The 144,179-nt window shown below is 40.4% G+C and overlaps 2 protein-coding genes across 4 annotated transcripts; one reads left to right on the forward strand and one right to left on the reverse strand.

Annotated features, from left to right (window-relative positions):
- Positions 1–4,974: 4,974 nt before the first annotated feature.
- Positions 4,975–82,618, reverse strand: znf827 (zinc finger protein 827). Its single transcript, XM_059342239.1, has 14 exons — positions 82,184–82,618; positions 59,442–60,722; positions 56,041–56,213; positions 55,255–55,750; positions 45,787–46,065; positions 34,836–35,075; positions 29,858–29,912; positions 29,642–29,742; positions 20,653–20,790; positions 19,224–19,395; positions 17,434–17,600; positions 14,204–14,413; positions 12,750–12,927; positions 4,975–9,145 (listed from the first exon to the last, which is right to left on the reverse strand). The coding sequence occupies exons 1-14, from the start codon at positions 82,224–82,226 to the stop codon at positions 8,122–8,124; spliced, it is 4,557 nt and encodes a 1,518-aa protein (XP_059198222.1). The 5' UTR covers positions 82,227–82,618; the 3' UTR covers positions 4,975–8,121.
- A 14,580-nt stretch (positions 82,619–97,198) lies between these two features.
- lsm6 (LSM6 homolog, U6 small nuclear RNA and mRNA degradation associated) lies at positions 97,199–100,391 on the forward strand. 3 transcript variants are annotated; one of them, XM_059342208.1, is made up of 4 exons: positions 97,199–97,303; positions 97,736–97,841; positions 97,924–98,037; positions 100,207–100,391. In XM_059342208.1, exons 2-4 carry the CDS (start codon positions 97,748–97,750, stop codon positions 100,239–100,241), a joined length of 243 nt encoding a protein of 80 aa, XP_059198191.1. In that variant the 5' UTR covers positions 97,199–97,303; positions 97,736–97,747; the 3' UTR covers positions 100,242–100,391. The 3 variants fall into 3 exon arrangements, with proteins under 3 accessions (XP_059198191.1, XP_059198209.1, XP_059198201.1); XM_059342226.1 differs by lacking the exon at positions 97,199–97,303 and adding an exon at positions 97,328–97,438; XM_059342218.1 differs by lacking the exon at positions 97,199–97,303 and adding an exon at positions 97,392–97,518.
- Positions 100,392–144,179: the final 43,788 nt, after the last annotated feature.

Genomic DNA, 144,179 nt, shown 5'->3' on the forward strand with positions numbered 1-144,179 from the left:
CTTCAGTAATTTGTGCATGCTTACAGGCAGAATGGTTAAAATAAAAAACAGCACATGTATAAGCTTAAAAATGAACATCTTGTATTATGTTTCAGTCAGAGACATTTTGCTTGTAAGCTGTTGAGAATTGGTGGGCGATATCTTTAGGTTCAGTGTCACAGAAGATGTGAATGAAGTGCAGCGCCAACTGTTACCCATAGAAACAAAGTAACCTATGGCTGGTGGCTGTCATAGAATGCCATGGTAACAGCAGAGCTTAACAACAGGGGAGTTGGCTGGCTTGTGTCCTATCTATTTCAAAGACATGATCTTACTTAAGTAGAGCTGCTCTCCCTCTGCCCATTACCATCCTCCCCCTCTTCCTCTCCTCTATAATGTGTTTGTCATCCAGTTGAAGTGGCCAAGCAGTAGCTTTATATTTGAGGCAGCACCCAGCAGGGGGGGTCGATCTGTCCTCCCTGCTGATACAGGCTGCCCTAAGTCTGGATATGCTAAGCCCAGGGACTTGTGGGTAATTCCCCCCTCCTTCCCCCTAAACACCCCCCGCAGTGCTTCCTGAATCAGATTGCTGCTGACCCCCGCAGAGTGATGTCTCACCCTAGAGAACGGGAAGAGGCGCAGCGGGGGTTCGGGCAGGCAGTGATGCTATGCCCGTGGGCTGGGCACCAAACATGCATGTAAATACATGTCCCACCATGCGTGGCCCACCCAACTTAGAGTGTGGAGTGAGCAACGCACCACACAAGCCTGCAGATCATCTCCCCCTGCTGCTCTCCCTCAGGTGTACCGCAGGTGTGGATTGTCTTTTCTCTGCACAGACTTGAACCAGACGTCTTTGTTTCTGGTTTGCACTTTGCATAAAACTGCATGTATTTCCAGCAGCCTGTGCACACTTGCGCAACTTCTACACACTATTAAGAACTGAATAAACATGGAATTTCATATTCACCAATTCATTTCGCAGCCTAATTTTTTCAAAGATGAATAGATTTACGAATCAACAAGCAGCCTCAGTGGAGCCTTGCTCCGCGCAGTTTCTGCCCTGGCTTCAACCCATGCCAAATCGATTCCAGAGGTCATTTTCTTCCTTCATTTTCTCTTCCCTGTGTGCCAGTGGTCCTGCTCTGCAGCCCGTACTGAAGGTTGTCTATGGCAGGACTTTGTTTATTTTCTCTGTTGGAGCAAAAAAAAGGAGATCTGTCTCCACTTAGCAAAGCCTCAGCTCCTTCACAGGGTAAAAACCTCGATTGTGGATGAGGGGCGGTGAGGGAAGGAAGGGGAGGGAGTCTTGGAAGTATCGATGCTGAGTGAAGCATGCATGGAGTTAACTGTATAAACAGGAAAGAGCATAAAAAGATGAGGTAAACAGGAGTGGAGAAAAGTAGAGTATTGAGTGAGGGGTAAAAGAAGAGTTTCTCTGTGATTAAAAAAAGATGTACATGGTGTTATAAAAATGGGTGGGGGGGGGGAGTGTGAGGTACATGTAGTGAGCAAAACAGAGAGAAAAAAAGAGACAGAGAGAGAGGCCAGGCAGCTGGGAGCTCCCACAGACACGCACTTCTGTCTAAGCAGCTTTCCTCTCAGGGCAGGGTCACGGCGGGTCACGGCGGGATTACACTTTTGGCAAACAAGAGGGAGCTCCTCTCTCACAAAGCCGTGCACGACTCCCCCATGACTCTCAGCAGCTGTAATAAAGCCAAGGCAGCCTGAACCTTCAAACAAAAAGCTAACACGCTATCGATCGACCGCTGCCAACTTTCGCGAGGTGGTGTCGAAAGGTCGACATTGTGCAGACAACTCAGGCCGGGGTGAAGGGCTATTATTGGGATGAGGGAAAACTCCGGCGTTTAGTCTTATCACAGAAATTCCTCACTTAGTTGACAATTTCGCCAAACTGTCAGCGCAGGAATGGAGTTATTGTTATTCGGCAAATGAAGAAAAACAGCCCCCGTGTACAGTGTGATATTCCAATCACAAAATCCAAATGAGGTTTTCTATCCTTTCAATCAATAGCCATCCCCTGCAGTGCCTGCATGTCTCCTCACTTCCTAATCAACACTTCCACTCATAGGGAGGTCAGCTGAGCAGGCGCGCAGTGCCCCGAGCGCTGCTTTGAACTTAATTAAGCAGCTTTAAACACAGCCGAAAAGATTCATTATTACACAGGCAAGATGAGCAGCTAGATGAGAACATGGCCCTTCAACAGAAGAGATTCGGCTTCGGATGGCTGTTGAACTCACATGGGTCAACATCGAGGGCGCGGTGATGGAGGTCCCGCAAGGACTGCCAAATCCTTTAGATTTGATAAAGGTTCCGCTAAAACTCCTTCCCTTTTTTTTTTTTTTTAACATTTAAAACCTCACTGCAGCTTATATAAACCCGTGGATGAGACTGTGTACACATAGAGATGTAAACAGCGATATTATCTGTTAAAGCAATGCAAAATCAGCAACAAATAGGAGAGAAAGAGAGGTAAAGATGGAGGTGTTCATGTGCCTGGAAGGCTGCAGCATGCCACCAGGGTGCTGTGAGGCAGGGCCTGTTAAAGGAGAGCTCCAGACCAAGGTGTTCTATAGCTCGGGGGCTAACGGTGATAAATGAGTCCCTTAATGTCGGCAAACACTTTATCTCTGCTTCATCTGTTTTCATTAGGCAGGGCCAACCTTTGGCTGGGCGAGAACGTGCTGTAACTTTCATTACTACAACACAGAAAGGAGAGGGAGAGAGACCTCCCATCGGTCTAATAAAAACACCAGCTAGACACCATGACAGATCCTATTCCTTATTATTATGATGGCACGCCACCGTTATAAATTAGAGAATGCTATGTCCCTCAAAGATGATCAGTGCTGTTCCTTAACTCATGTCCCTGTCTCCCCACTGAATGATACCTGCTCTTTCCTGCTGCCCTTATTGCTCTGGAACATGCTTTTGATCTCAGTCTTTATTTTTATGTCTTTTATTCTCTCTGAGAGAAATATTGAAAGGGCACCAATGCTTTTGCATTCCCTATTACTTGGGGATCGCAGAATCATTTTTTATTTTATTTATTTATTTGCACAGACATAAAACATCAGAAAAACCCACAAAATCCAGTTAATAAGTGTGTGAATTGATTTGAATACGGGCTAAATGGCCCCAATTGTAATAATGGAGTTCTTTGTATGTGCTGGGCAATATAGAATTTTATTGTTTATTGAGTGTCAGTGGAATCGTATCATGATTTAATTGTTTTTAATCTTTTAAAACCGTTGCCATATTCATTTTATGGAAACAAAATGTATTACTGAAGTTTTTGTTCACGAAGTTAAGATGGAGAGAGAGTAATTTGCTGTAAATAATACAGTTAATTTCAATCAATCAGTGTCAACCCTATCTAAACTTAAGGTTTGGCTTGAGTAAGCCAATGCCAGCCACTTAATCAAAAAAAATAATCACCATGCACCAAGCAATAAAACATAATTTATGATGTAAAAAAGGAAGAAGATATTAACTTAAAATTGAGAGCAAGTTTAAAAATGCGAGGCCCTTTGCTGTTACTGTTGTGTTCCAAATTGTACACTTTTTCTTCCTGCAGCTGCCCTTCCTGTTATGTACTTTTGCATACAGTTTGCATACAGTAGGGACATACTACTATGTCATAACATTGCACCATGAACTTTCACCTTCTTGCTCATATATATGCTGCACAGAGGATTATGAGGCAGAATAACTACAAAAACTTGCTGGCTGGCATATGTAAGATGTGGCTGGGTACAGTAGAACATCCAGGGAGTTTTGGCATACTGTAGTTGACATATTATTGGGACATACTTCTTTTTTGCAAATAAACTTTATAGTATATGACAAAGTGATGACTTACTGACTTTTTTTTATGAAATTTTGACGACATACTATACTATGACTTTTTTTCCAATTAAATTTTTACGCCAAATTATACCATGACTTTTTGATGAAATTTTGATGATATACTATACGATTACTTTTTTGATGAATTTTTGACATTACATTATACGATGACGTTTTTTCAATAAAAATTTTACGCCAAATTATACTATGACTTTTTTGATGAAATTTTGACATCATACTATACTATGACATTTTTTCTATGAAATTTTGATGATATTTTGGCCATATTATGCTCTATTATGTATCAACAGACAATAATTGGACCATTTTAGGTATTATCACATTTGACCATTTTTGACAAAAGTAGACATGCTATATAGTAAGACTTTTTTGTTTCTCACAGATATTTGATGTACCATGATATGATGTTTTTTTGGTTGTCATTTCTGGCGATATTATGGCTAATATCTATCAACAGACTATAATTGGGCACCATACTTTACTATGATATTTTTTATGAAATTTTGACATAACATACCGACTTTAAAGAAATTTTGACAATATATTAATGACATAATGAAATTTTGACATACTATAATGACTTTTTAATGAAATTTTGAGGACATAAACTATAGGGTTTTTTTAATGTAATTTTGACATCATACTATACTATAACTTTACTTTTTTTTTAAGACATTTTGATGTAATGGTATACTATGACTAGGAATTAGTATAGTATGTAGCAAAAATACCAGAAACTAACATAAAAATCAAACAGTTACTTTGCCTTAATTTGCTTGCAGTTTGGTTTTCGGTGAGGAAATGTGCCAGATATGAAGGTGAATGAAGCGGTTTGTGAAGAGCAATGACTAATTTGTGTGTTGTTGGATTAAAAGTTAAGTTTTGCTATCGTTTATGGACTCCAGTAGTACCTGTTAATTAATATTATTATTTGAACATATGTCTCTTTATCTTAAGTTTGTTTGGACCATTTGTCTGAGGTTTTAAATGCTTTGTGTCATCAGAAATGTTTAGTTTGTTATAAGTTTTGTGAGGATGTCTCCTGGCTGTCAGCCCTAAAACAGTGGATAAAAGAAGGAGCAGAGAAAAGACAAACGACTGATGTAATATCTGATGTAAGCTTTACTTTCAAATCCTGTTACATTTAGACCTGGCAAGTTGAACATAAAATAATGCCAAACAAAGAAAACAAATACAAAACCAAAAAAGTACAAATGATCTATTTACCAGTTATCGTCACAACCCTGTACAGCCTTAACAATGGAGTAATAAAAAAAAGCTTTGTACAGCACATACCAATCTATACTGAGTGCCAAAAGATAAGATAGCTGAGCCTTTTCTAATCATAAAATGCAGCCAAACTTAAAGCTAACTGATTGTAGACAGTGCAGTGTGATGTTAACTAAATGCAACCCGAGGGAGTTAGTTATAAACACAATTAAGTGCTGAAGAACTAGAGAGAGGGCGGTGTCATGCATACGCTGAAGTGCTGAAAAGGTAGTCAAGCTTTAAAAAAAAAAAAAAAAAAAAAAAAGGTCTCTGTGCTGCTTACAATTGGGCAAAAAAATAAACAGAATAAGTGCTTAAGAATATTGTTTCTTAAAAAGGATAGAGCCCTGTTACCTTTTTAAACATTACACTCAAACTATGGGGGGACATAAAGAAGTGCAGCCATTCATGATTACGCTGTAATAAAAGGCAGACATTTTTAAAAAGGTGTCAAGAGTGGACACATTCTTTTATCTTTTTTCTTTTGGACCCTGACAATTAGTTTGACTCATTCTCAGAAGTCTCAGGTGGTTTCCTTCCACCAAGTGGCACTAGAGTATAAAAGATAACGTAGATAGTACAAGGAGAGAGAGAGAGAGTGTGTGTGTGTGTGTGTGTGTGTGTGTGTGTGTGTGTGTGTTGGAGGGATGCTCCTTTCACTCCAGAGACAGCATGCCAGACATTGATAGAGCAAAAAAGGAACAAACAAACAGCAGTGTAAAGGGGGACAATCGAGGAATCGCTCCAGAGCAGGACGTGACGGATTCAATCCTAACATCACGTCCTGCCGCGAGTTACATTTTGGTCTCGACAATTCATGTTCTCTGTCCAATCAACATTTTTCTGACATGATTTGAGTAGAAAAATAAAAAAGCAACAATGATTCATTTTAAGAAAAATGCATGAGTAAAATAGACAAAATGAGAACATAAGGAAAATAAAATAAAACAATCCCTTTACAATAAGGGATTTTGGCTTGAAAACCACATACAAAGCGCTATCAATAACGGGTAAAGCTTTTTTCTTTTCAAAATAAAATGCTTGTACTATGCTGCCCTATCTCGCAAACATACTTCTTCCTTTTGAGCATTGTACGGATAAATACATATTCTCTTAATCAAAAAGTGCAGCTCTGTGCAAAACTGGCTATCACAATTTAGCCTGGGACCTTTAGTTCCCAGTGAGAGCTTGACCTCTACTGTCTAATTCATGCAATTTGTATTCATTTACGTTCTCTGATTTCACAGAGGCAGACCCTTTTGCACTGCTAGAAATGCCTACATGTGAAACTAAGGGGTGTCGATTGAGTCATTTCCGACTACTGTCCACTTCATATTATGGTAACTTGATGAATCTGAGTTTGCACTTTTAAAAAAAGGAAAACAAAAGATTTAAGTGCTTTTGGCTTGAAGTGTAACTACATTAAGTGCAATTAAAACTCAAAAGGTTGACAGGAGGGTGGGGGTGGGGGGGCAAAAAGCAGTACCATGTCTGCCGGCCTAACGAGCCAGTGCCATTGAACACAATGCTGTACAAGCGAATGGCTTTGCTTCATCATTGCACCTACAAGAGCTTTTTTTTTCCTCACGATGGTTTCTTTATGAATGTTAGTAGAAAATGTTTTATTATGATGTAAAAGGCTCAGTAAAAAAAAAAAGTAAAAATGAAAGACAAAAAAAACCCCAAAAGAAAAAGACACAGAAGGCCACCAAACACACCAACTTTCCCGTCTTTTCCAGCACAGAAGACGTCCCTGTTCACACTTCTGTATCGCTTCTTTTCCATGTACATAAACAAAAATACATTCATTCAAGTCATTTTTTTGTACACAAAAATTACAAAAAGCTCCAAAAAGCACCATGGAATCGGCCTGTGGTGACCCTGGCTGTGGGTAGCTCGCTAACCCAGAGCTGGTCACCTCCACAAAACAGTTATCTCATATATCTCTTCTAAGTACAGGTGCATGATACATAGTTCTGCATGTGAAGCTGCACTGATATACACCTGGTCTCAGAAATAATGATGGTTTCCACTTTATTTCATTATTTCACCGCTTATTCACCTGCGAGTGCAAATTCATTGTCAACATTTTTACACTTATATTAAAATCAAATCATGTTTCTCGTCATGATAGGTCCGATTTTCCTTATTTACATTATCACAGCTTATCTTCTGATTTGTGAGCTTACAAAAAAAACTATTAAAATTAGCTAATAATCCATTTCAATTCTATATATTCCGAGACAGAGGTGATATCAGGCAGCAGCTATGCATAATATGGTTTCACCATTATACAAAAAAAACAACAGAAATCAAAAAGATGGGAAGGGGAAGGGCTACAAAACTATGTACAAGACTGATAAATAAGTAAGTGCGTGGTTTGAGGCGTTGCTTTGGAAACGTGCCTTTTACAATGAAAAGCATTCCGTTTCATTGGTTCTGTCCACGTTGCACAGCTAACACTTCAGAATATCTCGAATTTAGCTTCCTAATGACGTCAAAGCTAGTTGAAACACAGGCATGCTATTTCGATGCATAATAGCAACAGACAAAAATGCACTAAAATATAGCACTTGCAAGTTTTGTTTCATCTTTTTATCTCATCAAACGACTAAAGAAAAATATCTATAAAACTGAGATACGTTAGTTTCCTCAGATAATGCAACTGGGTCCAAGTCATTCAGACATTTAAAAACGGAAAAAAAGGTAATAGAGAGTAGTAGTTGAAGTAGTAATAATTGATAGAACTGATAAGAAAAGCAGCTTTTTGATATAAATGCATTTTTAGCATGTACAGCCTTTTTCTCTTATAAATGTTTTTTTTCTTTTCTTTCAATATGTTTGTCTGGTCCAGCTTATTCTGCTGGTCTGATTGGAAAAGACATTGCTCCCACTGCAGTGGTCAAGTGTCATTCACACCACTGTCCGAGGAGTGAGGGAAAGAGCGAGGAGAGGGGGAGGAGGAGGAGGAGGTGGGTAAGGTCAAACAGTCTTGGCCCTCTCCATCAGTCCCAGGTAGGCCAGGAAGGAGTGTTTGTGGGAGGAGGGTGAGGAGGGGGGAGAGCGGGAGGGGGACGCAGAGTTGGAGGAGAAGAGGAGAGGAGATGTGGCGGGCCGCCATCTGGAGTGGAGGTGCGAGTGGAATGTGAAGCGGCTGTTGTGGGTGAACAAGGTGGTGAGGGGGATCAGGTGCGCCCGGTCGCAGTTCCTGTACTGCTCGAACACGTGGCGAGAGGACGGGAGGAAGAGGGAGGGGCTGCCGCTGCTCGGGCCGCCGCCGTGTTTGGTGGCGTTGTTGCCGTTGGTGCTGACCATGCAGTGCAGGGGGCTGGTGGCGTCCAGCTGGTGGGACTTCCCCAGTGTGAGTGACAGGGCGACGGACTGGAGCGCCTGCGACGCTGTTAGACTCATGAGAGGGCTGTTGCTCCCACTCCCTCCGCTGCTCCCTCCTCCTCTGCTGAACAGGAAGCTCTCGTGGCTCTTCCGCAGCGAAGAGCCCCCTAGTGATGTTCCCTGCAGTGGCAGCTCCTCCTCTCCTGCCTCCTCATCTTCCTCCACTTCTTCTCCTCCTAAGCCTCCGTCCAGTCCCCCCGCTCCTCCACTCTGGTGTTTCTTGAGGTGGCGGCTGAAGACAAAGGGGTGTGTGGTGGTGAAAGGGCACTCTTGGCAGCCGAAAGTCTGGCGCGGCGCGTGCTTCAGCTTCTTGTGCAGGTTGAGGTTGTCCTTGCGCTTGCAGCTATAAGAGCAGCTGTCGCAGTGGAAGGGCCGCTCGCCCGTGTGCACACGCACATGCTCGATCAGCTTATTGGCCGTCTTGGACAAGTAGCCACACTGCTCACACTTGTAGTGGTTGCCCAGGCGGTGCCCGCGCATGTGGGCCTCCAATGAGGCCTGGTCGGGCCACAGTCCCTGGCAGATGCGGCAGCGGTACTCCATCTTACAGTGCGTCTTAAGGTGGCACTCCATGGCCGCTGGACGATTGGTGGAGTAGATGCAGAAAGGGCACCTGGGTAATGCAACAAAAAGGGAGGTAGGGAGGGAGGGAGGACACAACATACAAAAGAAAAAGGACAGTTGAAGGAGAAGTGTACATTCAAAAACCACACAGCACACCTTGTAATTTAATAACATAAAATGATGAAGAGGAAAAGGACAGGTAAAGGAAAAGTGTATCATGTGGAGTTCTGTGTGCTCATGGTGGTATGTGTGGCAGTTTAATGGTGGGAGCATTGAGGTGATCAGGTATATGTGTGTGTATGTGGAGGAGTAGGGGGGGTGACAGGCTGGAGAAAAGATTGGAGCAGTAGGACATGAAGGGAAATGAAGGAATGGAGTGGCACTTACATTTAAATAGCACCTTTCATCTGCTCTGGGCCCCAAAGCGCTTCACAAACCCTGCAGAACAGAATCACCTCAGAAAAACCTCGAAATGGTCAAGGCCCTCTCTCCCTTTCTACACACTCCTACATATATAGAAACACTTCACATTGCAAGTGTATACGCATGTACACACGAGTCTAGATAAAATAAAAACCCTGATAAATCCTGATCTGCATGTTGGATGTCGACAAATAGCATTTTATCTAAAAACCTGTTTGCCCTAAATGTCCGTTAACTCATTCTGCACCTGTTTGGCTAAATCCTGCTTTCAAAGTAAATATAAATGTGGTTTACATAAATTAAGAGACTGTGTAAACCTTGGAGAGATGAAAATATAACCCACATGTGCAGATATAAACATCAAAGAGTTAAAGTAGATTTACTGATAAATTTAAACATAAAAACATATCAAAAGGAGCTCAGCTCTTCCATCTCTTTTTTTCCCCTCCCTTGAATAAAAAGAATCTAAAATATCCACAACCCTTTCCCTTTATGTAAAATAGCTTAAAGAAGTCAATCTGGCTTCAAAAACATTAACACCAGACAGAGGAAACATTTAAAACTCCTTTACATGAATTCACTCATACACTACAGCTAGCAGCAAATCCTCAAGTTAGGGACTACAGATGCTTTGTGGAGATCTTTGAGCTATAAAGGGGCTTCTTGTGTGTTTGTGTTCTGTTAGCCACAGTATAAAATGTAAGTCAATGTAACTGTGTTGGCAGCTTCCTCGTTTACATTTAGTGAAATGCTACCATTTCCAGACATTAAGCAATGTTTACAACATCCTAACTTCACTGATGGCTGCACAGAAAAAAAGATACAGAACACAGATCTTTGTTTATGACGAGATGAGGCGATAATCATAATGATACTCAATGATCCTGCACATGCACACACCGGAGTATGAGAACAACTTAAAAATGGCTTGTGTTACTTGAAATGAATCTTTACAAAATGTTTCATTGACTACATTTTTTTCCTAAATATTAAGGCAAATATGGTCATGTATTGAAGCTTTATTTTTTTATTTTTTTATTTATCCCAAAATGCTGTCAACTGCCACCCTAGTGCCGAATTTGTGTGAAAGTTCATTATTATGATTGGCCTGCAGTCAAACACTAACATCAACAGTGTGTGGTGTGGATGTTGAGATCAACAGATGGGCTTTATGTTTGCTTGACAGGCCTGAAATGGGACATAAATGTATCACAGTACAACAAAGGCTCCTGTGGGACTGGAGGATGGAGATGCAGAGGGAAGCATGTGAGGAAACTAGAGCTACACAAAAAGGTAATAACAAAGCTGCCTTATCAAGATATGTTAAATCAGATAACTACAGCCAATATGCATTTGCATGAGGAGTTTGTTCATGTATGTGTGTATGTAGGGATGCAAACTACAGTGTAAAATAGGTTTGGACTAGGGATGCACCTGTTGTGAAATTCTGGGCCGAAACGGGTGTTTACTTTCACTATTTGACTCGTAGCCAATGCTTCTTTTTGTGGTCTATTTTGTTTTTGTTATTATAAAATATATTTGTTTCCCTGGCAAAAAGAGGGAGTATATAATATATTTATAAAAAACTGTTTTAAGGTAATTGTGGCCTTTATTACACTGTCTTTAAATAAGCACAAATTAAGTCGCACAGGTTTACAAACCCATATTTAATATAGCCTTCTTTCAAATGTAAAACTTTTTTCCTTCAAAAGTAATTTTAGCTGCTCTACAACTACCTACTCAATGACAGAAATGTGTCAGTACTTACATAGCAGTGATTAAAAACAAATAGAACTATTTTTCACCTATTTTCATACAGACTTCAGCATTTTTTGTTGACAGTGTAATACTTAGACACAGCCAATGTTTTATTTCATTTTTTATTTTTTTAACAAACTCAACATGCACATAAGGCAGGGTGCCGAACTTAATAACTTAAATCATTTTAGGCATCGACTGAATTGCTTCAATATTATCAAGTATCTAAAATAGCCTCCTCATTCAGTAGCAACATTAAAATTCTCTTTCTATTCAAATAAATAACCAGTGTTAAAATATTTTGAATACCCAGTCCTACATGCATAGAGCACCTGTTGCCCCCTTACATCATGCCAAAGTTGAGTCAGGCCAGTGGTTTCTTATCTGAATCTGCAGCTGCAGGAGCAGCGTCTAAGCTGCTGATGTCCGACTCCGACCGCAAATAATCAACACAACGTTTAGTCGGAGCAAAATCGATGGGACGCTGCTGATTATTTGCCAATTGGCTGATAGAGGTCAACAAGGCAAATATTGTCCGATAAATCAGTGGTTTGGACATTTTATTTTTAAAAAAGCAGTTTATTTTTTCAAATAAATGCATGCTGTGTATCAGGAAGCATGCATTAGTTTCAGTATCTATACATTTGGAGTGACTTGTGTCAGTGTCTAGTCTATGATGTTACGAATGTTAATTGATTTGACATTTGTGCTTTTTCTAAATGATTATCCTCTAGGGGTGTGCCAACACATTTTATATTAGTGCCTGTATTGGTTGGGGGGGGGGGAGAAAAAAAAGTAGCTTTCTGGAATTCAGGTTTCATCAGATATTTTTCTTTGGCATGGCTGTTCGCTGTGGGCAGTGGAACAACAGACCCTGAGGGGAAGCCCATTTCTATCTCCTTTCCACTCTCCCTTCTGTTCATAGCAGCCACTGCAGACCCAGAGACCACCGTCTAATAAGTTCTACTTGCCAAGAGAGGCTGTCGAGCAAAACTACAGCTTGTATCATTTGATTTGCTGGCTGCAGATAATGAACATTAAAGTGAGGTTAACTGATTGAGGACACATGGCTCGAATAATCTTCAAACAGAACACAAATCTGTGTTTCTGTCTTCAGCTGTATGGCTCTTATTATCAGCTCTTTTTTGAAAGAACCTTAATAATGTCAGCCAGCTTTATGTTTATAACTATATACATATTTTTGTATACATCATGTTATTTTGCATGCATCATTTTATATACATAAAATTAGTTAAATGGTGCATGTAAAATGGTTAAAACCATTGTAAGATGCTGGATTTTAATGCAATTAGGGAAATTGAATAATAGTGTAACTTGCACACCCCTAACACTGGTCTATGACTGAGTAAACACTGTATATGTGTTCTTGTGTGTAGTGAATAGACAGGGTGAGGGGTGAGGGAGGGGGACGGGCGGAGTTAGGAACCTCTGTCTGTACTTGCTTTCCTTACTTGAGCCCTCCGGAGGGGACGGTGTGGCACTTCTTGTGCTCCAGCAGCTGCTCGGGCGTCTTGAGGAACTTGTGGCAGACGTCGCACTCAAACATTCGCGTGATGAGGTGGATCTGGAGGTGCCGTTCGTACATGCTACGCGTCTTGCACACAAAATTGCAAAAGACACACTCGAAGCCTGTAGAGAGAAAATGGTGAGTTAAGACTGAGTCCGTTTTAAATGTGTAATTTTTGTTGCAGAGTCTGTTTGTGCTCTTCAGACCCAGCGTGACTGAAGTCTCAGAGTGACCTCAAAAACAGAAACAAAGAAAGTTCAGATGAAGGGAAATGCCCACACACATAAATCGAGTATATAAGCAATATTCCCAGCTGCAAGTAGACTAAACTTCCAAAGTATAGGAACTCACAAGAGACAGATTTAAAATGCCGTGTGGGCTGAGAAATCCTAACTTTCAGATCTAGAAACTACGGGTCCTGCACTTCCCGTAATGCAACCTGAGAGCATGTTTTGTCAAACCCTTCCTGGTAAATGCCCACATCTCTCACCTCAAGTCTGTAACGAAAACTTTCTCTTATAAATTTGTACATCCAAATAACCTCGATGTAGGGCTGGGCGAGTAATAACATTTTTGTTTTCAATTACAGTTTTGGCTTCCAACAATTATGAAAACAAGATAGTGAGGGTAAAACGATTATTGTGCTTCATTCCATTTTACAGTGAAGCTTTCATTTTGTCTTATTATAAATCCAGCAGCACAGCCCTTTACAACGGTGAGCTTTCACTTTTTTCTTTTGTTTGTAGTAGTTAGTGGCCGTGCACTCCAACATGTTTGATCAAATTTATTTTGATATTTTTAATTATTATTTTTTATATATTGAATATATGTAAGTGGTTTTTGGTTGATGTCAGTAATGCTAACTTTAAATCATAGTTGATCCACAGAAGACATAATAAATCCTGTACATTTTGTACTCCTCATCACACACAAACAGATATTTATGTGTAAAGTGCTCTGTTAAATTACTTACTATTAAGGGAATAAGAAAAAATATTAAACAGGCTGGATTACAGCAGTTCACAATCGAGTGAATGAAGTTAACATGAAATTTCATCACTTCAGAACTCATTTACAACTGTTCTGCTGCTTAAAGGGCGTCTTTTCGAATGACAAAAGCACTAATAAATGATCCCTTGTCTTCTTGACACCCATATTTGGTCTGTCACCCAGTGCGAGCAGCTTTCTGATCAAAGCGTCGAGTTACAGTACAGCTCCAAAAGAGACAGAAGACATATCTGTACTTCTTTCTTTTTCTGCGAGCCCCTTACTGGTTTGAGGTGGATATTTTATTGATGCCTACTCAGTCATAAATATAGTATACTGTTGCAGAGACATTTTTAGATGCTATGCAATAATTAAGTTCATCTGGTTGCTATAATCCCCACAATTCCTTGCCTTTTTCAGACTTGTCCTCAGTTCCTGATCCCGAGTGGCTTCCAGAGCTGGACTGGCTGCCTGCAGAGGAGGGCGGGGCGAGGAGGCCCCTGAGTTCTTCGTTACCGTGGGTGAGGTCTCCGCCCTCCGAGCTGTTGAGTGAGTCGCTGAGGGCCGAGAGGGACGACGAGGTGCTCTTGGTCTCGCTGAGGGGACTCCTTGAGTTCAGACCTGGACACAAGAGGACAGATGGCAGAAAGTAAGAAATCTTTATCATTATCATCAAAAGCAATGTTGGCGAAGGATTGTACCGCCGCCGACTGAAGAGAACTCCTGGGAAAAGATATTAACTGAAACCCTGCAGAAATTATGCTGGAAAATCACAAGCGCCATCATTATATACACACACACGCACGCACACGCACGCACACACACACACACACACACACACACACACACACACACACACACACACACACACACACACACACACACACACACACACACACAAACAGAACAGAAGCAGGCAGCCTCAATAGCCCTGTGCTCTGACTGAGGCCCTGCTGCCAGTCAAATCAAGATGCAGTGTGCTTTTATTGATCCCCTTCTCTAAGTCTGCAATTCACTGGAAGGAGAGAGGGAATTAGAAGGGGAGGGGGGCGAGAGGGAGGGAGAGGTGAGGAGCGTGGGTCATGGCCGAAGGAGCTAAGATGGCGGGAGCATCTCAGGGCACAGCTCAACAAAGGGCATTCACTCAGGAGGGAGTGAAAGGAGGGAGAAAAGGCTGCACAGATCCTGAAATGGTTGACCTATCTTTTTAATAGAGGCACACTCACATCTAAAACATTCAAGAATGTATGCATGCAGAGCTCACACAAGGAATTATACTCGAACAGAAGATATGATTAATTGCCTTCAATCAAATCTAAATAAACCAGGGTCACAGCACAGTCTTAGCAGCATTTTGAATACTGTATTTAACTAGCTTGAGGGAGCCTTTATCTCCTGTGCTGCAGTATTTAACATACACTTGCCTTCTCTGAGAATATCCAAAAGGCTAATGCCACAGAATATAAGCAAAAAGGAAAAAATAAAAAAAAGGCGCTGCTCTGAGCCAGTGGGCCTCGACCTTGAAACACACCTTAGCTGAAAAATATTCTATTTTCTCCTTTACAGAATAGCTTCGTCCACAATTGCCCGGCAACATTCACGATATTGGAGCGGAAATGAAGAGACAACGTCTGCCTATCTGCCAAAACATCCAGGGTAGATATTAAATAATACTGTCACATAATTCACCACCTTCCCCCCCTACAGAGAAGGGCATCCAAACAACCCTTTCCCCATGTCGAGTCCAGTCTTCACAGGAGGTCAGTTTGAACTATGACACCTGCTGAGCTCAGCCATCTCCCGCCTGGGCGTGTCTACACAGTTGACCAGATAACAAGCCTTTTACAGTCCATCAGGATTCACTCTAAGTGCTGCTCTATCTGCCTTACACTGTGAAGTATAGACACTTTAACAAAACAGGGCTGGAGCATGACAAATTACTGAAATCACCACATGCAGAAGGCAGAAAGTATGAGGTGACTACGAGCCACACTCCTGTTCATTTGTGTGTTTGGCGGTGGTGTCCATCTTGTGTGAGACTGAGATAAATGCCAAGCCAGGCTGAGAGACTTAAAAGATGGCCACAGTGGCATCGTAAACCCAGCTCGTCTCCAAAGGACCCAAGGCCTATTGATTTTTTCCCCTCAGGCACGATAAGGGCCAACCTTCTCAGATAAACAAGGCCACTGTGGCCTCTGAAAGACCCCTCAGCTGTCTAGGCCGGACAATCCCACCCACCCACACAAGCACACAAGAACACACACACACACATTGAGGAACAGTGGAAGAGCAAAACGTCAGCAATAAACTGGACAAAGCTGTTTTAGACAAAAACACTCATATCGACCACCAGGGGTTCACACCAGCAGCTTTAAAAGTCCAAAGAAGGTCGAATGGAGGAGGCTTGTTTGTGAAACCCAGTTCTACTGCTTGTCTTTCCCCGTGTCCTCTCAACTCACACACGAGTCTGTGTGTTGGAAGCGTAAATTACCGTTACATCGGGATGTTTGACCTCGGACCTGGTCTTGTCTTAAATACATTAAAAAGCTGGGAAGATACAGTATTGTGAACACGTCTTTAGACAGTGATGCAGGTTTATTGAGTTGAATCCATAATCAATCTCAGTGAATTTCACCTCATTTTCAAGGAGCTGCATCTGAACTGCAACTACTACAGCAGTATGAACCCAAAATAAACAGATTTTGCTGTGATTTAATCGCAAAATGTGGTGGAATGCTGTGCTAATTCAGTTGTTTTTCATACTTTTCATATTATAATATAATTGGCTGATTAACTGATAATTGACACTGCCTATGAGCTTTAATTTGAGAATGTTTGTATACACACACGGATTAACAGTGTAGGAACTGACCTGTCACCACAAGCACATTAAGTTGGACGACACTTTGCCACAGAAGTAAATGTGATAAATTTGCGATTGCTATTATTTTTGTATTGTGTGTGTGGAGGAGGTTCCTGAGCCTTGCCCATGGTGAAATTTAAAGAGAGAAGGTGATCCGAAGCGACAGCATAGTTTTTTTCTTCATTCGACGATGTGAAAAAGTGCTGCACCAAAGTCTTAAAATGGTCAGGAAAACCCTGCTGTTTATTCTGGCACCATGTTGGCTAAAACTAATGACATTCTTAATTATCTGTAAATAAACGCAACAGGCGATATTGTGCAATATATGGACATGACCTTGATCAGTCAATATTGTGACAGGCCTAGTAAGAACTGAAACGTCCTCATTGAAGAGACGGTGTATTAAAAGGTGCATAAAATTCCTCTCCTAACCTTTATAACTGAAAGTCAGCCCTTTAACGTCAGTCAATGTTTAAATTTAAACCCCATGTGTTGGAGTACAGAGCCCAAACAATAGAAAATGTGTCACTTTGTACAAGTACTGCACTGTATTTCTATTCTGAGCCGTGAACAAGAGCCAGAATGTGTAAGCTACCACCCACTCTAACATGTGAGAGTAATTTTGAAAATAACTTCATAAATCATCTTTCTAGGGGTTGAATCATGCACTTTGCTACCATCCAGTACACGTTTTAGAACCCTGCACGAACGGAAGGAACAAAAAAAAACCGTCTAATCGATTCGTCAATCGAGAGAAAACTATTCGGGGATCCTGTACCTGCATGTCCAGTACTAATGTGGTTCTTCATGTCGTTCTCCTCCATGCAGACGTAGTCACAGACGCTGCAGCAGAGTGAGAACATCCACTGCTCCTTGTCCACATGGAGCGACATGTGGCTGACAAACTGGGCATTCAGCTCCGTCTGGAAATCACACACATGGCAGCTGGACAGAGAACAGAAAGGAAGACGAAGGAAGATGGCGAGAATAAGAGGGGGGAGACCGTCAGCTTCAGTGTTATATTATGTCTGAATAAATTGGTACGTGGTACAGTCTGGATGCATTTCTTTTATTTTATAAAGATGATTGAATTAAATATTTCCACACTGCAGACATGGTGCTATTTAGCTCTCTTCAGATCAGCAGCCACGTTGAAGTATTAAAGCAACAGTACGACATTTTGGGAAATACAGTCAGCTGCTTTCAAGCTGAGAGTTAGATGAGAAGATCAAGAACACTCTGCCGTCTGTACAGTAAATGTGAAGCTTCAGTCAGGAGGCAGAGAGCTGCTAGGGCTGAACTGAATGTTTTTTTTCTAACTTTCAAAGCTTCGAATGTCTGCGTCATATTTATCATGTTAAAAAAAAATCTTGAAAAAACAAATCCTCAGTTTAAATGACGTAATTAATCGGATTTATTTTCTAAAAACTTCCACGATATCAACACTGACTGCCACCCTATTATTTTGCTTTTCAAAATGGGTAAAATCTTATTTCATTGTAGAGCTACTAGTCACTCAGCTCCTCATTGCCCCGCACTCACTCTCTGACCACAAATGAGACAAGGACGAGCTAGCTTCCACATCACTCTCTGCTGCTGGGGACTAATTTGGTGGGAGCAGAGTGGGCAGCAGCTCCAGAGACGGACCTCAAGTTAGCAGCTGCAGCAACTTGAATTCAGCCATAGGCAATCCCAGCACAGCAATCAGTTTGCTCATTCGGGGCGTTCCACGATCAGTCCCCCAGCTTTGGGGTTTTTGTGCAGGCTAAATTCATGAATCTGCAACAGCTAACCGAAGGACTGTCTATGGAGCTGCTGCCTGTTCTCCTCCCAGCAGCGAGGAATGAGGTGGATCACACGAGTCCAAACCACTGGAATTTAATGCTACAGATGGTATCATGCTATCAATATAAGTGTAGCCTAATCTAAATCTGAAACTGTGCAGAAATACCGGGTTAAAACAGAAACACTCAATTTAGAAAAAGAAGCTGCACTCAAATGTTGATTTATAATTTAAATTAGCGTCTTATAATGACTGTCAGTAGGAGAAACAGCTAGCCCTGCTCTGCCCCAAGTCCAAATATTCATATTTCAACAATTAACTCACTAAAGAGTCACAAAACCTGCACAGACTCTGGGAAAATAACTAAACCCGATTAAGAAATAGCTCCACACATAACATCAACAACCATTTTCACACCTCAGTTTTTGCACAGATTGAACAGACAAGATTTAACGTGCTAGTTTGATTTGGAGTTGTCATAGAGTGGATATTGGACAGAGCCAGGCTAGTTGTTTCCACCAGCTAAGATCAGCTAAGCGTCTCCTGGATGTGGCTTCATTGTGTATTTGATGTACAGATATGAGTCTGGGTTTGATTTTCCAGCTAATATGCATCATTTCCAGATAAATTACTCACAAAAACAGAAAAAAATTAAAGCAGTTGGGGAGGAATTAAATCAAGAAATATTTGTGCAGCAAAAAAAAACAGATCGATTTGATCCTCTGCTGCTGGCTGATGACACCCTAAAAAGAGTTGTGTGCTGTGTTTGGGTCTGTTAACACTACCTGTAGTAGTAGGGGCAGTTCTTTCGCTCGGCAGAGTCGGCTGTAACAGCGCTGACGATCTGCTCCGTGTCTGTGTTGACCAGCTTGACAGAGTGGATGGTCAGGTGCTGATTGAGGTTAGCCCTGCACTTGGCTGCGTAAGGACACAGGTGACACTTGTACTTCCTCTCTTCTGCAAAAAAACCCCACACACACACAGAGGACCTCAGGTTACTGTAAACATTACCTCAGATGATATTTCATTAAGTTGCGCTCAGCCTCTGAGCCGTTAAAGTAAGCTTAAACCTAATTACTTAATGCCTAACCCTGCCTCACCTCCGCCTGACCCTAACTGTAACTCTGATCCTGGGAAAGGGAAGAAAAGCATCTTGTGATGTCTGACAAAAATCAATTTTTCAGGGAAGCATCTGGATATTCCTACAGATGCCACGAAATGGTAAAAAATATAAGGCACGTACAGACATAATTTCACCCTATTTGCAATTGCTATAAAATCAAATTTAAAGAAATCCTTTTATCCCAAAACAAATCAACATAACATGTCTTCTCCCTCTAGCCCCCCTCAAACACAAACACACAGATACACACACACACTCACACACACACCATTTGCCCCAAGGACATGAAGCCAGGCAACCTTTATGTCGCCGGGGAAACCAAAAAGACCATCACACTGACATATGCCCCTGCTTCTGCTCTCTGTGGTGTGGCCAAGCTGTTCACAGCCAACACTCTCAGATGGCGTGTGTGTGTGTCGTGTAGTGTAGTGTGTGTGCACGCAAAATGTGAGAGCATGTCCAATTGTGTGGGGGCATTTTGTACACGAGTCTCCATTTGTGCGCCCGGCGATTTCGTCTGCAATCCCAAGTAGGTTGCATTAATTTCCTAATCCGGCGTTAATTTGCCTTTAAATAAAATTACATAAGCGCGATATTCATTCATTTATTTGCCTAATAGGGAGCGGGAGAGGGATTGCAGGAGACAGTGATGGGATAGAACGGATCAATTGGGAGCAAAGAAGGGGCAAGTTTGAAAACACAGTGTAATCAGGACACAGGGGAGAGTACAGCTTCATCCTGAGGAAGTCTCCTGTGTCCGAGTGTGAGAGAGAAAGTGAAAGGGGGAAACAATCGTGACTGCATCAGACTTACTGGTGTGTGTGTGTGTGTGTGTGTGTGTGTGTGTGAGAAACTCTGTGAGGCATCCCTCTAGCCGGGTAATTAGACAGGCAGTTTTCCCAGTGAGACTAATCATGGTAGTAATCTCTTTAAAGGAAGGGTAATCTAGTCTAGTCAACCTTATTTACTTACTGTGGGCAACACACACACACACACACACACACAACAGCTAACGTCGATACATTAAAAGGAAGAGATGTAAATGTGCAGCGGCGGCGGCGTGCACTAACAATGTCAGCGTGTTTATTTACCTGTGTGTAGAGACAGATGTCTAGAAAGAGTCTGCTGTCTACCGAACACCTTGCCACAGATAGGACAGGGGAAGAGCTGCTCATTTAGTCTCCACTGGGCAATCCCGTTTCCCGGCTCCCCATCATCCTTTTCTGAGTCTAGAACACACAGACACACACAAAAACGCAGAAAACCATGCTCATCATTCACTGCTGACACAATCAGCCACAAGAGCATCTGCAGGTAGACCAAAGGCTGTAAAGTCACACGGCTATAAATCAAACAAAGTAACTGAAGTTTAATATGCATTGATGTTGAAACCGTAACTGCCAAACCATAACACACTGCGGTGATGTTCGCTAATGTACTGACTGCGACTGTGTTCTTTGAGCTGTAGGATCTGGATTTTATCCATCTTCTTTACATATTTTTGGTGCATTTTGCTTTTGTTCAATAGTAGACAGTTTAGAGGTGACAGGAATGAATGCAACAATGGTTAAAAACAACCCGGGGAATGCTGCAATCACAGCAAAGTACATGTTATGTGTCTGAACCGTGAGGATGCCCCATTTGCATCCATCTTTAATGAGATTTAACTCCAGTAAAACAGCTGGAAAGATACAATACAGGACAATTAGCCTCATGCAAGAAGCGATATGTAAACATCTTATTTTTGTTGTATTCATGATTCCTTTTTATTTTGTTAGTACCCAGTGACTTCAGGGATTCACCAGTGTTTTCTCACATTTTACAAGAGGTTGAGGGCATTTTTACGAAAATGAGAAAAACATATTTTCACGGTCTACAAATTGTTTGAACACAAGGAAACAAGTTTTAAATTTAAGGGAATATAAAGTAAACATAAGTAGAATATAATCAAAATAATTATATTACTATATTTATTATTCTATTATTGTTGCAACCACAATTCCAAAACATTTGTGATGTTGTGAAAACATTGCAAATCCTTTGAGACCTAAATACAACTCAATAAAAAATGCAGTAAAAAAACAAGATATCTAATGCTAAAACATCTTTTTAAATGCATACGCTGTTTTTATTTACATTCTACACTTTTTATTATAGATCATTATATTTATTTATTGTATGCTACTTCATGCATTGTTTGTGTATGTTTTATTAATAAGTGTAGATGGATGAACCCTGGCTTAATGTCTCACACAGGAAATTATTTCACTGAAGTTAACTTTTTTTTCAGCAGGTGTTTTGGTGTCTGTCTTGTGCAACGCAGTGTTACACACTTCTCCCACTTCTCTGTCTGTGAGTCTGTTTGCTGCTTTCATTTGCCACAGACTTCAGATAAAGTTTACAGTGCAGACGGTGGTTGGCTTGAGGTTGGATACAGAAAAAAACGAAGCACTTCAAGACGACTGAGGGGAGCTCGGGGGATCGGTGGCAGTTCTGTACCATAATTTACCACGTTTAAGTGGATAATTTAAATGAATTGATGATTTAGATTTATTGATTTTAAGGTAGAACATGCACTCTGAGTTTTACTTCAGATTTCTTTATTCAAACATTTGTTTTGAACTATGTAGGATCTTTGTCCATAAAGATCCACCATGAATCAATACGTTGTCTCATCTTTGAGTGAATTTTAATTAATTATAATTTAATTTGATGAATAAATGGTTTATTTTGACCAACTACTGTTTGTGATTGTTGCGAGATTAACCAAGATAGTTTTGTTGAGGTTTTTTTCTTGTTTCTGTCGAGGTTAAATGAAGTTTGTTTTACAATGGGTTGACAAGGCAGTTGAGCTAGTAGAGAAACTTGAATTCAGAAGGTACAAGGTAGGGTTGTATTTTTTCTGTTCAATAAAGAAAATAGTTGCACAAATATCTCCTTCCTTGACATTTTGCAAGTTTAGATGTTTATTTATTAGACTAAAATAAGCTTAAAAATGAAAAAAAATATTTTTTAACCGAAAACATCAACAGAAGCTTCAAATGGAGAAGGGGGAGTGCTGGCAGGCCAAACGACACAGAAAACAGTTAAAGATGTGACTAAAAATATAGAATCAAAGAGTGACAGACACAATACATCAAATACAATTTTTGGTGAATGAGCTGTTTCTGCTTAAAGATTATGAGTCTAGACAAACAGCTTTTAGGCTTTTAGGCCAATCACGTGGAATTTTTAATCAATCTGTGTATTTTTCAATTCTAATTTTATCTATGACTGCGTATCAGTACTCACTGAGCTGAAACACAGCCGACTGTTCAGTTCTGCGGCCGTACATGAATAAACCAATGAGCTGAGAATTAAGTTGGATAAAGCTACAGTTTGCAAACTGAAAGATGCGATAACAATTATAAAACACAGAAAAATACAAGAGTATTAATTTGAGCAAAACTAGCTTACTGTATCAAGCCTTGCTAGCATGAATTACTAGGTTTAATTTTATCCAAAATTTATCTAAACACAAAACCTTTAAATATGCAAGATTACTGTGAAAACTAACCTCATGCCTCTTCGGGGGCTAAAACATAAAACACTGAACTCCTTGACATTAACTTTACAGTCTCACCTCACTTGAGTTAGCTTTACGATCGACAGGAAGTCTCTTTTGGTCCTTTCAAAATAAAAAGCGTCCATTATCAACACAGGCTTTTGCACAGTACTGTATATATAACTTTTATTTTGTCCAATGTATAACAATTAATCGATTAAATGTTTTAGATAATCGAGTTGGCGGGTTTCTTCCAAACGCCCATCCCTAACAGCGTTAGTCACTTACTGGCTGCTTTAAATCACGTCGTACTTTTTGTTAAAGTACCGCATTGCCAAGAACTAGACGGTAAAATGTAATCTATCAGTAATAGTGCCATTCCCTCCAGTTTCAGTGAAACAACAGAACAACTGACACACTGTGGGCTAATTTGCGAACCCACAAGACAGAAACCTGTCTGCTACCATTTGACAGATGCTCCTTGTCTCGCCTGCGGATGAGAAGCAGAGCAAATGCATTCTTAATGTCAACAGCAAGAAGCAGTCCTTTGCTCTAAAGCCTGCAGCATACACATATCACTGTAACTCTGCTCGCTGCGTGTCACCCCCTCCCTCCCAGCCCCCTTTACTCTGTAATCAAAGAAATGAAAAGAATGAGAGTGACTGTCTTCAGGTGCCGTGATAGAATCTGAGGAATTTAGGTGTCTGCTTTGAATAAAACCTCCACCATAAGGAAGTAAGAGTAATTCACAAAGATAAAAAAAAACATGCCGTACTTCTCTCATTGTGCCGTACAACTTAGGAAAGATTGAGGCAGGAGTTTTACTTAGGCTACACAGGCTGACCTTGGCTATAACTTTTGGATTTGCAAGGCGTTTCGAAAAAAAAAAAAAGATTCTTTAGGTTATTCTGAGTTGTATTTTCTGCGTTTCATAAAAGATGGAAAAACTCTGCTGCTCAGTTTCCCCCTCTCACCAAAAGTTTTGATTCTTTGCAGATGGAAATCGGTGCACACAAGCTTGACATTTCTGACTTTACAAAAGAGGAAAAAATGAGAAAAGGAGGCGGTACACATAATGTACAGTTTATATTAAACAGCAAGCTGTGGTTGCTTCCTGAAGTCACATTTTAGCATTTAAATGTCTCCATGAGATGTTTGTGGGGTAAATAAAGCTCAATAAGAATGTTTTCTGTCAGGTTTTATGTTAATCAAATGTTAAAGAACAGATGCATTTGTGTTAAAATTATATTTTACTATTGTTGCACTGACTCATAAACCCTGCAGCATGTTTTTTTTTTCCTGTATCTGTGTCACATATTTAATCCCCTCTTTGCACCTCTACATGCAAACTGCTGAATTTATGTCGTCTGTCGGCTTTGTTTGCTCACATATTGTTTCTGGAACTGCAGTACATTCGGTTTGATTCACAAAATATGCTAATGTATTTAAACTTTTCCAAAGGAGAGTGGTTAGTATAATTATATTTGCCAACTGTTTGTGTTATACACAAACAGTTGGAAAATAAAGAGGGACACAAAATAAGGGCATGGTGCACTACCTATAGGCATTTTTGTTGTCGTCTCAGTGTGCCCTTGTATAGTTTATTCTATTATTATTTTATCTTTATATTCCTCTTAATATTATTTCTGTTTTTTACTTTCTTCATCTATACTGCTGCTGTCATTGGGCTGCTGCTACAACTGAATTTCCCTGCTTTAAATCAATACGGTTTTATCTTATCTTATCTTATTTGGTAATAAATGTGCCACAGAGTGTTCTATAATTAATCAAACATAATCAAATTTCATTGCATTTTTCACATTATCTTGATTTTAATAAGAAGGCTTTTATCACTTTAATAAATACTAAATATGTTCTGAAGGGAATAACGCAGCTACCATAACTTGTAGGACTGAAATAATATTTTCATGAACTCAACCATGAGGAGATTCATCAAGTTCAAAGTGCATATAAATTAAGTTATGATTACTTTTCTTTCTAGGAAACAGATTTTTTAATATAAACAATTGGCTGCAGATTATGAAATCAGTTTTAAATGGAGCTGAAATCGTTCGTCAATTAGTCAGCTAACAGGAAATTAATGGCCAACTGTTTTGATAATCAATTAATCCTACACTATGGAAGATATTTATATAGAGAGACTGGGCTTATATAAACAATTAAGAAGAAATGCATTTTTTTTTAAATGTACAAAGAAAATAAATAGGTTTGGGAAAATAAGTAGGAGTAAAACTTCAAAAGGAATATTATACATAAATAAAATAAATAAATAATAATTCAAAAATGCAATTAAGATAAATAAAATGAATTAAAAAAAAATAATGAAAATGAATACATAATTAAAAGAAAAAACAAATAGAAACATAATTAAATAATTAATAACAAACGTTAAAAAAGGCATATTAAAAATATATATTTTATCAATCAATCAATCAAACTTTATGTATATAGCACTTTTCATACATATAAATGCAACTCAAAGTGCATTTTATGTCATTTATTTATGCCACCTTAAATCAATTAGTTAATACTCACATTTATTCTTTCATATATCTATTTATTATTTTCGGTAAATTAAATGACATTAATTCATTTTTTACTTTGGCAGCTTCCGTCCTCTCTAAAACACTTAAACGTCTGTAGTTGTTCCAGACTTTGCTTCTCTGAGTTGTATATAAGTGCAAACTGAATATCTCTGTCTTATTTGTGACTCACTGCTGTAGGAAAGGTGATGGAGGGCACATGTGTGATGGTAAATACATGCATATACACCAGTGAAAAGGCGTATTTGGCTGAAAACCATGTAAATAATCAGCAGCAGCAGTGGTACTGTTTATGTTTGTACTTCCTCACACAGAGCGAAGCCACACAGGCGGCGAAGGTGTCACAACACCAAACATGTCAAGAAACGTACGGCGCCCTGGACCAACCTGCAGGTCGTGGACTCCCCGACCTCCTGCATTAGCTGGACTCTGCAGCGGCCCTGACGTACGACTACAACGGGCTGATCGCACTTCTTTTCTCCAAACTCAATGTCTGTGTGTGGCTTATTCTGGGAATCTGAGACCTTCTTATGGGGCTTGTAGCTGAAGCTTAGCACATAAAAGCATTAACTTGTCCTGACTCACAAGTGAGACTAGGCCACAGGCTGATCACACAAGGGTGAGTGTGAGGGAGGAAGGAGCCAGATCACAAGGGCTCGAGGCCACGACCCTGGTGAACACTGGTGATTAAGCCAGTTAGGGTGTGGCATGAGCTCAAAGTGGTTAATGGTGTAATTAGTGCCATTAGAGCTGCAGAGAGAGAGAAACGGAGAGAGAGAAGAAGAAATGAAGGATTGTACTAAACCCTAGACTGAAGGGAGAAGACAGTAAACTCCTACTCACTTATTCTCCCTTTCTTTCTTTCTTAAGGGGCCAGGCTCGCAATTTTTATTTCTGCATAAGCAGCCATGACATTAAGCAGATTTCTTTGTCTCAAATACAAGGAACTGGTTAAAACCTACTCCTCCTACATTCAACAGCTGGGAGACAAATGTAAACAGCATTTTTAATAAATGGAAAGAAGAACCTATAGAATCGTAAATCCAGCTGAGTAAAATGATTCAATATGAGAATCAAAATCAAACGACATGGTTAAAGAGTTTTCGTTCTTTTTTTTTAGCTTTTATTATTAATCTTTTAGGTCTGTATGGATGTATATGTTTTTATGCATGTGTATATTTATTTCCATTTTTTTCTTAGTTTGTTATTTTCTTTACTGTTTTATATTATATTATTGTAAATTATATATTTATTTATTTTATTATTTTGCTGTTTTTATTGTTACTTTAATTATTTTGCACTATATAATTTTGTTATAATTTTTTTTTGTTTTCATAAAATACAAAAAAGTTAATTAAACTTTAAAAATGTTTACTAAATTCGACAAGTATAAACTACATCATATCTAAGCAAATGTACATGTATGTTAACTCCTGTAACAAACTGTGTGTGTATATATTTATACTTTTGAAAATGATTGCCAGTTATTCTGCACATTCATTTTTTTTAATGGAATTTTTTACATGCATATTCATTCTGTCTAAACCTGGTATTTCTGCACAGTTGCAGATAAACATTGGGCTACACTAATATTATTACTTGTAGAATAAGATTCCAGTGGTATAATGTTTTATCTAACGTAATCACAAAAATGAAAAAGACCCACCGGTATTAATGGGGCGATATAGCGGCATGTATTTATGTTGACAAAACAGGCCGTTCCTTATAGAAAGCTGATCTAATAATAAAAAAGACCAACTCATTTAATCTCATTAATCACTTAATCACTTAACCCATTGAAGCCTGGAAAGCGGATACGTCGTTTTGTAGTATTTGTATAAGCTCTCAAATACTTTTTGAATTTCATTTCTATCTGCTACAGAGGCTGAAAAATCTATTATTCAGTAGAAGCGTTGACACCTCCAGAAAAACTTCAGGTTTTAGGGGCTTATTTTAAAATCGCCCAGAGGTTTTACAGGCGTTTCAGGCGTCAATGGGTTAATTCAAATTGAGAATTTTGTCCCAAGATTTTCTTTTAAGGTGATAATGTCCTTAAATATGACGACAGACATTTGAAGCTGTTTCAAAGAGCTCAATAAAAGCTTTGAATAAGCCTTACCAAAACTTAGGCAGTCTCTCAATACTGGGTTGAAAAGATGTGCTGGCTTGTGTGGGGATAGGCTGTGTGAACTAACAGCGAGGGACGGTAAAGTTCACTCATCACTGAACAGAAAATTAGTTTGATTAAAGGTCTGTCTTCCTAAAGCTGCAACTAGAAGCGCTTACCAATATTTGGAGCAATAAAAAGGAAATGTAGACACACAAGAAAAAAAGGAGGCATAGAGAGACACACATGATGGAGAAAAAAAGAGTAAAACAGTAGAACAGTAAAAGAGCGAGCAGCAGAGGCTGGATCTGAAGCTTAAACACACAAGGGAAAGGGGAGGTGGGCTGGGCGAATTAACTTTCAGGACACTCTTGACACCCAGAAGCCAATCAGATTTTCATTAACTGGCAGAGGGACAGGCAAAGCTGGCACAAGCTAATTAACCTCTGGATCTCTCACTGCCAAAGGAACATGGAGGGAAGTTCTGGGATGCCAGGGAAGAGGGGAGGAGAGGGAGACGGGGGATGCCCTGGGCAGAGGCCTTCAGGTGGGGGAAATGCGTGAGAGTGCAGAAAGGCCGGACGGAGCTCTAAATATGAGACGGGGAGAGGGGGATTCACCAGAGGGGGAGGGGGGGGGATCATGTAAAGCTGGAGGTGGTTAATTGAGATGTGTCCTTGTGGCCGAACACTGAGATTTAAAGGTTCCTTCATGTGTGGTTCGTTGTTGACTCACTGTGTGTGTGTGTGTGTGTGTGTGTGTGTGTGTGTGTGTGTGTGTGTGTGTATAAATACATACACATGTAAGTACAGCAAGTGTAAAATGAGCATCTCTGCAAAAATCAATTATTTCACCAACCACAGTGAGAATTACTTAAAGACTTGGACACATGTCCTTGATACTGTACAATGAATAAAGCGGGCTGCTGACTGGTGGCAGTTAATTACTTCCTTGTTTTGAACAGCTACAGATCTTTTTTTCTGATCACTGGAAAAGATCTTTGATTCATTTCTTGATTAATAATCTAGCATACAACCCTGATTTCAAATCAGTCTGGCCGCTGTGTAAAACTTAAACAAGAACAGAATGCGTTAAATCAGAAATCAGTGTATATTTGCAACGGAAATATATATTCCTTTTCAATTTAATATATGTAATAAAGTACAGTCCAAAATTATATCTTCACGTTATCTTACCTGACAAACTACGGAATGGCTATGAAATAATTTCTGAAATAAATATATGAGACAATTAATATAGAAGTCAATTTAAATATAATTATATAAATAAATCAATATAGTTCGATACATTTCAAAAAAATTTCAAAGTCCTACTTTTATTTATTAAAAGGAACTTTTATTTTATAATTCCACATTTACTTCAGGGCTAATTTACTTAATTCATATACATTTCCAAAGTATTTATTTATTTTATAGCCAAATTTATTTGATTTAATAGTTATACTTATGTGTCTATTAATTATATTATTAATATTAATACTTTGTTATTATTATTATTATTATTTATTATTATTATTATTAACATCGACTTAAATGCCAAAATCTCACTCACAGTAATTTATGACGATGAAAAATTCTGCAAATATTTACATCTTTGAAGCAGTAACCAGATCATTTACAGCATGTTTGCTTGAAAAATTATCAGAGTTCTTAACTGATTATCATAATTGGTTAATAAACTTATTATTGTAGCTCCGAAGGACAAGATAGGAGTAGAGATAATGCTCTTGCATCTACTGCCTGCAATAAACTGCTAGTAATATATCTGCTCCTCTATCACTACTCGAGCCATGTTCCTCTGTGTGTGTGTGTGTGTGTGTGTGTGTGTGTGTGTGTGTGTCTTACCGTGGAATGGTGCCCTGGTAGAGGAGCTGGCTTCTGCGGGGGAAGAGCTCTTGGAGCGCGAGTTAAAGGGTGATTGTCTGAAGCACTCGTCGAGGAATGGACTGAAACGTGATACATAATACGAACAGTTACACAGCTACTAAATTAAACACAAGCCACTGAAAAGATCAGGTATTATTTTTTATGAATCAAAGACACAGAGTATTACTGACTCACCTGTTTATCCCCACCATGTTACTGTCTTTGTGGTTGTTGGCTTTGCTGACTTTTTCTGAGAAAAAAAAAAAAAACAACAGCAGAAGAAAACACATCAATACAGAACCATTTACATATTTATATTTTACTATTTCTATCTATTATTTGCATCATCGATCCAAATCAGAGCACATAGAAGATTTTAGCAGGCACAGGCGTTACAATCTCTCGTATAAGACCAGAGTTCAACTCTATCTGCTGATGAAGAAAATGTTTGGTGGCTCCAAAAAAGACAGTAAGTGAACCTTGAGTCAACCCTCTGAACAAACCCCACATCCTGGCAGCAAACATTAAAATTACACTATATATCATATCCAGAATTCACAAAAACTATTGGATTTTCATATTTCCGATGGCCCTTGAATGAATCCTGAGATGAATGCTTCCATCAGAATTTTTTTTTAATAAATTCTACCTTAATATATATATATATATATAAAACAGTTCATCAATCATGTGGTGCTGGGCATGCCTTGGCCGAGGTCTGAACTCTCTCAGTGCCCTTCTAGTTTTACATGTTTCATTTCAATTTTTTCCTAAAATAAACCATTTGCACAAACCAGATCCTGTATAAAAAAATAAAAAAATTCAAAATAAAGCGAAGCATGTGGAGCAATTATTTTGGTAAAACACTGGTCCACTTTGAAAAATCTTGTATGAATAGATTCCATGTTTTTCAATTAATGTAATATAAATCGCAGATATTGGACTTGCATATCTTTTTTTTTTTGATGATTTAGGGCATCATAACTGTTATACTGCACAAAACAACGCCACAGTTGTTCCCTGTGAAAATTGCTTTAGGTTAAGAAACTAGTAGTTTTTGTGTATTGATTTTTAGTTCTGAGCCCACTGTAGAGATTTAGACATACAGACATGAAAAAATGATTAGACCATTGTTTTCTTCAATTTCTTGTTCATTTTAATTCCTGGTACAACAAAAGGTACATTTGTTTTGACAAATATAATGATAAAAACAAAAATATCTCATAAGAGTTTAATTCAAGATCTGATATCTAGCCATTTTCCATGGTTTTCTTGATAATGATTTTGGTTATTATTTAGAAAACCTTTAGTTGTACCAGGCATTAAAATGAACAAGATATTAGGGAAAACAAGGGTGGTCTAATACATTTTTTCCCTGACTGTAGATGGATTTAGAAGGCACTAGAAATGATTCCGTCTGTTAATAAATGTTTACCAAAAAAATTCCTAAAGCCTCCCTGCACATTTAAAACAGAGAGCGAAAACATTATATGATCCCGTTTGCTTGAAGTTTAACTCAGCTGGTAAAGCGCAGGTTGGCCGTGCCAGCAGGGGTGGACTGGCCATCTGGAGTGGTGGGAGTCTCTCTGGTGGGCCTGCTGACCTGTGAGCCGAAAGTTAGCCCAACAAAACCAATATGAAAAGATTTCTTAAAAAAATAACAATGTGCATGCATGGTCAGATCAGAAAAACCCAGATGGCACATGTGTGTGTTTGCACTCCTGTATGTAAATGGGGAAACATTACAAACACCTCGCAACATTATGGAGTTCAATAAAACTCTGCAGACTGTGGCCTCAAAAACTGAGAGTTCAGTCAACACCACGAACATTTAGGCAAGAAAATGGAAGATTATAAGGTTGAAAAAGTTACGATTTATTCCCAAGCCTTTTTTATTTTTATTTTACTGCATTACATTGTCAAGATCTGCCTATTAATAAGCAGTACTCCGTGTGAAATTATTGTCAAAGTCTGAATATTTTTGCCTGAGAAATAGCTTTCAGCAGTATTTTTCTGTGTGTTCAAATATTTCATGGCTCTACTTTAGGAGGAATAAATGCAAAATGTGTGTCCAGCTGATGATTATCAAACTAACCTGTGTCTGACCTGCAAAGGAGAGTATTTTTCCCCCTCACACATCAACACCTGATTTTAACTGGCTGCACTGTTCGTCTCCACTTTTCACAACTTGTAAAACTAAAAAAAAAAAGGCTTTCTTTTTTTCCCTATGTGCTGCTGAGAATAATTACAGTGAAGCAACCCAAAGACTGTGATTGATCAACAGATCACCTGCTGAATTAGACACCTCCTGACGTTCAATAAGCCTTATATTAGTGGAGGCCGTCTTTTTGTTCAGGTGAGCTGGGCCTCCACTGTAGGAATCCTGCAGAAAATAAACATTATAACAATATAAGGAGAACGATGGGAATCAAGAACCTGTTCCAGTTGAGAAACCGGTTGCAAATTGTCCAATCCATTGGAAAAGTATGCCTCCACGCCTATCAATTCCTTTTATTGATAACGGCATGCTTTCCTCATAGTTTCACACTGCAAAACAATCAAACTTGAGCATCTACGCTGCTGAAAATGTGCAACAAAAAGGAGTCATGGCAGAGAAGAAGAAATGCTTCTTTCACAAAGAAAGAGGATAACTGTGCTGCTTGTTATGTCTGCAAAATGAGCATTTCAAGTCAGTATGGAAACAAACACCAATATGCTGAAACATCTTTCTACACAACATGGGCTTAAATGCCAAGAATGCCATGTATTTGAGCCACTGCTTTCCAACTGAGCAACCCATCCGTTACGGAGGGTAAATATCCTACGTTATAATAACATGAGAGCCACAGAGGCAGGCTTAGCAGATTTGTTTCTGACAAAAGAAAGAAGGAATTAATCAGGCGTAATTGGTAAAGGCATTAGTATCAATAAAATCTTTTCGATTTCGATCAGAAATAAAGAGTCAAAAGCGTAGATGTCACAAGAAGTGAAATCTCTGTACCTTGTCAACCACAGGGAACCAGTGTCTCTCTATGCTGCAGTGCACAGAGCTCTCCCCGCTTACCTGCCACTAAAAGTCCACCAGAGACCAGGCCAGGTTTCCCTTTTAATCCCAAAAGAACACCACGGTTGAATCTCAGCGTGCATGCATGTTTTTTCAGTCTAACATTTTTGAAACAGAGCAGCCAAAATCGGTAGCAAGAGCAACAAGTTATCAGACTGCGGAGTCGTCACCGCACCTTTCTTCTCTGCATTTGGTAGGAAAAAAAAGGGCAGAAAAAAAAGAAGAGAGAAACTGACTGGAAAATGAGAGTTACTGGTTTAACTAAGGTTCTATGAATTCTTGCAGAGATGCTATGACAATGAACTCTGGCAGTCAGGAAGAATGAAATGGGATTTGTTTTGTTTTTTAACCATGGCATCGAATTCTGTACCGAGAACAATGGAATTTCACTGGTATTGACTAGTAAACTTCAACATCCTTTGTCAAAAGTGTCAATATCGCTTGTGTTTAAAAAAAAAAAAAAAGAAGCCTTGAAGCCTTTAAGGTTTCCACAACTTTACAGTCTTAACAACATTCACACTTAAGATCACACCTGTTTGAGGGTCGTGATCACACAATATGCCGCTTCGGTTCACATGAAGGGCGAGTACGGTATCTGTATATGCACCTGAAGTGACACAAATGCAAGAGGGAAAACAGAGGGCATCCAAGTCCACCTACAGGGAGCTTGTGGCCCAACATGGCTGAGGTTCATGAAATGAATACTTGTAACAACACAGTGGCCAATTCCAGTGACTCGCAGCACGATTGATTCTTCAACACAAAAGATTTTAAGAGGTTTTCTAAGTGGCATGTAAAGTGAGGATTGCAAAATCAGCTAATGCCACTTCTTGTCCAGCTAATGTGAGCACATACCATTGGTTTTCAGTATTCATCCGTAAAGAGTGCTCTACAAAATGCCAGAGAATGGAGCCATATGTGTGAAATTCAAGGCGATGTACTGAAGTGAATTTCAAAGCTGCAACCATCTCAGTGTTCAGAGCGACCTTGCTACTGATGTGTCTCTGAGGTCCTACTGCTCTGGGTAATTCATATTGATTGCTCATTGTGTGACAGCAGCCCACTCTGTTCCAGTCCCCCCTCACATTCAGACCCAGTTCTAAGGGGGCGGTTGTCGCTGTTGCCAGGCTAGCGATGCCCTGGCCTCCCTGGGTGGGCATACTGTGTACCCCGGCTGCCCTCTCTACCCTCCTTATCCTCTGCCCCCCGCTACAACCCACCACCACCCCCCCTAAACACCCCACTCCGTCACACTGCTCGCCAAGGACAGAGGTCTCTTTCCACGTTGCCATGGAGATGCCGCACGGGAGAAATGTAAAGGGAGGGAGGCGGGAGGGAGAAAGGGAGGGAGGGGAAGTGCAAGGGGAGAGCGTGTGCAGCCAAGTGTGCTTGAGCCGGCATGTCTGAAAACGAGTCAAGGGAGGGAGAGGGAGAGGGAGAGGGAGAGAGAGGGAGAGAGAGAGAGAGAGAGAGAGAGAGAGAATGAGAGAAAGGAGGAGAAGGAGGAGGGGAGAGGGGGCATTTGTGCAGACACCACTCCCCATGGGGCCTTGTGTGAGTGTGTAAAGGTGTGCATGCAAGACTGTGTGGGAAAGAAAGACTGCCAATGTGTGAATTTGTGAATATGTGTGAGAGCAAGAAGAAGAGGAAGAAAAAAAAAAGATTTTACACAAGCTTGTTTTCTCTATATGCCATTTAAGTGAAGCAATCAGAAGCTGGATAGAGCTGGGGTCACAGCCCGGGACTACAAGCCTGACCCCCCTCCTCACGCACACACATCTGCACCTTTTCCCAAGGGGCCGATGGTTCCACCTCAAAGCTCTGTCTTAATCTAGCAATACAAACAGCCGTCTGCTGCTTCAATGTCACTTTCATGGCCGCACAGGTAAAAAGCAGGATGTCATTACATGTCATATATCCTCGACTTTACAACAGAGCCACCAGAGGATGGAAATGGAAACATGTAGGTTTTATGGTTCAGTATCAAAAAACTGTCCAAGGTTTACACTGAGATGCTGCAGGGGAAAAATAAGACATGTTGCTGTGCATGTGTGTGTGGATCTACTGTTGCTCAGAGAACAGTGCGTGCCTGACGGCAGGGGAACATACCTGACAGTTTGAACAGTAGTTCCGAGGCCATTTTGACCGATATGTCCTGGGAGAAGAGGTCTTTCTGGGGGCGGGCCAATGTGTCCGGGAGGTTACTCATTGGCTCAGTCTTCTCACTCGCCCCTAAAGTGCTGAAGGCCAGCAGGTGAGAGGCAGGTGGGGTGAGTTCTGCGGGCGGTGGGTCCACCTCCATGGGCTCTGCCTTTACTTTCACCTTCTGGTACTGATCTTTGTTGTTCTCTGCAGCAGATGATTGAAAGAGAGGGGTTACTGGTTAGACCGTTACACATTATCTTAGGACGAACATTTTGTTTTGTTCAAACAATGCAGGTTAATGTGACCGTTTTAAAGGATTATACAACAACCAGAAAAATAAAAAACATTTGCAATGTGATGCAATACTTTGTTTTTCCTTCCTTTTTTTTTTACTGGTAAAAAAATGTTTTCAAGATATTGCATGCGCAGGTGGAATTAAAAATAAAATTGGGAAATTCAAATAACAGAAAAAACACTGCAGCTAAAGCCGAGCTGAGCCGGGTTAGCATCTAGCTCTGTAATTATTAGGGCAAGGGAGCACCGGGAGGTCACGCTGTCGCTCGGGGAGGGCTCCTGCAGCTCATGTAGGTTCACTGAAGCAAACAGGAAAGACAACAAAACACTTTAAAAGTTAACTAAGAAGCATTGACTCTATGTTTATAATGCCTGGTTGCTGGATAGACAAGTCTCTCCATGAACATGAACAATGGCCTGAAAGGGTGAAAACATCTGTTGACTCACTTCTCGTACGAGTTCAAGAGGTGAGGCAAAGTGAGCTGGCTAAAAATAGTGAGAGATGGCATCTGTTAGGAATGTCCCGAGCCGATCTGCAGAGAGACTCTCTTCTCTCGACGGATATTAAACAAAAGACTATAGACCGCCGAAAAAAAAAATATTGGAAACTATTTAAAGGAAACTGTGAGGCAGGCAATATTTCCTACTCTGCTGTCAGAAATGTCTTCTCCAGTGGCCTTTGTGGCTACATTTACTTAATTAAATGTAGGCCTACTCTATGCTACAGTAAGTAAACACTGTGCAGCTGTATGACTTGGAATAAATAAATGATTATATTGGATTAGAGGGGGGGGGGAAAGCCCAGATTGGTACATCTGTTAGCATCTGTGTATCCAAGGTATCTGATCTTTGACTGCAGGGATGGCAGGAGTCAGTGTCTCAGTGTGGTGACAAGCAGGAGCAAGACAAAGCAGTGGGGTTGATACAGTGCTGCTGACATGGCGACTCAGCACGATTATAGGATATATGAATTTGGCAGGGCATCGGGAGCAGTGGGAGGGGCAGGGGGGAGGTTAGCAGAGCTGGAGAAAGAGTCGGGAGGGAGATACAAGACAGTAACCCTGCGCTAACCCTGCCACCCCTCCCCTCACATTCTCCGCTCCTCTGCTGAACGAGGCCAGTGTAAGACTGGACCTGCAGTACGCTCTGTGCATGTGGGAACATGCAAGAGTGTCTACTGAATTAAAATGCATGGATACTGCTGTGTGTATGTGGGAGAATTAAAGTGTAAACTCCCCCCGCGCTGCGTCCCTGAGGTCCAGGTGTAGCCAGCATGTGGGGGACACTGACAACCATCAGCCCCGCTAATCCCTTAATCAGGTGGCCAGAGTTGGCCAAGAGTAACCTAGGAGAGGCTGATGGAGGGCCAGAGCAGAGGAGGAGAGGGCGGGGGGTGGGGGTTGGGCGGTGGGCACAGCTCTGCAAGGGTCAACAAAGGGACACGCGAGCTTCCATCACTGGATCACCACCCTAACGACAGAGGCTGAGTGGACCGCTGCGCTGCAAAAACACATCCACGTACTAACCCATACTATATGCACTTGAGCTCCCAGCGCGGGGACAAACATGCGTACGACCCAAAGAGCCATTACACAGAGGTCACGTGACACGGAGAGAAAATATTTGATCGTAAACACACTGCGTTGAAAGCATCACATCGCAGCAGGCCAGATCAGAAGTCTACCTGTCACACAATGAAAATGTGGCCTTACTCCCACACTGATAATAGCTGTGGCTTTTTGGTCGGGGTCATGACCTAATGTTCTGAAGCCATAAAAAGCAGCCCTCAGTCTGAATCCAGCATGTGTGAGTGTGTGTGTATGTGAGAGCGTGAGAGAGAGAGAGAGAGAGAGAGAGAGAGAGAGAGAGAGAGAGAGAGAGTGTGTGTGTGTGTGTGTGTGTGTGTGTGTGTGTGTGTGTGTGTGTGAGAGAGAGTATGTGTCATGTCCTCTGGTGCAGAAGCCTCTTCTGTGATACACCAGCTGCCATTAAGGCCACAGAATCAGGTCTGCAAAAATCTCTTTGTGTGTGTGTGTGTGTGTGTACACAAAAGTGCCTGTGCCCTTTCTCAATAAATATCATAGCTTTTCCCTAGTGTCAGTGTTGCTCCAGTTCCTCTGAATATTACTCCATAATAAACCAGTAAAAAAAATTTTTTTTCAAAAACTACAGAAAATAAATGGGTTCAGTTGCACAAACAGCTATAAGCCTTCCCCTTAAAATGTTCACTTAAGGTTTTAAAATTTTCTCCTTAAGTTAGTTTCATACTAAAGGAATATTTTGAAGTTAGTTGAACTGTTGCACAAAAGACCTTTGCAACCAAAGTAAGGCAGGTATGGTACCTCTGACTCTTAATTGCAACATAGCCGAGTTGAATGAAATAAATCAAGCGATAAATCAAGTTTAACGCATCCTGAGAAGTGTTCCGCAACCAGGAGAACCTAATGCATACACTTAATGAAGAGCGATTGATTTTAAGATATAGATTTGACCTACAGTCAGTTCTTGATTTGTCTGGCCATCTAGAGTTGCACCAAGGCGTTCTAAAACTGGTATGCATTGGGTTATTTAAAAAAAAAAATACACTATTTGACTATATGGGAGCCAGATATTTTTGTTTATATTCGAGACTTTATTTAATTATAAATAACGTAATTTATGACATTTTTACATTCACAAATTGGTATAGATTTGAAAGAATATCAATCTTATAAAACAACATGCACAAATCCTCTGTAGTTTGGGTGACTGTCCTCTTATCTGTCAACAACATGCTCCGATATAAATATCACAACCATTATTTAAATGGTAAATTGCTCTATTCAAATAAAACTTTTAGTTTAAAGTTTTCCTTAAGGTTTCAGCACTGAAACTTTTTTTATATATTTAAGAGCAGGCCTAACAATTAAGTACTTATGCACACATCATGAATGTGATCTGTATGCCAAGTTACTCTAGATGCCCTATACATACCTTGTTCACTCTGACGCAGCACTACTCAAGTTTTGAGTCAGAACGAAAGTGACTGGGGTTTGTGCAATGTTCTGTTTTTAGTGATCAACTTTGACCTCAGGTGTCTACTTGAATCTGCGTGGACGTGACAGCCCACTTTCACTGAGGATATACAGTAGGAAAGGTACAGACGCTGGACTGATTTGTGACTACACTTAGACTAAAAGAAGTCACACACCATTAGTGACATAACGCATGCAAAGTCAATTTATTGTACCACTTTGATGTATCGATGGCACAGGAACAAAAAGTTGGACAGACAGGCGGTGAGGGAGACAGACAGAGGAGGCGAGAAAAAAAAAATTGTCAAGCAGTGCCAGAAAACGAACACCCGAGGGTAAGAGAGGAAACAAGAAAGTGGGATGAGAGAGAAGAGCTGGGGGAGGACAGAAGGATGAGGAATGGCTAGAGCCTAAATGACAACCTCTCCACCTCTCCCCCCTCCCGTTATCCTAGTCTACCCTCCTCCCTGCTCTGTTATTCCACATCTCTCTATCCCTGCCCCCATCCCTCTCTCTCTTTCTCTCTCAATCTCTCTATTCGCCTGCTCTCTAGCCGACCTGCTCAGACAGGGGTGAAGAGTTCATGCGCTTCAAAGGCTGCAGTGTGGAGACTGCATGTCATGTGGGAGCCACAGCAGCCTTGCCTGCAGACTTCACAGACAGCTGCTGCTACAATTGATCCTCGACCAGCTAGCTCTCAGTAGTCTCAGCCTTCCAACGGTCGCAAACTGCAGCTACGTCTGACTCTGGAGCAGCGCGCTTGATAAACAGGCCGTAAGGAGCCAGACGTGGGCCTTATAAAATAGTCCTAAACAAAAAAAAACATTTGGCACAAGCCGGCACCAAGTTCAAGGCTAGTGAAGCTTCATCATAGAAGGTCGAGACAGAAGACGACAAAGGATTTGCCTGATGCCGTCACTCACTTCTGCATATAAACCTACCTGCTGAGGAAACAAACGCATACAGCGAAGGGGCAAATGGATCAACTGTGCATTTCTGTAAATAGAACTACTGTAAAGGCAGTGATAAGGAGCCGGTGAGACAGAAAGAAGGATGTGGAGGTAGGGAGGGTGGGAGTGAGAGAGGTCAGCGAACGGTCACACTGAGGGGGCATGATGAGGACACTGTCAGAGCAGCGTGGAGCTTAACATAAAGTAATACTGTACAGTAATGCCAGTGTTGTGAATTAGAATAGTGAACTGCTTACACAGTCTGCTGTGATAAGCCATGTTGAGTAAACAGTGAATCCTTTTATGTGAGGGTAAATATAAATAATGAGCACCACATCCAGTTTAGAACTAAAAAGTAAAAGACTTATACATATTTTAATACATAAACATATTTTTAATATAATAAATACTAGCGTGGTTAGCATTCTTAGTATTTAAGATAAAAAGGGATGATATTTAATCATCCCAGTTTTTCTTGTCATTTTATTTATATCATCTTCTTATTTTTTTAATCTTACATGAGTACTCCTTTTGCTGAGCTGACTATGCTTTTATGTCAAATACATTTCATTGTTTTGTCATAACCACTGTGTTAATCTATATATGACTAATAAAACCTGAATTTTAAACTATTTTGGTTAAGTTGTGTGTTGGTGTTTCCCCCTGGAAGCCGAAGATATTGAGGTTTCCAACATTATTCAAACTCTTACTGTCATTTTAATTGAAGAAACAATTTTCTTTTGTCATATACCAGTCGCTAGGATATGTTTTTCTCAGCTTCAGTGGTGCTTTACTATTAATGGTGCAGAGTCAGTTAGATTAGTGCAATGACACGTACGCTCGATACAATCAAGACAGCAGTGGTGGAAAAAGTTGAGATCCTTTACTTTACTAAAGAGCCACATTTGTTTTCAGTGCCCCATCACTAAGTTGATAATTTAGTCATTCTTTCTATTAACCCTCCTGTTATGTTCATTTCTCAGGAACAGCAACATTTTCCTGAATCAATTTGACCCAGGCATGTTTAATTATCCAAAAGTGTCAGAAACCAAAAAATCACGATAAACATTGTTTACATTTCATCATTAACTCCAATACTAACCAGTTCAATCAATATTAAGTGCAATTGTGTTCTTTACATCTCACAGATCATGGTAAGACCTACATATAAAAAACAACAGTTTTACATGACATTGATATGTGAAATGAACCATTTTCCTTTTACATGTTGATTACACTTATTAGGCCAAGCTGAAGAAGTTTCATCCCCAAAAAAAATACTTTTTATTACTTTTATTTTTAGATTTTTAAACTTTGAAATGGGTCAATTTGACCCGCAACACAACAGGAGGATTAAATGTAATGGAAATTATGTGGTGCAAATAGTCAGAAATGATAAAATAATCCTAAATAATGTTAAAAAAACATATTTTCCAACCATTAGATGTATAGAAAAAGCATGCATTTAATGCTCCTAAAGCAACAATGTCTGTAAATCTGTCTGCAGCTGTCATCCTTAACTGCTTTTAGACTTCTGGAAAGCCTTCTTTCCTCTTCGGTTAACTAAATCCCTACAGCTACCTAAAGGCAGCAGGAGATGTACAATGTGTGTTTTATCTGTAACAAGTGCCACATCAAAGAGCAGAGACACTACGCACCGTGATCCACTGTAGTTAGCTTGAGGAAATCATGCACAACCAGCCAGTGTGCTGCAACATATCTGCACACATTAGGCCTCTCTGTTTCAACATAGATGGTGGTCCGCCACTTTATCCGTTTCATTTTGAACGGGAGGATTAAAACTGTGAATGTTTTAGTTAAATTTAACAGAGTTGACTTTAAAGCAGAACAAAACCCCCACAAAACTCTTGATGTAGAGTCGTGTAACTGTCAGATTACCCCGTTGACAGTGATGATGTCCACACAGTAGGCTGACTGACAACATGTGGTGTGTCAGTCAGTTGTGGCTCCTACAGTAGCGGCAATCATGTGAAATCTTTTGAGGGGAGGCCAGGTGGAGCTGGCATCCTTTGATTACAAACAGCGTTAATTATCACTCAATCAATCAGCTTTGGCCATGGCTGCAAGGAACTGCCAATGCTTCTGGAAATCAACACCCACTTTCCAGCTTTTTTTTTTGCTGCATTCAGCTAATTGCTCTGACACACAAACAAAATCAAAACAATACAGTTTTCTCATAAAAAACCATGCTACCAATAGAGCTGGTGGACTAAACCGGGGATTAACACCAGTTTAAGGGGACTTAGTATGCTCACTTTCAGGTTTGTACTTGTATTTCGGATTTCTACTAATACATGTTTATACTTTTTAATGTTAAAAAAAATAATTATTATTTTTCCGAATACTGTCCGTCTGTACATACCCCTCTGAAACGCTCCATTTTAGCACCTGTCTCTTTAAAAACCCCCTAGTGTAAAAGTCTGCTCTGATTGGTCATTGTTTCCACATCTACACTGTTCTGCACTGTCATTGCAGCTGGGGAATGACTGTAACAGCACTGAAGCGACACTTTCTACCTATATATAATACAGTTGCGACATAACAAACAGTCCCAATGATGACCTGTCATTTTAAGGCACAGTTACTGAAAGGGCTGTTTGTATTACTCCATGGGTTGTAGGTTTTGACACTTTCACAGCATTTATATCGTGCTATGACCTGCTTCAAGGAAATCTCACTTTTTACATTATGGGATTTTTAATTTAATAATTAATTAAGTTTGGTTCAAAAGTTGTTCTGCACCTTCATGGTCAAAATTGCTTAATGCAACTTTTATTAGGAACGTAACAAGCACTGTAGAGGGGAGAGGGCCTGTTAAATGTCCTCAGAGACGGAAGGCCTGTTCCTAAGGAATGAGGAATGAGTTAAGCGAGCACAAAGTGTGATTTCACACCTATAGTGAGGGTGGCTGGATGGTGAGTGGGTGGCACGGCTGTTACCCACACGATGCCAGTCTGCCAGGGCACCACCTAGGGCCCTGTACCCCTCCTTCCCCCTCCCTCCCTGTGACGCCATGTTCCCCTTGCCCTGCAACACCAGTGCCCATCTGCTAGGACACGTTAGCCTCTGGCGCCAGGGACTATTTAGCCTGGCGTAATTAGCCCCCAGACACCAGCAGCCTGGTTTTAAACAGATGTGGGGGAGGTAGCGCTTGCAAGGCGACTCAACACGACCAACCAATGTTTGATAAGGAAGAGAGGAGAGAGGGGTGGGGTGGGGGGGTAAGGAGAGAGAAGAGAGGAAGTGACCTAGTTAAAGGCATGATGCAACTCATGTTACAGCACAATGGGCAGTAATGATGACAACCCCACTTGCTCGGACTGTCCAATGCCGTGGTCGAGGAAGGATGAGCAGAGGAAATCTAATTAGGCTGTGTCCATTTGCTGTACGACAAGCGAGGATGACGAAATGATCGCTTCTTAAACAGGCGAAAAGTGATGTTTTGAACAAAGAAGATGCTTAGTCTGAACTCCCCAATGTGATTTCCCTATGCTGGGTTATTGTGCTCTGGGGCTGACCTTTAAACAGGGGACAGAGAGAGGTTACAGTCTGGATGCCCTTGAACCTCACGACCGTAATCACACGTGACTGTAACGGCTTTGACCTTTCCCTGGCTCTCTCCTTTCCTCCTCGCCATCTTTTTCTTCTTCCCTTCCCCCCAGGGTCATTTGAGGGTCCAGACTCTTGTCAAGGCTGTCACTCTAGACAGCCCTCTCCATCTACCGCCCCCGCTGTTGCCATGGCAATGGACGGCACTGCGCTCCGAGGACTGTGTGAGGGGGCAGAGGGAGCCAGCGGACGGATGAACGCTGCAGCATCTTTCCCTAACCTAGGTCAACCTTGCAGAGCTAGTGTAAGTGATGGGTGGGGATAAACGCTGGCCACGCTGCTTGAGAACCAAATAAACTGGCAGGATAACATCAGTGCAGGGATTGGAAATGGGAAAATTGATGGGAGAGGAAGAGGGATAACAGTGATGAAACAAAGAACATAGGTGGAGGCAGTACAGTGGAGGAATTACACACAGCCCACATGATTCTTTCAGCTTCTCCATCTGATTTAACACAAAAGACCCACATCTTAAATGTGTTTTCTGTTGTTTTTAAAGTAGTAATCATGTCATCTTTCATTGTCATCTTTGTCTTCCTCAAATGCACACACAAAAAAAAGCACATGCACACACACAGGGAAACGTGACCTGGGGGCAGGCAGTGGAGCAGCACACGTGTAGTACCACAGAGCTCCCAGCCAGCATGAGTCACTCCGAACACCAGTCAACCCAGAGAGAACAATGGCAACCGGTGTGTGAGGTGTCTGTCAAGCACGCACACACTGGCACAGGATGAAGAGCCGCGGATGGAGTAACGCCCCACTGCGCCACCATCAGACTGCCATTTGCTTTGTGCTTTTTTACACTGTCGATGCATATTTGCACGAGCGTGTCACACATTGTAAATTTTATGGCTGCATAATTCTAGCGTACTAATCATTCCGATGTTGAAACCAGTCTGTATTTTTTTATCTAAAAGGAAAGGTTCATGAGGCCTGCTGGGTACTAGATTAACCGAAATTTAAGTAAAATATTTGTTAATTTAAAAAAATGCATACAGCATTGCAATTTAATTGTTACATCAGGGAAAAAAAACACATTACCATATAGCCAGGGAAGCCAGCTCTGTTGGTACACACTTCAGCAAATTTCATTCTTGACTGCCTGAGAGATACACTCCAGCAGCCCACAGCGGACAAACACCTGTCCATAATATACTTGAACTGGACCTGGCATTCAGTACCGAGTTTGGATGTGAGCTAAAATAAGCAACAACTTTAAAATGCATAATATGCAATTTTCTGCTGCCAGGGGTCTCTCAATCAAAACAATAACAAAAAAACGTACTTTCAGTTGAGATGTGTTCAGAGTTCATCGTTCAGGAGGGTTTTTTTTTTACCAGGAGACAAATTATCTGCAGAGGTCTCCTCCTCTCCCAAACAAATGGACCGGGTGATTATAACTGGTAAAAGCATAAAAAAATCAGTTTCACATTAAAGTTGTGTTTCTCTCAAGCTGTTCGGTGACAAAGGACGTCCCGGGGCCGAGCTGCCACTAACATTTGCTCAGCTTGTGTCTCTGATAACTTCAGATCCAGACTTTCAGGACATTTTTACCAGGAGATGAATGAATGACACAGTTTCACCTGAAAAATTAGAGTCTCTCCGACGCTGTTCGACATGTCAACAGAGGAACTGTAGCTGAGCTGCTGCCAACGCTTGGATCTTAAGTTATCAGGGAAACAAGCTGCGCAGACATATATGATGAATAAAATCCTTCATCCGGTTAAAATATGAAGTCAAAAACTATCAAGATCAAGAAAGTGTATCGTAAAAACGTGGCTTAAAACTGGATAAAGAGATATGTGTGTGCTTTTGAGAGACTTTTTCAAATTTGTACTATTCAAGTCATAGTGGTGAGCACACACACAGAAACTATGATGAATGATGTGGAAATGTTTGACACTAAAAACCAATAAAAAATAAATTAATAAAACTGGATAAAGAATCAATTTGACAACAAATCAAACACACTGTTACCTTGATCATAATGGTTGGAAACATGCTGGACAATGTATGCACAAAACTCAGTAAAATAAATAACATAGGTTTTCAGACATTCTATCCGGGAAAGTTACATATTATACTTTTGAACTTTATCTACCAGTGACACAAAGTGAACTGTAATTGAAAAACAACACTAAAAGTGCAGCAGCGCATGCAGAGTGCTACAAAATAAAGGCCTAGGTTTGAGTCCCAGCCTGAGGACTTGATACCAACACTGTTGCAGAGCTCAAACCAGAAGCTGTAAAGGCTAAATCATGCTGCACTGGATGATCTCAGAGTGGTCAACGCAGGTTGAGACATGCTGCGTGTCAAATATCGTACTGTTTAACTGTCTGTCATGGAACAAGGGTTGAGTCGAAGTTCAATATAACAAGCAGAAGATCTGCTGCCATTTGATACATTTGTTTTGAAGAGGAAACTGTTGCTCAACACAAAGCAGAACTTAACCTCAACGTGCTGCTTGTTGTTCACTAAAACTTGGAATCCATGTATAGAGGGGGGACAGAGGAAAGAAAATGAAAGGTCGAGGCGAGTTACCTGAATATCATCACAGAGGATACAAAGGCTCCGTAGAGCCGAAGCCTCAGAGAAACAGAGACTATTTCACCACATATGTTTTTTCCCCACAGGTACACTTTGCTCACCTTTCCGAAGCCCCCAATTTCAGCTTGGTTAGGTGTGCCATGGTAGAAAACAACAGAACCCTTTTATGGCAGTCAGTGTCATAACCTTTGGCCTACAGCTAACCTCCCGGGCCGCTATTGGCTGATCTGAAACTCAAACAGCAGTCCAGCACAACAAATATCAATATCACAGTGCGTGGCCTGTTGTGTCCTTGAAATACTGCATAGAGGTGACAGTTTGTTTTATGTATTCAAGTATATTTGCATAAACTTGTATGCATCCAGTTTCAAGACTACTGATTTGATGTTTCGATTTAGAATGATTGAAAAATTGTGTTGCATGGGTACTTCCTCCTTATCACAAACATGCAAAGATACAGTGAGTACACACACTTACCTGAGAGCTTAATCAGCAGCTCAGAGGCCACCTTAACGTTGATATCCTGGCTCAGCAAGCTGTTCTTAGCCATGGGGCTTCCTTCCCTTGGTTTCAGTGACCCGGGCCGATCTGTGGCTGCTGCAGCCGCCGCCGGCCCGTCCTGGCAAAAAGTGGAAGGGAAGTTTGGCTTGACCTGGCTCTGGGACTGCGAGGATGGTCTCGGGCTCAACGTTTCCTCCGCTTTCGGCTCTTCTTTTAGGTGGAATGGAGACTTGAGCGTCTCCCTCTGGTTGGCCGCTGCAGAGAAATCGAAGGAATGAGAAGAAATCAAAAAAGAGTGCTGGCTGTGACCGAACAAGTGAGGTTTGTTGGCATTTTCTGAAAGGTGTGTGTCAAGTTTAACCCAGAAATAATAAGCCGCCATATGGAGCTGCATTCTTTCTATTGCCGCATCTGACTTACATTACTTTCAGATTGTATGGCAAAAGGTCTGTAAAACTTGCATGCACCCAAGGGTCACATACTGTATTCTGTATAGCACTCAGCTTTCACTTGTGGTGAGAATCTATTTCAAATTTATTGTGGTGCCAGCTGAAAAAAAAAGACTAGATATACACACAACATAAAATAGAATACATGAAAATGCAGATTAAATGGAACAACAAAGTGGCCCGCAGTGGATTTTCAGTGCTATCGCTGCAACAGACACCACAGTTGGCGTGCTGTGGGCCGACACAGAGGGCACAACCTCATGACTGTCCTTCTCTCTTGGTCTTTAGGGCAAATTCCCAATTCATTTCCCTCCTCTTTTCTCCTTCACACTGCCCCGCTCCCCATCCCATTAATTTCTGTGCACTTTCTTCTCTGCTCTATTCTACTTTAAGTCTTGCTTCCTTGTCCCTTCTCGCCCCGGACGTCGTCTGAATCCTCTTCAGACACAGAGACATGAAATAACTCCTGTACTTCTGTAGAGCGCGATAGTGATCGGCTGAAGTCTTATCTGCCATCTCTGCAGTGTGTAGCCTAGGTTAGGGAGTGAACTGTCACATGGATCCCTCTGCTCTAAAGCCATCTTCAAGAGAAACTGGGCCACATCTAATCCGCCTTAGATGAATAATTAATAATTAGACATGGAGCAACTTCCGATAGCCGCCAAGAAAAGAACAGCGGGGCAAGCGCCTCTCTTTGTGTCTCTCAGCATGTTCCACTACACTAAAATGAAGGTTTACACCGACTATAGCTCGCAACATTGCTGACATTCAAACAATTGAAACACAATGTCAGAAGCTGCAGGAATATACCTTTTAAAATACATTTGCCTGTGCAAAGTTACCTGATATCTTCCTTTCTTTCAGGGCCACTATGGAAACTGTGGGCAAGGTTAAGGGATACTATTGTCCACTACTGTAACCTGATTTACAACGTGTGCACCAAGCCATTTTTCAGACACAATTAGAGCACTAAGTACTGCTTTAAGTGGATTGGCTGTTGGCAGCACAGATCTGAACAGTTCTATGAATGTATGTGCAATTTATGCTTTTACAAAATATAAAATATGTCCCATCTTTTTTTTAGGAAATTTAATTTTCATTATCTCATTATCATTAATTATAATAAACACCTGCTTTAGAGGAAAGTGGGGGAAAAAACATGAAGCTTGTGAGAAGTGTGTATAGAACCACATGTTGCAATGTTGTCGTTTGCCAAAAGTAAAAAAGTAAGCCACTATGGATGAAGCGGTATATGCAACTGTGTTGTGATTTGTACGGTTTCACACATGAGTCATTATGCAAAGCGAAGAGGAAGTTCATTGCATATGCTAATGAGAACCAAATGTGGCAAAGGTTGCTATTTTATATTCGTCTTTGTTAGCTGTAAAAAATATATGCACATCAAGCGTAATTCTTCCTTACAGCAGAATACATTTGTCATGATGTAACTGTAAAAATGATAGTGGTGCACTCTGACATAAGAAGATTCAAGGGTTTTTTGCTACCAGGTTGAGCTAAATGCAGAATCTGAACCAGTTGAATGTAAAATCAATGTGGAGAGTAACAAACTGAATAAATTACTTATCTCAGATCTAATAGTTTTAGTTGGTCCCCAGTGAACATCCTCAGCTGTTTTTCTTTTTGGGTGCTAGTTTTTCCATAATTGTACACAGACTTGGTTATAATAATGATCCAAAATTACATGTAATGACATATTTCTAATAAAAAAAAGTAACATTCTCTTGGGGTAGGACCCCCAAAACTCCCCACCGAATATTTGCAACTTAGTCCTCCTCAAACACTGGGTTAATTTGCTGATCCAACAGACTCCTCCAGACTGGTTTGTGAGCTTTTTCTATGTTTAAATGCAATATAAAATACGATTTAAATGTTCATTTTTAATAGTGCTGCCAAATGAATCCAATTTTATTGAAATTGCATTATAGACTAGTGCAATTTCCAAATCAATATTTTTATACATATTTCTAAATGAAAATGACATCACATTGCAAATGCAATATCAGTCAAAAATAATAAAACTTTTATTCTTACAGCATTTCATGCCAAAAAACATATCTTAATATCTTATCAACACCCTTTCCAACCCTGTATACATCAATATTTTTCAAACAATCTGTACACTACTACTATCTGTCACACACACACTCACTCATGCACACACACAGACACAGGGCATGGATATAAGAGAGGCTATCACTCTTAGGCAGACTGCTGTCCAGTCTCCTCTGGCCCCAGCAGAGATCTGCTCCGCTCCTCACCTTACCGTCTCACCTAACATCTCTAACCGCCACAGGCCCGCCGCCCCCTGCCCGCATCATCAATCTGTGCCGGCTCCAGCCCCTCTGATTAATGATGATCTATGCCGGAGGGATAGAGGGCTCAGGGACGGGGGGGGATACGGGGCAGGAAAAGGGGACAGGTGCTGGTGTTTTGACCACCCATGTGGTGCCACAACGCCACAGTGCCACACCATGGCGGGCTGGGGCTGCAGTTCAAGAGAGGGGGGGAAAGGAAGAAGGTTGAGCGGTGGGGGAGGAGGGGGAGGGTAGGGGGCTGGGCAGTGACCTTCAAGTTCAGGGGCAGTGGCGCAGGGTCGCACGCGGCACCAGCTGGAAATGTCACACCGTCAGATGTCAGCGGGCAGGCTAAGTATAACCTGGTCAGCACCTGGAAGGACGTCCTCTAATTAGAAGCGTGTTGGGCCATGTCGGATCAGACAGGGACAGCACACTTGGTCACAGCCTTACAAACACACTTTAAAATACACTATTCCATTTACCCACGCAGACACACACTCATCTTTATCTTGGAGAAACCCTTACTTTGTGTTGTCACATACAACAGTAGGCCTGCTGCGTCATGCTGCATTCAGACCAAACGAAAATGCCGGGCTGCACATAATAACATAAACACAGACCCAGCGCGGACTTGAGATTCCCAAATTCTTCTCCTCTGAGGGCTCACGAGAACAAAAACAACCCGGGGACGTGCACTCACATACAAAGTCACACCACTCCAGTGACCTTTTGGATTGTCGCTATAAATAGAGTGTATTTCCACTCAGAATCTATGTTACAGAGCCCAATGAATTATTTAGTAGCCTAATCCAATGGGCAAGTTTTTTTATTCCCTTTAAGCTGATGGCTCAATAACAAAAAGCCAGAGCATACTACCAACAGGAACAAGTCAGCCTGCAATGCCAAGCTTACACTTTTGGCCTTTTGTCTGTCAGAATTTCACAATCACAATAGCCTCATGCGCATCCAGTCGCTGGCAGATCATCTTGTGAAGTGAACACAGATCTGAAGAGGAGATGGGCATCTCTGGGTGACTGGGCATCTCTTCTGTGAGCTTCCTGCCTGTGTGTGAGCACGCACCCATTCCAATGTCAGCTCTCTGTGCATGATACTGTACGGCTGGTTCTAGCTCAGGGTTGACGACGCTATCAGTTTGTCTCCATGTTATCACACCCTTCTGACACCTGCCACCAATGCTACTTTCATCGCCGTTCTCTTCCCTGTTTCTCTCCCCTTCACCACGCTTCTCTCTCGCGCCTCATCCGTCTCGCTGCCAGGCGCTTGTCCACTCCGCCTCACCTCTCGCTCCGTGGCCAGGGCTGCCGTCAAATAACTTCATTAGCTTTCCACCTCTGTCACGCCGGCCTGCTCCCCCTCTGACAATTGGCTGCTGTTTTCTCCCAGTGAAAAAAAAAAAAAAGCACAGGGCTACGTGGGGCAGGTTGAGAACCCAACAATAGCTGACAGTGTGCTAGACACCGGACAGTGATACTGATGGCTGCAGTGAGGATGTATGGACCAGAGGTCACACACAAAAGGCCTGCCTGTGTCTGCTCATGCAGAGCTGCAGAGCAAGACACATGCAGTTTAAATCTACATGTTCACAAAGTGACAAAACTAAAGACAAAACATTGCAAAATTCTAATTGAGATGGTGCAACAAAGCCAAAGTATTTCTACACTGCTGTATGCAATAGATGCTCCTATTGTCTTTACAAACACAGTAACGCAAAATAACGTCTATAAAATAATATCTGATGCCGTTCGGTAGGCCGGTGGAGGAGCTGGAGTCAATAACGTTTGCTCAGCTGGTTTCTCTGATAACTTAAGATCCAGCTGAATCCAGCTAAAATCCTTCATCTGATTAAAATATATTGTTAAAAATTAACAAGAACTAAAAAGTGTATCGTTAAAAAATGTGGCTTAAAACTAGATAAAAATTAAATTTATGATATTTATATTGGACTCAAACAGATTTGTTGTAATTTTTTGGGGCATTTTGATGTGGTTACATGTATTTTAAATATTATACTTTCAAACTACAATGATATAATTCTGCCTGTGCATCATTTCAGTGCAGCAAAGCATCACATGCAACATACTCTCCCAGGAATAAGATAAATAAGACAACTGCAGAAGCATCATGACAGATGCAACACCTCCCACAACCCCCTGCATGCCAATTATTCACACCCAGCCAGGGTCAAGCTCGTTGTGCCTGTGTCACCGCAGCGGGGGGCTGGGTAGGGGGGTTTGGTGTTTGGCGGGTGTGCAGTGCCCACTGTCATTATTAACTCAGGGTCCACTGGGCACAGGGTAGGGGCTGTGCATTTCAAAGTGCCTCCGTGGCTTTCATCTCTGAATCAAAATGTGGATCACACTGGATAGCTAACGGTTGTGTCAGCGTGCAAGGATAAAAATCAAAGGGTATCAGTATAACACTCAATGGAAAGCAGGGCAGCCCAAAAAATGATATGCTTATTATGTCAGAGGTCAGGAAGAGTTCACTGGCTTTTTATGCCTGGGGAACTCGATGCAACTCCCTCTTTGCCTCTTTCTCCCTCTCCCTCACTTGCTGTCACTTTATCTGTCTCTTTTTTTTTATCTTTCCCTTTTCAGCTTTATATACCCCCCCTCTCCACTTCTCCCACATCTCCCCCCGCCGCTGCCTTCTCCCTCTCCCAGGCCTTGTGGGATTGAGGCACTGAGACAGCAGTGTAAAAGCAGGAGGGATGAGCTGCTCGTGTACACATTCAATCTGGGTTGGCAGGGAGGTCAAAAGAAATAGAGTCTAGAGGTCCCAGGAGGAACTTCCTCACCTCTCCCTCCCTGGCTGCTCCGTGGCATGGGTCGTCTCACAAAGATCTGAGCCCAGTTCTTCTCAGTTTCATAACCCTCCATCTTTAACTCCGCCCCCCAACAAAGGGAGAACTTTGTGATCAAAGCGGCAGTATTCATTAAAACTCATCATCATGCATTCAAGTTCAACATCCTCTCGTCCTGTCTTTTTATATCCTTCCTCATTCTCCTTGAATGATGCCCTGACTAAGATGTCCGCCACTTGACACTGGGCTGACATTGCGAGGAGCCATCTTGGCTCCTCTGGGAGTTGCCTGGGCTTGATTGTGCAGTCTGGGAGTGAAGTGCAACTGGCACCCAGGGGGCATCCATGTGGAGCCCGGGCGTGCGAGATCGAGGGGGAGTTAACTAAGCCGGCCCAGTCCCTGTGCATCCTGGCGGGGTCACAGGATGGCGCTGAGGGCGCTAATCATTTCAAATTATGAATTCCTTTTTAATTATGAATTATGCATAAATTTTTAATTAATCTAATGTTCCCAGGGTTTTTTCCTCCCATCCGCGCTCAAGATCTCAATCTAATTACACAGCATTAAGTGGAAGAGTGGCAGCCGTAGCCTCGACCCCGATGCTGAACCTCGGTCAACCTTTTTCCATCAATCTTGCCATTGTCTCCAAGCTCATCCTTTGATATTTTGCAACATGGTGAAAATGCATCTAAACACGGTCTGGACCTAGTACACCTTAGAGCAGTATGTTTTTTAAAGTTTGTTAAAAAATAATGCTGTATCATTATGTTATAAAGCTTGGGAAATTTTCATATCGCATCACAACTTTACCAATGGCAGAACATACTAAATTAGATGTCGACTTTTATGTCTTAAATGGTTTAACTGCCCTAAACCAGATATTCAGCATCAACTGCAAAAAAGGGCAAAACTTGGAAAGCTGCTCCGTTTTTAAATTTGGCTTTCCACCAAAGTACAGCAGCTCAATGTAAACAACCCTTAATGCAAGACTGCAGACTAACTTCTTCCACTTGTCATTTTCTGCTGATCTCACCAACACCTTTAGAATAAAAAGTGTCACAGTTTTGTCCGTCATAACAATACCGACACAGAAGCAAAGAGAAGTGTTAACAGGAGAAAGACGCCTAGAGGTTACAGATCTTCAACTCCCCTGACAACTGATAAGATGTGGGTGAGAAAAATTAATCCCATAACAACTTCTGTCGAGGTGCCCTTGAGCGAATCATTTAGTCCCCCAACTGCTTCAGTGGAGCTAATCAGTGGCCAGCAGCAGAGGACTGAGGATGTACTACTGGGCAGCCCATCAAGAGCCATTTGAAACTGTGTGCAAAGAAGCTAAAATATACAGTATTATCATACTGTATTCAGCCTTGGATGGACAAACTAATCCCACAATGGTTGAAGAATGTGATGAAATTTAGGTATTTCAATTATATTTTCAAGCAGATAACATGAAGTTCAAAAACACACCATTTATCTACAAGATTAGATATGAACATGCTGTTCTTGCTCTGATTTAGGTCATGACCTTAGTTCTGCTCTGTGGTACCTCAGTTGATTTTTATGCACACGTTCTACTCTGTTGCTACCAATAATGATGGTGCACACAATGATACACTGTTTCTGCATGAGGTGCACTTTAACTGATAATTAACACAAAAAGATTCCCATTGGCCATTAAGCAAAGCATTGTTTAGAGGCACGAAGCCACTGAAGCCTTCTTTTTTAAAAGTAGGAAAACATCTCACTGTGAGCACATTCTCCCTCTTTTTCCTCTTTCATGGTATGCCTGGAAAACTGTTTCTATGCTAGGAATGTCTCCTCTCTGTTGCTTATTTCAACACACAGAAGTGGCATGACACAAAGAGGATGCCAACAAATCAGTTAGATGTGCCGGGCCATCATTTGTACATCGATTGAGCCTCAATGGTTGTCATCTTTTCAATATTTATAACATCAAATCAGTATTGAACACAATGAACTGAGTGTTGATTACACATCAACTGTTCAAAGTTTCAATGCTTATTGAACAGCTGTTTATCAAGAAAGTAATCGGGTTTATTTTTTTGTTTTTTTACAAAATCTTGTTCCTCTAAAGGGTACTTGTAGGCACAATAATAACCAAAATATATTTGGCCAAATATACAGAATTTTGCCTTTCTCAAATCAGTGTCATAAGGGCAAGTTTTGAATTCTTTGCATGTTGACCTAACCAGTTTAAAAGGCATGCAGTACTTGTGAAAAGGCTAAAAGTCCACATCCTACTTTTCTACCGTACTCATGGGAGAGACACAAAACCAAGGTTGTGAATAACCCTGTGCACAAGTGAAGGCATCCCGGATTTTCTCAATACACACAATGATAGTTAATGTCTGAAAAACAACAGCCCTAACATATGTGTCTGAATCTAAGAACCACACAGCAGGATTTTACTGATTCCTTATCCGATTCCTCTTAACATCTGATTGCTAATGCCTATAAAAAGTCTAAACACATGAATGTATTTGCCATTGTCATAAGCTAAAACCGTCTATTCACTAAAGGTTTGAACTCACTCTCATACATTTTAGGCTCCCATTGTTTTAAAACCCATTAAAAACAGCTCACAGAGCCACACCGCAGCCTTGACCTGAAACGATAAACATAAAACTGTTTACACTTCTTACGAATGTTATTTCTGGTGACAGTGAAGAATCAAAACAAAACTTAAGGCAAAGGGGAGACAACATCTAGCTGGAGATCTGAACGGATGTCTTCACGTTCAAGTCTGAAAGAAGTGAAATGCTTCTTTAAAAAGTGCACCTTCAATGACTGGAGTTAGAAAGTCAAGTTGAGAAAACGGTACACTAAATAAAACAATTATGGATCACAGGAGTCAAGCTAGTGTGTCTGTGCATGCTGTTTTTTTCATGTATTTCTCAAAATCATATTACTTGATGCAATCTGTCTTCAGTTTAGAGAGCAGTCATTTTTAACTACAGTACAGTGCTTAATTGGTGGGTGTATCCTTTTTATATAAGGGTGATAAAAGAAATCTAATTTGATGCACATCTCCTCCTCAGATTTATGTTGACTTAACAAGATGATCTGCCAGAAATTGGTGCTACACATCTCTATAGGCTCTTTCTCTCTCCAACTGCCAAAATGCACAGGCTCCAAAGTCCGCTAAATATATATGCAAGGATTGACTGAATTAGAGCATTTGATTAAAATAAACGTCAGATGCTACAGAACAAATTCTACTTATGTTTCCCGCTAAAGTTTGACTGTGGGATCCCATTTGTGTTTATTAATATCATTCACGTCAGATAAGCCAGTGTAAACGCCCCATAATAAACACATTGCTGTGATTTAATTGCAATAAACTGAACAAAAGTAAGCCGACATATCTACATCATGATGCTGAGGTGTAAAAAATCTTAATTCATGCTTTGCCGATTTGTCAAATAAATAAATATCTAAATATCTCACTTGAAAAATGTAAAAACCATGACTGCCCAGAGCGATTTCCACGAATTTTAGATCCTTTGCATCTATTTTGTGTCAGTGCCCATAAGTATTTTTAAGCAAAAATGACAACAAAAAATGAACTGGCTACAGCTTTCCCAAAAGTTAATTTTCTCTAATTAATTTTGTTATGACCTCAAACTGTATATCTTTAATTTTTTCAACTGGAGTTTGAATAAAACGATTAATTTATAGATGCCATCAGGAGCTCTGCTGACTTGTGATGATTTCTTTGCTACTTGCTAACATTCTAGTAGCTTTATCAATAACAAAAATACGTGTTAGTTGCAGCCCTAGAGTGAACTGCATTTTTTATCTTCTTAAAAAAAAAATAATGAATGCGGACCTGATAGCTTCATAAGCAGGTCAGTGGCCGTCTTGGTAGTGATGTCAGGGCTGAAGAGGGAGGCTGTGGTTGGACCACTAGGACTGGATCTGACCCCGACTCCTACCCCAACTCCAGGTAGGTCCAGAGAGTTGGCACTGCTGCTGGGACGGTCCCGGCACATGCTAAAGGGGGAGAGCACGGACAGATCTCTCTCCTGCGGCTCTTCCTTGATGTGGACGTGATTGGATGAAACCTCGGCCGGAGGCGACGTCTGCTGCTGGCTGTCTGAGTGCAGCGGGGACACCTCCGTCCCTCTCAGGTCCGCCGAGCTGCTGTCACCCATCAGGGAGCCCTCGCCCTCCGTGTCGGTGGTGAGCTCCTCTTTCACCTTGACGTCTGTGCGGGGGAAGTGCTGGTGGCAGCGCATGTGAAGCTTCAGGCTGAAGTGACGGGAGGAGGTGAAGGGGCAAAGTTCGCACTGAAACGTCTCACCCCGGTCCTGGTGCTGATGTACCTGGAAAAGGAGGACAGGTTCATGTGTCAAACCGCTTCTTTTCTCCGGAAGTACAGGACATCGAGAGGAAAGACGAGGCTCTTTGCGGTTAAATTTAACTACAACAAACATGCAGTAGTGTTTAATTATTCCATGTAGAGCATATATTACACATTTAACTAAAGCATGCATATCCTTTAATGTTAGCAATTATATTCCAAGAGCCATAATAGCCACTAATTAAAGATGATGTGGGTGGGGGTGACGAGGGGTGCAGGGTCACAAGATGAAGAAAATCCATATCATCTCACCTTCATGTGGGACTTAAGATTGTCTTTGCGAGCACAGCGGAAGGGACACAAGGGACACTGGTGGCTTTTCAAGCCTGTGTGAATGACCATGTGTCTTTTCCAGTAGCTCTTGCGTTTGATGACCAGTCCACACACAGGACACTGGAATGGCTTGCCACCATCCTCAGGAGAGCCTTGAGGGCATCAAATAACAATGTTACAAGGAGAGTCATAAGTGTTAAGAAATGTAAATATGTACTATGTGGCTGTCACAATAATTTTTTTAGGACGATACATTTTCCCAGACACTATCAAAAATAAACGATAGTATCGTCGTTTTAGGACCATTTTATGCCACTGATATAATGATATTAGAGCATAATAATCCTAGTACATCCATTTCAACAGCAAGTCATTTTTAAATCTTAAGAATATCAAACATTGGAATTGAAATGGAATTGCTGCTTGGGAAATATAGTTTTTTTTCGTACTGCCTGTCAAACATTTGCAGCATTATTTTAAACACAAAAAGTCTGTGTTAAAACCACAAAGCGTCCACTTTTAGAGTTTTAAAGAGTGAGCAGGTGATTATGGTGACAGTAAATTATGGGAAGCCGTTTGGGGAGAAACACATTACGCAAAAATTGTTGACATATGTTAGCAAACACACATGTAAACCGCAACATAGCAAATCCAGAAAAAAACAAGCTTGTCCACTTTATATATCGATACATCAATACAGTTGTTATTGTGACAGTCCTACACACCAAGCATAGATACTCGTCCATGGGGAAATTAATAAAAGCTGATTTTGTGGGTTTTTATGAATGAAAAAAAAGAGAGAGCTTTATTTCGACGCTAATTTGCCGCTAAAAAAGAACACAATATTTTAGGACAAACACCTCAACAATGAAATTAAAAACAATATAAAGCTTGAGATCGCTCATCAGCTGGAATACAATGAAAATCCTAATGTAGCTGACGTTAACTATACAATACATGAACTACTCTGTCCCCAAATTTTAAGCTAGCTAGCACTAGCTGTTCTGTGGTTGGCATATCTGCCACATTACCATTTTCATCTTATCCCAGCTGCTGGGCAATAACAAGCCATATAGTGTTTCTTTTTTTTTTTTTTTATGTGGTGGGTTACTGAAACATGGCATCACAAATAATTTGCACAGGACCTGGTGTGCATAGTCCCACACATCATTTTTGTGTTGCACTGGTGAGGAATGGCTTTTACTGTAAAGAAATAAAAAAACATGCCTTTCCAAATGCAGACTGCAGTATTCACAGATCTAGAAAAGACAACTGCTTCACACCTAATGGTGAAAACTATCAAGGGAAATGCCAGCTGGAAGCAATGGAACAATGGAAGTAAAAACTCAAGCATGTTTTAGTATCTCGATTATTGTTGTTGGCTTCATATCCGGCATCCATTACTGTTTAATTGGTCTTATTAGAAAGAGGCATGATTGCATTACAAATTCTACAAGGGCCTGTCAGGATGGCTTCATAAGTATTCCAGTGCCGTTCCTTGAAAAACATCTGGTAATCAGTGTTTGGTGAAATTACTGTGCTCAGCCATTCATTGACCTGAGGTGTAAAACCTCGAGACTGCCTATTTGCAACAATAAACCGCCATCTGCGGCCCAACCTCTCAAAGCACAGCAGAGATCACAATGCAAAAATGACTTCTGCTTATTCTAAGTTGAGCTGAGTGAAGCGGAAATATAGGAGAGAGGAAATGTGCATCAGTTTAGTACCTTTGTCTTAGTGTTCAACACTTCTGTTTGCTATGCAATCACAAACGTGTTTTAGAACCAGGGAGAAAGCTCTCCTTATATATTCAAAGTGCAGAACATGCCCGTGCAATAGAGTTTTATAGTGGAACTGGCAAGGGACGACAATAAAACAAGACATGACAGTCAATAATCAAGGTCACATTTTTCAGTCTGGCGACCAAACAACTACCTGCATTTTTACAGCGCTGCTCGACCTTGACAGCTCGCGGGTTAGAGCAGACCCCCTTTTTAGCATGCAGATCACAGAATATTACATCGACTGCCTCATCTGTCTGAAGTCAATTTGATCCAGCCATTTTAGATTTGGCGGGGTTGCGACACAATCCCTCAAAAGTGCCCATCCATCTCCCTGAAAACATTCTGTTCTCCCTAAAGGCTACTAAGCAAGAGCCTGCACTTTGAAGCTTTCTCTCTCCCTGTGCAAGAGTGAGATCTTTGCGTGCACCCTTGTTTGGTTATATGTCTACATCTGAGTACACACTTGCAGAATATACTGCATGGCCATTTGTGAGTAACAGAGAGAGCGAGCACAAGAGGGAGGGAGAAAGAAAGAGTGTGTGCGTGCACGCATCTGTATCCAGTCAGTGGAAAGTATGATGTGTTTGGCCTTAAGTCTGCTGTGCTGATCAGTGCAGAGGGCTCAGGCTAGTGCGGGTTGAAGCCAGGAGGAGGCTGCCGAGATGGATATGGACTCCAGGGCTCCCCACTGTGCCGAGCACACACTGACGGCCCCCTTTTGGCAGCACGCACATCCGAGCACAAACGAGCTGGTCTGGGAAGGCAGTGAGGTCTCAGTCGGAACCCCCCGTTGAGCCCACAGACCATTTCCCAGACTAGAAGGCCAGCCAGGGCTGTTTTCTCTCGCCTGTGCTCTCTGCTCGGCTGACAGTTAAGCTGAGGCTACACTACTCGCTACTTCAGCGCCAGTGAGGTGAGAACAAAACCATTACAAAACTAGAGAAAACATGTCATGGAAGTTCAGAAATGTGCTTTTTCTGATCTTCTGTATTTCGGTGACAAGTAAACCTGCTTTTTTCCCAGAAAAAAAATTACATTTCATCTTTTTAGAGTCAACTTCAATTGCAATATTACTTTAACTCATCAGCCACTAGCATTTACAATTTGCATGCCATGCTGCTAAGTGGTATTAGTTCTTTGGTAAATGCTGAATAGGAAGAATTTTAACTATATGAGAGCTAGTTCTTTTGAACGTCTGGTAAATCTGTACAATAATTTAACATTTATAATAAGAAATTTAATAGAAAAATGCTCAAGGAAGATGAAAACTTTCTATGTGCGGCTAAAATGATCTTGAACCTTAATAGGCTCTCTCTTCTATGCAGACATAAGGTAATTTTATTTCATTGTAGCAACCTTGGTTCAGCTCAAGTATCCTGTTTCTGTGATTAACACAAGGCAAGAATTGAGGGTGCTTCAGTGTTTTGTAACTGTGTCTCACTAAAGTAAAAACCTGAATTCACTGGAAATATATCCAAAGATGTAGCTAGCCTCAGTTGAGCTCGGCTCTTATTATCTGTATTGTTTTGATTCCTGTAGCATTATTATTTCTATGCATGTTAAAATTGCTATGTATACATTATATCTTAAGATTACCTGCTTGGCTGTTGGGTTTGCCCCTGCTCTTTGGAGTAGAGGGCAACAGCAAGTCTAGGCTCTGGGTGGGTGTAGAGGGCGTGGTAGCTTTCTGGTTCTTGTCCAACAGGGGCTTCACATCCTCTTGGAGGACCCCAGCAGTTGCCAAGGAGGAACCGTCCTTCTTCTCTGCCAGCAGGTTTCCCGCTGCCCTGGCTGCCACCTCTTTGAGCAAGGCAGCAGAGGAGGTCATTGACACAAGTGAGAGAAAGGAACTGGCTGAGGATTGGTGGTCAGGAGCAGCGCTGGTCGTTGACGAAGCTTGGCTCCGCTCGCTGACTTTCTTGGAAAGTGCAGCGAGGGTGGAGCTAGCTGACTGTGGGCTAAATGGAGAGTTGAAGGCATCAAAGCGCACCACATCGTCTCCTCGACCACCCCCTCCAAGGGCGGGTACTGCGGATGAGGCAGAGTTGGAGGAGGAGGAGGAAGAAGTCGTCGAGGAGGAGGCCACGGCATTCTTGTCTTGGAGAACAGCATTCGCTGCCGCTTTTAACTTCTGGATTGCAGAGTCCGGGGACAGGCTGGAGCCGCAGGGCGTGGAGCAGCTGGCTGGTGGCCACTTATCTGCAACACCTGCCCATACGAAGCCACTGCCGTTGGTAGGGGTGACAGAGTTAAAGGGGTCAAGGGGCTCTTGCTTAATGTTGGTGACTGAGGGTGCCAAGGAGGCTGGTGAGGCTGAGCCACTGTTGTTGTTGTTGTTGGCCAATTTTCGGGCAAGAGCACTTAACTGCTGGGCGTGGTGGGAAGACGGGGAGAGTGTCAAAGGTGGAGCTAGACCTATTGGAGGAGACTCCCCCCCAGCACCTCCCCTCGATGAGCGACCTAAGAGCTCCCCAGAGTCAAGTTTCAGCGACCCGGCCTCTAGGAGGCGCCGTAGGTTGCTGCTGAGGGGCTTTCCGAGGGCACGAGACGCTGCCTCACCATACAGCGACGATACCACAGAAGAGAGTGTGTCCTGGGCCGAGAATGCACCTCCATCCAGTCCAAGAAGTTCCAAAGAGGCACGATGGACGGGTGTGGGGCAACCCATTGAGCTCTCACCTCCACAGGTATCGTGGTCCCCGGACCCAGTGCTGACTCCGGGCCGTTCATCAGGAGAGGAGCCCCTGGCCAGGAGGAGCTCATCCTGGGTGTCCCCATAGGACGACGACTCTGAGCGTGTGTCAGAAGCATTCCCAAACCAGCCTTCCTCCTCCACAGGACCATCATCAGGTCCTCCTTCCTCGTTGCTGTCCACATCTGGAAGAGGAGACAGAACATTCAATTTACAACTGAAGTACAAAGCATGTTATTGAGATATCGCTATGTTGCCCAGTCTAAGTGTTCACTAGGGCAACATAGTGGATTCAGTATCCTGAGCATGAATTGTGAATATTAAAACACTCACTACTAAGAGTTAAGCAGAGGGCATAGCCATAGCCTGTGGCTAAGATTTTAACATTGGAAATTATATTAACTATAAACTTTTAATATTTCCTATCCTTGCTTGTCTGATGATGTCAATTAGTAATCTGTATGTGAAAGCCTAATTGAGACCATGATTTTGAACATTCATTAACACAATAACCTGCTAAAACCCAAGTCAAACAGCTATTTGAAAAACATTTTTTTCTGCAAAACACTTCTTTGCTCAGCAAGGAGACCACTAAAATTACTTCCAAAACACCTCTGTCTTATACAATGGTAGCTTTCAACAAGGCGCATCAGAGATGTTGGAGTAATTTAGATTTTTTTCTGTCCTTTTTTAACCATATTTTTCCCACCCTTGGTCTGGAAGAGTCTAGTAAAGGGGTTACCATGACAACGGGTCCTTCTGGGAGGCTAGACAGCAAAGATTAGGGTAATGGAGGTTACAGAACTAGATTAATATTCATGAGCCTGCAGATACCACCGGGGAGCCAATAAGGATAGGGTTAAGGTCACCAAGGGTCATTAATATACACTTCATGTATCAATATTCATAAGCAAAACATTACAGCTTGCCAGACAAGGGCGAACAAAGAAAAGTGAATATTCCTGATACATATTAACAAACCTCCATAAGAATATGTCAAAAGCACCAAGCCTGGGCAAAACAAAATGTCAAAACCGACTTTTTTCCTTCCTCTTTAGGTTTCTGCACACAACCTCTCAAAGCATCTCAACAGACTTGAGATTTCTCAGAGAATTGGGCGCTCATACAGCTGCAAAAATTATGTTTGGCAATGAAAGGACTATTCTAAACTACAGCCTGACGGATATATCGGTTGACTGATATCATCTGCCGATTTTTTTTTAAACACATTCTTTAAATTCTTTATTCTTTTAAATGGTAAGCAATTGGTTTAAGCTGAACAGTAATGATGTTAATTTAGCAATTTATTCTTTTGTAATGTGTATGTAATAATGTATAACATTGTTAAATATCATTAAATAAAGTTTTATGTTTGAGATAGTAGCTCTCTGGTTACCTTTGCTGAGTGGTGAAAAATCAGTACACAATTCACAGAAAAAAGGTCTATTTTCATTCCAGCAAAAAGAAACCAAACAACCATATCGGCCACCATATCTGTTATCGATTAATTTTCCCTTCTAAAATCAGTATTGGCATCGGTCTCAAAATCCCATATTGGTCAGGCTCTATTTTAAACGTCTCACACACCAACATACATGAGTATTTCCACACACACCAAAGCTGCCTTCACCCTTGCGACCCTGACCGAGGCCTGGTGGGCCTGCGCTCTGTTTACAGGCAAAGGCAATACGGTTGCCAGGCAACCCAGCCCAGCGACCTGTTGGGATCATTAGAGTTGGCTGACATCTGGCCAGCGTGGCTCGCCATGGTCCACAAAGGTGACCACAATCACAACCCACTATGACCGCTGCTCTCCTGTTGCAACAGATATCAAACAGGGCTTCCACACTTCCAAACAGCTTCTCATCTCTGTCTCAAACACACACACACACATCATACATTTTTAGTAACACAACCAAAAGCTGACATGAAATGCAAGATGCCAAAAAACAAGGCAACGGATTATGTTATAATATTGGCCTTAGGGCTCTCCAAACCGTCTATGAACCCATGTCTAATAGACAAACAATGCAACATGTCTGAGTCTGATGAGCATTTAAAGCCTGAGTGACCCTTCACATCTTCTTAAAAAGGTGAATGGAAACATTATAATGTGCCAATTGTGGGCCCAATTTTCCCATTCTCCTTGAAGCCATTTTGCCACCTGAGTAGGGTTAACAGGAATGAAAGAGAGGGAGGGGGAGAAAGAGCCAGTGAGTCATGCAGGGCAGGGCTTGACCCATTTCCATGTGACATGTGAAAAGCAGCAAGAGCCACTAATGGCTGTAATGTGGTTAGAGGGAAATCGCTAGATTGCTGACCCAAGGTCTCAGCTTTGAGGCTGAACTCTCTTGCTTCCTAGGTTCACTCTTAAACCTCAGGGTTAGGTACAAGTGAATGCAACACTACACCACTAGGCTTCCGCCAGAGTGCTACAGTGCACTCCACTACCATGGCTTTGTGTGTCACAGGCTAGCCACCCCCGTGGGCGGAATGACATTTCCCAAGGTCATGGTCTCCGGCCCAAGCTCTAAGGGGGCTTCGTCTGAGCTCTGTTCTCACTACTGCTGCCGTCTGCCCACCACACACACAGGGACAAACGCATGCACGTGCGTACATATGTTTAGACACAGCCAAGATTGTGATTTAATGCTGAAGTCTTCCCCCCACTGCATTTCTGACACACATTCAACTGCTTTGCCTCCAGTACGGTGGCTGGCTCTGCGACAGTAACTGCAACCCCCCCCCCCCCCCCCGAAGTGATGGAAGCATGGAGATACGGGACGAGGCGGCAAGCGTCTGCCACTGAAAGGGAACCATTTAGCGGTGTAATGGCGGGGATGACTTGCATGTTGAGACAAACAGCTGCGGGGTGCTCAGCAGTCTGGATCTGTTATCACTCACACACGGGTGATTCAGTGGTGCAGCGGCGGGGGATTTTCTCTCTGGGCCACAGAGATGTATAGCGCCACCACATTATAGACAAAGAGAGAGCCATAACAAGTCAAAGTGCAAGCTAAGGCTGCATAAAGAGAAGGCCGTGAGGCTTTGAGATCGGCTGGAATAAACTGCCTTGAGCTTGAACAGAGATGTACACAGAGCAGCTAAAAATATTTTGATGTAGCACCTCTGTGACTTACAGTGTTTGGAAACCTGTGTGTTGTGTTGACCTGTCACAAAAAAAAGAGACAGGGAGCTCACAGACAGTAACTACAGCTAAAAACAGTTGGACATTACAGGTAGTGTGCTTGTTCATTGTTTCACCACGCAGTGCTGTCAACAATCTCCATTTGTGAACTTGGCGGGATTTTTGGCTTTTCTAGGTCAGAGAGAGGTGCATGTATGAATGTGTGTGTGTGCGCGCGCTTGCACACACATACAAGTTTAGTTCAGGAGTCAGCCAGATTTCCTTGTCAAACAGAACGAACGCTGGTTAAGGGAAGAGTGTGAGTTGGAGAAGGGAAAGAAGAGCAAGGGACTGGAGTAAAGGTAGGTCAGGAGGTCACCCACCACATGACTTGTGTGAGGCTGCTGACTACCATATTCCCTCTCTCTCTCTTGCTCACCCTCTCTCTCACATACACACATACACACAGAGCTATTCTGTGACTTAGCCAGGCATGAAAATTGGCCTCACTGACCCCAGGCCTGAACAGGGTAGGGGGGAGAGGAGACGGGAAGGCGAAGGAAGGAAGGGACAGATAGAGGGATGGTTAAGGGAGGGGCTGATTTGGCTGAGCAGAAAAGAAGAGGAGGCCATTAGCCGATTAAGGCTGGACAGGGGTGCATCAATACTGTGCCGATGTCAGAATGAGAGCCATGCCCATGAGCTAATATAGCAACGAGAGTAAGAGAGGCAAAGAAAGAGTGAGCACGAGCTAGAGCGAGGTAGTGCAGGTCAGGGAATCACTAAAATCGCAAAGATTGCTGACCGCAAAGCCATAAAAAGTGAAATAACATAAAAGACTGCCACAACATACTCAGACTAAAGCCATCACATCTACATCGGCAAAATGATTAGTCTTACATCTTCCCTGCCATGACTGGGAGGGGGAGAGGGTGGTGTGTGTGTCTTTGGGGGTGGGTTAAGGAGGTAGAGCAGGGGGTGAGGACATAGGAAGGATGGCAGTGAGTATGGATGTAGTGAGGAAGGAGCCACGGCGGTAATTAAGTGTCCGGCTGGGCCCTAGCGGGGGTTGCCACGGCCGCGGGCTATGCTAATGAGCACGCCCGGCGGTCAGGGCTGCCTTATTAGCGCCTGCTGGACAATATGGTGGGAGAGGCGCTCTACTGGCGGGCTCACGTCTCTGCAAATGACTAACAGTCCTCCCGAGGAGGAAGGTAATTCCATTAATTGGGACGCATGGATCAGGATCGCTCCTCTTCCCTTATCCATAATCTCTCACTTTCTTGATCTCTTTCACACCAACAAGGTTTTTTTTCTTCTTGTAGATCCCTCTTCTTCATTCTTCTGTCTCCAATAACAGGGACCGAAAATATTAAATATAAATAAATAATTAAAGCGCAGATGCTCTAAATAAATCCAGCTGGGTGTGTGGGAGCTAGCAGACATATATTTTCCCCCTTTTACATGAAATTATACACCGTCAATCTGTTAAATGACGTTTTTTGCAGGAGCGAGATGATAATTGCTCCAAAGTTTATCCATCATGTTATTTTCATTAGGAAGTTGATGAAACATGACAACCAACAAGGGAACGAGCGAGACATGATCACTAAAACAAAATGTCATGCAGTGGAGCAGGTAACTTATTTACTTTTGGTGAACTTGTTGATGGTGTGTTAGCTGTTGCCTTGAGGTGGAAGTAATAGCAGTCCTTTACATTGACCTGTTTTGAAGTTCCAATTAGACAAACTGTATGTAAAAGCAGTAATTCCATGTATGCAGTATATATGTAGTCAATTATCTAGTGCCTGTCAAGGCCTTTACTTTCAGTGCCTAGAAAAACTGACAAAAAAAAATGTTCTTCCATGCAAGACTAAGCTAAACCATTTAACATCTCTCTCGCAATTAATTATGTTGACACGATGTCTTGATCCAGGAAAAAAAAACCCTCCTGTGTATTGATCAAGGTTCATGTTTGAAATCAAAGCATTATGAAAACTCAGAATCAACTGCTTCATTTCAGCTCTATCAACTATCTCCGTCATCCTGTACAACCGGTACTTTGTGACAAAGACGTAAAAGAGCTCATCTTTTAGCTGGAATCTGAGGTGAGGCGATACTCTCAGTGAGGATCAGGGTTCAGGCAGCAGGGCTATATATAATGGCGGTTGAGTCGTATTGAAATGTAGTGCAAATTACCATCTGTGTATTTTCGGCCTTGGCCTCCGTGGTTTGTGGGTACTTTGGGCGGCATGCCAGAGGTGAAACAGGAAGGAGAAGTGTTCTTGGAAGAGAATGAGACGACTGAGAGCCCCAGACCTCTGAAATTCCTCATTGCAGATGAAGTGCACTTTACCCCCTGGTTTATTTTTCCCGTCCATTTTTAGCACCTCATGTTAAAAAAATAAAAACTTGCTCATAACCTCAGATGTGTCATCAAAGCTATGGACCTAAACTGCTGGAGGGAGAGAAATGGTATGTCTATTGCATCTTTGCAGCATACACTGACACATTACAAAGATTGTGATTAGAGGTGATAGCAACTGAATCTGATTAGTGATTTTATTGTCCTGTTCTGAAATGATTCAACCTGCAACGGGAGTTGGTGTGCAACACACGCAGACATGCTTTGGGCAGACCGCGTCGTGTTGTAGATGTGTTTGTATTAGTCTATTACCTCCACCAAGGCAGGATTATGAAAAAACTACTGGCCCAATTTTGTTTCACTTGGTGGAAGAGTGTAGCATTGCCCAAGGAACAACCAATTAAAGTTTGGAGCGGATCCGAATCACAGGTTGGATTCACAAATTATTTTTCACTCTCCTTAAAATTGCGAAATGGGGCATCTCGTGGTGTCGGAATAATTGAAAAACATTAGCTCCCAATCATATTTCATGGCTCACATGATCCGTTTCCTATGCTCTCATTTGTCGCAAATACTTGAAACAGCTGCAACATAACAAAATAACTTTTCTGTGCTGTCCATGTTGTTGTGATATTACGGCTTAACTCAAAAACAGACCAAAGTCGGAAGAACGACTTCCCAACTTGGAAAATGGAACCATCAGAGGAGTACATGAATGCACCATTGGCCTTGGCAGAGTGCCGTTTAATTTTGCATTATGGTAATGGTTGTATCACTAAAACATAGTATCATGTCTCTAATGTTGTGAAATCTGAATATGAGTGTTACATATAAAAGTTTGGATGAACAAACCTGTTTTCCAAAACTCAAAAATTTAATTCTGATTTTTTTTTAGCAAAGTATCACAGTATATGAATTTAGTTTAATTGCAGTGAGCTGTGCAGTAAATGTGGCTCCTGCACAGTTATGGCCAATTTAATTTTTTTCCTACGTTCAAGGAATATTGAATAGAGAAGAGTCAATTTCCATATCACATGCAACAACATTCCGATGCAAATCTGTGGATATGAGCAAACTGAGACCATTACATCAAGGCCTGTATGAGCAATTAGTCAACCAGAAATAGATATATATATATCATTTTTTATTACGTTTCATCCCACTTAAGAATATCCTCTGTAGCTGCTGAACACAGACAGTATCTCACTAAATGATTAGGATTATCATCTAGCAATAATCTGCAGCCCAGGCTTGAGGCAAACTGCGGTATCCAGCTAATGACACTAATTGGCGGGTGAAAACAGGCCAATGTTTGCTGTCACAGTCCCAAAAACAGCATCAAAATGTTTGAAACATCTATTACACACGAGACTGTCAAATCCCCTCTCTGTCTACCAATCCCCATTACAATTTAGTGGACAAAGGGCAGCCACATTCTAATCACTATGCCATACTATCAGAGACTTTCAAAGTCATGTTTGTGTATTTACATCTGTTCTTCAAACGTATAAAAATGAAATACAACTGAAAAAGCAGAATGATGAAAAACCAGCCAGAATGGTGCATTCGTGTGCCACAATACTGAGTAGATATAATAACTCCCTAAACCTGAAATCAGTCTGTTTTAAGGCGAACATTGTATGTAAGAGATACACTTCCACAAAAGGTCAACCTATGGAAAACACTGACTTCATTCAGTTAATTTAAACAACCTGTAGATGTTTTTACACCATTACAACAAACAAACTATAGCTTCTATGAATGGGGAGAACTGTAACACCAAAGGAAAACAAATAAATATCTTTAAAAACTAAATGCCAAAAGAATAACAATGAACTGTTCGATGTACTGGACAGACAGCAGTGTGAAAATTTTGGCCAGAAAAGCCTTAAGGCGTGCAGACACCTGGCAGGATTAGTCAGCCTGGCCAAAACCAAAGCAACTTCAACAGATACATTCTGGTTGTCTGTGGATTTGTCAAAAATATATTTTGTCAATTATTATTATTATTATTATTATATTTATTGGTTTTATTTAGAAGAATGTGTGCTTAGTTACAATTCACTTTGCATCTCTTCCATTTTGCCTTTGGCATGTTGTGATAACATGCTCAAATGCTTTCTTAATCCACTTGTGCATTTAATTTCAGTTGTAGCTGCAAGATGCCAACTGCCAATCACAGGAGGGTGACTGCAGCAAGTCCTTGCTATGGTGACGTCAAGGACAAAACGCCAACAACATTGGCCTCCAACTTCACCAACTGTGATCAAGGCTTTCAATCACAGCTATCAGTCAATTGACAAATTATTGATTCATGAAATAACCAGACAGGAATGTCTGTTTTGGCTGATCATCACTTTGATACCAAACAGTTCTGCTCATTGGTTCACAACAGAGGACATGAAATGTACAGTATATATTCATATTGTAAAAACAATATAATTTTACGCACAGTACCTCACCTACTGAATCTACGGATGAATTTGCTGCTAGTGCTGGTTTGTTTGTGCACCGTTTAAAATCAGCCACTAGATCACTGACAAATATGATACGTGTGATAAATATCCCAAGCACATTGATGTGTTCATGACATAGGTCACTCTAAATAGTTCACAAACTGGATCCTTGACAGACTCCGAGGTGGAATTGATTCTGACTGGGTTCAAAAATGGGTTGAGCAATTGTTTCTATTTTCATATCGTCCAGTCAGTTAGTCAAGACAGCCAGTCGGAAAGCCAGGACTCTCCTCTATTCAAACAAAGTCTCGATTTTTAAAGTCCATGTCTTTGAATGTGGCGTGACGATATCACAACATCATGTTCCGTTTAACATTATCATCTTTAATATCACAATCCAACTTTAATTCATAACGTCAACTACTCTAATGGGGTGCAGAGGAACATTTTGGTAAGCAGCCATATGTAGAACGGAGATTCGGAGTGTCAGATCCACAGAAAAGAGACGGCAAACTGGTTTGTAATTAAGGATTTAAAATTCACCAGCAATACGTGGTGATTAATGGGGTTCATCAGGCAGACATGCTGCTCCACCAGAAATGTTTGGCAGCAATGTAAAGTCCACAGGATCTGTATTTAACAGGTTTAAACATGCTGAACTAAAACTAGTAAGGAGCAGATTCTAGAGAAAATTTTAGTTCTGATAGTAAATTAGGTAAAATCGCCGTGAGAAAATCCAATCAGTTGTCAGTCATCCCTTATACAATCTAATCGGCACAAGCCTAGCAGAAAACAAAAAACATTAAGAAGAGAGGGCATGTGCTACAGCAGAGAGGCAAGGATTAAATGGCTAATTACAAGGTGAGAAATACTAAAACCAGCAAACTGGTAATTCCTAAGACACTGGTTTGGCCGATCATCTGACCTTGGGTCTTTTACTGTCAAATGCCCTGCCAAAGGTTTTATTTTATTGCGAATGACTTATTCACTGCTTGCAGTGTTTTTGGTTATAATGAGTCATGCTTTTTTATTGAATCCGCTTTACAAGCACTGGTAAGTAACCTAAGCACCCATTAGAAAACAAGATTTCATGTCTGACAAGGCCATCCTCATGTATTTGAAAGAAATTGCATGTATATTTCTCTACTGAATAAATAAGAAAAAGATCATCTGACAGACAATGACTAATTATGGATCACCATACTCCACATTACAACTCACAGCACTATCATCTTTGAAAATCTGAAAAGACAAACATATTTTAAAAAGTATTACATGTCAAAGGTCAAATGTAATGTGTTGTGTGTCACAGGTTAGTGTCCCATTCGTTGGACATCATTTACTGGTTTGTTGGTAAGTTGGTGAAAATTTTCTGGGATACATTTAACAAGAAAACAAGTTTTTATAAAATGTTTGGCAGCAAAAGGTTTTTATTCGAAGAAATGTAAGGAAGAAACCCAAAAAACAGATGAGTGTGTTTGGTGTCTTTGACAGCATAGTTTCTGTTAGGATATTACTCAGCAGCCAAAAAAAAGTCATTTGGTCACATATGTTTGGAAAGCACCAAATTTCTTCAAATATTTTCATGTTAAACTGTACCACATTGTCTGTTGCTGCACTACACTGCTTCAGTCTGATTTACATCTTTTAATGAAGCGTTTTTAGGCCTTTGTGTTTTTTTTATTGCTCTATTTTTCCATCACATGTAGGCTAAAGACACAACACAATGTTGCTTTACTTTCAATATAGTACAAACGTAGTCCATCCTAAATTTGATAGCATGACTCACAATATAACACATTTATTGTGAATAAAAGCCAGATGCCAAGTCTGTCTGTAACCAGCCAAAACACAATCTTTTCATTTAAAAAAAAAAAAAAAAAAAAAGGAGGTAGCCTATTCAGAAGCATGCTGTCGAGATGCCATGTTCTCGCCGACAAATTGAGAATAACTGACCTGACAGTATCATTTTAATAAAGTAATTACTAAAAATTTTAACTTTGTGTTTACATTCTTTTGAGGATTATTTAACTATATACTTAGGAACTCATGAGACATGAAGATTCTTCATCTGTCCGTATGTATGCACATAAATAAAGACAATCTCAAAGAAACCATTCTGCTATATAGAAGAACATAACATGAACATAATTGTTTGAAATAAAAAATCATTCATAGGTTGCTTGGCAAATGAGGCTCATTGCCAGTATAGTATCTAAACAGACCACAACACGGACCAATCTCTTGATTCCGTGAGAAAGAGCTGTTCATATTCATCAAGACTCAAGCCGTTCCCTCTCATAGGAATAGGCATATGTGGGTGGCATCCTTATTTGTGAAACTGAATACAGGCGAACACATGCAGCACACTTTAAAACACCACATGGTGGACAAAAAACTTAAGTGTTTCTACATGCACGTGTGAAAAATGCTAGAAATTATGTCTCTGACACATAATTGCTCACAACACAAGTTAGTTTTTCTTTTTTATAAATGCCTAATGCTGGATTGCTTAGCTGAAATGTACTTGGTAGCATAATATTGTGATCGACGAAACCAGATCAATGTGCTGTGCTGCAGTGGTTGTTTTACAGGGTGTCTACAAGCATACAGCGTTTCCTACAGACTGGCAAAGTAACAAATCCAGAAGACAGCGTGATGATAACCACTTTATAACAGCAACTATGGAGACATAAGAGTAATATTTTTTTACACAGCGTAATTAGCATGTGCCTTCAACTGTTCAACTAATTTAACTCCCTCATGTATTTGCTTTCTATCAGACGAAATTGTCTTCAACACAGCTCAGATTACCATTTCATGTGGTTTTGGAAGCTACTAATTATAAGCCACTTGACATACTAGTCAGATCCCATCAATTTGTCTTCCGGTTGACAAAGTAACCTCATTCAACCAAGACGTGGATGTCGCGCTAGCATTCTCAAGCAGACAGGGTACATTCTTTGGAACAAGTGCGAAAAGAACAGGCCATCACCCTGCTGCGTAGTTTTCTGGCATACTGAAGCTCCTCACAGAGGTGATTGTGTGTCTGTGGAAGAGAAGTGAGAGAGAGTGGGAGGGTGGAAGGTGGGAGTGTGTACAGCGTCCATGTATTGTTTGTAAATCACCCTACTGGCAAAAGGGACACTCGGCTCTATAGCAGCCAGTCCACCCAGGGATACAAAGCGAGGTCCGGTGGGAGGTGGGGGTAGAGTGAGAGGTAATTCTATATGTGCATGCATGTATGTATGTATGTAAGGGGACAGTGTGTTAGAGCAGTGGAGGCAGCGTCTATTAGAGACACTCAGAATGGACGGCAAGTGAGAATGAGCAGAGGAGCGAGGAAGGCGAAAGAGGGAGGGATTCTTGAGAATTGAGGGGGAAGGGGGAAAGATGCCTTTTTTTATGGTGGTATTGCTTTGACGGCTGTTTGGCAGAGGCGCCCAAGGCAGTGCCTGCTTGGATTTTAGCCTGTCACTTAGGACAGGGACACTAATCAGGATTGGTCCCGGTCCCTACCCCGGGAAAGGGGGAGCACTTTCAAGCCATTATTAGAAAAAAAGGAAAAAGAGGGAGCAAGAGAGGGAGAAGAATTGCTGTGGCACAGCAGGAAATGCTAACCGCTAACCTCATTTACATGCAGGTCCAGGGAGAATGGGGGGGCGGGGGGGGGAGCTTATTCCGTTTCCAATCTCCATGTTAAATGCTGGCCAGGGCAGCTGATGGGAATGAGAGGCATTGTTCGCCCCATGCTGCTCTTCCCCTCTCTGTTACACCAATACCTGCCTCGCTTTCTTCAAGGTATGAAAAGCCATTGCAGGGGTAATTTTAAACCCCCAACTGAAATGTATATGAACTTGACATGTGATGTGTGCCACTGTTTACTTTGTGCAGTCCGCAACCAACCCTTATAGGTCTATCTGTTCTGTCATAACCAGGTTGTGACCTGAGGCTGCCGCATTCAAAGCCATCCTTCACCCACTGAGTCTGTTCTGTGGCATAATGATTGCTATGACAACCATCACTTAAAGCCATGGGTAGGTGGAGGAGAGATGTCAGCTTCTCGTCTCCTCTTCTGATGATCTCATTTCTGGCTGGCAGGTACAACAAGGTCAAACCACTGAAACTGAAAAAGTGGCTGCTTGCTACATGCAAATGACAGAACCGAGTTTCCAAACAATTACACTAGCCTGTCAAAACCGACATGGGTCTAAGCTCTGAGAACCGCAAGGTGAGGGGGATAAAAAAAAAATAAAAATAAAAAATCAGGGGAATCAGAGAGAATGAGATGTAGAGGGAGGGATGGCTGTCTTTGGCCAGCTATGAGCACAAAGTCTGGCTGTGCGTGCCAAATGAGGTTTTTAAACGGTTTTTCTGGGAGGATTTGTGCTAATCTAGAAAACCTTCTGGAGGAAGTGCAAATACATCTGCCGCTGACCACTCCCCTGTAGAGTACGAGGGATTAATGACATGGCAATCTGAACCAACATGGCCCCCATTCAAAACACTCGTGGGGAGTGGGAACATACGGGCAATCATGAGCTGCACCATCAGATTCAGTTCGTTTTTTGAATAGCCTTTTACCTACAACCATTCATTCATTCATTATCTTCGTCTGCTAATTTGTCCAGCTCCATTTGTTTCCGAATATGGTGATGGTTCTTACAGGTGCCATAAGCTACAGGGCTCCTCACTCAGAATGAAATATCCTGTGATTAGCTAATCTCATTAGCATCACAAGGACAAAATCAGGTGACCGGATGCCCTTGGTAAACAATGAAAGGATGAAACCTGAGTCACATCATTCGTTTAATGCACCGGGAGATGCTACAACCACATTGTGCAAATGGGGAAGCCTCCTCTACCACAGTGAATTAGTCAAGACGCTCACCTGCATTTCCAGCACCATAAATAACCTCACACCGCACTGACAATAGCTTTCTCTGAGATGACATCACATCAATGATTTTAACTTCTCAGGATTTTTGTCCCAGAGCCAAACACTTCCACTCTCCTTTTAGAGGTGATATATTGTTTCCCTAGAGAGCTGTCACTGCCTTATGGTCCTACTATCCTGTGTCTGTAACAGCACCCCCTCCCCTCCTTCTCTGTACTTTTAATCTCCCTATAAAACTGATCCTACGTCCCAAAAAGCTGCAGACACACAGCTGTTAGCCCGGCTAGTTAAAGACATTAGCCTGTGCCTTGCTCTTGACTGCCTAAATGTGCAATGTGGAAACACTTCCACACCAAGAGGAGAGAGGGGTTAGCCTGGCTGGTGCACTAAAGGCTAACTAGAGCCAGGCTGTGCTTGAGAGAGAGTATGTGAGCATGTGTGTGTAAGAGGCCTCCTGCCCTACTCTACCCACACAGGAAGTGAGGTCATCTCATAGCACTGCGCTGTGCAGAGTGCATTCAGCGAGGGCGACAAAGATCAACGTGTTGGCCAAGAGCCATTTTAAGCCCCCTGGCAAAATATACATACTCTGATGACCTGCACTGGATTACTATATTTCCAATTGCAGCTTTATGAACAGTAAATGTATAATATACCAAAGTAGGAGGTTTGTAGGGAGAAACAGCGATAACTAATGCACAATCCATAGCCAAAAAAAAATACAAAAATCAGATGCCACCATATGCCAAAAACTCCTCGATTTCATGCACTAGTTAAAGATTTGCCACATGCTCCAAAAAATCTTCACAGCCCACAGGCGATGGGCTTTCTTCTAAGACAATTAAGGAAGTTTTTTTATCTCTGTACAATGTAATTTTAGTGTCTTTCTAGGAGTGAAACGTGAGACAGAGTCCAACAATAAATCACATCCCTGTTTAGAGCGGGCGTCTGGCACGACTGGCCGGCTTCAGCTCCCCAGACCACCACCTCCTCCTCCACCAGCGCCGCCGCCGCCGCCTCCTCCTCCTCCTCCTCCTCCTCCTCCTCTCCTCTCCTCTCCTCTCATGCTCTCCATCCCTCATGCCTGTTAAAGGCTTGTCCTGCAGGGCCTGGATGCACTTGTGTGGTACAACAACAGAGAAACCGCCCAAAGCTCTTAACAGCTCTTCCTCTCCACTTCCTCCCTCCCTCCATCTCCACTGCTACCACCACCAGCTCCACTCTCCCTCTCCACTCTGCTCTGTCTTTCCCAGCTGCACCGGCGAGCTGTTCCGTATGAACTGCTGCCAGCTGAAAGCCTGCTACTCCTGTGAGATTGCTATTACTCAGTGCAAGCAGGGCTCTGCGTAGCCAAAGGGCTGCTCTCCGAGCTGTAGATCTCCATGTTGTGACTTGTCAACACGGGAAAAATCGTTACCAAGGCTGAGGCACTTCCATTCCACACAGAGGGGGCTCTGATTGAGACCAGGCAGACAGGCAGGTACTGTACTGGAGGTATTAGGACAAATACTGTTACCTGATTTTGTGCTGCAGAGGAGCTTCTGCTTTGAGAAGGCACTTTGAAATTATTAGATAACAACCATCTGAAGAAAAAACTAATTTCCTCAGTGAATTTCAACTTAAGTTATTGATATTAAATTAAGCAATTTGTACTCAGAGTCTGAACAAGATGAATCACACGTTTTCATCTGTGATTCACTACTTTAGAAGTTGACAATTTTAAATAAACTGTGGTGTAGAGTACCAGAATTGACTAAAGATGCAAACAGAAAACGAATAAATCAAAAACTGGAAAAAGCAAGGACTTTAAAGTTACCATTAATGGTAAATGCAGAACTGTGTGAAAAGTTTTTGCATCAGTGTTTTTTAGCTGTATGCCTACACACACAAAAAAACTGCCCAGAAATTCCAAAATAAAGTTATAAAAGGCGGCAAAATTTCATAAAAGGAATGACTCAACTATACCAAGAATCTAAAGAAACTTTTGTATGACAGTTTTTGATAACTGGTGCTATGAAACCATTTGAGTTGAAGTATTCAAATTAATCACCCGTTGCTAGGTAAATTAAACCTGTCTGTCAACTCCAGCTGTACATAAACATTATTATGGCACATTATATTTATCCATTTAATATATTAAAAATGGTCAAAGCTCGAAGCACATTCTTTTTCATTCATCCTTCAATAAAAGATGTTTATTCACTTTTATGTTGCTTTTCCATTAAATATATGAGCAACTTGAAAAACTTTGGGCAAGATGTTTTAGACATCTGGGACACAACTAGCCTCTTACATGCACAAATAATCACTTTAACAGCTCTTCTGCTAAAAACACATTTGTGTTACTAAATGTTTTAACTCGCCTTTCAGTGACCTCAAACATTTTGTTATCAGGAATATTTGTGATAATAAGAGTAACAATTTAAGGGTGTAAGTCAGGAGCCTTTTACTTATAAAGCCCAATATCACAAATGACAAAAGCCAACTTGGGTTTACCAACATAGACACACAGATATTGTCTGATCCTCTACTTCCACTACACACACGGTTGCTATAATTTACCAGGAATCCTCAAGACATCTAACCAGGAGCTCTAAATAATATGGGAGGGTCTTTAAGCTCTGGCTTCTCATTTTCTTTTTTCATATGGCTTATATTTGATTAAATATTAGCATAGCTAAGCTAACAGCCAACAATTAGCACACCATCTAACAAGACAGACTGCACTTACTCAGTTCACAGGGCGTTCTGGGGCTAAAGTCCACTATAGCTTTGATATCAATACACATAATATTACCATGACTATAAAAACTGAACCCTGAAACAACACTGTTGGGAATCTCTTGTGGGCAGTGTCTAAAATTAACTTTTTGTTCCCTGATCAAGCATATTTTTACTGGGCAAACTAATAAATTGCGTACTTTGTTTCTGTACATTTCATTGACATAATAACATATTATGTTGAATGCAAACTTAAAGAAGAAGCCAGATCAATATTTGAAGCAACATTTTTTAAAATAGATTTCTTTTCTTCCTTTATTTCCTTTTGTATGTGCTTTGTCCTGCTTTTTGTTGGTGTTTTGTTTTTTGTTTTTTTTTCTTTACAAGGTTGACTTACTCCTTCTAAATACTGCTAAATAAAAATTAGCCTAACAGTGGCTGGCAGCAGACCAGAGGCGAGACCAGAGTTTTGCAGAGTTGCTGATGCCCTGTATATAAGGGTGCTGCAGACCTAGACCTCACACAATAAGAACAATATCTACTTATCAAGCTCAGCAAAAGTTATCGTGGTCATGTCCATATATTGTACGATATTGGCCATGTGTTTACAAATGTGTTTGTTTCCATAAGCATGTCACCATGATGGGATAAAAACACAAAATCTACCCACATTTGGCACTTGGCAAGTAATATTTTCAGACCGTATGTCAAAATAATCAGCCATTATTTTTGATCTGAGAGCTAGCAAAAAAACAAGTTTATCTGACAGCAACTCTATAATCCCTGTGCTAGTTTAAGGACTACTGAAGTGGCCTTGTGACTAGAAGGTCCTGAATCTGAAGAACCTGAAGAATCTGCACTGATTTCCAGGAAATGTTGAATTGCATGCATTAGCCTTCTTCTGTAGTGACACTACAGAAGTATGGACGCTCAGATTCAAATGAATTATTCAACAGAATTGTGAAAGAGGTCATTCCTTTTTTCACATTATTCTCGGGTAAACTACAGAGCCACATATAGAGCTTTGATTCTTAAGAAACATTTGTTTTTAAGTTGCATTAACCCTGAAACTTACTACTGGAATGATGATGATAAACCACTCTGCTGCTTATGTGCCTTGCAAATTGTCTAAAGCAGCAAATAAGGTTAACATTAAGATCCAAACCCTCAAGGCTTAGCCAGGCCCATTAAATCTTACCCAACTACCTGTTTATTTAAGAGATAAGACACTGTGTAAAACGTAAATAAAAATAAAATGCATCAACTTCAGAATGAGTCTTTACAAAACAGTTTAAGGATTAGACATCTTCTTGTTGTACTGTATTCAATTGCATGTAGGTTGCAAAAGGATTTGCAAAATCATTCTGCTTTTATTATCTTTTTCCCCATGTCCCAACTTTTTTGGAATCGAGGTTGTCCCATCAAGCAAATCGCAAAAGACAGAGTCCAGTTTGGCCGCTGAAAGCAAGTTTCTCTGCTCTCTGTGACAGTGTGTGGTGAGCGAGACATCCACCACCTTTCCCCTGCCCTTTAATTCATTTCTAAGTTAAAGCCTGTGTATCATTATTCGCTTGAGCTCCACTCGCCCGACACCGCCAGAGCACCCAAGCCCCATCAACTTGAGGGGGGGTGGGGGACACAGCGGTGGTGGTGGGATACGGGATTCTTGGCAGAAATTCCCCACAAATTTTATGCCAAGAGCGAAATGGAAACCTCCTCTAATTTTCCTTTCCCCTTAATCCAATGTTTTTCAAGCCCCAGCCCCACCAAGGTCATTATAATCATAGCAAGTGGAAGGGAGCCAGTGACCCGCCATTACAGTAAGGTAGAGAGCCACCCAGTCAGTCGGCTCATTGGCTGACGAAGACGAGCCGATATCCGTCTGGAAATGTTAAAAATCTCTCCATCTCAAATGTGGATCGCCAGGGGATATGTAAGCAGAATACAAATGTCCCTCCCAAAACACTTAAGGTTGTGCTCTTTATGATATGTACTCTCACTCTCAGTCTATATTTCTAACATACTCACCTACTTTTAAAGTCTTTGAGGACAAGAGTGATAAAACGTTGAGGGGACTTGTTTGATCTAATTACAACACCGGCTTAAAAATGTACATTTCAGAATAGAATATGCCACACAGTATTGAATATTTGACATATTCTGACTAATCCAATCTCATTTTTTTAATCACAATGTCACAAATGCAAAATATTAAACCTTAGAAGCATATTCGCTAACCCTTACCTTAAAGAATGAGTAATAAGGCAACAAAATTACACAAACAATAACACACTGCAAGGTCATAAAGAATGGCAGTTTTCATTGTGGCACCAAAGGTCATGTTTACTTGTCAGAGTGAAGGCGCCATACTGTACTGTGACCTCCATAGCCGGCTTATGTACCCACAGACACACACACACACAAACACAGGAGGGTTGCCTGTTCACTTTCACATGTGCGTGCCGTGCACACACACTTAAAGAATAGTCTCCTCTCCCAAGCTGTGCCACAGACAATAGGACAGTGCACACTGGGCTACACAACCCATATATCTGGGTCTGTGCTAAGATAAAGCACCTCCAGCATTAAAGCCAGTGTATTAGCTTGGCCTTTTTCACCACAGATGAAGAGATTTCAAGCTCGATATTGTGCTTGTTGGCTGGCACACCACCAGGGTGTTGTTGGCTGAATAATGAAAACACACAGACTGACAGCGAATGGCATGAGGTGACACTTCCATTCTAGAGTGGGAAGATCCAAAACAAAGCGCAAAAAAGCTTCTGACAAATTCATACTTTCCTGTGACAGTTTGTTGACTGAGGAGGGAAACAACTCCTAAATCAGAAAAGGCTTTCATTTAAACCCAGGAACAGAGGCACAGCAGTGCTCCAGTACAGTGCCTACACAGGAGTACATGATTTCAGATACGTGGGTGAAGGGTATTTTTGTTCCAGACCAATTACAAAGCGGCTTAATTGAAAGGTTGACATGGGCAAACTTTGGTCTTCTTGCCCAAAAGACGGAAAATATTGGACTTCATGTTTGACTGATCCAGACAGTATAATGAGGAGGACGCTGTGTGAAATACAGCATAAGTAAACACAACCCCATCAAACTGGTTTAGCCTATTAATTATTTCACATTTGAAACTTACAAAGTCTGCCCTTAAATATTCAAATCATTATAAAACAGGTTTTTAAAAAGTCCAAATAGGGAAAATTTAGCTGCAGGGTACATTTGGGTGTTGAACTAGACAATGTCATTAACCTAGCAGTAGGTACAAACACCTGATTTTATGCTTTCTCCACAACATAAAATCTATTAGAATTTAGCTATACTAAGTCATATGACCACAATATTGTAATGTACAGCTGCAGACGGGGACAGCAGCTAAACGTGTTTTATCCAGTTAAAACAATTATCAGTTTAAGTTTACACTTTATTTAGAATATTTTCCTCGCTTTACCTCGCTATCAGACAGCCCTTTACGACGCAGCAGTTATTTAAGCTATCTTCAAACCTACAACTCTCCTTTGAAGAAAAACCCCCCAGTAATTTTACCTCCCAGAACACAAGAGTAGCTGGTCTACCACTGCCTCGATCGGTTAGTTTGTGTTACTGTGTGACTTTGGTCAATCTGAACTAACCCTTTAAAACACCGAAGTTGCAAAATAACATGAACAAACAAATCGAGGCAGCGGTAGACCAGCAAATCACTGTGTTCTGGGAGGTAAAATTTCAGTTTTTGTCAAAGGAATCTGGTGGCTTTGAAGAGAGCATAGATGGATAAAATAACAGCTTCAATTCCCCGTGGAAAAGGGCTGTCTGGTGGCAAGGTAAAGCTGTAGAAATACTCTAAATATAGCATACAATACATGTAATATGGATTTGTTTGAGGTGGCCCTTTTTTTAAGATAGCTAAAACATGTTTAGCTCTGTCCCTCCGTCCACAGCAGCACATTGCCTAGCTTCCGTGTCACTACTTCTACCTGCTTCTCCAAACTGGTGGCGTGCTGACCGCCTGTAGGACTGTGGGTAATACGCCGAAGTGCCTCACACAGCCCCACTTCAAAAAACCAGAACTCCAGACAATGAGCCACTCCAATTAACTAAGATGCTTTTTCTTATATGGAAGAAAAATGCCCAACTTATCAAAGTATCAGTGGGCCGTACTGTACTCTATACTGTATTCTCCATCTATTCAAAAAATGTATGAATGCCAGGGAAATCAAGAGAAGGCTCCCTGTTTGAGGGTACTAAAATAGCAAACTACTGCATGTGTTTCACGGTTAAACGGCCCACTACATAATGCGCTTCATAAAACAAAGATTTTGGTAACGGATGAGGAAAACATATTCAGTGGACAAGCTCCCTAAAAGAAGCATCGGTATGCAGAGTGGTGGTAAAAAGGCTGCAGCGAGTTATATTCGGTTATATAAATATCATGACCCTGATCTGTGCAGTTCAACCATATAGCTTACACACTCCTTATGCAGCATATAAGTGACAACTCGCTGTCCAAATATCTCCCTGTCACTCAGTCACACTCACAGTCACTAACCACTGTCACCCCAGTCTCCACCTCTATGCCTCACAGCCAACCGCTGCTATTTCCCAAGTTCAACCCTAGGTCAAACACCTGAACAGTAGATCAGTGAATATAACAAAAATGATGACTTTAGTGTACATTGTGAGAGGCTAGAGGGACAACTCTGTAATGCACATTTGATTTAATGTCCCAGACATAATAAACTGACAGGTACAGGAGCTCATTCATTCCTCAGACCCTTTCAAAATAAAAAATAAAAACCTATGTAAGTAAAAGAGGCAACTTACATTGCCTTTTTTTTTTTAGATGGTGGCTGGCTATGATGAACAGCTGGCATGGTCTGACATTTAAGAAATGAAGAAGACAGTGTCATAAGATAAATGCATCAGGCGGTGGTTGATTTAAAGATGAATCACTCAATTATTCATTGCATTTGCATACCAATATGACTAATTGAGCTGTTTGCTTACGCATGTATTGAGCAGAAAATGATCAAGAGCAGAAAATGTCACTCTCGGATAATTCCTTCAATAATCATTGTCATTGCCCACTACCATCTAAAGCAATCCTCTGGTGGCCGGAGTACGTTATTGCAGCATTTCATTATCTGGACTGATAAAGGCACAATACGAACATCCAAGATACTGAGGGTCAAATGTACAAAAGTAAACCAACCTCCCACCAAAATCAACCACATGGTAATTACAATGGGTTTCAGCTGCGGCACGGCGTTATTTAAAGCAACGTAGCGGAGCACAACTGTCGTTTCCCCTTTTCTAACCGCGTTATTGATCGTAGTCTGTCTGCAATGAATGGCTGCAAAGGGAAGGGGGAAAAACCCTGAACTTCAGGTGACCGACCATGGCTCTGATATAGCCTGCATGCAGACTGGGAGGGGTAGAAAAAAAAACACATTGGCTTAGACTAGAGGGGTGAAAAAATCCATCTCCACACTTTTTAAAGTCGACGACAAACAAGCGCGAACAAATTCGGTTCCGCGATTTGGAGCAGGCAAAAACTATGAGGCGAAAGTTACACGTTTATTGCCGAGGAAATGAAGTTTACCGAGCGTTGCTAGATAGCGCTATTGCTAACTAGGAACACTAGGGTACGGGTAGCCAGACTCTGGCTTGTCTGATCCGACTGACCCTTCATTTTATTGCGGCCAGACTCCCAGATCCTCCCCTTTCTACCCGAAAAGCGACCAAGCAAGAGGCGAACACATCACCGAAAACGCTCGGCCGTTATTCCTCACACACACACAACCGACACATATGCCAACTGACCGCAACCTTTAGCGGAACCGGACCTCTTATCGATTATACTCTTTAATAAAGCCACGTATCATTTATCCACTCACTGCCCTAGCTAACGTTACCCATCGCCAACAACATGGCTGCCTCGCTCGGACCTAAAAAGGGAGAAATAACCTACGCCGAGTCTTTTGTCTGTTTCACCTCTTTAACCCTAAACTACTGCGCAAAACACACGGAGAGCCGTTAAAATTGAACAAATCGAGTGAAGGACTTACGTGAAGGCAGGCGCTTGGGTTGCTCCTGCTTCCTCCTTGGCATTTTCCCCCGTTTTTAATCACATTCTCGTCCTTGTTTAGGGATAAGAAGAAAAAAGGTTTTTCCCATTGAGACTGGAGGCGCCAGTGATGGCAGGGACTTGGTCGTGCACCTGGCTTTGCTCGGTTTAAAGTGTATTGTTGGGGAATGGGAACACAGGCGGAGGAGGTGCCGCTGTTGTTGTTGCCGTGTCTTGACTATGGCTGCTCTCGGTGCAAGTGTGTCTCCGAGCCCCTAACTAACACTAATGCAGGGATCAAAGGGCAGCAACAGCAGAGCACACACACACACTCACTCACTCACACGCGCGCGCGCACACGCTCGCTCTCTCACTCACACATACACATACACACACACGCTCACACTCACTCACACACATTCACACGCTCTCACACACAGTCGCGCACACGCTCTTGCGCGCACGCACACATTCGAGGGAGCTCGCCCCCGAGAGCAGCGTACGGACAAGGTGCCCCCAAGCTTTCAGGGTGTATTGCTTGAAAAGAAAATGTATTTGAAAAAAAAAAAGAAAGAAGAAGAAGCAGGGAGACCATATTGATCGAGTCGAATTACATTAACGGAATCAATTTAATTTCCTCCTAGAAAAATAAATAAACCCAATATAATAGAGAGCGACGATAATAAATAATAAAATAATATAATAAATGATGCAAACATGAATGTACACGTCAATTTAAACGCTATGATATACATAAAGGAGAAGCATGTTAAATTTAGCTTGTTTAGGCAAAACAGACAATGAACCACTATACTAAATGTTTATTTTAATTAAAGACAATTATCACAATTGCTGCATGGTAAAATTAGAACGCTGAAAATGTATTTGATTGTGCGTTAATAGACTGAATGACTTAATTAACGTTTTATTTGTCAACTTATAAATCAAATATATGCTGCTATGCCATTGTAATGACTAATAATACTTTGGGCTTTTTAGCATATTAGTATTAATAGTTTTAAAATGTATTTATATGCTCAAAGAAGTATATATGCTTTTTATTATGCTTTTTGCTTTTTAACTCTTTTCCCCTGGAAAGTTTCCACCAGGCTGCCATTTCACCATAAACTATATGAAGGTTGCATAAAGAAAAACACCTAAAAGCTGCAACTTGAACCTGATTAATAAAGACATACTCGTTATCAAACATACTATATTTTAATTGGGTTTATTTCTGTCATCACCTCCTCCTACCCCCCACTTACACACACACCACACACACACACACACACACACACACACACTCTTCATACATGTCAACCTGCTAATTTAAAAACTGCCTGCTGAGTTATACCTAGAATTTGTCTATTAAAAGAACAGTAAAAAAAGAAAAATAGAAAAGAGGAACATTGTGTGGGAACCACTATCAAATAAGGTAGGGACAATAACAGGTGTCAGAAAAATGTCCAGTAATTATCCAACCCCAATGTAGTCATCTCCTCATCAAAGTTGAGAGACCAAAACTGGCCAGAGCTGAATCCTCCTCCCTCTCAGCTGGGTGTTGGGGCTTTTTCACAGCGCAGGCTGTCCCCCACTCCCTGCTGTTGGACTCCTCCAGGCTGCGTTCTGTTGGCCTGCCGCGTTCTTTCACACCTCGGCCGTGTGTGAGGAGAGCTGTGTCTTCATCCCTCCATCCTTCCATCCTCCAGTCCTCCTCCTGCCATGCCTTCCACCCACCCCCAGCGGAGGCGCAGGAGGCTCGTTACCGTGGCAATTAGTGAAAAGCCCAAATTAGCCCTCTTGGCTGTCCACAGGTGACAAAGACACTTTGCATTTCTGCTAATTAGGAAACAGAACAACATGATTAAATGGGGCCTATCAGGAGGAGAGTGGACAAACATGTTCCACAAATAGAAAAGAGTTATATATTATTGCATCTCCTGCATGAAATGATTAAGACATCCCATTAGTTTTTCATTTGTGGAGAGGATAATGTTGGGTTGTGATACTGAATAATATAATGGCTTACATTACAATTTTAAGACTTGTGACTTGTTTGTAGACTTGTGTGAGTGTGTTTGTGTGTCTCTGTGTCTGTCGACAGCTGTGTTTCTCACCTTCACCTGCAGATGGATAGTCTGTGGGCACTTGGTCTGACCAAAGAGTGCTACAAGGGAAAGGTTAAATTCGTTTTGGTTTTTGCATTTCTTGCACTGTCTGTATTTTTGTGGACAGCACAAAATATGCAAATGGGAAGACCTCTAGACGATTTCTCTAAGTACCTCAGGGGAAAAATACTATAGTTGTGCTTGCAAAACATTCAACTCAGACAAAGAGTTATAAATTAAACAGTTTGTCCAACATACATATGTTTGTGATTTTATACAAGTGCACAGATACACTAGAAATAAGTTGTAAAAGATGGAAAAGGTGACTGTAAGAGCACACATAGACATTTTCTGGTTCAGATCAGTTACCATGTCTATAAAATGCAGCCCAGTGCAAACAGGCTTTTATGATTCCACTAAATCACTGTAATGCAGCAGCTCTGGTTTGTACGTCTTGATGAAATCAGAGATGAATGTCATTGTTCTGTGTGTTTCCAGATTTCTGAGTGATGCTCATGCTCACAAATCTGGTATTAACAGTCCTGGGGATGCTCAAATTCTCCTGCTGGATGGTTTAATCCGTGTTAAATCTTGCTCTGTGTATCCACCCTTTGCTTATTACACCACATTAGTGCAAATTAATGAAAGCAAACCCCATGTAATATCAACCTCCATTTACCAGGCTGATGTAAATCAGTGCAGAAATTTAAAACTTCTGCTCTCAGTGCCATCATTTCCTCTAAACATTTCCATGAACAGAAAATAAGCAAGAGACTACTACTGTTTGTCTTAATGGTGTTTTTGTCCCCGGTTGAGTTTGGTCACCACGAGGAGGTCAGGGCCTGTTCTCTGACCCCGACAATGCCAGGCAGCTGAGGTAATGCTGGCAACAGTACAGTCTGCTGATAGTAGCTATGGCAACACTGACATGACCTCACTCAGGGTTGAACCTAAAGGTCACTCCTCAGTGCTTGGGGGAGGAGGGCTCCAGCTATGTTACCAGTGACAACACTCAAGTTTCCCAGCAGGAACACTGTACATTACACACTAATGCAGAAAAGCTTTCACTGAATAGCCTTTAAATAATGCCAAAGTAAGTGCAGTGCATTTGTGTCTGCTTCTCTAACTATGTGAAAATGTACAATAAACTCAAGGTCAGTTAGAATTGTTTTGTTTCACTCCCCAATAACTGGTGCAGGTTTCCTGCTTTGAAAACAGCTCATATTGTCAGTCGGCATTATTACTACTTATTAAAATGGTTCCCTATAGTGGCACAACAGTTAGTGGGGGCTAAATGAGTTTCAGGTGCTTCAGTGGAGGATGGAGCAGACTGCAGAGAAATGAGCTAACTTGCTTATGTGCCTTGGGGGCAAACTGAACATCCTCCAGTTTTTTCTCCTTTTCACTGTCTCTTTTTCTTCCTCCCTTCTATCCTCTCAGGCCCTGTCCTGTGCGGGCGAGGCAGGTTGGGCTAACGTTAGGCTCGGCCAGTCAGATGTTGCCCTGGGGTAAACAGAAACATCTGTCCCCTGCCCAGCCGTGACTGTCGCTGAGTGATAAATCCTGGGGTGGCTTGTGCCAGCGCTGTCCAGCGTGCCACCTGTCCCCCTCCTACACAACATCCCCAACCCAACCCCAACACATACACACACACTTCACCCTATTTGCACTCGTCCGCCTTCATCCTGACAGTGTGACAGAAGCAGGTGGTTCACTCCCTTTTTGCCCTCTGGCCTTCTATGCTCTCGTCCTCGGTTGGCACATTTATGCAGGGAGCGAGAAGGGTTGTCGCCTCTAGCAAATACCAGCGGAGAGATCTCAGCACCAGGTTATTCAGCAGTGGTCCTAGGAAACTCAAAAGCCTGTAGCAGTTGTTTCCTTTAATCAGACATAAAGTCTGCAGATCTGATAAACTAAGTTTCACAAAGGTCAACAAAATGCTCAGTGAATAGAAAAAAACGACAGAAAGTGCTGGAGATTTTAGAGGATGTGACTTCAATGACAACGATTTTTTTTCACTTATTTAAGAATTTTTCTGCTCGAATCCATCTGACCTTCTTGTAAATTCAACTGTCAGACAAAAGCTTGGTCACATACTGACACACACTCATACCCTCTCTCAGTCTGTCATGTCGAACTCTCCTGCTACCACTTCCTCTCTCTGCTCAACTACTTTTACTAAAGTGACAGAGGCAGGTGGCCAACTTCCTGCCCTTTGACCTTCAAAGTTTCCCCTGCAGTAAGAAGGCGGCACAAACACACACTCTTCAACACACACACACACACACACACGCACATACTGTACACAGGGGAGGAGCCTAGGTTGGCCCGGGTGAACTGGGGCAGAGGTCTTGCAAAAGGCCCTAGAGGGAAAGCAAAGGTCCTTCCACTCAGGGACAAAAGTTATTTTGGCAGTACCAGACCTGACAGGCTGAATGATAATCCCTGCAGTGCCAGTACCACAGTGGATATCAGGGTTTGTATAAAGTCTTGAAAGTTTAGAAAAGGCTTCAATGTTAGGAATAAACTTCCATTTGAACATATTTCTTGAAACATAGCATATATATTTAAAGCTGTGTGTGTTCTTTGACACCATAAAGATTCACTCATCATTCTACATAGACAGATAAGTTGTCTGTTGAAACCCTTACTCTGGAAATTAAGGAAGCATCAAATAATCATGATCAAAACATACAAAGTTAACATAGACAGTAGGCAAACTATGCTAAATGATTGCTGTGGGTATAAATGAATCCTGCGGACTTTATTTTTTGCTCTTGCATTCAAAGCAGCAATTTAGATGTGATTATAAAAGACCTCAAGAGTCTGCAAATGTTGGGTTTTTGGGACCTTGTAAGTGCTTAAAAATGCTTGAGCTTTACTTTTGTATGAACCAACAAATGCAGCCCTGTCAACTGAAAACTGACAAAAAACCCCTGAAAGGAATCAGCAGGCTGAGTAGTGGCACTCTCCTCGTGAACGTATTTCCATAAACAATGTGCTCTTTTATAATTTCAAGCAGATTGCATAGTGAGTTGCAGTACATTTTTTACAGAAAGTCACAAAACACTAGTGACACTGCCTGCCACCTGCCACTAAATCACTTTTATTCCAGAGGCTGGGTGAGCAAAAATAATTATAATATATAATAGAATAATTACAAAAAGTGTTATGAACAGCTATTCATATGCCCACCCTACTGCCCTTGGCTGCTTGACTATATTTTTCCTTTACAATATGTCTGAATTTATCTAGCAAAAGGCCAGTGATAAATTCTTTATACCATTTAAAATAATATCAAATGAAAGAGCACTTCAACACTCGAACGTGTGTGTGTGTGTGTGTGTGTGTGTGTGTATTTTTGAGCTGTACTTTGGGCTTGTGCACGTCTGTGTGTATGATTTGCATGTTTGTTTTATGTCTCTATGTGTGTGTAAGAGGACCCCCGCTGATTAATGTCACTTCATATTGTAATGGAGCGTGCTGAACATGTTCTGATATCTGTAATGTGTTACCAGTCTCAGCTTGATTTTATTGCCATGGTCTAATAGGATATTGCCACTATCACAATTTGGATTAACTTCCATATCGCTGCTGTTAAACTGAGTGAGGTTTGTATGTGTGCGCACACAAAATGATAGAGAAGTGGGGATGTCTATCAGGGTGGGTTGCTCTGGTCGATTAATTTCACATTCTGCACCTCTTTCATAATGCGTCTCTTCTATTTGTCACCACAATAGTGTTCATTATTAACAGCTACAGCTGCTGTTTTTTCCTCTCATTGATGCTGCGTTAAGGGAGGAAACATTTTTGACCCTGTGTAAAATAAGGCACTGCTGTCTGAATTTGCTACGGGGGACACTGTACTGGCAAGTGCTTTCGTTTTAGCCTTTTATGATTGGCCTGCCTCTGATGCACACACATAAACACACACACACAGGTATAACGAACCCTGGTAAAGAGGTCTGGCATGCTTTTGTCCGAACATTTTTTTGTCAGCAGGGAACTCTATGCAGAGGAGGCTGCCCTTGCTCTGTGAGTCCTTTGTCTCCCTACATCGCCAAGCCCCACCTCTCTCTCTGCCAGCCCTCCAATGGGAGAGCCTTCAGGTGTTGACCTTATCGGGTGGAGGTCAAAGCCAGGTCAGGGATCTGTTGCTAGGCTACCATCAGATAAGTGGCTGGGGTAGGCAGCAGTGGGTAGCTCTGTCATTCAGGGCTTGTCATGTAATCTTGTTCATTTGCAGACAATTGTCTGGACGTCAGAAAGGCTATCTGGCCCATACTGTTGTAATGAAACACATTAAAATATTAAAACCAGCCATGCTGAGCATTGGCAGCTCCACTTGGCACATGTCTTTTTTTTACAGTCATGCCAACTGTCATGCAGTAACATGAACCCCTTAAATACGCTTGTGTGGTTGGCTGTGTTCAAATTGTTGTAGAGGATAGGACGCTATTCATCAGGGTTTTTTCTTTTTTCCTGCTCATTAGTTTTTTAAGCAAATGCAATAACATGAATAATACAATTCATAAATAATTGTAATTAATTGCTTGTAATTAAAGTTAATTTCAGCAATATTATTCATATAATTAGTGATTAAAAACTTGATTTCATGATTGGGAAATAACTCAAACTTATATCCCCCTTTGCATGTACAGTATGCATGTATTGTTCCTGCAAATACTGTACATAAATAAATGGATGAATTCATTCATGAGTCGTGACTCATTTAGGGGTACAGGTGGGAAGGCATCTTGTTGTTTGCTAACCTCCAACCTTTAAATAGAGTACAAAGAGTGCTACAGCAGTCTGTTTGAAGAGGGAGCGGGAGGGAGGGGGGAGAAGGAGGGAGGGAGGGAATGAGAGAAAAAGAAAAAGAGAGAGATAGTTGTTGCATCTTCACACAAACATGGTCTGTTCTCCCACTCTGCCATTCCACCACCTGGCCCGAGCTATGTGGGAGACTGCGCCACACAGTGATGAACGACACCAAACAGGACAATTTCTGTTCACACTGCGGGTCATATGGAGTAAGACGGGTTGACACAGCATCTGTGTCATATCACAAGTTCCTCTTTGGTGACACCTGCATTTTGTCAATGTCACCCACTCAGCCGTTCAGGTTAACCGCCAGGTCTGGGAGGAAGTGGCCTTTGGAGGCTGTGCGCAGAGCAAGACCTCAGACAGTTAGACATAAAGAGACCTAGATAAGGCACGTGGCAATTTATCCATGCCAGTCCTTGTACTGTAGCTCCAACATGGGATCTCGTCTGTTAGATTGGCGCATTGTGAAAAGAGGTTCTCAGTGTCTGGGCGCTTGCCAGCTGACATTCCACGGAGACAAATTGAGAGAGAGGCTCCGGCAGATTTATCGGGCCATTGGCTCGCCTCAGGAATTCTCTTGTAACATGGCACTCCTGTGAAAGGGATAAAGAAATTAGTGTAAAACAGCCCCCCACGCCCCCTCTCCCACAGCACCCGTTTAGATATCTAGTACTAGTTGTAACCCCCCCAACACACTTCCTTTTTTATATAAATGTGGATGAATACAAGATGGATGGGTCTGAGCTTGAGTCCTCTTATTTCTATGAATATTCAAGAGGGTGGGCAAGAAAACGTTGCTGTATTCTGGCTGTTGAGTCACAGGTCCTCAGTGGCAGGAAGCACTGCTGGTCAAATGACAGAGAGAGAGAAGGAGAGGGAGACATGGAGGAGAGAGGGAGATATGCGTGTGTGTGGGATTTGAAAGGAACTGCTCCTGGCTGTCTTGGATATTTATTCCTTTCTAAAGCAATGAGGTGTTTGGAGAAAGAGGCCAGTTATGTTCTTAATGCCACAGTGAGAACAGGGAGCATTCTTATGCACTTGCCCTTACGGACTGCGGTGTGTGAATGTGTCTTCTGACCTGTTGTTGATCAATTTTGATTGACTTTTTCCAAACTGTATGGAGAAACAAGATGCAAATACACAATGTGACCTTCTTTTTAAATATTTATACAACCATATATATACTATACATCATAAAATAATCAGGATTAATTATTTATTACTGGCATCCCTGTTGGAAATTCCTGGATTTTGCATACAATAGAGCCCTAATGCCATCCCCCATATCATCTGTCAGCATCTAGAGGTTATCTGCCAAGTTGATGAACAGAGAGATTGGCTATGAAACACAAGGTATGACAGTATGGCAATATGTTATAGTATGCAGGCAGAGCTCATCAGGAAAGAGAGGACGAGCGGCTTTGTTCCAAATGTCACGATGCATATTTATGGGCGCACTGGAGTGGCTCCTTGTATAAGCACCATTCACCATCTATCAAGCAAAACCACTACAGTGTCTCTTTGACAACTTGGTAGGATAGTGTTGTGTGACAAAGTGATCAAACTGGGCGATCTGCTCATGGCTCGAGCCAAATTTTCTTGTGAAATTGACTGTCATTTAGACAGTCGAGACAATAAAGCATTTTGAGGTTAACAAAGTGTAATTATTAGTTACCGTGCATATAATTATTTTCATGACAGGAAGCTTCTAGGCAAACTTATCCACACAAGCCTGTCATATTGTTGAAAACAGTTTATTTTAAGGATTGTTTAATGCTCTTTTTTCTTCCCAAATGTGACAAAAAGGAACACTGGATGTGGAGCTTTAAAACGCCTTCCCCCCTGCCTCAGATTGAGATATTAAAGGGGAGGGAGAGAGGATAAGGTGACATGAGAAAGTGTCAGACAGAAAGGCAGACAGACAGGCAGATACAAGCGGAGCCCTCAGCATAAGCTCCACTGAGCTCTCTTTCCGCTAAGGAGGATCTCAGGAGAGTTGTGTGCTGGCTGGCTGCGCCTGGACCATATAGCACAGGATGGGCAGTCTGACTGTCTGTCTGCGGTGCCGCTCCTTGGGGAGAGAACATGGCTCCAGGGCTGTAGCTGATTTGAGATGGTCCCAGGACTAACCCCTGGGGGACACCAACCAGGCTGAATTGCTTCTCTGAACCTCTCTTTTTAGGCTTTTGTAAGCAGTGGAGCTTGGTGGCTGTGCAGAGACGGAACAAGAGGAAGGCTTTCATTTTGACTGTGAGCGGCTCAGTGGATTTCCTCCAAATTACAGGGAGTGATTACATCCCACCTTGTCTGCCTCGCGCCACCCCCTTCTCCCAGCATGGGGCCCCCGGGCAGCCAACCACTGTCAACTGTCAGTGCTCACAGCTGAGTCATTAAGTGGAAGTTGAGCGATGTGTCATTGGCACGGAAATAATAAGGAGCAAAACCCAAAGCATAGGGACCCCGTGGGTAATTTACCACTGCTAAATAAACTCGCTTCCTTATTGCAGTTACAGGCTATGACGAAGGGATTAAAAATTCCTATAGGGGATGTATGGATGTGAAGGCCCGACCACCTGTTTCCGTGAATGATTTTGCTGCCGCGCGACACGAAGAGAGGGCAGGCGCGGAGGGAGTCAGAGCTTTGACAAGACAGCCATTTAAAACAACCCTCGGTGCCACAAAGGCAACAGATCCAAGCATGAAGCCATGCAGCTGAGGTTTCCCGGACCCTTTTTGATGGAAGAAAGGTTTCCCATCACTTCCAAGCTATTACCTCCATACAGTTAGGGATTACATAGAAGCAAGAACAGGGACACTCTGTCGACCAATCTGTTTTTTATTTGAAAACTCCCCCAAGCTTTTCCATTATCTTCTCCATATCAAGCTTGACCTGGAGAGAAAACCTGGCTTCAGCAGGGTCAACACAGTCTAGACTGTCTCCTCATCCTGTACAGCCGACCCCCACCTCTGGCCCCATCCTGCATATTGCCTTAGGATACAAGAGGGATGTGCCCCCCTCTCTCTTCCTTATTCCAACTCACCTCAAGCCCCTGCCTCCTTTGGTCCAGTCCCCCATTTCCCACCTACAATAGGATCTCCCGTCACCATAATCTTTCTATTTCACTAGCCCGCCCCTTGGGCTTAAGGGGTCTGGAGATGGAGATGGGATTTGTCTCTCAATTGACAGCACTGTTGTTGTGCTTTCTAGCTGTCCACTCTGTCTACACTGGATGGTCAGAGCTTTTTTTTTTTCAAGAAAAGGCACCTGTAGTTTGTCCAGACAGGGTGTTTAAAGAATTTGGCCTCATAGAGCTGACGAGTCGAATAGTTAGACTGAAGAAGAGGAGCTGCAAATACCTGATTGATGATACTAATAAGTATATCCCCTATGAGCAATACAATATCATATGTTGGACAATTACTCATCATAATGACACTGTTAATAAAACCAGTCTTATACCATCACTGCTGCAGCTTAGACTTCTTCCCAGCACTACTGCTATTACTTCTACTGCGGCTTCTATAAAACATGGTGTTAGTTATTGTGGGAACCATTTAATAACATATATAATATCTAATATTTTAAACACTAAAAAGTGCTGTAAGCCAGACATTAAATACATGATTAAATGGATTGTTTTGGTTACTTGGGGGCATCTGTAACAAGTAGGGAGCAGATTTTTTTCATTATGGATGACCCCATTTTATTGTTTTTATTGGAGGCAGAAGTAACCATATTTGGACAAGAGGGTGGAGTTAAGTTATCAGCTAGTGGTACCACTTACTAACAGCTGACTCCTTAGAATGTTTTTTTAGCACAACTGAATGCTAAACAAGTATTTTTTGACAACCAAAATGTTATAATTAACTTGAATTCATTGAAAACACACTGTGAAAATGTCAAAGTTTAAAGAAAAAAATAGCAAAATGTGCCACAGTAGCAACTTGTCTATCACACTCTAAAGTATACTCTTCTTTATTGTCTATTTTTAGTCTAAATGGGGCCATAATTTACAAAATAGACACTAAAGAAGACAAGTGTTGAGACCATAAGATGATTTACTGAGGCAATAAATCAAGTGAGAAGTAGGGTAATTTTCTCATAAACTTCTATACAAACAGACTTCTTTTTGAAACCAGTAGAGTTGCCCACTGCTGGAAATTAGAAGGATTGCTACTTTCGCATTGGCTTCATTTTTCAGGCCCAGAGGCTGCTGCTTACTGTGAATACGACACTGACATAAAATCACTTTTTTAGTCTGTTTATATTGTTAGATTAACTTTTTAGAAAACAGTTGTTTATTTACACATATAGAGCAACACAACAGAATTAGGAGTTGTGTCGCTGTCCCCCGATTAATATAAGTCTAATATTCACGCTCTTTAAGCTTCGAGGGAAGTATCTGGCTCTCAATGCTCCACTATCTTCAACAGCTAGTCTCTAACTTTGTCAGAGCGCTGTTTGGTAATAGTTCTCTTTGTTTTTTCACTACAAGTGACCTCTTTCAAATCAAACAATGTCCATTGAGTTATTTATAAATACACCTTTGAGTACAGCAGCTTCAAAAAATCAATTTAAAAAAACCCAACAATGGACATGAAAATGAATGAATGTGTTACTGACGATAACTGACACAAAATTGTAATTTATTAAGACAGAAAAAAATACCTTAAGCAGTTGGACTACTGGACACAAACTGCTGCAGACCTGCTATAAAACCACCTGCAAATGTGTGATCTTTCAGCAAATCTATGTGTAAATTAACATTTTCACAGCAAGTAGTAAACTGATCTTCAGAGGAAATTAATTGTTTTCCAAGTAAATCTGCCTGCTTACCATTCATAGCAAAAATGAATCTTTACAGTTCATGTTTAAATGATATATTTAACAATATATATACAGCAGTCAGATGGGTCAGAGTGAGAGGCAAACACAAAGCCTAGTGTCTATGTATTATGTCTATTATGTACTTATGTATTTAACTGCTATTACAGGGCATGTAAAAAAGCTTTGGCATTTTAAAGGTGTACTCCTACGCGCTTTAATTCTAAATAATGTATAAGCTGCAGATTGTGTGGCCATATTTGACATGTGATCCATGGTAAATCGGGATGTGATGCTGACAATGATTTTAGACCCCAGTGTCAATGTTTACAATTAACCCCCATTTCAGCTGAATTATTATCTATCCTTGGTGAATTTTCTGCAGGTTACAAGCAAAACACACACACACATCTCAGGGCCCCTGGATACTGCGATTTGTCTGGGATTGCTCCGTTCAAGCAGACCAGGTACCAAGCTGCATATTAAAACATTCTCATCTATTCCAGCGAGGACATACCCTCGGTCGTAAGTTTAAGTTTTATTTTAACCACAAATTTTATGGGCTGGGGGAAAAAATGACCACATTATTATTACATTATTGGTTTTATTGTATTAAGCAATCAAATTACGGGTAGTTACACTCGGTTCATTCACAGACAGTGCTGCATAATGAGTGTGGAGCATTTCAATAGCAAAAAAGCCGCTTTCTATAACGACTAAGGCCATCTATTATGATAACAAAGGACGAGTAAATGTGAATGCACAGAGGTCATTTTTGAAGGCAACGGAGATAAACTGTTTTTTTTTTTTACTTCCAAAAATTTCCTTCAAAGCGAGAAACAACGAAGGGAACAGGGGACAAGGGAGAAAAAAAATCTTCATTGAATATTCATTAACCGGTGCCTAGGTGTATACATGGCTCTTAACCACTCTTGTTTATGACTTAAGGACTTGTAGTACTGACCTTAGTTTAACACAGCAGCAGATACCAAATTAACCTCTAGCCTCCACAGGGCTAGCCATGCCCTGCTAACAAGCAACCTGTCTAGACACACAAGAAGTACTTTATGATTCCACCTCTCACAATCCCCCTCTCTCTCTCTCCGCCTCTCTCCCTCTCCCTTTCTCTCAACCTCTCTGTCTCTGTTAACACGTACTGGCACATCCTCCCTCCCTCTATCCTCTTCTATCTTTCACCTCACCATTTCATCCCTATTTCGCCCCTGCACCATTTTTCATGTACCTCCCAAGCTGTGCAGTGTTTGGGTCATGCACCCAGCAACCGGAGTTTTATCAGATGGTAGACTTTCTCTTATCCTTCACAACACTGCCTGACCACAGCAGAATAAAATAATGAAAAGATCGGAAACCCTCTAGATCGCTTATTTTTAAATTATACTCACATAAAATAATAACAATAACAAGCTATAATGCATTAGAAAAATTATACTACATACATTTCAAAGCTGATAAGACTATAAGTCCAATAAGGTCACTAGGTCACTAAAAAAACAAAACCTTAATGTTTTATGTTAACAGAATAACATTAAGCAAGTAACAATTTAATGAAATATAGGCCTCTGTCAGTTAAAGTTATGAAAATTAAACAAAATGTTCAGTTCATACCAAGACAAATTGGCCAAAAAGACAAATATTGAGGCATTTTCATTGCTTTAAAAATGTTTTTTAATAACCTATCGCTATTTATTTGCCTGTTCATGCTTTCTGTTTTTATTGTCTTTTAAATGCATTTTTAAGATTTTCTTAACGTCTTATGTTGTCAATATATTTCTATGCCCCTGTAAAGCACATTAAATTCCCTTGTGCCTAAATGCTCTATAAATAAGCTTGCCTTGCCTTCAATTGCTTTATTATAATTTATACAGATATCATCAATGTCTTTTTGTTCCTTTTCTCTAACTAAGAAGAACAAGGATACTGCATTTCAGTCTGTAGTTTGGTTTAATTGTTTGACCTAAAAAAGTAAAATCTTGTTATAATTCCCCCAATCCAAGACGATGTATTGCTTTTGAATATTCAACCAACTGTTTAAAACCTTAAAATATCTAATTTACTATAATACATGACAAAGAAAGGCTTAAAATCCTCACATTTGAGATGCTTAAATGTAGCCACCGTATTATTTTCTGCAACTTGACTGATCTTTTCATTGATTTATTGTTGCTGCTCTACTGTACTTACAGTCTGCACGACGATCCAGACATCGCTCTCCTTGATGGCAGCTCAGGCCTAAGGTACTGTACATCTGGTGACCAGCTACACGTCCACAGTCCAGCAGCAGCTGAACACTGAAAGTTTGCACAGGTCCATGGAGGCTATGCTGTAAAAAAAAAAAAAAAAGCAGGAACACAGGACAAATCTTTCTCTCTTTCTTTCAGATTTTTTGATATGCATGTATGGCTGTGAGGTTATGTGAGGTTATTCACACACATCACCACAGTATATTTTGACAATTTTCAAATTCTTTTTAAATAGACTTTTATTTGAAGTTGGTTGTTGGTAAAGCTGAAATGCAGCCTGGCATCACCAGACTAATTCTCTAATGCTGAAATCACCACACATTTATAACCAGATACTCACGTGCTTCTAACATGATTTCAGACAACTTGCAACTAAAAATATCTTACTGATCTCATGAGATGGCTGTTTATATCAATAGAAAACATGAAACCAGAAACACACACTGCCAAATTATGAAATACCAAAAAGGAACGACGGATGGTGGAGTTTACTAAAGATGTCCACATGGAGCTGGGATTATATTGCTGTTACATGCACAACCTCAAGATTAGACAATTTACACTATTTATGCAGTATTTCAGAATACTGAATAACCTCCTAATTTACTCACATTTAGGCAGTGGCGGAATGTATATAAGTGCATTTACTGTAGTATTTTCCTTGTGTTAATGAGGTACTTGTAGCTTATGTGAGTCTTCTATTTTCATGCCACTTTCTATTTCTACTGCACTGCATTTAAGATTGGAAATAATGTACTTTTTACTCTCTCTGTCTATCTGACAGAGAAGAATGGTTTATGTAAATATGATTAATAAACTAAAATTAAACTACCTAACAATATAAAGGCATACAAGTATACCTGAAATAATCAGCCTATTAACTAATTAGTTAATTGGCAGAACTTCTTTGATTATTTCAGTTATTTTGTCAAACTCTCAAACCAGAGCACTCATACAGTGTCTGACTACTGTACTGTCTCTCTGTATTAGTGCGATCTTCACATTTTTGTCCTCCCTCATTCGCCGTACAGTGCCCGGCTCTGATTGGTCAATTCGCGTTCCATGCCAAATGCAACTATTTGCAGTACGTTTGTCGGGTAAGTGAAATGCTACCAAACATGAAGCTTCTGATAACAAATATAAAAAGAAAACTTCTTCATGTGCAGTCCGCTTTGATTCTAATACACATATAAAATGTGCTTAAAAGGATAAGGACCTATCCCCGCCATTAAGTGCGAGCATATTCATTAAAGAGTTGGCAGTTAGTGTGTTAGCTGCACTCATTAGCTAGCAGCTAACCCTTGTCCACACGGTATTTAGCTAATTATTGCTAAGCTATATGCTATTTTATTATTGTTTGGCCAAATCAGAAACATTACTAGTAGCTGCCACACTTTAAACACGTTGTAAAGCAAACCTTACTGTTTGGTTGAACGCCATCGAGCATGAGTTAGCAAGCATGGTGCTAATGTAGCTAGTTGTGAAATAAACTGACCGTAACATGTACTTTTCATCTTCACTCCTTCCAGATTAAAGTCAAAATGAGTCTGAGAAAACAAACCCCGAGTGACTTTCTGAAGCAGATCATCGGGAGACCTGTGGTGGTCAAACTGAACTCTGGCGTCGATTACAGAGGTAAAGCACCTGACATCTATCCACAACAACGACAATTTAAAAGTTATCTTAAGTCAAAACACTGCAGCACATGTTTCTGCAGGTGTCCTGGCCTGCCTGGATGGTTACATGAACATCGCCATAGAGCAGACTGAGGAGTATGTCAACGGGCAGCTCAAGAACAAGTACGGAGATGCTTTTCTAAGAGGAAACAATGGTAAGATTCTCCAAATAAGAGACATTTTGGCACTTAAGCACTTGAAGCAGTGCATAGTTGTTTCCATCATCCTACGTGTACACAATATTTTGTCTCATACAAGCCAAAATGAGGGTATCAGGTTATAGCAGGATAGTCTGATATACAAGAAGTTTGTAGACAGGTGTTGGCCTTTTTTTTACGACAACAGTTTTACTTTATAGTTGAAAAAGGAACAGTTTTTTTTAAACTATTAACAATAACTTTAACAGTCCTATTTGAGTCCCCCTGTGGGAAACTGAAACATATTTATCCTTTAGAGATTTATTTTTTTTCCCACTAAAGTACCCTTTAAAAATGGGTGTTCTACTGGCAGTGGTGTACGTATATCAGTTAGGTTTAAGGGCTATGAGGGCATAGATGTCCAAGAAAGTGTGTGTGTTAGAGCTTTAAGAGGGACAGTGTGCAACATATTATTTTCTGAGAACCATACCCTGTAGAGGGGAAAACAATTGGTGCCTCAATAGTTTGCTGTAGCGAAGTGCTGAAAAGATCATAATGCCAGTAGATTTTAGGATGTCACGGGATTATTATAGCACCTATGTCTACTAGAGAGGGAAAAATATATTGACAAACTAAATATTATCGGCATGTCTCAGTGTCCCTTTTCCTTGCCTTGCTGGCTAGATGTGAAATACTTTGAAATTTACATCTATTTGATTTAATAACCAGGTGAGATCATCTTCTAAGCTTACAAAGATCAAAACCAGGCCCTGCAAAGCTCAGTTAGCCTCAACCTCTTTGTTTTATCTGGCCAAATAAAAATAAAAAAGCTCATTGCACTTGTTACTGAGTGTCAGGACTTGTCCTTTTTAAAGGCTAAGTTTTTTAGTTCGGCAGGTTATATTATCTTTGTTCTGCGTTGTTTATGCTGTTGATAGTGCATCCTACCACACAGCAGCTTTAAGGCCTTTTTTCTGATGTTTGATTAAGATTCTCTTTTTAGTCTCACAATGTGGAAATTCAAACTCTACAGACTGAAGTGACAAGGTGTCACCTTCACAACAATGCAAAGTCAGTGAAGAGGGATGAATGGTTTCCCTCTCCGTATGTGAGCAGGACTTAATTGCTGTTTCTATGGAGCCAGTTAACAAAACCATTTTATTTGACAACAAAGCGCTCAACAAAACAATCCTGTGACACCTAAAGACCTCATAGATAGATCAACCACTAGAAATACATCAACATTTTATTCTGTTGTAATAAATGTATGATATCCTGTTTTTAGATTTAAAATGTTTGTGTTAACTGTCCCTTTAAATCTATGAATCAGGCTTTACCATGGAATATTGATAATGTGAAAAGCTTAAAGCACTCAATGTTAGGAACTCTCCTGCTTTCCCCCCTTTTTAAATAAAGGAAAAGAAACTTGAATAAAAGGTTGTAGTTCATCTTTTTTATACAATCTGTATTCAGCACAACAGAGCCTTTGCTTGAAGTATTTATTTCTATTTTCAGTTTTTATTCGTTAGTCCATATCTTCATCCCCCTGTCTAGATTTTTTCTTTACACCAGCCATGTACTGTATTTACTGTGTGATTCCCTCTTGAATATGACTCATGCTGGGCAGTGGAGTTCTCAGTGTGATAAAAGGGCCAACAGCTAAAGATGGGGCTATTTTAGTCAAAACAGAGCAGGTTGATAAAAGTGGATTTGAGAGAAAGTAACAATTGGTTTACCTGACTGCTTCTCTGTATACTTTGTACCTTTTATATCAGTGCAAAACAATTCTGAAATGGATCTTGAGGACGAGAAATATGTCTGTTTTTTGACAATGAGATCTGCAGCAGTGGGTCGATTTTTCCTGCAGAAATGTTTTGTGGTCTATTAGGGGGAGTGAAGGGTGACTGTAAACAACATTGAACATTAGTCACCTGTAAAGTTGTATAACTTTTGTTTACAAGTCAACACTCAATTCCATATAAATGCAGCAGGGGTCTACTGTATTTTTTTGGGTAATAATTGGTCTCATAGAGGAGCCTTTATCTCTGGAAAGCTGAGAAATGTTAATTTGATGCATGATCAAATGAAAAGAAAATAATATTGTCAATAAATGTCTCAGAGATTCCTTGGTGTTTCTCAGCAGAACTACAGTCTTTAATGTTTTCTTTCTCCCCTCTTTCTCCACAGTCCTGTACATCAGCACCCAGAAGAGGAAAGTGTAGTGAAGACCCTCCTGATTTTTCATTTTTATTTTAAAGTGTTTAACGTGTCAGTGGACAACTGTCCTGTTTTTGGTTCTGTAAAGCCTGAATTCCTATAGAATGTTTGTTTTTGCAAGTGGAATAACTTAATAAAGCCTGAGTTTTGTTTTATGTCTGATTTTGTGAATATTATTTACAGATTTCCTTTTTTCTGTTTAAAAAAATGGAAATGTAGGGTTAGACTGATAATGTTTCAACAGGCCTTGATTTGAAAAATATTGTCATTCCTAGGCGGAGTTGTTTTTGTTTCATATTGTAATATCTCAGGATTTAATTCTTGAATATATCAGGCTTCTCCACTGCCAGTGGAATAAAGATGGGTGATTTTTTTGGCTAAATCATTCATTAAAAGTTTATCCCTGGAGCAAGCAAATCTACCACTGTTTTACCATAAGGCTTCAAACGGATTAGAACATCATTTTGTAATTTGTCAGTACTAATGTGTTAATTTTGTAATTGATCTTGATACAGCTTGCCTGCAGAAACCCATTACTGAATGGCCTGTGTACAAATGCACTAATCATCCTGCATTTACTTTATATTGCAAGCAATTTGATGAACAGCTGTTTGTGTAATTAAAAATAAAACAGTTGAGTTGTAATGTTTTCGTAAATAAAAAAGAAACTGAATTCATACAAAAAACTCAATCTTTTAAATAGCTTTTTATCTTTAGCTTGTTTGTTTTCAGATTGAACATGACTAATGTTACTGGAAGTATTCCTCCAGCTCTGTTTGATGACTCAGTCCAGTAATGTACCTGCATCTAAACAGTAAATGATGCAGCATATGACAGCATGATGGAGCACCGGCACATACAAAAGTAACTTGTTGCTTGTTTTAATGCAGTATTATGGAACAATTCAATATGTACATGTGAAAGAAAATTCTTCACTTACTGGCCATTTGAATATCCATTACTGAATAGCACACAAAAGAAATGTGTCTGCAGGACTAATCCATAAATGGTGCCACCTGCAGGCTATGTCAGGCTGCATTAACATGTAAACAGATCTGTCAGCTCAACTCCCACTGCCCTCTGCAGCAGACCTCCATGTTTTAGTGCTTTTAAATGTCTCAGAACACACAGCTTACCTTTTGTCATCTGACTGCACATTTACGCTCTTTGTTCGTCAGGTTTGGATTGGCTCTGCCGTCTCCATTGCCCTGTGAAAATGAATGCAGCAGCATATGCAAGGAATTGGAAGTTTATTCCATTTCAGTGTGGCCTGTGGTAATTTAGCAAATGAGTTCAAAAGTGGCATCACCTCATTACGCTAAGATAAGAACGCTATAAATATATGATTCATTAGGCTCTTAATGAGAATGCTGTAGTGAGGAGGCAGTGAGGGGAATTCTTTTCCTTCCAAGGGTGGATTTTTGAGAGCCTTGTTTTCCAACCTGTACATGCGCACTCTGGCCCCTGGAAGGAGACAAAAGGCTGCCAAGGTCAGGCCCGACTTGAGAATGAAGGACGCGTTATTGATCAAACTCTGCCGAGCTGCAGCTGTAGAGAGGGAATGTTGGGTGGGGGGGTTGAGCTGCAACACACACACACACACACCGTACACACACACACAGGCAGACGTAGACACTGAGTGATGTGTACACAGAAACGCATTGTACACAGAGCATCACACAAAGAATCATTATGGCACCTAGTGAGGGTTAGTACAGGCAAATATTTACCCACTGGAATCATAACTGAGCCGCTGGCTGTGTGGCCTTGCAGGGAACCCAATTAATACCATTCACGCAAATGACCCAGTGGCAGACATCATGCTATTGAACCACGCTGAACTGATGCAGTCACTTTTTCATTTTGCATGTCCATGTCAACATCAGAGTATTGATTGTAGGCTCTGAACCCCCTTTTCAAACCCACATTTTCCTCTGACATAACATGCGCCACGATGAATGTGGAGAAAAACCCTCTTTTTTTATTTAATTTAGTTTGTTTTAAGATGCTTTTTTCCCTCTCGTCTTGCGTAGTTTGTTTAGGGCACTGGCCCGTCCCCACTCACCCCCCGATAAAAGCAGACTGGCTCAGGGGCTGGCGGAGGATGCTGCAGTGGCTCAGCGTTGACGTATGGAGGTGAGTGATGGAGGGGAGAGGACAAAGGAGGATAGAATAGGTGACAGCCTTGTTATGGAGGAGAAAAAGCAAAAGGGGGAGACTCAAGTCTTATAGCACCACCAGCTGCCAGAGCTACAAAACTACAGTGGAGTCACAGGAGGGAGGATGGAGGGAGGGAGGGAAAGTGGAGTATGACTTTGACCCTGACTGATCACTGCAGCATGACTGTCTAGCCTTTTCACAAGGGATCAAAGGATGACAAGGACAACCTGAAAATCAGTGATTTTCCCCCATGTTCGGCTGTACATGTTCACATTGAGACAAGGACAAATTTCTGTCTTCTTCTATGCAAATCTATTCAGAGAGGATCTTTTCATATGAATGGTTTTGCCAGGGTTGAGAGTTGCTACACATCAGGAACATTCAAGTTTTTTTTTTCTCCGTCCCTCATTTTTTTCCCTTGTTGCACATATTCAGCAGTATCAAGGTGAATCACCACCCAGTAAACGCATCATGTTTGAGCATAGCAATAATGTGGTGAATGTACAGGTGTAGACAAACATCAGAAACACATTAAATGCAACACAAAATTATAACAAAAGTTACAGTCTGGCTCATGTTTTTTGGTAAGTAAGAACTTAGGTACAAAATGAGCAGTTAAAATGGAAATATCAAGAAAAAAAAAAATTCCCAGCTATACAATGATGTTTACATGCATGAATACAAATACAGAGAAATCAGAGCGGTACCATTTAATTTAACCAGTGGTGGAAAAAGTATTTAGATACTTTTCTGACAGTACTGACAGCGCACTATAAAAACACTGTTACAAGCAAAAGTCCTACATTTTAGAAGTGAAATAATGTAAGTATAATAAGGAAAATGTACTTAAAGTATAAAAGTAAAAGAACCAATCTGCTGATTATTTTCTCAATTGTTCAACTGATTGTTTGGCTTGTGAAAAATAGTGAGAAATGCTGTCACACCACAAAATCACAATATTTGTTTTATCTAACCATTTGGACTAACCTTTAAATAATGAAAACAAAAAGCAGCAAAAGCTCACATTCGAGATGGTGGAACTATGAAATATGTGGCAGCTTTGCATTAAAAATGACAAACGATTATCAAAGTAGTTGCCAATTAATGTTCTTATTGACTACTTGACTGATCTTTTCAGCTGTATATTCTGTTGTTTAATTCATAGCATATTTAATAAGCTCTTTGTTTTGAATGCAAAAACCTTCATTTGAGCAATTCTGAGAAACTTGAGTCCTAATGTGCTTGTTATAATCAATTTGGACAATGAAATTATGTATCACAATATCTAAATAATTTCATCATGATAATATGCAATAAAAATGATGATATTAGATTATTGCTCAGCCCTACTGTCTCACAGTATGTTGCACAAAATCCAGATTTTTGCATTATATTACACACTCTTTGCACCCACTGCCTGTATGTGTAAGTAACAATCTGTTGTGTAAATAGACCTCCCTCCCTCCGTCTCTCCCCACAGTGTGTCGGGATCTGTGCTGTCCTGTGTGAACTTGACCAGCTTTAACCTCTGCCTGACAGCCTGTCATGTGTTTAGGATGTAAATGATGGCGGTGACCTCCCACTCTGTGTCTCTGCTCTCACATTCCACTGGCTGGGTCAGAGGTCCTGTTAGGTTAGTGCAGAATAAACAAACACCTCAGAAACAGCCTAACAATGGCTGACTAATGCAGAAAACAGCTGCTACTGATTAATAAACTGAACGCTCCTTGTTCGTCTATTAATCCATTAATCAGATATGGCTACTCCCCTCAAAAAAAAAAATCAGGTTAAAGTGTGTGTTACTGGATACAGAAGGTTCCCTGTTCCACTTCCCTGTCTTTCAGTAACCTAAATCCAAGTTCAAGTTTGACGGTTGTTTTGATCCTAATTGAGTGTGAGGGCCTGAGCTAGCCTCTGCCGCTCTGCAACCCCTAGGCTCTTTATTTAGCCCCGAGGACAGTCAACCTTGGCCAGAAATGTGACCCTTGACCTCCTTATCTGGAAGAAGCTATTCCCAGCATGGACAGGGGCTTCTGTGATTTATCTTGGCTCCAAATGGCAGCGTGATGCAGATGGTGAGGTTAGGGGAGCGTAACTAGGTACCCTTCAGGAGGCCAGGGAGCAGTACTGGTGCACTCACGGAGCATTTGATGTGTTGCACGGGCTGCAACGCTACCAACAGCAACACAGACAGGAAAAAAGTCTTGCGGGGTACAGTAACATGGTCCACGTGAGTCCTTGAACCTTGACCCTCAATAGGCTCTCCAGCTGTCACACAACAGAAGGGTCTATTTTGGAAACACACTTGCTTGAAATCTCTTACTAGATTATGGCCATATTGTATTATTGACCATGACCTGACCCACTTACAGCACAATAAGCTGGGCGGTTGTGAATGCAAAGCACATCGTCACTATTCTTATCAACAGGCTCAGAGTTGTTTTGGTTGATTGTGTGTTCGATGTTATTGGTGTGTCTTAGCTAATAAAACAAAATGAAGCGATGCTTCACAGTAAAGTGGCATCCTTCATCAACTTCTGTATCATAAAATGTGAAAAGACAGAAAAATGGAAAATTATGTTATGTGTGCCATCTTACACATTTTACAGATTTGGGACTTGGACTCATGTCAGACCTAACTCACAAAATGAGGACACTTGACTTGGACTTGTCTGATATTTGACTTACTTACTATGTATACTATGCAGGATTTTCCTCATAAACAATGTATGGATTCCAACAGAAGTAATCCCTCTCAATTTTCAACTTATGAAGTTTCCACAAGGAGTGTGTGATTCTGCAGAGACGCTGCCCTATGCCTGTATTTTCTTTTTCTCTTAATTTTTCTGTGTCGGGACATTTCAGGGTGAAAGCCTTTTTGCATGAAGCTACAAAAATAGAGAACACAACACAGAAGCTCCCTTGAACTCTGAAAACACCAAGTGGAGTTTTTTTTCTTTATTAAGTTTATTTGACAAGAAACATGCATAATAGACGTACATTTCAAACTTGACATGTCATGCATCATACAGAATATACAATTCCTGCATATTATTTCTTTAACACTTGAAGGCCAAAACATTTAAGTCTCCATCTGTTGGTGAAGATGAAAAGCTTAATAGCAGCTACTAAATGGACCTTGATGTGATTTCAAATGCTACTTGCAAAGTTAAAGATGAACTTTGAAACTCAACTTTTAAGTGAATATGAACCAAAGGTTCAACATTTTTCAGAAAAAATGTGAATGTATGTACGGTTAACGATGTAGAAGCTGAAGCGCAACTAAATTGACCTTGAGGAGCTTTATTGAATTCAAGTTTTAGGTTTTGACCTGGAAAAATGAACATTAACAAAGAAACATCAAAGCCAGACAGGCTTTGAAAAGCCGTAAAGCTTGAATATTTAATCATTTGGCGTATTCATTGAGAGGACTATGCCTCAACTTTGTAAAAAAAAGAAAAGAGAAAAAGCAAAATGCTCAAAAGACTTACGATTACCTTGGAATTTACTTTGACGTTATTTAAAACTTGACTTGGACAAAAGCACTTGAAAGACAAGTCTACTCAAAATCTGCAAAAAAATCACTGTATAAAAGCTTCTGTTAACTTGTAATAATTACCCTCCGATTTTCCTCTTTGATACATAGATGTTTGGTTTTATTCCAGGTTGTTTCAGGACAAATCATCTACCATGTAGGGAAAGAAAAAAATGTTAAGTTAAAAAATACTAGCATAAAATATAAGGTTGTTGGAGCTTATTGAATTGCCGTCCTGGGACCATATCTCACAAAATAGTATATTTAGCAATGAGGTCATTACTGCTTGTGAGCAGTATATTTAAGAATGAGGTCATCATCAGTGCTTGTGAGCAATAATTAGTGAATATGAAGTAAACAGCGTGTGTCAAAGAGCCATTTTCAATCGCCTTTTTGCTTCAGAAAGGCGATTGCTTGTTCTGTTTTTCAGCCAAGTCTCACTGCTATGCACATGAGATTTGCATGAAATACAAACTAACCCTGCACTCAGGCAATTAGCCTCCATTACGCCGGCGTTCCGATTGCCAATTTGTCTGCCATGCAAGGTAATCTGGAGTGTTGCTGGCAAGCACCCAAAATGGCAATAATGGTATTGCAAGAGTCTTTTGTTGTTGTTTCCTCTCAGACTAACGGCCACAGGCGGCTGGCGTGTCACTGGATGAAATGTGGAGGAAGTGGAAATGTTTGCATGGCAGCCAGGAGTCAAGACATGACCCTTCCCGTCCAAAGGCTTTTAGGCTGTGGTTGTTACAAAGTGGTTTTACTCTGTGATTCAGGGCTGGTCTAATGTCTTCTTCTATTAGTTTTGTTTTTGTCTAATTCTGACCAGAGGGCCAAACTAAAAGGCTGCTATAATCAACATATCTATATAACAGTGGATCAAATCATGATGTATATGTGAAATGTACAGCTCATAGTAAAGAACAGAGATAATTATCACCAAATTGTGCAGTTCCCTTAATTTACCATGAAAATTCTTAATGGGTATTTTTTTTCTATACCAGAGTGCATAAAAAGCATAAAAAATAAAGCTGGTTTATATGTAAAAAAGTTCCAGGGGAGGATCTCTTGGACCTCCAGACAGAGGTTCAGGCTAAGCCTCTTATCTCCTCAAATACTGTTGTATAAACTCTTTCAAATATAACCAAAACATTGACTTACTAAATTGCATTTGCAGCTATTAAATGTAGTAAAATATCTGATTTATCTGTCATATTTGTCAATCTGTGTGCCAAGTTTATTTCGTTAGCATAATAAATCAATTCATTTGGATATAAAGAATTTCAAAGAAAAACAGAGTCATGGGCCTTTTAAAGTTTATTCATTTTATTCAATAAATATTCTCAATGTTTGTTTATTAATTGGCCTCCGGCCTACTGTCATATTGCAGAAGGGGAATCCCTGCTATCACCTCTATGGAGAATTCAACCATGTTTCAGCCCATTGTTCTGGTTTTAAAGCCTGTAACTTTACTGTTTTTTAATTTCCTCTCAGCAGTGTCATTTCCAGCCACAGCAGGCAGCTGTTTTAGTAAAAAAAAAAAAAAAGCTCTAAAAACCAGCTGTGAGCTACCTGCCCAGCATCAAACAGCAGACAGCGTTAGATTGAATTAGACTGTGATAGACAGTGAAGCATTCAGCAGCTTATAGGTGCCAGGTTGTCAAACATTGCAACCAATTTTTAGCTTTTTTAACATATGAAAAACAGGGACAACAAACAACAAATTGTGTAGCCCAAAATGAATACATTTTTAATATTTGTTACATTAGTTATATTTAGATATTGTTGTTACAGTCTGCTATTTTGTCTACCAGGAACCGAGGGTGGACATGTTTACTGATGACGCAGAGGATTCATTATATATTTATATGTCACCTTTTCATTATCTTGCTCATGTATAACTGCATAATATCTTAATTTCTGTAAATATGAGGTGACTAAAAATAAAAAAAACTATATTTTCAGTTTCTGCAACCAAAAGTTGTTACCTGTCAAACACTAGTTAGAGTTAAACTTTGACCTACTATAAGGACCTTCCATTGTTCTCCCAGAGATCTCATTCAATGGGTACGTTTAATTTAAAAGTCAGTTTTTTTAAGCCATCGATGACGTTATTTTAACTGAGGGTGGTTAAAACTATGAAAATGAGGCTCAAGTTGTTATAAACATAAATTACTCTTTAGTGGTGCTTTGCTGACAGCTTTTACTATAAGCCTATTATTGTCTGGATGGCTGGCTCTGTGTGTGTCTTTGTGTGTGTGTGTGTGTGTGTGTGTGTGTGTGTGTGTGTGCATGTGTGTGTGTGTGTTTGTTTCACTTTGCGTGTCCACAGTTATAGAGAGAAGCTCAGTGGTTTGACTCGCTGCACTCAGAGTGCTTGTGATATTGCTCAAGGGTAAAGCTGGACAGAAGAGTTATGACTTCAGCCCATCTCTGGCCATCAGGGAGGTCATAAGGAGGCTACAGTCACACACACACACACACACACACACACACACACACACACACACACACACACATTTACCTAACACACTTACACACACGCTTACACACACACACACACACACACACACACACACACATACATTTACCTAACACGCTTACACACACACAAAGCAACCTAATCTATCACAAACACACACTATGCATGGACGCACATGCTTGGACACTGGACTAGGGCCAGTATCAGAGTCAGGGCACTGTCATAAACACAATTACAGCCTTTCAGTCTTGGGCCCGGGCTAGGTCTCCTCTCCTGTGTGTGTGTGTGTGTGAGAGACTATATGTGAACATTTGCGTCACAACATATTATGAGGCAGACGAGGGAGAGCACCTTTCACATCAAGATATGATTTCAGGAACAAGAGGCCATTAAATTCAATGTGACACTCCCCAGGTTAGCCACTGATGTTTTTTACGTGGGCGTGTCACTTTGAGAGTTTTTAACGACCGTCATGGAAAGTGGAGAGGCGATGCTATCCCTCTCTCTCTCTCTCTTACATACACACACACACACACACACACAGACACACACACAACCTCTTGCAGAAGATGACGGCAGGACTGGAGGAGCAGCTTTTATAGGGAAGATACATATAAAAGGTAAAACCTGTGAAAGACTTTTATGAAGCGCCAAAAGTGGAAGCTTTTATCGGTGTATACAAACTGCAACTCGAAAACATGTTTTTTTTTGTTTGTGATTGCAAAGAAAAGCTTGTATAACCTTCAGTTCAATGCGTGAGGTGATGTTTTGGGTATTTGCATGTTATCTGGGCCGTCACCAGTCCCCCGACTGCTGTACTGTATTGCTCTGAGATGTGTTTTCTGCATTTTCCGAGACATATCTAAGCCCCTTGTGCCCTCGTGTGGCAGACCTCGGTGGTGATTTAACTCGCAGCCAGCCACTCAGCCCTCTTGTTCCTTATTTTAATTGACCTGGATTTGTTCCTTTGCTTTGCTGTAATGAAAAAGCGAGAGGTGCCTCGAGACTGAAAATCCTGTCAGCTTCGCCCCGCAGCAATTCCCACACCCCAAAACTGGGTCCCCTTTACAAGATCTACTGTTTGAAGCTGAGCAGAAATAAAAAATTTAAAAGACCTGGGTGCTTCAATGCCTTGCGATGAATAATTAAGAAATATGCATTTCCAGATAATGGAGAGGGGAATTTTAATACAATTGGATGTAAATTCATTGAAGAAACACTTTGGCATATATTTGTGTGGGGCTTGTACATGAGTTTGTCTTGTATCCTTATTTCTCTGTGTAAAGAGATGGTAAAATATTCATCCAGCATTTCACACTGAGTTTCCCTTTATGTTAAACATAGAGGATGAGCAGGATGACTTTTTAAAAAACAGAAACCTGTACAAATGGGACATGTGCTCATTCGGGTCCTGCACTGAGAGATGCTACCACCCGTCTGATACAAATACATATTAATGCTGTCTGAGTCGACTTCCCGACGCGCTGCTGAGAGACTCGTATTATCAATACGAGCCAATCAATAATCCACATCATGAACAAGGTCATTCAATCAAAACATGTTGGATTAAACATTAAAAAATGATTCAATTAGGCTCAGAAAGAGATGGAGAATCAAAGTTTGTAATTAATAGATTATACAATGATTTGTAGATACAGAGACTTTCTATGAATAAATAAAATACTATATAAATATACAAAAGACTGCATGTATATGTGATTAAACACAATAATCCCTGCAGTAAAAAGATAATAGAGCTTCCCCCTTTTTTAGTGACTGAAATCTTGCTGTCTGATTAAGCAAAATTCTCAAAAGTTGTAAAAAATTCTGGATCTGGAATGCATAAATCATAACAATTGAGTCAGTCATACCTGTCACCACCTCCATCTGACAGTTATATCACATAAAAAGCATATTTGAGGATGAATTCTCCCTCGCTACTCCTTTGGCTTTTTTTCCTTTTCTTCCTGTTGTCATTACAGAGACGAGCTTACAACTCCCTGTGCAGTTATAATCATAGACTATGGGCCTGTTTGATTTTACACATGATGACTCATCAGAGGTTTAACTCTTCACATTAAAGCCTGGTGACAAATTTATGGCCTCCATACTGGAAGAATATGTGGTGCCATGCTACAACAGAAAAGCCTCTCTGTCTTCATCACTCATCTCCTGTGATGGCAGAGCTGGATTGAATCATCTTTGCTCGGGGCTGGTAGCAGAGAGCCTGGCACGGCTGGGGCTGAGGTGTGCATGTGTGTGTGTGCGTGCTATTTGTGTGTTTGTGTGTGTGTGTGTGTGTGTGTGTGTGTGTGTGTGTTTCGTCCTAATTAAGCATCAGCAGCTTCTTGGACCAGGGGGAGGCAAGACTTCACAGCCATTAAATCAGGACAATGCTTTTTGTGTCACTGGCGCTGGCGTAAGATGCCCTGCTTCCCCTCATTCTCCTCGCATCTCTTCTCTCTCCTTACCCTCCCACCTCCTCACCCTCCGTCAGTCTCACAGCTGCCATGCAGCCTAGGGCTCCAAAAATAAATGATGGCTTCCCAAGTGCATGGTCAAGGCCAGGCAAGTTGGCAGGGCTGGGGCTCCTTCGAGAGCTGTAGCAGCGTCTTCTCTCTGGCATGCCCTCTACTGGTGGCTTGTGTTAACTGCAACTACACTCCAGGAGGCACATAAAATCAGAGGCTCCACCACAGACTACAAAAGAGGTCAACGTAGTCTTTAGGTTGTAGTTGTTTCCCACTATGGCCAATGCATGACCCACCCTACTCTTCCCTACTTTGCCTGTGATTGGCTCACCTTTATCAATATTATTCCACATGCCTAAACCTAACCAATCCAACCTACACATACATGGAAATGGGAAATTGTCAATCTAACTTCTTTTTGCATATTTATTCTCAAGTCTTCACACTCAAGTCCCAAGTCTTACCAAGTCCTAAAGTCCTATTGTGCTTCACAGTTTAACCTCCAGATCTGAAAAATGAATCCAATAAGTGCCTTAAAGTTGCATTATTTTAATGACCAGCAGTGGGCAAACCTGGTTAAAAAAAGAGGTTAGATGTTATAGAAATCTATGAAAGAATTATCCTACCTCTTCCCTCAGTAACTTTTCTTTGGGTGTTGTCTTTGTTTTTGTCTTGGAACTTTAATCCTTTTACAGTGTGTTTTCATCTCAAAAAAAGTTCACAACATTTTGGTCACCCTAAAAATGTCTTGTTCAGCATTTCGCTGTACTTAAAGACACTAAAACAGCAATATTTTTCCCAGTAAGTACATTTTTTAGGCCTGTTTTTTTCTAGCCAAAATTAGATTTACAAATGCACCTTGTAAACCAAGATAGCAGGCTACCTCGCTCCTCCTCAGCTTCACCCTCTCAACCATATATCGTCACTTCTGGCTCCAAAAAACTCAGAATGATGATGGCCAAAATGCCAAACGGTTGTCTACATGGTTAGTTGAGATTTGAAAAACTCTCATACCTGTAGCCATTCAGTGTCAATGGCTAACTTCAAACATCTTGCAAGAGTTTCGCAAATTGTCCTCAGAACGGTAGTCCCACGGACCAATAGGTGACATCTTGGTGGCTAAATCCACTTCTTTTATAGAGTCTAATATAAAAATATATTGTCTTCTGGACAACATAATGCAGTCCCAAACAACACTGAAAACCTTCTTTAAAGGTGGAGTCTGGATTTCAAATCCAATAAAACTTTTTTGTCAAATAAGTGAATATCTCCTCACTGCCTGCTCGCTGTCCATTCTTCTTTTGCTGGTGTTCATACACATCCCTGGCTTTGTAAATGGGAGACAAAGTGGCTTAAAGCAGTAGGAGTGACATGGACAGTAAATCTGGTACATGCTAATGTGAGGGGTGTATTTATTTAGGTGCTGAGCTCATATATCAGCTATTAGGCCATAAGGGGAACCTGTTTTTCGTTTCATCTCGTTCCCATGTCTGGGCACTAAATCATTTTTGGTTCTTAAAAAAGATATTTTGGTTTTCAACGAGAAAAAAAAAGTTCTCCTCTTGATATCCTGCAGTATTTTTTTAATTAGTGTTTAAAGTTGGGACTATTTCTTGCTTAGCGTAACAGTATTTTCGTTCCGAGAGGTGATGTTTTTCTCACGTGCTTCACATTCGACCAATCAGGTAGCCGCGCAGATCCAAGATGGCGATGTCAACAACGTCTAGCGATGAAGAGGAAAATAATCTAAAACATCTAAAACACCTTAAAAAAGTTCGAAAAAAGAACAACAAAATATGCTACATGCATGTTACGTCTGTACGGAATGAAGAGGTGAATGTTTTCACTATCAGTGAAATTACAGAAATTGTTTAGCTTTTAACCTAATGTCCACAATGGCATTGTCTATGCAAAAATGCAAAAAAAGAGTAGTGCCCAGACGTGGGAACGAAAATCACTTTCTAGACACTTTTTCCGGGTTCACCTTATGGCCTATATGTTTCTCCAGAGTCCCAGACTCCATCTTTAACATGTCTTTTGGAGAGAGACAGTTGATCTCTTTAATCTCAATCTCCTGTTTACACGCTGTGTGTCAGATCCCAGCAGATACAAAAACATCGTGTCTTTATCTGACCCTGGTGTTCAGTGCCTGTACAGCAGCAATTTGTAGCTTGATGAAAGCAAACTGGACGAGTTAAGAATGTTCCTGTCTCCTCTCTTCATCTAGAGTCTCAGTGGCTGATGGGAAAGTGGAAGTGAGGGCACTGACAAGTCAAAGTGGGTCAGAGTAGAGTGTTCCTAATACAGGCATGACCTCAGGCTGAGTCACTCTCAGGAAAAAGTAAGGTCAGCAAAGGACCAGTCTGTGTGTGAGCGATAAAGAGAGACAGAGGATATTTAACTTGTCAAACCGGCTCTGTCCATGGAGCTGAAATGTTTTCAATTATAATTACAACTGATTTGTCAATTGAGAGAAAACGAATTAGCAACTGTTCTAATAACTATGTAATATTTAAGACACAAACTGAATATCTTTGGGTGTTGGACTGTTGGTTGGATAAAAAAATACAGAGATGTGGACTGGACACACAAGTTTTACTGCTTGACAAAATCAAGAAAGACCTGCAACTCACTTGTGACCTCACTTGGGCTTGAGCCTTTTGACTAGAAAATATTTTATGACTAAAAAGATTTTTTTTTCAAATTAAGTTCAGTCACACATTTTGTAAATCAAAAATATCATCAATGTTAAAATGGCATTATACTTAGATAAGAGCCCATTATGACTTGTTTGGGGCTCAAAAATCAAAGTTTAAGTTTTGAATGTGAAGACCTGATACTTTCTTTTGACTTGCAAAACAATGACAAAGATACATTTAAAGATGTCACCATTTTCTGTCATTCAAAATACCAAACAATTAATTGTTAAATTGACAAACTAATTATCAGATTGACAATTTAAGTCCTCATCAGCCAGACTTCTGTTACATTTTCTCAACTAACCAGCACTGGTGTTTTATCATTAGGAAAAAGGAAATGATTGAGGGCAACATTAAAGCAACCCTTAAGAGTTCAACTGACATCAGATTTTTAAAACCAATACCGATACAGACTTTAGAGGGATGAAATTAGCCGTGTCAGTAGCTGATGTTGTGAATGTTTGAGCTGGAATGAAAATAAACCTTTTTTATGTGGATTGTGCACTGATTTCGCACTCTGCAAATGTACTCAGAAGGCTGCTTCCTTAATCAACAACTACACATTTTGATACTTTAGACATACAGTGTATTACATTGTCAACCATTTCTAGAAATGATAACAGGAAAAAATAAAGAATATAACTAAATAAAATAAATAGCTGTATAACACCACTTCTAAATAACCCCATGCATCATTCCCTGCAATATAAATTGTGCAAAAGATATTGATAATTAGCGTTATGCAGTTGATCGGCCAATATTGACCGATAATATCTGTCAAAATGATTCATCAGTTGGACTCTAGAACCATTTACAATATAATAAAACTCACACCACAACCTCAAAACTCCCATTATGTTGAATTAACAAGTCTCAGCAAAATTGCACGTGTGTTGTCTGGCATTGCATTATATTGTAGCCTTCAGGTGTTCACCTTATTTTGTCCACACACTGCAAGGTTTTTCATGTTCATAGACAATGTGACCCGTCAGATGCACAGACAGTATAATACTCCTGCTAACACAGGATGAAAATGAAATACACAAAATAAAATTGTCATTCTTGCGTCAGAGTAAAGACGCAACCACAGACACGGAATGTGCACGTCAGAAGGTGCGCACACACGCACATGCACACACACACACACACACACACACGCACACACACGCAGCCTCATCTGCCCTCCATCAGAACTGAGCACAGTGCAGCAGCTCAGTACTGCAGAGTGGATGGAGTGGCTCAGAGGCAAGTCCTTTGGTCTGGTATTAATTTTACATACTCTGAGGAGGCCATATATATCTTTTATCCATTTAATTAGTTCTGCTGTCTCTAAGTTAGTCAGATCTATTTTAACAGTATAGGCTGGTCCAGTCAGTCACGGAATTCATCAAATATATGCATTGCATCTCCGAGGACTATCCGGGCTTTAATACATATTCAATGTCTGAGTTATTGTTGTCAAAGGCAGAAGCACTGAACTGCAGAGAATTGAGAGCAATTTAACTCTCAGTTCTGTACAGACCGTTATTGACTTTGGCATGTAACATTATGAATAATGGCTTAGTCTACTTAAATACAAATAAATGTTCATAGACACAGACCAGTGCTGAGGGCCTAAGGCGTTTTAGCTTGAATACTTTCTGCAAAAACAATTCAGGACATGTGTTGCTTGTGAAATGCAATCAAAACATCTCAATAGATGATTTATTCATTTAAACAAAATTTATACAACTTTTATAGATGTTTTCCTTTTACTGTTTTTGTGTGGTGATGCCTGTGTAAATGGGAGAGCGGTGAAGCAGTGGGTGGACTGGGTGTCCACTAGGGGTCAGGCTGACACAAAACATTCAGCACCTGCTGTGTGTGCTGACTGAGATAACGCCACACATGCTGAGTTGTTTGAACAATGGAAGATAATGTAAGATCTTTACAGGAAAAACATCACCATGAATGATTAGAAAAAGTGTTGATTTTGATTAAAAAACATGCTTTATGTTTGAATATGTTGTAATAGATATGTAATAATGTAAAAACTTTGGACGTATTTTGTAGCAACAACTGTTTTATAAAGAGAAACTCAAGACAAAACAAATTTCATTGCATATGTTAATGTTTAACAAAAGTAGAATCAAGTAAAATCCTTGTGTGATTGCTGGCCAGAGTGTGTGTATATATCTATAACTATATCTATCTATCTATCTATCTATATATATATATATATATATTTTTTTTTTTTGATAGTCACCTATAAACAGATCAGATCTTAAATATAATCTGTGCATTCACCTCAAGTACACCTCACGATTATATTATGTTGCTAATGACGTTACTCATGGCTATAATCACAAATGCAAAAAAAAATAAAATATCATTACAAATACATTCCAAAATGTCAGTGTTACTGACAAAAGTTTAGAGCGTGTGTTTGTCTGAGAGGTAAAATAAAGATAAAATAATCGGAAGCTGAACAATTCCTAATAATCATGAAAGTAATATCAATCGTGTATTGTTTGCTTGATTCCTGAGATGTCATGTAAACTTTTTATGTAGATATACATTTAAACTAAACTAAAAAATATGAATGAGGGCACTGTATCGACAACGCCGTTACTGGAACTTTCCTGCATCATATTTCAATAAACCTTCACCTCCCGACTCAAACTGTCTCATTAACTTTTTGCACTTTTGCCAAATTTGCACTCTTGTAATTTTGTTAATTTTTCAGTTTTTTATTCTCCAGGTGAGTCAAATGAGATAGTTGCAGCTTGTCTGAATCTTGACAAAAGACAGGTTTTAAAGACTCATATTCCAAACAATATAAAAAAGATGCTTTTCATTTGTGACAAAAAAACAACAACTACGAGAAAATGTTTAGTTTAAACAGTGCAGAACTGTTGTAATGAGGTTAAATTACTGTCTGCAGAACTTAGTATTTATAATTCCATCCTGAACATTATTTTTATTTTTCATTGATCTTTTTTTTTTTAAATCACAAATTTAGTTTAAAATGTAAGCTTATTTATGATATATGTCCTTATTTATACTATCTTTTAATGAAGGCATGAACTGCTCGAATCTACTCCATGGTTCTATAACTGAGTCATCCTTACAATATATTTATTTATTAGATGCATTACTAATCAAAACAATTAAAAAACAGAAAAGGATCAAAATGTATTAAGAAAAAGAGCACACAAAACAGAAGTTCTTTAGAAGTCGAAAGCATTTAAGGTTTGGTGAGAAAGTTTAATTTTTTTCTCCACTTATTTCTCTCCCGTTTTAGCAAACAAGAATGAGCTTCCTGTATGTGTGTAGAAATGTGTGTTGTGTATCGTGTGTGTTGTTTATCGCAGGGTGCTAACACACAACACAGTGGGAGCAGCTCCAACATGGTGGAGTCTTTAACAAGCTGTCAGGGGCCATAACATTGTTCTCCTGCAACAGTTAACACAGCACATCAGTGCAGCTCCAGGTAGTGACACCCTCAGTGTACTACAGAGCACCTTTGTGATCCACAAACACACACACATACACACACACATACACATAAAAGTGTGTCTGGGCAGACTCCCGCTCGCATTCTCACTTCTGGCCCCGTACACACCAAAGCAGCTAATAGGCGGCAGTGTTCTTGCTTAATGGAAGTGCAGAGAGAGTTCTGCTGTTGAGGTAGATAGGGCCCTCTGGGCAAAAACACATTAACCTATTTGGAGGGCGTGAATTCTAGATGGTGTTATTAGCAGAGAGTCTGAGCACCTTGAGCTGAGCTGCTCTAATACTCAGTGTGAGTTTGTGTTTGTGTGTCAGAGAGAGAAAGGAGGTGAGAGGAAGAGAGAAAATTCTTGTTTCAGTCGACTGTCTTGGAGTCGGAGTGAAGGTGTTTGCACGATCCATCTCTGCAGTGTGAATCAGCAGGTCGGAGGAAAAGCTGGACTTCCTTCACTGAGGGTTTATTAGCCATTTGGCTGCTGCACAACAAGTCAATGCAGTGCAATGAAAAGCTGGTGAGAAACTAAACCAGCAAAAGTAATTTGAGTGTGGCAGAAAAATGGACCATATTGAGAGAAGGGTGGGAAAAGTATTGATACTTTGCTGCCCTTTTCAATGCCATACAATCATATATAGAATCTCCACATTTTATAGAAGCAAAATCATATCAAAGCTATAAAAAAAAAATCACATCTACAATCAGATTTTGATAACCCCGAGGCTACACAGATGAGACAATGGGGAAGAAAATAAAATGTGTGGTGGTTTGTGTTTTTTGTACCAGCACAAGTTGCTAATTAAATAAAATAAAAAAATATTTGTGTCCTAAGGAATTTAATTTTTTTTTACGTTTTATGAAAAGGGTTATTGAGTATTGAGTATTATACACATTTTAGAGCCTCTCTGATATGCATCAAAATGAAAAACTTTTTCTTAACGCACATATAATGCAAAAACGGTGCTTGGGGTGATCAGTCATTTCATTTTGATGAATTCTTTATTTCAATGGTCATCAATTAACTGATACAGAACATACAATACTGATGTATATTATTTATCTTATTTTTTATTTATTCTTTATTTTCTCAGTTTTCATTTCTAGAATTTGTTGACAATGACATGCATTGTATGTAAATATTCTTTAAGAATTGTTAGAGAGTACCTTTGTAGAGTCCTATAGATGCACAATTCACATAGAAATTGTCTATTTTAATTCCTGTCCAAACTGGTAATCAGTGAATTTTTCCTCTCTAAAATCTGTATCAAAAATCCCATATCTGTCGGGCTGTAACTATTGTATCAAAGTTTTAAACTCAGGTGTTGTGACAACCTTTCAGAATCATCTTAACGACAGGTTATATTGTCTTGCCCTTTAAAAAAAGCCATAAAACGACCTTACTGTCACTACCACTGCCACATACTCAATTTTGCACTAAATGCTTTGAAAAAAGGGGGCAATTACGCTTATGCCATCCACCAATTCTATCCAATTAGCCAATTAAGGCTAATTACAGTTTTAGCTTTGGCACAAGGGTTTTCATAATTAACCATTTATCAAATCTCCACCCTCTTTTTCTCCAGAAGACGCCCAGGCAGCAGAGCAGGCTGCCTCCTGCTCCGCCATGCTCCCACAAGTCCACCTTTCCCTGGGGGGAGTGAAGCGGAAACTGGGCTGCAGTCTGCAACATATTCCCCTGATAACCTTGTTGGGTTTGTAAATACAGTTTTATTTGACCTCTTTTAATAGCACATGTTAATTAAATATGACTAAATAATTATTTAACACACACTAGAAGTCTGGGTGTAGAATATACAGCATGCATGTGACCATACACCACCTGCACAGTATGGATTCATGGAGGTGACCAAAGGGTCAGCAGGCCCTCTAATCTGAACTGCTCCTCCCTGACACACACACACACACACACACCACTCTAACCCCTATTGTACTACTGCATTATCTACTTTTAGTTAGATTCTCCAGTTTCACAGTGTAAGTGAATTTCGTCGACTTGTGCATTATTAAAGGCCAGAAATTATTTATCTAATATTCATTATTTATATTTATACAAGGAGCTTGTCCGCAGGGAGCAGGTCTCATTTTCAGCCTCATATTTTGTAAACAGGCAGTCACAGAAGCGACAGTTCCTCTGATTTAAAGAGACAGGCCTGCTTATGGAGAATGATGCCTACCTTGAATTCAAATGGAAAGGTGATCAATTTTTAATATTTTTTTTCATGCAGCATTTGCATCGACTCTTTCTCAGATTCTGCCGCTGCTCCTGCTTTCAAATGGACAATGAGGGCAGACAGGTGAAGTGGAAAGAGGAGAGAGGAAAGCCATCTGCACTGCAGCTGCATGAGAACTGGAAACAACTTAAGGCAAAAAAAAGTAATTTATTCTGACTTTTCTTGAGAAAATAAAGAGATTTTACCAGGAAGAAAGCACCTCTTGCTCAGTGCTGACCCTTTTGTGACTTGAAAGAGTTATTGATAGATGATTAAATTAATTAAATATAATCACAAACATAATTAATTATCCAAAGTCATCAAATCAATCAAAATCAAAATTACTTTATACATCCCCAAGGGGAAATTCAGTTTCATGGTTTCTTGTTTTAAAAATGTTTGTGGAAAGCAACGGCCCACTTCCACAAACATCCAAAAACCAACATTCTCAGCCATAAACTCAAAGTAAAGTTCCTTGCTGAGAACTTGCCGGAGGCCTGCGCATTAAAAAAGCAGCGTTCAGTTGGTCGGGATTGTAACATTCAGTATGCATCCTTCCATGTTAACAGCACAGAGTAGACAGACAGAAGGGATGGCAAGGCTAGACAACCAAGTGCGTGTTTGTTAGCCCGAGTGTGTGTGCCCGCACCTCCACACCCGTCGCGTCTGAGCAGCTTTAAGTACGAACAAAATCGCTTTTCAAAGGGAATAATGTAGAACAACATCATGTCAACTTTAGGATATATTTATATATTTCTTTGGGCCGGCATTAATTTTAAAGCAGCATTTTAAAGTTGAGGAAAAGGGAATGCTGCGCTCAAACCGAGACGAAACAAGAGACACGGGGAGCAGTTATGCAAATGAATGAAATAAATGTCAAAATGGCAGTGAAGAATTGATGAGGACAGAGAGCGCTTGTCTTGGTTGCGAGGGAAGTGGATGACTGAGAGGACAAGTGACGTTCATTTTCAAAGGAAAGTTTCACGCCGCTATCATGGCAGCCATTGTGACTTGAAGATAAATTTTAATGCCCTACTCTGACGATTCTGTGTCACTCTCCCTCTTCCTTTTTCTTTCTTTCTTTTTTTTTTTGTGAGTACCCATTGCTATCTCCTCTCCATATCTTGCTGGGATGACATCCGAACAGACACATGTGCATGTGGTGCGCCAGGACCCAGAAAGCCTGTGCACATGGAAAAGAAAGATGGGGGAAAAAGTCTACATAAAAGATTCATCACAAATGTCTCTAATCCACTACTGCATTGTCAAGGAGATGTTATAAAGCACACATTGTAAATGGATTCTTCCCTCACTGACTAAAGTCATTTCTGCAGAGGGATGGGGGAGTGGAACCGGGGCGACAGGGGGCATCCTTGTGTGGCACCAGACAAGTACATAGTGTGAGCAGATGAGCAGCACTCTCTGGGACTGCATTACTACCTGTCCCCAGTGCTGCGCTGCCTCTGAGCCCGACTCTAATGTACAAGCCGGCCACATTCCCCTTGTCAAGGCCTTGACGTGCACGTCAAAAATTACCCAACCTAAAGTGACAGCCCCCTTTCTTTCCGTCTCTCCCCTCTCTGCAGCCCGGCCCGCTCTCAACCTGCTAGAAGAGTGCTTTGAAAGCCAAGACTGCCAATGCCACTCTGCAGCGGCAGCCACTTTATTTATTCCTCACTGCAGGCAACGGGAGGTAAAACAATATGGATGGCACTGTGGAAGCTCATAATATTAGCTTTGGCTGTGGGCAATCGCCAATAAATATCACCCTTCCTTCGTGGAGAATATGATTGGAGCCACTTGAAGTATCAGGATTTTGAGCAAAGGTCTGTAAAAAATGGGGAGAGCGAGCAGGGTGTCACTACCTTTCTTTCATCTCTTATCAAATCACCCTTCAGCTGCTCCATCCTCGCAGCGCAAAGTGACATAAGTCTCTCATGCTTTTAGTGGCACTTTGAAAAATAAGACCTCAGTGAAGCAAAAATAATCACTCTTTTCAACACTTCACTTCATCTGGCGATGCTCTTCACTCCTCCATTTCAGAGCCCCTTCAATCACATATGATGATATTAAGTATTACTTATTTATTTTCCGTTGGAAGAGGTGAAGAGGTTGGGAAAAGGAGGAAGCGACAGGGAGGCGAAAAAGGGAGCCCCGTCCTGCCACACACACACACGCACACACACACACACACACACACACACACACACACACACACACACACACAAATATCAAATATCCGCACACACATTTGGAATCTGTCACATTTTGTACAGCTTTGATCTCCTTCACTTTTACATTAGCAAAAGCGTGACATTTTATGATCTGACGTTCTCTTTAACTTCATCGTGGTAATTTGTGTGTGTGTGTGTGTGTGTGTATGTGTGTGTTTCAGGAAGAGAGAGCAAGAGAGAGAGACAGAGAAGAGGAAAGAAGTGTTTTGGTGCCTCATGTCTTTTATTACATGTTTCTCTAGAGGACAGATTACTTTTTGATTTATAATATGGTAAAAGAGCGTCTGCTGAGTGGTGTATTGACATGCATTTTACACACAAATAGACACACACAAACACACACACATGCTCTTCCCTGAAGACATGATCATTAAGATAAGAAAACAGACTGGATCAAGGACAGGGATATGGACACCTCTGTCTGATCTGGAGTGAAATCTTTGCTGTTTATTTGATCAATAGTGTTTTGTTGCTTTGATCTCGGCTCAGTTCTGCTCTATACCTCCCGTGACTGACACTATCCTTTATGCTTTATCTCTATTAAATGTAAGGAAGTTGAGGTTTCTTAGCACAACAACACAGAATAAAAACTTAACTTATGGCACAAGGAGAAACAGGGCAACAACAAGATCAACATAAGTATCAGTATTTCTACAAAAATATGAAGTTGTTTATAGGTGACCATGACAAAAAAGTGTATGGAAGCATCATGCATTCTCTTAAAAATAAGTATTTGGCCTTATCATTATCTCAGTTATGCTGGTGTTGAGCCATATTTCGGTGGAAAATTATAATGTTGGAGAACAATTTTTAGGCTACTTCGCAATATAGCTTATAAATATCACAAAATGAATTATAGGCCATATCGCCCAGCCCTATGGTCACTTTTTAAGAATTTAGCAGGTCTTTCAAGGTAAAAAATCTCTGGAAATTAGCAACTGATAGGCATCAAGCTCGCAAGAAAATTCTTTGGTAAAACAACAGTATCCTGAACAGTGCTTTTAAATGATTTAGATGTGTTTATTTTATTTGGCACACACAGAATTGCATCCAACTCAAAACTCCTCTATGTATTATTTTTAAAGCAGTATAAACTTGGCGAAAGAACAACTGCGCGGCATCTTGAGTTCATCATTTAAAACTAGAACTGCAATAAACTGTTATTTCAATACAATCCATCTTTCACAAGTTTATTCTGTATGAACTTTTAAAAAAGTGCACGTAACATATTCATAAGCAGTAGTAGTTTGAATATAAAGTCGAAACAAACCAAAGAATGAGTATCATCCCTTTTCTCTCCTCCTGTTCTCTTGTATTCACATCAGCGCACAGGCAACACTCACATCTGAGCCGGGTCACTTAAGACCTCTGCCTCATCACTTTAACTAAGTTACACAATCCTCTGCTCCGCTGTCTTTTCATCCCCACTTTCCCTCCTCTCATCTCACCCTCCTGCACTCACATCTGTGTGCATCTGTGTCCCCAACTGCTGCGCAATTAAAGAGAGATGAGCAGTGCTGTTAGTTTATAAAAAAAGGAGTGAAAAAACATAATGTAGTTTGTGTGTCACCACCAATTTACTGCATGCTGAAATTTTAAAAGAGCAGATGAATAATTCGAGAGGAGTGCAAAGGGGAAGAAGGGGTGGCGGCGGTGGCAGGCGGGCGGTAAAAGAAATAGATGGAACGCAGGAAAGAAGACAACAGGAGAAGGGGGGAGAATGTAGAGAAAATGACATTGTTATTCATCCGACTCTTTGTCACAAGTTGAGAGTGAAAGATGCAAAACTTCAAGCACACAGTCTCCCCTGGGTGAGATACTGCAGTTCAAACAAAGTAAACAACTGTTTTACTCTGATGCACACTTTAGTCTTGCTGGAGGCTAAGTTGCCTTCCTGCTGCAGCTGGTATTGTGGCACACTTTGCCGGCAGGGGAGAGCATGAAAATTTGTTGCAAAGATCTCTGAGTATTCTCACCAAGTGTGGCACGCAGGAGACTCTGCCTTGTTGTTATTTACATAAAAACGAGCAGGTTGGCTTTCATGTGCGGGGAACGGCTCGAGCAGAACAGGATCATGAACGCAGTGTGACAAAGTGGGGATACTCTGTGCTCTTAGAGGGAACTTTTACTGTCAGAGATGAAGATTTACATTTGGGAAGAAACAGAGGCGTTTGGCAAAAGTTTCCCCATTTTACACAAACTTTAAGGCAGTTACATAAGAGGCCACTGGAGCGGGATATCTTTTCTTTTTTTAAATGCTAGTGTGGATTTCAAGACTCAAAGTTTCCGAAAACCTTTACTTTTATTTACCAGAGGAAGAAAATGTACTCAAATGTTTAATGTTGTCTACACACAAGTAGCCACTGAGAAAAGTAACACTTGTATATTAAATTGTTAAGTAATAGTTGTAAGTAAGCTACTTAAAATTTAGTTGATTTACTATTAAAGAACCATTAAATGATAATTAATGAAGTTGACAAATTATTTGTAATGCAATGCATGTTATGTTATTTACAGTTTATTGTTGCAAACATAATATTTCATAGACTGTATTAAGTATTTGTTCATGGTTATTTAATTAATTGTGAACACTATTGTTATTTGGATGGCTGTTATAAAGTTGCAACTGATAATTATGATACATTATTCAATAGTTAATAAGCATCTATAGACATTATTTAGATAGAAATTAGAAGTACAAATAATAAAAATTATTATGAACATTACTTACAATTTTAATAATATTAACCATATCCAAAATAATGTTTATAGATTATTTATAAAATAATGATTTGCCGTTAACAAGAACAGCCATGTCATTTTAGATGTTTTCTGAATTATTTTTATAAAGGTATACAAGTTATTTGGCTGTCATTAACACATACTTTCATGTCATATTCAAACGTTATAATGTGTACAACAATAAACTTTTAGAAATAATTCAATTATAGCACTACTAAATATTAGTTAATATGATTAATCATAATTTTATGTTTTTTTAATAGTAAAATAAAAATGAACTAAAGTTCAATTAACTATCAGTTTACCATTTAATAATGATGTCTATTATTAAATTATTTGAAAATAAATAAATTATGATTATGTTTCCAAAATTCAGATTTTTCGTACCAATATTGCAATCTTTTTTTTTTATGGTGGAGGAAGTACTCAGATGTTTCACCTAAAGAAAAGTATCAATACCACAAGTACAAATCATGTATTTAAAATGTTAGAGTTGTTAAAGTAATGTAAAGTAAAAGGTTATTAATATTACCATCAAGATAAACTACTCATTTTGCTAAAGGCTCCATTTCAGACTATTGTTAATGATATTACTGGATTAAAATTAGTGATGCATGTCCATCACTGTGATTCTGCAGCCATAAATGTGAGGCGACATTTAATTTATTATTTCTATATACTGCCAGCTAGCTTGAGGGAACCTCTGGGGATCAATCCATTCTTATTTATATAATTCAATTATTTATATTAGTAAATAATAAAAGCTTATTAAAAAAAAAAAACCTTTAACCCTTGTTTCACCATGTTAGTCCCACTGACATCACTTATCTCAGCTGCATAAAAGTTACAGACAAAACAAAACAAAGAAGTAAACATGTAGATATAAATTTACATTTAAAGTATCAAAATGATTAAAAAATCTACACACAGCGACCCAATAGAATCATTCACCATTTTACTGGCAACAAAACCACATCTTGTGATTTTAGACTATAACTAGGACTTTAGTTACATTTGTTCTTTGCAAAGAGCAAATATAGGTGGGAACTTTACGTAAAAAGGCCTTATAAATAAAAGAGTACCAATAACTGAGTCTACAGAATCTTCCTTCTCTTATATATATTTTGTTATAGTATTTTAGAAGCTCTTCTATACTAATTCACCTCTACTGGCACATCATGGAAGATATCTGCACTGGCAAAGTTTCCTTGTACATGTACAATGACAATAAAGATATACTATTCTATTCTATTCTATTCTATTCTATTCTATTCTATTCTATTCTATTCCATTCTATGCTGTTCTGTTATATTTGATTCAATTGTTCTATACTATTATATACCATTCTATTCTGTTAGTTTCTGTTCTGTTCTATTCTATGAGTTTTCATTCTATTCTATGCTGTTCCATTCTATTCTATTAGTTTCTGCTCTGTTCTATTATATTCTATGCTGTTCTATTCTATTAGTTTCTGTTATGTTCTATTCTATTATATGCTGTTCTACTCTGTTCTCTTCTGTTCTATTAGTTTCTGTTCTGTTCTGTTCTATGCTATGTCATTCTATTCTATTAGTTTCTGCTCTGTTCTATTCTATACTGTTCTATTATATTCTATTAGTTTCTGCTCTGTTCTATTCTATACTGTTCTATTATATTCTATTAGTTTCTGTTCTGTTCTATTGTATTCTATGTTGATCTACCCTGTTCTATTCTATTCTATCAGTTTCTGTTCTGTTCTATTCTATTCTATGCTGATCTACCCTGTTCTATTCTATTCTATTAGTTTCTGTCATGTTCTGTTATGTTCTATGCTGTTCGATTCTATTCTGTTGTGTTGTGTTCTATTCTGTTCTGTTCTGTTCTATACTAATCTATTCTATTGTGTTAGTTTCTGTTCTGTTCCATGATATTCTATTCAATTCTATTCTATTCTGTTCTGTTCTGTGAGACACATTTTGGTTGGTATCAAAGTACTGATGTTCTCAGCCCTTCATTGAAAAAATGAATCTTTCAAAATGTTTCCATGATAAATTCAACCATGATCTCAGCATGGGTAGAGTACAGTATATGTCTTATACTGTTTCACAAAATGAAAGCAAACAATATTGTCCAAAACAAACAAATGTGAAAAATAATGAATAAGAATGGGTGCAGAAAAAACAGATTAAAAGCCCTGGGTGAGCTACAGCTGTTTAGTGAAACGATGGTGCTTTAATGTTTTACCTGGTCCAGGGGAGAATCCCCCACAAGAACGGGAATCAAAGCTCCTGTTACAACAAGAAGATTACACAGAAAACATGTGAGAGTTTGTGCAGCATGCAGCTTGTTTATCTGAATCAAATCACCAAGTTTAAAGTCTGGAGGCATAACCACCATTTATCCCTCTCTCAAATGTGGGATTTGAGCTTTACTTAGAAAAAAAAAAAAAAACACGCCCTCAGCCGTTCTATTGTAGCAATTATCTTCTAACAAAAAGACACAGGTTGGCTGTGTGATCCATGTAGAACATTAAGATAAATAAGGATTAAGCTGATATACATATGTCCATGAACACATGTTATACAGAGAAGAGAGAGAAAATTAATTCATTGCTGATAGATCTCATATATCAAGTACAATAATGACCATATATTGCACAACTGAAACTGGAAAAAAAGGACACACAGAAGCTAGAAAACTTGCATAAACCACATAAACCTGTGTTTTTTTAAATGTTCAGCTAAACTGAAATATTAAGTGTTCCATCTTATCTCATTTTATACCAAAATACACCAAGTTGGGGATAATATCAGTTTAAGCAGCAAATTGCTGTTAGAGATTAAATTCTTAGACATGTTTTAATAAATAAACAAGTTAAACATGCACTGGATGATATATGTTAAATACACATTGACACAAAGCTGAAAACAGCCATGATTTTATCAACTCATAAAAACTTCTTTGAGATACATGACTACCATAGGGTAGCGAAGGTGCTTTGACAATGTTACGAAAAACTTAATTTGAGCGTTGAAGCTCATTATTGACCTTTATGAACAGTAAATGTAATAAAATAGCATTGAGTTCACCATACATATCAAATGTTTACTACCTAACTTGAGCTGGATCAATTACATGTACATGCATCATAGCAAAAAGGTGAAATGTGTCATAATGAATGATTTTTAAAAAAGTGTAATTTTATTTTAATACAAGCAAATCTGTTGTTTACATATATACATTATACATATAAGTTTTGTGTGCCAATATGGCAATTTAACGGGTTTATTATTTTTTATAAATATTTATTCAAGAGAGAGGAAAGATGCAGTCTGCATTCAAACTACAACATAGACATGTATACATCTATATCTATATCTATATCTATATCTATATCTCTGTCTCTCTCTCTCTCTCTATCTACCTATCTATGTATATCTTTATCTATATATATATATATATATATACAGCTATACGTACACACGGAACATATGCACCAGCTGAATTTCTTCAGACATTTAATAACAACATGTGCACAATGCCTAATTAAAAATAAAACTTCTCACAAACAGACAAATGTCACCACACACAACAAACCAGCGCGTTGCTTTCTGTGTAATAAATAAGATATGGGGTAAAATGAACCCATTTCCCCTCTTGTTACTTTTAAATGCAAATTGGGTCCTTCATTAAAATGTGTGGCTAAACTTCATTAGCTGCAGATATTGATTTTCAGGCTGCGACGAACTGATAGGCCCTATAGGCAAGTGAAGGTACAAAGGTTTGTCTAAATGCTAACTGGTAGTTTGTGGCTCGGGGGCTAGTTGGAGTTCTGGCTCTGAGAGCTATAGAACATCTGGAGAGGTAACATTTACATAAGCTTCTCTTTGTACATGGGAACCTTCATTAACATCACGCTGCTTTGAACTCAGGATGAGATGGTAATACAGACAAAACAGAAGTTAAGGAGAGAGGCGCTGTGCTGGATTGTTGCAACGATGTGCTGTTTTCTCTCATGGTGTTTCCTGTTTTTGCACAATATTTCAGGAAAAGTGCAGAAGCTTCTGGGTAATCCCAAAAGAACACAACATTTCTAGAAATGAATATCAAAATGTTACACATTACAGCAATGGGGCCCAAAAAATTCAACTGCAATGTTTAACTTTGCTGACTTCAGGCTTTGGGGAGGACAGAGAGACCTGTTATGACCCACTGATTAGTGGCCTCAAGTTATCCACTTTCCTCAATGATGATGAGAGAAGTTTAGACAGTTTCAAAAGAATTAAAACATAATGGCAACAGGATCACAATCATGATATAGACAATTGAAAAGAATGACTAGTGCTTGTACAGGCCCCTTTATGGAGGGTAGAGCTGCAGGAGGAGGGCTGTATTTTTAAACACTGGCCTTTATTTTGGTGTTCCTTTTTCAGAATAATATATATTTACAAATCCAGCAGACATTGAGCAAAAATTGAATTCCATTTGAGTTGTGTTTCCTGCCATGTAATACATTTAAGTCCAATATTCATTCTCTTTTAGCTCTGCTTTGGTCTCCACCAACCACTGAGCAAAATATCCGTCTCTTTACCTGCAAAATGCTCCACTGTGTTCACCAGCTAGTTGTCAGTTTTGTCTGTCTGCTGTTGCAATGCAGATGGTGTACAGTGGGTTTATCAAAGCTATTCAATGAAATGAGAGAAGTGAGAATTAACTAAAATAGTAAAGTTGCAAGCTGTAAAACCAAAACAATGAACTGAAAGATGCTTAAATCATGCATATTATTTAATAAGAACATACTGATTAGAGCAGCTTTAAGTTCTCAGTGCTCTCTTAACCTGAGGTCATGTAAGAGTAAACGCACTCTGAAGCAGTCTGATTACTGATATTTTTAAGTCAAACAATCATTTTTTTTTACCACTGTCAAATAAAATGTAGGAGCTTGGCACTATAGGAGGTCCACATGATCACAAATTCCCCCTTCCTGCTCTCACACAGCTGGATAGTCTCCTTGCTATCCTCCGTCTCTTCCCCTCTCTTTAATTTTTCCACCACTCCTCCTCTCTCCGATACCCAGGTCTCCACCATAGACTCTCTGTTAATTCAATCTCATTATTTTCCCAAACATGGTCATACTGTGTGGCTCCCCCTCAATCACTGGACGGCCTAACCCCCTGATCTCTGGCAAATGGGGGCCCAGTCGTGTGCCACTCCTCTCACCGTGCGGAGCACACAAAAGGCCATGACCCAAATTGCGGGGGATTTAGGCCCTAATCTGTCTTTACTCTGCAGAAAAATGGATGGCTTGGATAGAGACCAGAGGAAAAGAAGGAGGAGGAGGAGGCGAGGAAAGGGGGGTAGGGTTTTATAGGATGGTTGGTATAGAAGCATTAGGAGCATACCCCCAGTTGGGAAAACATCTGCTCTTTATCATCTGGGCGCTCATCTGGTCCAAAGCCTTGTGTGCTCTGTGTGTGTGTGTGTGTGTGTGTGTGCTTGGATGTTGTGGTCGGTGGGCAGAGACTAACATGGCCTGCTTTACATTTTTAAAGAGCAATACACGAGGCGTCTCTGACAATCACATAGAGTGTAAATTATTGAAATTATCCCCAGTGTCGGTGGTCTAAGACAGCACAACATGATACACAGAGACATGATGTGGCTCTACCTGCCAGGCCCCATAACACACTTGTAAACAACTGTAATTCTCTGTAAAGCAACACAAGTACACTATGTCTGTGTGTAATTTATTTATCATTTATTTCCCCCTCTCCCAACAGGCGTTGGAGGTGAGAAATAGTATATGTTTACCCCTCTGAGAACATCCACTCTCAGGCCACATATGCACTTACACACACATACAGTGTACTCTCTCACACAGTTATAACTGCTCTTAGTTATATTAAGCCAAATCTTTCTTTAACCACAGCCTTTTTTCTGATGAAGAGGAAAATGGGAATAGAGATGACAGTAGCCTAAAAGTTGGAGAGGCAGGGTGGTTCTGATTCTGGTTTATTACAACTTGGATCTTATACTTTTTGGTAGTTTTGGCAAACCTTATATGACATCAATAACACTGCAAACACAGTCTCTGAATAAACGCTGTTTGCATTTCTCCATGGATTACGCGTTTTCATACTTTACACTATGTGTTTTCTGAATCTGCCGTTTTATTTATAGACTGTGTTTTACCATCACAAACCACAGATTTCAGCCTCTGTTCTTAGGGCGCTTTCACAACCCAAAGTCTGGTGTGGTTAGATTCTTGTTACAGTTAATTTTGTCGCTTGTGAACACTCCAATCGTACTCTGGTGCAGACTAAAACAACCGGTCCAAGACCACTTGTGAGAGCGGGTCTTGAGAATCTTTCCAACCAATAACAAATAATGCTGCTAGTATATTTCCAGCCCTCCGCTTTCGTATCCGTCCATCTGCAAATCTTTTTATATGATCCACTTACATTTATGCTTTACTAACTAAATTCAAAACAAACCAAAAGTATCAATTTAATTCTAATTCGGACTGACCAAACATAATTGAGTTGTGAAAGTGCCCTTAGACTTTTGAATTAGCTGAGGAAAAATGTCTGAAAAACACAGAAAAAAATGTCAGACACCTGCAGACGTGCAATAGGTGTTGTGTGTACAAAATGAACCAAAATAGCAAAATCAGAATATGGAAAACCAGGACGACAAAATTATACATACACTGTAAAGTGACATGTAGGACAGGTGCTGCCAAACAGACCATGGTGAGAGGAAAGGCTGCACAAATCTACACATGAACTTTTTATTTAAGCAATTCATTTGGGATTATCATGTTATTATTACCAAGCAACAGCCAAGATATAAGACCACATATAAGATCCGAGTTATAATGAAACTACATCATCTTTTAAAAGGAGACTTTTTCTCTTTTGTTTTCAGCAACGACTGACATATTCTCCAGTCCACTTGACCTCTGCTGCAGTCAACAGGCTAAGTGTAGCTCTCGGACGTGAACAGTGAACAAATAAAAAGCCAGATGTCTTCTTTAAAAAAAAAAATAAAAAAAACGTGAAAAGAAGTTGATTAGCATTAGTGTAGATGAAGGTGAAAACAGGGTACCGGTCATATGAGTCCATTATGTGTTGTCTCTGTAAAGATTATAAATCGGATGCTACGCCATCCTGCCCGAGCGGGAGAGTTCATGCTTAACCAGCCCCGGGGAGCGGGATTATGAAGAACAACCATCTGATTTCTTCCTCCTCCTCCGACCCCATGCCTTTCCCCAAAACCTCCCATCTCATCACCGCCCCTCACTCACCCCAGCCTCCTCTCTCGCTCGTATGATTAAGGGTCAAGCGTGCCACCTCGTCTCCAGGCCATCATTAAAGGGGCGACAGAAAAGAGAAAGAGAGAGAGAGGGAGAAAGACACCCTGGCACACGGGGCTAATGAAAGCCATGAATCACAGTGTGGTCTTTAAAGAACATATTAGTGGCATCATTAACTCTGCACAAAGGCCAGAGCCGGGGTGAACAGACAGGTCGCTCTACCAGCAAAGCCTGCTGCCCCACCCCCTGCCACCCGCCCCTACTGCTCTGCCTTTCATATCCCCTAGAGCCGCCTCTCATTAGGGAGGCACCCATACTGCCACATATGCTACGGCTCTCAGTCTTTTACCTTTTTTCCCGAGACTGATTTGAGAGATCTAAGGTGCAACATGTCAAAAATGATAGAACTATGCAGTGACAATTGGCTGCATGTGTTTAATTAATAGAAAAACCTGTAACAAAAGGAGGTATATGGACCGTGAGTCAGTGCTTTCAGAGTATCCTGGAACAAACTCCAAAAACAAAAGCATCTACTTCTGTACGAGACATATTTTTGATGGACACGCTCCTCTTAACCTGCCACTTCCTGTTTGAACAAAAACAACTCTCCCTCCAGACGCCCTGCAGCGGGGGCCTGTGGGTACTCCTCACGGGCAGTGACCTTTTCACACAGCCTCGGGACAAAGTGGGTCTCCCAGCTCACCCTGGAGCAACACCCACCACCACCACAGCCCCCCCCCCCCTCCTCGCCCCTTTAGATACCCAGGACCTGATGGTGTTGCTGGTAGAGGCTGGAGCCCCTCAGTACCCTCCATCAGAGGTGCGTCTGGAGCCCCCATGCTCAGGGAGTCGGCCCAGGCCTCATTAGGAGCTCCATGATGAAATGAGCTGAAAGGCCCCAGCCTCAGCCAGCACCATCCAGCAATCACAGCAGCCTGAACTGGCAAGGCTCATCTCACGGCCCCATAGGCGTTAAATCATGGATAACCTGCTCGTTTCTCTCGCTATCTAACTATCCGCACCCCCTAACTTGCTCTCTGTCTCACTCAGACTATGTATGGTTCGCCTCTTCTCTCTGTTACTCCGACAATGCTCCCCCCCACTTGCCCCCACAACCACCTCCACAATCTCTTCCCCTCTGTCTATTACTGCTACTCGCAGACCACACTGTACTTTACTGCTTCACTCACCAGAGGCATCAAAGTTTAATACCTACAACTTACAGCTGTCACTCACATCTCATCTCTCACTTTCTAGATTTCCATGTTTCTCTCAGATTTTTTCTCCAAGCTTTTCATCATGCGTTGTAATTCTTTTTAAAAATCTTCAATCCACTGTTTTTTCTTGACCTTAGTCTTTGACTCATTCTGACTCTTTTCTTTCACTCTTTTGTGTCCACTTTTTTTGTCTACTTTGTCACCTCATGTTCTCTATCCATCATCAACAACGGAAAAATGCTGTTACAAGTGAAAGTTCTATCAATTCAATCCGTACATCGGTCTGTCTGTCTGTCTGTCAAGCTACTGGAACACATTATTTTGGAAAACACAAATAATGCAATGGAAACAGATCTTTTCTCTCCCAAAAGTTGCTCATTATGAATCAGGGGTAAAAAACTGACACGTCTATGTCTTGGACATTATAATTCTTCAAATCTATTAATATCATTGTGAACTGCCTAAAGATAAGATAAGAAAATGATCACTCTATCTGAGATTGTCTTCCCCTCCTTTTGTACTGATGTGACCCATATTTAAAAGGCCATCTAGAGGCAGCAGTAATTATATAAGATGCCAAGGCAGAAGTGACGTTACTGATTGTAAAAGCAAAGGTGGATGTGAGGATCCACAGTGCTTTGTTTCATGAGGCCGGGGTCCGTGTAACATTTGAAACCATAAGTCAATAATTAAACAGTTAAAGCGGTGACTTTTATGTTAAGGTAAGAGGTCTTAAAGCTGAATTCTACCGAAAATTCCAACAGGGGGCACTGATGGCGGCTGCAGAAGCATTTGGGTCCATCCATTTCAATACAAAATTTCTCACTTGTTCTCAGAAATGTTTTTTAGGACAACACTATGGTCTCAATCGCTAGTAAAATATCTTCTTCAAGACAATATGATGTTAATTGTGTAAATAATGCTCCCATTTCGAAAAAAAATAGAAGATAAAGAATCATATGATTTGGGGCGTGGCTACCTTTGATTGACAGGGCGAGCCGTCAACAGTAGAGAGAGAGAAAAAAAGGACATTTACTGGTTTCGTTTCATAACTTTGACCCTTTCACACTGTATTTTCAGTTAAGTTTATTTGAACGTTTTGTTCATTAAAAATGTCTTGTTCAGCGTTTGGATGGACTAATAGACAGGAGGAGTTCAGTTCAGTTTTCTGAGGAAAGTAACGTAATTTTTTTTTTTGCTTTCAGCTAGCCAAAACTAACATCCCAGTTAATGATCCAGTTAATGCTAACATGAATTAGCAGTGACTTCTCTCAGTCAGGTTGCTGGTGTAGAGAGGGATGTCATCAGTGTCGTCAGATCCCTCTCCTCCTCCACTGTCCAAATATGGTCTGCTCCCCGTTTCCGAAAACATGATGGCAACATACTTAAAGAAAGATGGCGACAAGTGTAACAGTGAACTCCATGCTTCAAATGGGCACGTCACTACGTCCATTATTTATATACTATGGTTGTAATAGAGACTAAGAGCAAAGACGACAATTATAGGGTTTGGAGGACTTACTGCTGGATATCTGTCTGTCTGTCTGTCTGTCTGTCTGTCTGTCTGTCTGTCTGTCTGTCTATCTATCTATCTATCTATCTATCTATCTATCTATCTATCTATCTATCGGCCTTCAAGATCCCGAGATCCTGTCCCTGCTTTGAAATTATAATCAGAATTCCCTCAGCTGAACTGTACCGGTGACATGCAGGTGTAAGTGCCTGGAGGTATGCAGGTACGAAGCTCAGTCTGCTCTGCATGCACCGCTGAAAGAATCAAAGCATCGGCTCTCTGGGAACCAGAGTGTTTGAGGACCTATCAGAGCAAAGGGGGATGATTTTAGAGGGACAGTGAAGACACCAGTGACTGAGGTATTAGTGCCTCGCTCTCTGTCCGCAGAGCTGTTAGAGAAAAATCTAAACATTTGAGTGAGCTTTGACTGAGTTGTGAGCAGTGAGGCGTTACAGGCAGAATATCTCCAGAGGAGTGGAATGCCAGGAGCAGGTGATAGCGAGCATTATACAGCCTTTCGTGAATATATGTTTGAATAATTGAAAGCCACTTAGTCCCATTTGAATGGTTGAGTGTTGTGGATCAACTACACCTATGGAGGGACGAGGTCAGTATGGCTAGCAGGGACAGGCATTTATGCTAAGGCGGCTAATGTATTCATGAAATGTGAGCGTATGAATTTTTCTGAAGCTCTCACGTAAGTCACAACACACACAGAGCCATGGATAATTAAGGTTTGTCGCAATGTTTTATTTCTGCAGGCAAAACATCTCTCCCCCGCCCTCAACGCCACACCTTGTATTAAAAGCATAATTCTATGATAAAGCTAGTTTAGGGAAACCTAATGTTATATTAAAGCGGAGTTAATCAATGCAAGAGGAACCTTCTTACCATACATTATTATGCGCTACAGAATGCTTTAATGTGCAAAAAAAAAGACCTTTTTTGTTGGCCAAGAGTAGACATTATATTACTACAGGTTAATAAAACTTTGGGTTTCTTAATTTTTCATAGTGGTTAGTGCATATGTAAATATTTAATGAGGTCTTTATGCTCCAGATATTCCAACAAAAAGGTTAATAAGCTCTAAGATGGAGGATAGGGTATATAATCGCTGGCCTGTCCTAAAGAGAGAGGAGGAATGGCGAAGCAGTAATAAATTAATCCAAAGAAGAAAGTGAGCGCGAAGAGGGACGACACTTAAACTGCATTACGAAGTAAGAAATACATACATTAATAATTGTAAGCCTCGTTGCTTCAGTCAGTTATTAAGGTATGTTTGTCGATAATAAAAAATGTAACGCTGCAACTAATGAAGATTTTCTTTACAACAACAACTGAGATAATACAAGTCTACAGCTCAAAGAAATGTGTCAAGTCATCTGAAGATAGTTTAATGCAGAAATGTGACCTATTATAGCTTTCATTGTTTATTAAAATAGTTAACAATTTAATCATCGACAATGATGAGGCTCAAATGGGAAATAACTGCAAGCTTCTTTTCATAATATCTTGATTCCAAAAGAAGTTGGGGTGCTGTGCAAAACGTGAATAAAACAGAATGTATAAAATCTGAATTTATGTTTACAAACATAAAGGTTAAGCACTTTAAACATTAACCTCTTAAAACACACTTGCCTTTGTAGGTTTAGGGATAGGGGAAAGGTTAGGATTAGACCCCAAAAAATGCATTGTTGAAACTTAATTTGGAAGGTAACATCTTCTAGTTTCTGTAGTGGTTTTTATTTAGCATGAGCCGAAAACTCCACCGAAACTACATCAGTGAAAACTATCAAGATCTAACCTCGGTCTAACCCTACCCCAACCTGCTGTCGTGCAGGTGGGTTATAAGAGGTTAAATTTATTATCTTTTTACAGTTTTCCACTGAATATGTGTCACATAGGATTAGTGATCATTGCATTCTGTTTTTCTACATATAAGACTTTTTTGGAATCAGGGTTGTTTTACTCTGTTGGACAAATCTGCTATCAACCAAACATACAACTAAATTACTTATTTACTTACTTATATCAGAAATAGTGCTGTCCTTTTTAGTTTGACATTTAATCTCTACTTTACTTACATACAAACACGGTATGAAATAAAATTTACATATTGACATCAGCCGGGAGGTGGGAAACCCAAATGTCACTTACATTTAACTCATCTTCACCATTATGGTGCGCTGAAAGCCCTGTCCCATCCAAAGCATATAGCTCTTTCCTTAATTAACTAACACACACACACACACACACACACACACACACACACACACACACCCACACACACACACACTGTGTAGTGTGTTGCAATATCAAATTAATATTTCATTGCCTGCTTCGTTTTATGGCCGCTACCATTTGAATAGGCCTTAATAGAGTGACAAGACATTCCCACCGACCACTGTCCCATGAAAAATGCACAAGCCACTTAAAACCAATGGCCAGTCACAAGAAGACACTTGGCCCCTCAAGACAAACCATGACTTCTTTCCTGATGAGGGGAAAGCAGGCATATTTTCAGCGCCTGCTGTGGAAACTAATGCCTTCCCCTGCACACACATCTGTTATGAAGATTGGATGAAATGGTTTGATAGTGAAACATTAGCTTCTTTTAAATCTCACGCCTGGTGAGCATTCTTCAAATGTAACGCAGAGTTAATAATTAAAGTGCCCCATTCGCCATAATATTAATCGTCAGAGCCATCTGATAGTCTTCTTGCCAAAAAAAAAAGAGCTTTTGACTCAGAGGTTGCTCCAACATATTTAAACTGGCTGCAGATGAGCTCATTATGAAGGGAGATGCAATAGACAAAGAGAGTTTTTAAAGGGCTAAAATAATCAATAGATCTGAAAAAACAAAGGGTGAAAAGGTCAAAAGAGTTAATTTGAGGTAGTTGAAGGTCAGTTTATTCACTTACTAATGAGAGCTACTGAATGCTGATGACCTCATTGAAGTGAATGGGTCTCAAAGTGCTTCTTCATAATATTTAAAGTTCCCTAGACGGTTATGAAATCAGGATTTAAGGAACATGTTTCTGACTTGTGCACTTTTACCTCCCTTTGACCTTTTCAGTGCCGGGTATTACAGCATCAGGCAGTATGAGTATCACTTTCTACTGTCCCTCTTCATCTCTTTTTTCTCTCTTTGACTAACCAGCATTACCCCAGTGCAGTTAGTAAATAAAACAGTGTTTACAGCGACATCACATTATTAAGGCGTGCAGCGAATCCAGCCCTTCTAACTGTGCAAACTGCTGAAATATTAAAACAAATGACAGTCAAATAACATCTGGGGAGGTCTGGAGACAAAGAGACAGAGTGAGGTTATTGACTGTATTGAATCTGTCACTATAAACATTTCCTCATTGTTCTAAATATGGAGCCAAATACTTGGAAATTGTTTGCTTAGATTTTACACATTTGTCATTAACCTATTTGTGCCCAAAAACTATTTAGTATGATATTATTTATCCTGACTGGTCTTTGGACAAGTATCTAACAGAACAAAATTAAAATGTTTAGATCAAATAAAAAAGGTCTTCTATATATATTTATTTACACTGCATTTGTCTTTAATGTTAAACTTGTTCATAGATAGAATTACTTGATTGTGTGCCTTATGGTTTCTGAGATAAATCAGTCTTTTTGCACATGGGACAACAGTTTTTCTTAAAATATAATGGAGTCTATTGCAAAAACAGAAGTTCCATGTGCCCAAAACTAAATATAGTATGACAAGGTAAACAACATTTTCAGCCAAACTATTTGCCTGATTTGGAAAAATTCTTAAAAAACACAAAGAATATTAAACATTTCAGTTCCAGGCACAAACGGGGTAACACTAAGGAAAATAAGTGATGCAAAGTGACATGGCAGTAATTACAAAATCCACATTACAGGGGCTGATATCTCTCCCGTCACACTATCATAACAATAGTTTCATTACGTAGAACCAAGTGAAACACAGACTTTATACAAACTGATCTGTTCCGGCTCTGTTTTTCTAATCACTTCCATATGAAATGAGAAGACATAAAAACATGCAACAGCATCATTTAGTTTGAAAATCACATATCACCCTGGACTCACACGGTATAAAGACACACTAAAAGGGGTTGGCAGTTGTATTTAAATTTATGAAACTGAAGTCACTTTTAGATTCAAATGGAACGAAAATATGAATATTTTCTGAATACAGAAAATAACCTATATGAATAAAAGTGTTTTGAATGAAGCTCATGATTGATCTGTTGCTCACAGATGTTCTTGAATCAGAATTTCTTCAATGAAAGATCTGCACTGCTGTCTCTCTCTGTGACAGAACCAAGTGTCAAGACATTTCCTGCACCATTAACTTAAACTTTATGATGGAGCGCATCAAGGGGAAACTTTAGGAAAAACAAACGAGTAACCATCTTTATTGCAGCCATTCCTCATCAGCAGTCAGGAGATGACTACAGCACCTAACATGTAACATCACTCAAATCTACTTTTCTATTAAAAGCAGGGATCATGTTGGCATTGTTATATTGTAAAAAGCTTAATCTGACTGAATTAGTTTTGCCACAAATATATAAACATATAAACACAGAATGAAAAGTACAATAGTAATAAATAAAGAACTGCATTAAAAAAATACATTTAAAGATCAAAAACACTTTTTTTAAACATCCCATTAAGGACTTATTTTTGTAGCACTGTATCAGAATCGGACTGCTTTTTTAAATTAACAAACTCTCTATGAAAAACACATCCAGCACTATTAACTATATATGTATAAAGTATAGTAGTATATATACTGTATGGTTATAATTTATCATCTAAATAAATATTTTACATCTGTTTTTTTATTCCTGATTAACCACCAGGAGTGCTTTTACAAATAAGAAATAAATAATAACAGCAACATTCGCCATATTAATGTAGCATTGAAAGATTTTACTATTTGTATCAGCATCATAAATACTTGACAGCAAAATCTGCCAATATGCTGCATTTTACAGTATAATATCACAATTCATCAATCGAGTTGTGCAGCAGATCTCTGCTATGAAGGAAAGTATGAAATGTTTCTCTGAGAATAAAAGATGGTGGTGATTGAGGGATGCGGGAGGAACAGAGGAAGAGATGAAAGGAATTTGGAATGACAGGAGAAGAACAGGACCCCACGCGATGGGGGGCTTGAGAGGCCGTCTGCAGCGCTGCCTGATTGACACACAATCGCAGCGCTACTGCCAGCGCCCCTCCCAGAGTTTGGAGTAACAGAGCACAATACGCTCCGACTGTGAGCAGACAAATACACCTGTTCAGACCCACAAAATGACAGGTGGAAATACACAGGAAGACATAAATACACACGGGCATACAGTGAGGGTGAAATGTAAGGCGTCAGGTGATGTATTTATATACAGGTGAGGTTTTTATCTATGTATCTGTAGCAGGAAAGAAGAGCTGAAGCTAACAGATAGCTTTCATGCACAAAGGAATAAATAACCATCTGGAGGAAGAAGATTAAAGTAGATGCTGGTTTATAATTAGCCGGCTGGCCCACAGCTAGGAATCACTAGTACATCTTTGCCACTGGTGATAGAGTGTGTGTGTCACAGGGTTGACCGGGGGAAGGATTGAGCAACCTGTCACCCATAATTCACACACAAACTGTACAGTGAGGCTGTGGATGGGCTGTACACACTCTCACAGTCTCTATCGCAGTGTTCGCTTTACACAAGCACTTGAAAAAAAAAATCTTGCTGTCTTTTGCACACACACACACACACACACACACACACACACACACACACACACACACACACACACACACATTCTTGTACTTCTATCTTTGTGAGGACCCTCATCGTAACAGTGAATTCCCTTGCAAGGTTATAATAGTTTTGGATTTTTCATTAGTTTTAGTTTTAATTTTGTTGTGAATTTTTCTTTTCAAATCCAGTTAGTTTTAATGAGTTTTTAGAGTAAGTTTGCTAGTTTTAGTTTTGTATTTTTTTTTCTTCAAATGCTTTAGTTTTAGTTTAGTTTTTATTAGTTTTAGTTTTTGTAATGGGGTATTTGTTGGGTGGGAGATTAAAAGAGGTCACAGTAAATTTTGCCTTTATTCCCTTTGTCTTATCCATCTTCATTATGTATGAAATAAGTTGACAAAGACGAAAACGAAGGACATTTTCACTATAATTTTAGTTAGTTTTGTAACCATAAAATACAGTGTCAGTTAATTATCATTTTTTTGTAACCTTAACCCTAAAACAAAGTCTTAAATATCAAAAAAGCCTTTAAAGAAGTGAGGACCGGCAAAAATGTCCTCACTTTGCAAAAATGTCCTCACTCTGTTGGTTAAAAACTTGTTCCGGTCCTCACTATGTAGGAAATACAAGGACACACACACACACACACACACACACACACACACACACACACACACACACACACACACACACAAAGATATCCTGCAGCAGACAAAGATAACAACAGTCTTCTTTTTACATGTTTTGACACATACATGGCATGAACACACTCATGCATTGAGAGTCGAAGTCACTCTTGGGCTACCCACTGTTCCACTGTAACTCAATGCAATATCTCAATGAAATTTTCATTTCTGTCACAAAAATGTTCTCCAAAGGTTATTGGGGTTAACTATTCATATTTTCAGATAGATAAATATTTACTACAGCTATTAGCTTTCTTTTAGAATTTGCTTTGTGATAAAAAAAAAGGATGAGGCTGGTGATTATCTGTTTCTTATTGGTTAAATGCCATAATATAACATAATAATAACGAATTGATCCTGCTCACAAGCACTTTGAGCAGAATTATCAATCTGTGTAGCCAACATTGAATTATCTGTGCTGTTGTCCTCCATTATTGTCCAAAAACTATTAAAAAAGTCACACCGGATTGCACTGAATGACATGTTCCTTCATTACAACTACCAAAGACTCTGTGCTGAAGTATTCACCAGAGCAACAAAGGTTAAAGTAGTCCCCAACAAATGCATGATTAACTCCTGTTTGAATAATAGTGACTACAGCTGTTTAAGACAATTAATATGCATTTAAAATGCTTTGTTACCAGTTTTATGAGTTTATTTCTTCAGCGGGTAAAATGGGTTTGAGTTGAGTGCCACATAGTAAGTTGGAAAATCTTAAGAGACACACAAACTCATCATTATTGTTGGTGTTTTTCATGAGATTTGTTGAATATCAGCAGCCTTATCTTTAAACAATCAAATGTTAGCTTTCAAAAACCACAGTTATACCAGCAGCAGTGCATTTATCATAACTCCCTGTGTCTATTTATCAGTTAATTCACGATATCCAGTGACGCTATCTTTTACTGTAATGTTTGGCCTTGTTTAAGTGGTGACCTACTTGATATTCAAGATGCAAGGCATTGTGGGAACTCACTCTGTGAACTTAACTCTGATAACACCATGAGAGAGGGGAACATGTAGACCAGTGGGCTCTGTCCTGATGTGATGTATAGGGCAGGGAAATAGGACCACATTGAGTCTCGCTGAAGAATCAATGTTGGGAAATACAACAGATATAAGTCGAGCGGTGTATGGGACTTTGTTGTACTGTAAAAGAGCCATTCGGAATTGTGCGGTGTATGGAATACGAATGTGCTAATAAAACTTGCTGAACAGAGTATTGAGTGCTTTGTGTTTGGCCAGCTCACCCATTAACTTAGTGCAGTTGTCAAAATTGCCACGACGACAGTTTGGCCTTGTTTAATCGTAACCTCTGTGCTGTGTTAAAACATCTATGCTATATTGCTATTGTTACAGCCGTGTCTGAACGAGGGAGACTGACATGTCCATTAAGCCCGCCACTTGACTGACTTGACTGGATCTGTCAACATGGTGACATTTAATGTGACAGTCGTGGGCTTGTGGGAGATGGAGTTTGTAAAATATACATACAGTATCCATATCTCACTGTCCCACTTTGCTTAGGCATACGAAGAACCTGTGTTACTGGATAACATCTGCAGAAGATCAACACTCCTGCATACCTAAATGAAACAATTGGCATTTTAAAAATGTGATTAACTTTGTGAAATGGTCACAGTTTGGTGAGGTTAAGGCAACAAAACTGCTTGGTTAGGTTTAGGAAAAGATCATGGTTAAGATTAAAATAAGTATGTCTGTTAAGTTAATCCACTTTCGCATGTAAGTATGTCACGTAAGTACATACATGAGAATGTGATGTACTGACATAAGCTAAGTCTATGTGTTTGTTAAGTTAAAATAACTCAGTGTTGATTTATGGTTTCATATGGGACACAAACAGCGGTCCAGTTTTTGTTTGACATGCCCATCCACCCCAACCTGCTCTTTCCTCGGACTTTGTCAATCTTTACACTAATAATTACTACGGTCACACAATATACTGCTTGTACAAAGGAGGTGGGGGGATTTTTTTGGAAGTGACCCAGTTTTCAAAGGCATACACCCAGAAACAAACTGAAAGATTGAAAAGGATCATTAATTTTGGTGTTTTTAGGAAAAATCCTACTCATTCTGCATTTTAGATAAACAAAATATTACAGTGTGTTCTGTTTTTTTGTTGTTGTTTGTTACAATTTGCTATCCCTGCATAGAAAAACTGAAGCAATCCGCATATAATAGTGTTGCCTGATGTTGTAGGTTTATGGGAATTGCGAATTTGAAACCAAACTGGAAGCCCTGGTTTCCTTTTGGCTCTTTGTGGAAACAGACATTTACAAAAACAGGTCAACAGGTTGCATCCGTTGCATTCAAGAGACAAAAGGAGTTGGACAGCAGACCGCGACATGGCGACAGGAAGTCACTATCACACCCCACTCCTTGTTTTACTACTGTCAGGGGAGAAGACTAATGTAATCATCTTTCAATCCAGACCTGGTAATGAGCATAACCTCTCTCTTTTCATTCATATCAGGTCAGCTCAGTGCCAACACACTCACGCATACTGGCACCCATTAAGGTTCCCAAAGGTCCAGGACGACTCCTTTGTCTCTAATGGAGGAGTCGACAAACAATCTGTGAGCGCGGGAGTTCAGAAAACACTGATGGAAATGCAAGAAAGCGGCGAGAGTGAGAAGAGAGGGAGAGAGAGAGGGAGACAGAAAGACAACAACTGACATCTCAGGGAATTTCACAGGGATGGCTAATCCAATGTGATCAGCGGAAGATTTTAATATTTAAATAGCTAGCAACGCACCAGAAGTTTCTAATTAAATTATAACTCATGCTTGAAAAGCAAAAGTGCATGTGTTGTGGGAGCTTAAATAATTCAGCCCGCCCTATATCTCGTCTTTCTGCTAACCTGGAGACAAATGGCACTTGCTAGGGCTTTTAGACAGGGGGCTGGCACTGTCAGAAACATGAACAACATCAGCTTGTAAAGGGCCTCACCCATCAGGGCCCAAATCCAAACTGACTGGCCTCACTACTGAACAACGTTTCTAACCTAGGAATTAATTTGGTTAATTAATTCATTATTAATTACCTTAAAGGCCACACAACATTGGCACATTGTAAAAAGATGACAGGAAAAAAGCCTCTTCCTAATGAACTGGGGATGTTAATGAGGCACCAGACAACTATGTTCTGGCTCCGCTCACTACATCATCCTACCTGCTTGCTCTTATTACAAGTTTCCAGCGAAAAAAGTATCAGAAAAGAGTTTATTAATTAATACACTAGTGAAGGATATATGAGACGCTCACAATATCCACGAGAAGCGTAAAATATTTAGGGTGGTAACATTCATATTAATGGCAAAATTACACATACATCTCAGAAATTAAATTAGAATTCGACCCAACATTGATGGCAGAGTCATGTCAAGCATATAAATGTACTTATGGCTCGA

The sequence above is a fragment of the Centropristis striata genome, chromosome 1 (genome assembly GCF_030273125.1).
Source record: "Centropristis striata isolate RG_2023a ecotype Rhode Island chromosome 1, C.striata_1.0, whole genome shotgun sequence".
Lineage (NCBI taxonomy): Eukaryota > Metazoa > Chordata > Actinopteri > Perciformes > Serranidae > Centropristis > Centropristis striata.

Excerpts from the sequence above, each read along its gene's own strand:
- znf827 (XM_059342239.1), bottom strand. The coding sequence starts at position 82,226 with ATGCCAAGGAGGAAGCAGGAGCAACCCAAGCGCCTGCCTTCAC. Across the intron at positions 55,751-56,040 it reads ATCTTAAGTCCCACATGAAG|GTACATCAGCACCAGGACCG; the intron begins GTGAGATGATAT and ends CTCCTTTTCCAG. Across the intron at positions 9,146-12,749 it reads GTCCCCTCCGGAGGGCTCAA|GTGCCCTTTCTGCATCTACT; the intron begins GTAAGGAAAGCA and ends TGCATTACCCAG.
- lsm6 (XM_059342208.1), top strand. The coding sequence starts at position 97,748 with ATGAGTCTGAGAAAACAAACCCCGAGTGACTTTCTGAAGCAGATCATC. Across the intron at positions 97,842-97,923 it reads CTCTGGCGTCGATTACAGAG|GTGTCCTGGCCTGCCTGGAT; the intron begins GTAAAGCACCTG and ends ATGTTTCTGCAG. Across the intron at positions 98,038-100,206 it reads TTTTCTAAGAGGAAACAATG|TCCTGTACATCAGCACCCAG; the intron begins GTAAGATTCTCC and ends CTTTCTCCACAG.